The 102962-nt window shown below is 43.5% G+C and overlaps 1 protein-coding gene and 1 long non-coding RNA gene across 9 annotated transcripts; one reads left to right on the top strand and one right to left on the bottom strand.

The window, feature by feature from the left end:
• Nucleotides 1-28961: 28961 nt before the first annotated feature.
• Nucleotides 28962-35801, top strand: LOC139360114 (uncharacterized). Its single transcript, XR_011617234.1, has 4 exons — nucleotides 28962-29065; nucleotides 29656-29784; nucleotides 30603-30681; nucleotides 35337-35801. It is a non-coding gene; the product is annotated as an uncharacterized lncRNA (long non-coding RNA).
• Nucleotides 35802-43344: 7543 nt separating this feature from the next.
• LOC105489413 (maestro) lies at nucleotides 43345-89385 on the bottom strand. Of its 8 annotated transcripts, none has more exons than XM_011754227.3 (11): nucleotides 89247-89385; nucleotides 71863-72000; nucleotides 69937-70242; nucleotides 65384-65505; nucleotides 61615-61657; nucleotides 57011-57113; nucleotides 54284-54430; nucleotides 52664-52846; nucleotides 48967-49122; nucleotides 48301-48408; nucleotides 43345-47632 (listed from the first exon to the last, which is right to left on the bottom strand). In XM_011754227.3, exons 5-11 carry the CDS (start codon nucleotides 61626-61628, stop codon nucleotides 47579-47581), a joined length of 765 nt encoding a protein of 254 aa, XP_011752529.2. In that variant the 5' UTR covers nucleotides 61629-61657; nucleotides 65384-65505; nucleotides 69937-70242; nucleotides 71863-72000; nucleotides 89247-89385; the 3' UTR covers nucleotides 43345-47578. The 8 variants fall into 8 exon arrangements, with proteins under 8 accessions (XP_011752529.2, XP_011752527.2, XP_011752531.2 ...); XM_011754225.3 differs by lacking the exon at nucleotides 69937-70242 and adding an exon at nucleotides 62729-62916; XM_011754229.3 differs by lacking the exon at nucleotides 61615-61657.
• Between the last annotated feature and the right edge of the window lie 13577 nt (nucleotides 89386-102962).

Below are 102962 nucleotides of genomic sequence, written 5' to 3'. Positions count from 1 at the left end.
GGGGAGGAGAGGAGCAAGTGTAAACTATGAAGTTAGGCAATTTTAATCAGGGCTTTGAAATGCAAACCCCAACACACTGAGCAGAGAGGGTAATGGTTGGAAATCATAGGAGGAGGTGTATTATTTTTGGATACATCATAAAGCTAAGAAGATGTTGAAAAATACCCACTGAACTAGTGTCAAGGGGAGGGCTGGGGAGAGGGCCAAGTCTCAGGACAGGACAGAAAGTGGCCTCTACTCTGCTGAGAGGGAGGTGAGAGCAGAACTGGAGACTCTGGGACTGTCTACCTGCAAGCCAGATACCCAGAGAGTCCCTGGCCAGCACTCGTGAAGTCCACAGTGGACTGAAGGGAAGCAGGGGCTTCGTCTTCAGGTTGGGGGACACAGAATGGGAAGCCCAGGGTGACACCTGGTTGGGGCCAAGGAGAGTGGACTCACTGTCCTGGAGAGTGGCATTTGGGGAAGCAGACACATGGCACATGGTCTACACATGGCACATGGTCTGAATGTTGATGTCCTATATATGGTGAAATTCTAACCCCCAAGGTGATGGTGTTAGAAGTGAGATCTACAGGAGATGACTACGTCATGGAGGCAGAGCCCTCATAAATGAGATTAGTGCCCTTATCAGAGAGGCCTGAGAGAGACCCCTGGCTCCTTCCACCATGTGAGGACACACTGAGAAGGCACTGTCTATCAGCCAGAAAGCAGGCCCTCACCAGACACCAAATCTGCCTTGAACTTGGACTTCCCAGCAAGCCGCACAGTCTGTGGAATTTTGTTATAGCAGCCCAGATGGACTAAGACAAAGGTTTGGAGTACATGTGTGTGGTAGCAAGAAGATCACCAGTCCAGGAGACAGGAGATCCAGGTCTTAGTATCTGACCATGAGCCAGTCCTTCATCTCTCTGAGCCTTTGCCTCCCCACACATGTCAGTGAAGAGTGGGAACCCTGCCTTATCTGCATCTCATGATTGAGCTGATCCACTGGGATGGCAGGTCTAGAAGTGCAACATATTACAAAGTCCTACACAAATGTACAATGTGCAGGATTACTTAAAAAGGAGGAGTTAAGGTTGACACACACCTGGATGGCTGGCTGAGACTTACCCACCATGACTACTAGTATGCTTTGAGCATCACCAGTCTTACACCGGCAAAGTTCCAAGCCAATTCTTCACTCAGAGGGGACTCTGATGCCTTCCATCTGCCACTTCTTGGAAGCTGTGAACCCCCAAATTGGATCAAATGCTGGGAGATGGAATTACCAGGAAGTGCAAGGACTAATAGGTTGGGGGAGGCAGGGAGAGGGGCAGGAGTTGAGGAGAATGCAGCCAGCAGCTGCTGCAAAGGCTGGAGGAAAGGATAATGAGATCAGGCTCCAGAAGAGCCAGCGGGAGGAGCATCCTGTCTTGTGTCTGCTGACCACGTGGTACAGGACGGAAGGGGCAGCAGTTGGTCCTCTCAGGCTGGCAACACAGACCATACTTGCTTCTGAACCAAATTAATCTCATCTCATCATTTCCCACCTCCCCAGATGGTCTACCCAGCTGAATTCTGAACTGCCGGCCTAATAGGTAGGTTCTACAGGATATGACTTGAGGACTGCAAAATGACCCCAAACATAAAAAACATCCCACTCACCCACAAGGTGAGGAAGGAGCTTCCTTCCACTGTTAGAGACTCTTTCCCCTGTGAGATGCTTGTCACCTGTCAAAAGGTGCCCTTGGAAACCAGAGAAGATGCCTCCAAGAGTGATGGAGAGAGAGCAAGGAATGCAGCTTACCCTGAGAGTAAAGGGGCAGAGGGGGAGGCAATGGGGGAGGGAGGCAATGAGGAGGATAAAAAAGGAAAAGCAGAGAAGGGGAGAGGGACTGGGGACACCAGAGAGGTGGAGACTTATGTCTGGAACAGTGACATCATGCTCTCCACTTACCTCAACCGGCACAAGCTACCCAGGGGCTTGTTTTCCTATGAATTCGAATGTTACTCAATTTGATTTCTGTATGCTTACCCCCACGAGCTATTTGTCCTAATGAGTGTCTCTAACAGCACACTCCGCACCAGCTTCCTCACTGACAATCCCATTCCAGGAGCCAAGAATATATATGTATCTGGACACATGCAGAATGCAACCACCAAGTGGGACAACTGGAGATTCTGGGACAGGGAAAGATACCGAACCCTTGGGGTTATGCATCTGCGGGGAGAAGTCTGTGCTAGCCACCTCTCACTTCAGCACTCCCCAGAAGCACGGGCTCATCTCTTCCCTGCAATTAGTTCAGAAACATCCACCCTTGCCTCCAACACCCTGACTTGTAGACTTAGCCCATGGAGCCAAACTTCCATCAGAATCAGGGAAGAAACTATATGAGCAGGAACAGGCTGAGTTTAGGAGAAGAGGAGGCTGGATTTATAAAGATTGCATTCCGTGGCAGCTAAGGTTTTAACCTGATCCATGGGCCTCATTGTTCCAGTTGACACAGATAATAAGAAATGAAGACATCTAGGCTGGGCGTGGTGGCTCATGCCTGTAATCCCAGCACTTTGAGAGGCAGATGTGGGTGGACCATTTGAGGTCAGGAGTTTGAGACCAGCCTGGCCAACATGGTGAAGCCCCGTTTCTACTAAAAATACAAAAATTAGCCAGGTGTGGTGGTGTGCACCTGTAATCCCAGCTACTTGGGAGGCTGAACCAGGAGAATTGCTTGAACCCGGGAGCTGGAGGTTGCAATGAGCCAAGATCACACCACTGCACTCCAGCCTGGGAGACAGAGTGAGTCTCTGTCTCAAAAAAAAGAAATGAGGATATCTGGAGGCCAGGAGACAGCTGGCAATTCAGTAAGTGTCAGTCTGAAACTGTTCCCGTCACTCTAAACTCGAGTCAGGCCACTCTATTCCTGTGCCTTTGTTTTCTGGCCTACAAAACCAGGACAATTAAAAATCACTTCAGTTATTTCCTCAATGAACAAATATGAAGTGAGGGTCTACTTGTTGGAACCGAACTGTCGATTCCTTCCTGGGCAGGGGTCGCCGCGAAGGATCACCGACACGAGATTCACAGCAGAGAGTTATTTATTACTAGTGCGCTAGGGTCCCAAGCTCTAAGTTGGCCCTGGGACCCCGAGTGCTTGTTACAGGTTGTTTATATAGGCAAACACAAGTTCAAACACAGCTTAAGGCGCGAAATTCAAACAAAGCTTTAGGCGCGTGGTAATTGGGTCTAGCTATGGCCTGAGCAAAGTGTCTTGTTCTAATTGGTTAGAGCAGGACCTTATGAGGTTTTTTCTTGGAGTTGCTGATTCCGGGAACTTCGAGGCAGGGTGGGACCCCCGGAATTGGCAGGGTGGGACCCCATGAGGTTGTTTCCCGGAATTGGCAGGGTGGGACCCTATCAGGGTGGGACCCTATCGAGGCAGGGTGGGACCCTATCGAGGCAGGGTGGGACCCTATCCAGAGCCACCTGGTGTTAATTTTTTCTCTATATGAGGCCTAGTTTCTAAGTTTTATGAGGCCTAGTTTCATACTGTCCCCCAGAGCCTGGCTGGGGAAACAGAGATAAATATCACAGCCACAGAGCAACTAAAGACAACTGCACCTTCTTTTCTGTGGAGGACTTCAGAGCCTGCTGAGTAGGCAGCACTGTGACCTCAACACAGCCCCATGAGGGAGGCAGGTTCCAGAAAAGAACTCCGGGGGGGTTGGAGCAAGATGGCCGAATAGGAACAGCTCCAGTCTCCAACTCCCAGTGCGAGCGACACAGAAGACCGGTGATTTCTGCATTTTCAACTGAGGTACTGGGTTCATCTCACTGGGGAGTGCTGGACGATTGGTGCTGGTCAGCTGCTGCAGCCCGACCAGCGAGAGCTGAAGCAGGGCGAGGCATTGCCTCACCTGGGAAGCGCAAGGGGGAAGGGAATCCCTTTTCCTAGCCAGGGGAACTGAGACACACAACACCTGGAAAATCGGGTAACTCCCACCCCAATACTGTGCTTTAAGCAAACAGGCACACCAGGAGATCATATCCCACACCTGGCCGGGAGGGTCCCACACCCACAGAGCCTCCCTCATTGCTAGCACAGCAGTCTGTGATCTACCGGCAAGGCAGCAGCGAGGCTGGGGGAGGGGCGCCCGCCATTGCTGAGGCTTAAGTAGGTAAACAAAGCTGCTGGGAAGCTCAAACTGGGTGGAGCTCACAGCAGCTCAAGGAAACCTGTCTGTCTCTGTAGACTCCACCTCTGGGGACAGGGCAATAACAAACGCAGCCGAAACCTCTGCAGACGCAAACGACTCTGTCTGACAGCTTTGAAGAGAGCAGTGGATCTCCCAACACGGAGTGGATCTCTCAACGGAGGTTGAGATCTGAGAAGGGACAGACTCCCTGCTCAAGTGGGTCCCTGACCCCTGAGTAGCCTAACTGGGAGACATCCCCCACTAGGGGCAGTCTGACACCCCACACCTCACAGGGTGGAGTACACCCCTGAGAGGAAGCTTCCAAAGCAAGAATCAGACAGATACACTCGCTGTTCAGAAATATTCTATCTTCTGCAGCCTCTGCTGCTGATACCCAGGCAAACAGGGTCTGGAGTGGACCTCAAGAAATCTCCAACAGACCTACAGCTGAGGGTCCTGACTGTTAGAAGGAAAACTATCAAACAGGAAGGACACCTACACCAAAACCCCATCAGTACATCACCATCATCAAAGACCAGAGGCAGATAAAACCACAAAGATGGGGAAGAAGCAGGGCAGAAAAGCTGGAAATTCAAAAAATAAGAGTGCATCTCCCCCAGCAAAGGAGCACAGCTCATCGCCAGCAACGGATCAAAGCTGGACGGAGAATGACTTTGACGAGATGAGAGAAGAAGGCTTCAGTCCATCAAATTTCTCAGAGCTAAAGGAGGAATTATGTACCCAGTGCAAAGAAACTAAAAATCTTGAAAAAAAAGTGGAAGAATTGATGGCTAGAGTAATTAATGCAGAGAAGGTCATAAACGAAATGAAAGAGATGAAAACCATGACACGAGAAATACGTGACAAATGCACAAGCTTCAGTAACCGACTCGATCAACTGGAAGAAAGAGTATCTGCGATTGAGGATCAAATGAATGAAATGAAGCGAGAAGAGAAACCAAAAGAAAAAAGAAGAAAAAGAAATGAACAAAGCCTGCAAGAAGTATGCAATTATGTAAAAAGACCAAATCTACGTCTGATTGGGGTGCCTGAAAGTGAGGGGGAAAATGGAACCAAGTTGGAAAACACTCTTCAGGATAACATCCAGGAGAACTTCCCCAACCTAGTAGGGCAGGCCAACATTCAAATCCAGGAAATACAGAGAACGCCACAAAGATACTCCTCGAGAAGAGCAACTCCAAGACACATAATTGCCAGATTCACCAAAGTTGAAATGAAGGAAAAAATCTTAAGGGCAGCCAGAGAGAAAGGTCGGGTTACCCACAAAGGGAAGCCCATCAGACTAACAGCAGATCTCTCGGCAGAAACTCTCCAAGCCAGAAGAGAGTGGGGGCCAATATTCAACATTCTTAAAGAAAAGAATTTTAAACCCAGAATTTCATATCCAGCCAAACTAAGTTTCATAAGTGAAGGAGAAATAAAATCCTTTACAGATAAGCAAATGCTTAGAGATTTTGTCACCACTAGGCCTGCCTTACAAGAGACCCTGAAGGAAGCACTCAACATGGAAAGGAACAACCGGTACCAGCCATTGCAAAAACATGCCAAAATGTATAGACCATCGAGGCTAGGAAGAAACTGCATCAACTAACGAGCAAAATAACCAGTTAATATCATAATGGCAGGATCAAGTTCACACATAACAATCTTAACCTTAAATGTAAATGGACTAAATGCTCCAATTAAAAGACACAGACTGGCAAACTGGATAAAGAGTCAAGACCCATCAGTCTGCTGTATTCAGGAGACCCATCTCACACGCAGAGACATACATAGGCTCAAAATAAAGGGATGGAGGAAGATTTACCAAGCAAATGGAGAACAAAAAAAAGCGGGGGTTGCAATACTAGTCTCTGATAAAACAGGCTTTAAACCATCAAAGATCAAAAGAGACAAAGAAGGCCATTACATAATGGTAAAGGGATCAATTCAACAGGAAGAGCTAACTATCCTAAATATATATGCACCCAATACAGGAGCACCCAGATTCATCAAGCAAGTCCTTAGAGACTTACAAAGAGACTTAGACTCCCATACAATAATAATGGGAGACTTCAACACTCCACTGTCAACATTAGACAGATCAACGAGACAGAAAGTTAACAAGGATATCCAGGAATTGAACTCATCTCTGCAGCAAGCAGACCTAATAGACATCTATAGAACTCTCCACCCCAAATCAACAGAATATACATTCTTCTCAGCACCACATCGTACTTACTCCAAAATCGACCACGTAATTGGAAGTAAAGCACTCCTCAGCAAATGTACAAGAACAGAAACTATAACAAACTGTCTCTCAGACCACAGTGCAATCAAACTAGAACTCAGGACTAAGAAACTCAATCAAAACTGCTCAACTACATGGAAACTGAACAACCTGCTCCTGAATGACTACTGGGTACATAATGAAATGAAGGCAGAAATAAAGATGTTCTTTGAAACCAATGAGAACAAAGATACAACATACCAGAATCTCTGGGACACATTTAAAGCAGTGTGTAGAGGGAAATTTATAGCACTAAATGCCCACAAGAGAAAGCAGGAAAGATCTAAAATTGACACTCTAACATCACAGTTAAAAGAACTAGAGAAGCAAGAGCAAACACATTCGAAAGCTAGCAGAAGGCAAGAAATAACTAAGATCAGAGCAGAACTGAAGGAGATAGAGACACAAAAAACTCTCCAAAAAATCAATGAATCCAGGAGTTGCTTTTTTGAAAAGATCAACAAAATTGACAGACCACTAGCAAGACTAATAAAGAAGAAAAGAGAGAAGAATCAAATCGACGCAATTAAAAATGATAAAGGGGATATCACCACTGATCCCACAGAAATACAAACTACCATCAGAGAATACTATAAACACCTCTACACAAATAAACTAGAAAATCTAGAAGAAATGGATAATTTCCTGGACACTTACACTCTTCCAAGACTAAACCAGGAAGAAGTTGAATCCCTGAATAGACCAATAGCAGGCTCTGAAATTGAGGCAATAATTAATAGCCTACCAACCAAAAAAAGTCCAGGACCAGATGGATTCACAGCTGAATTCTACCAGAGGTACAAGGAGGAGTTGGTACCATTCCTTCTGAAACTATTCCAATCAATAGAAAAAGAGGGAATCCTCCCTAACTCATTTTATGAGGCCAACATCATCCTGATACCAAAGCCTGGCAGAGACACAACAAAAAAAGGGAATTTTAGACCAATATCTCTGATGAACATCGATGCAAAAATCCTCAATAAAATACTGGCAAACCGGATTCAGCAACACATCAAAAAGCTTATCCACCATGATCAAGTGGGCTTCATCCCTGGGATGCAAGGCTGGTTCAACATTCGCAAATCAATAAACATAATCCAGCATATAAACAGAACCAAAGACAAGAACCACATGATTATCTCAATTGATGCAGAAAAGGCTTTTGACAAAATTCAACAGCCCTTCATGCTAAAAACGCTCAATAAATTCGGTATTGATGGAATGTACCTCAAAATAATAAGAGCTATTTATGACAAACCCACAGCCAATATCATACTGAATGGGCAAAAACTGGAAAAATTCCCTTTGAAAACTGGCACAAGACAGGGATGCCCTCTCTCACCACTCCTATTCAACATAGTGTTGGAAGTTCTGGCTAGGGCAATTAGGCAAGAGAAAGAAATCAAGAGTATTCAGTTAGGAAAAGAAGAAGTCAAATTGTCCCTGTTTGCAGATGACATGATTGTATATTTAGAAAACCCCATTGTCTCAGCCCAAAATCTCCTTAAGCTGATAAGCAACTTCAGCAAAGTCTCAGGATACAAAATTAATGTGCAAAAATCACAAGCATTCTTATACACCAGTAACAGACAAACAGAGAGCCAAATCAGGAATGAACTTCCATTCACAATTGCTTCAAAGAGAATAAAATACCTAGAAATCCAACTTACAAGGGATGTAAAGGACCTCTTCAAGGAGAACTACAAACCACTGCTCAGTGAAATAAAAGAGGACACAAACAAATGGAAGAACATACCATGCTCATGGATAGGAAGAATCAATATCGTGAAAATGGCCATACTGCCCAAGGTAATTTATAGATTCAATGCCATCCCCATCAAGCTACCAATGAGTTTCTTCACAGAATTGGAAAAAACTGCTTTAAAGTTCATATGGAACCAAAAAAGAGCCCGCATCTCCAAGGCAATCCTAAGTCAAAAGAACAAAGCTGGAGGCATCACGCTACCTGACTTCAAACTATACTACAAGGCTACAGTAACCAAAACAGCATGGTACTGGTACCAAAACAGAGATATAGACCAATGGAACAGAACAGAGTCCTCAGAAATAATACCACACATCTACAGCCATCTGATCTTTGACAAACCTGAGAGAAACAAGAAATGGGGAAAGGATTCCCTATTTAATAAATGGTGCTGGGAAAATTGGCTAGCCATAAGTAGAAAGCTGAAACTGGATCCTTTCCTTACTCCTTATACGAAAATTAATTCAAGATGGATTAGAGACTTAAATGTTAGACCTAATACCATAAAAATCCTAGAGGAAAACCTAGGTAGTACCATTCAGGACATAGGCATGGGCAAAGACTTCATGTCTAAAACACCAAAAGCAACGGCAGCAAAAGCCAAAATTGACAAATGGGATCTCATTAAACTAAAGAGCTTCTGCACAGCAAAAGAAACTACCATCAGAGTGAACAGGCAACCTACAGAATGGGAGAAAAATTTTGCAATCTACTCATCTGACAAAGGGCTAATATCCGGAACCTACAAAGAACTCAAACAAATTTACAAGAAAAAAACAAACAACCCCATCAAAAAGTGGGCAAAGGATATGAACAGACATTTCTCAAAAGAAGACATTCATACAGCCAACAGACACATGAAAAAATGCTCATCATCACTGGCCATCAGAGAAATGCAAATCAAAACCACAATGAGATACCATCTCACACCAGTTAGAATGGCAATCATTAAAAAGTCAGGAAACAACAGGTGCTGGAGAGGATGTGGAGAAATAGGAACACTTTTACACTGTTGGTGGGATTGTAAACTAGTTCAACCATTATGGAAAACAGTATGGCGATTCCTCAAGGATCTAGAACTTGATGTACCATATGACCCAGCCATCCCATTACTGGGTATATACCCAAAGGATTATGAATTATGCTGCTATAAAGACACATGCACACGTATGTTTATTGCAGCACTATTCACAATAGCAAAGACTTGGAATCAACCCAAATGTCCATCAGTGACAGATTGGATTAAGAAAATGTGGCACCTATACACCATGGAATACTATGCAGCCATAAAAAAGGATGAGTTTGTGACCTTTGTAGGGACATGGATGCAGCTGGAAACCATCATTCTTAGCAAACTATCACAAGAACAGAAAACCAAACACCGCATGTTCTCACTCATAGGTGGGAACTGAACAATGAGATCACTTGGACTCAGGAAGGGGAACATCACACACCGGGGCCTATCATGGGGAGGGGGGAGGGGGGAGGGATTGCATTGGGAGTTATACCTGATGTAAATGACGAGTTGATGGGTGCAGCACACCAACATGGCACAAGTATACATATGTAACAAACCTGCACGTTATGCACATGTACCCTACAACTTAAAGTATAATAATAATAAATAAATTTTAAAAAAAAAAAGAAAAAAAAGAAAAAAAAGAAAAAGATGTAAATGATAAAAAAAAAAAAAAAAAAAAAAGAACTCCGAGGGCGGCAGGTTTGGTGTTCTCTCTCTACAACCACATAGCGGTCCATGGCTGGACTTTAGAGCCCCACTTCAGGGTTGGAGGCCTTGGCTGAGAGGCTTGGGGGAAGCCTATGGCAGGGCGGGGGGAAGCCTATGGCAGGGCGGGGGGAAGGCAGGGAGAGCCTCTTCTGCTGCAGTGCTGCTTTGCCTCTCTTCCCCTCCAAACTCCCTTTTTTCTACTTTCTCAGCTGATCAGAGCCTAAGGAGGCACCAACTGGCTGGTGGGACTCCAAGCAACGGTGAAAACCCTAAACCCTTGGGTTAAAGGACAAAGAAAACTTGCTCCCTGGAACCAAGGACTTGGGGTGGGGAGAGTGACCCACTGTTTCAGGACACACCTGGTCACTCCCGTAGATGGTCCTTCCCTAACAGACAAAGACAGGCAAAGCCACAATGGCTGCTTCCACCTCATGAGTGTTAGAACAAATTCATTCATTCATTCATTCATTCATTCATTCATTCATCTGTTTGTTGAGCCCTGCTATGTGTCAGGCACCCTGGGGATATAGTGATGGAGAAAGCAAATAAGGTTCCTACCTGCAAGAAGCTTATGGTCTAGTGTAGTGCTCCCCAACTTTTTTCACCTTGAGGTACACCTAGAAAATGATTAAATGTGTATCACCTATCAGAGTGACTGATGAGCTCACTCTGGCTGGAGGGTACCAGCCAGATCCTCCAGCTGACCCAGAAACCCACAATCCCTCCAGTTCCAAGGGCTGAGAGGATCAATATCATAGTAAGCCATGCACCCTGGCTAAGGACCTCCAGCTACATGGTTATAGGTGGGTTTCTGATTTGTAGCTACTGGGGCAGTCATGATTAATGGAGAACAAGAGTACTATAACCTAGGAGTGTTAGACCTCAGAAGAATGAAACCGTGGTAGTTTTAAACCATGGCTGCAAATTCTTAACATCCCTCCCATGAAGAGATGGTGTCCATATCCCCACCCCTCCCATGAAGAGATAGTGTCCAAGTCCCCACCGCTAAGTGGGCTTGTGACTGCTTTGACCAGTAGAGTACAGCAGAAGTGTGATGCTGTGTGATTTCCAAAGCTGGGTCATAAAAAAAAAACAGGCAGTTTCCACTTTGCTGACTGGAACCTGTGCACTTGGAGAACTGAGCCTCCATGTAAGAGGTTCCACTACCCTAAGACACCATCACGGAGAGACTATACAACATGCTCTGGTTGACAGTTCCAGCTAAGCCCATCCTTCAGACTCACACCAGATACGCAGGCAAAGAAGCTGCCTATGACTCCAGCCCTGTTTGTTCAAGTTTTCCCAGACACTATGGAGCAGACAAAGCCATTTCCATGAAACCCTATCTGAACTCCTGACCCACAGAATCCATGGCATAATAACATGGCTATTGTTTTATACCACCGGGCATTGGGACAGTTGTGCAGCAGTAGAAGCACCCAGAACAAAATCAAAGCCCCAGCTAAGGATGCTGGGCTGACCCCAGTTCACAAGGATGACTCTCCACTGCATGTTACCACAAGAGGTGAGGGTAGTGGGAGAGAAAAGACAGCTCATAGGAAAGCAGCTTCCTCAACCTCAGTCTTCCTGGCAGTGGCAAAGTTAGCATATCCTCAGCAGGTCAATCTTCTAGTGGTCTACAGCCTGCTCCTACAGCCTTTGCATGGACTTTGTAAGCACCCAACTCCCTGTATTAAATCCTTCTCTGCTGACAAGAGCCAGAGTAGCTTCTCATACCTGCAACTGAACCTACCTAATACAGAGCCCAAATACCCTGCTCACACCCCCAGAGCCAACTTGATTTCTCTCCATTTCAGAGATTGGCTCTTAGCCTTTTCACTGATTATCTGTGAAATTTACCAGAATCCTCCCAGTAAATTTCCTTTGCTTTGCCAAAATTGATTTCTGTTGTTTGGAACCAAAGAACTCCAACTGATACAAAATTTAAGCTGCTAATTAAGTGAATATCTTATCTAGTAGTCTCCCCTTATTCACAGTTTCACTTTTTGTGGTTTCAGTTATCCAGGATCAACCATGGTGTGAAAACATTAAATGGGAAACTTCAGAAATAAACAATTCATAAGTTTTAAAAAAACTTTCATTATAGTATAATTGTTCTATTTTATTATTAGTTATGGTTGTTAATCTCTTACAGTGCCTAATTAATATATAAACTTTATCATCCATATATATGTGTGTAGAAAAAACATAGAATATATAGGGTTCAGTATTATCCAAGGTTTCAGGCTCCCATGAAATGTCTTGGAACATATCTGCCTTGGATAAGAGGGGGACTACTGTATTTAACCCCCTTTTTAAGAACCCACTTTTCAGATGAACAGTGTAGAAAAGAATAATTTTCATATGATTTGAAGATACAACCGTAAATTTTTTTAGTCTTTAGGGATAGCTTTTGTGCATGAAAAATAATCTTCAGAATCTACTTTGGTATTTAAAGCTAATTATTACAGAAACAAATTCAAAGGCCTAGTTTTCCCTATGTTTTTAAGTTCAATTTAGAAATAATATTCAATTTATAAATCTTTCAAATTTCACAATAATTTTAAGATTTGTATAACTTAATTCCTTAGAATATTTTATCTGTATTTATAAACCCAACATAATAAATTCCCTTTTTAAAATAATTCAGTTGTCTAGCTAGCCAACTTTCCCAAGTACTAAAGTGATTCTTACAAATCTACTAAATCAAGTTTATAAATACGATGAAGTTCTTTTAAATGTGCCAATGCTATTTATAGACTAAGATTCTCTTGCAGTTTTCAGCTTAAAATTTAAATTGATTGCTCGGGACTGTAATTAGCCACTTTCTCCAAATACTTTTGGACACCTGATACGGTTTGGCTGTGTCCCCACCCCATCCTAAATTCCCACATGTTGTGAGAGGGACCCAGTGGGAGGTAATTGAATCATGGGAGCAAGTCTCTCTAGTGCTGTTCTCATCATAGTGAATAAGATTCATGAGATCTGATGGTTTTAAAAAGAGGAGTTTCTCTGCACAAGCTCATCCTTTCTTTGCCTGCCACCATCCACATAAGATGTGACTTGCTCCTTGCCTTCTGCCATGATTGTGAGGCTTCCCCAGCCATGTGGAACTGTAAGTCCATTAAACCTCTTTCTGTAAATTACCCAGTCTCAGGTATGTCTTTAACAGCAGCGTGAAAATGGACTAATACACCACCACTTGGGTCCTACCCTACACCCTCACAGCCTACCTTTTGCTTTAATCATTCCTGTAGTAACCACAGGTGAGGACTGACAGCACCTCTCAGCTTCAGTCTCTTGCTTTGTACCTGTGTAATTCTCAGACATTCAGATGCCATGGCAAAGGGTTCCTTGGGAACTGCTCTATGTTCATAGACACACACACACACAGAGAGAGGGAGAGACAGGAGGGAGGAGGAGAGAGAGAGAGAGAAAGAAAGAGAGAGAGAGAGAGAGAGAGAGAGAGAGAGAGAGAGAGAGAGAGACTGACCCCAGAAGTGTACCAGATATGACAACTTGTAGGGGAAATCCAGTGAGAGAAATGAAGCCAGTGGATAAAGGTTCTCCTCTAACATTTTTCTGACAAGCAAACCTGAGGCTTATTCCACATCGTTCCTCAGAAGTGTCCAAAAGGATGGAGCATCACTTGCCCGTAGCAATGACCAAGTCAATTATGCACCCAGTTTTATTGTTTTACTCCTGTTCCCTATATACCTTATCAGATAAACTACCTGCCCCGAGCTTCCTCTCAGCTCTGCTTTCCAAGGTGAATGCTGGCTAAGACAAATGCTAATGCGCACAAATCATTCCCAGATTTTACACAATAGTCATACTAGGGGTTTGATTTGCTTCATAATCTCTGTTCTCAATTCTAAATCTCCCCAGGGTTAAAAGATTCGCCAGAGCTGCCGTAACAAGTACCACACCTGGGTGGCTTCAAACAACTGAAACGTATTCTCTCACCATTCTAGAGGCTGAAAGTCTTAATCAAGGTGTCAGCAGAGCCACGCTCCCTCGAGACTCTGGGTAGAATGCTTCCTTGCCCCGCCCTGGCTCTGGTGGTGGCCCACAATCCTTAGCGTCCCTTGGCTTGCAGCTGCGTCACTCTAGTCTCTGCCTCCATCTTCACATGGCTTTCTCCCTATGTGCGTCTTCACATCAACTTCCTTCTGTGTATGTTGGCTTCCAAATTTCCTGTTTTTATAAGGATACCACACGTACTGGATTGGGGCCTACTCTAATGACTTCATTTTAACTTGGTTCTCTGCAAAGACTTTACTTCCAAATAAGGTCACATTCTGCAGTACTGCGGATGAGGACTTCTGTGTATCTCTCTTTAGGGAGACACATAATGCCACAGTGCCCACTAAGGAAGCAATTAAGTAATTCTAATCAATTAGAGGGATTTCAAGCAAATTTTCCAGTTTTCTATCAGCTGGGCCATTTTGCAAATTGGCTAGAGATTTTGACAGGATTTGAGTTCGGAAACTGTGAAACGCCAGACACCGTGGCTCACACCTACAATCCCAGTATCTTGGGAGGCTGAAGAGGGAGGATAGGATTACTTGAGCCCAAGAGCTGGAGACCAGCCTGGGTAAGATGGTGAGAGCCTATCTACAAACAAACAAAAAAAAAAATTAAAACTAGCTGGGCACAGTAGCATGCACCTGTAGTCCCAGCTACTCAGGAGGCTGAGGTGGAAGGATCCGTTGAGCACAGGAGATCAAGGCTGCAGTAAGCTATGATTGTGCCACTGCACTTCAGCCTCAGAAACAAAGCAAGACTCCATCTCTTAAAAAAAAAAAAAAAAAAAAAAAAAAGTTGAAAGAAAGAAAAGAAAAGAAAAACGGTGACAGAGCCATCTTCCGCAGTTACCACACCAATGGAAATCTAAGTTCGTGCCTTCCAGTGGAATTGTGGAAACAGAGATTACAAACTACAAAATCATGAATTAGCTTTGGCTAGAAAATGCGGAGAAAAGCAGAGTTTCCAAGGCCTAGTTAGCAACTGCTCAGGAACAACCCTAAAAAAATGAGAGACTGTTGATACAGGTGCCTTGAAAAAATAAGTCCTAATGTAGCCATTAAATCGTATTAGGTAGAAAAGGAAAATAAAGTGCATATTTACACAACTGTGAACAAAAACATAAGCTAATTCTATCCACAGTCTGTATCTTGTCCTCAGAGTTGAAATCTCGTCTAGCTTGCTAGAAAGTCCAATGATCTTTGTTGTAATATTTAAAGTTTTATTTTTGTAGTTCCAAAGATTTTGGCTTATAATCTTAAGACTAATATGTTTTGTTTTATGTAAATACATTACAGAGGATGTTTATTGTAGAAAACAGAGTTTGTTCACTTGAAGTTCTAAGCTACATTTGTCATAGGAAGTTGATTTTTCCCAATAATCTTGGTGACAAATTAACTCACTGTGACATCACTTGTCTGGCTCAAATTAACTCACATAAAATGAAAAAACTAGCTTTCTTAACATTAGGAACATAGATAAAGGAATATTTCTTCTTACAATATGCATTTATTAGTAAAGTAGTGTTAACAGATTAACCTGAAGTACACTTGAGAGATGATCCTGAATTCAGATCATTTGACAGATGATGAAGTTACTTGAATTCAAGTTACATATTACCTCGTTCTTAAGTCTAATGATTCTGTATCTAACCTAAAACCAGGATGGCAGACATTTGATGGGATTTGACTATCTATTCACCTGATGCTACTATGAATTCTTTTCATGTACTCCCTACAATCTATGAATCCATTTAAATCCATCAAAATGACATTTGCTTGGATTCTGCAGCTCTTTCTGGCTTCATCTGGCTTGATAGTCAGAACTTCCAAGGTCTTATGAATGACAGGAGAGAGGTCAACCTCACAAAGACATATGGGGTGGACAACCACATTCACTGTTGCCATAAGAAACTTCCTGTTGAAAAATAAGCAATCAACAAAGAAGGCTGATCCTTCCAGTGCATAGTTAAAACCCTTTCAAGAAAATCAGTGGATCTTTAGCAAACATTATACATTCCAGCCTTTTTCATATTAAGAGGAAAACATAAATTATATCCAAATAAGTGATAATAAATGCATCAGAAAGCTCCATGCTTCCAGAATACTTTGCACCAAAGGCTCCTCTCTGAGGTCTTGGGAAGGAATGAGGCAAAGAAGCTGCATGTTAGATTCCAACTGAATGGTGCAAATGACTGCTAAATTAGTGTGAATTATCAGGGCTGTTCCATCTGGCCATCCCACCAAAGTACCGCCTGTACTGCACAACTGCCAGAGAAGGCCTCCCGGCCTCTATTTTATTCCTCAACAACAAAATACAAAGTACCTCTTAGTTTCTGACATGAATCCAGACTAGTCAAAAGATCAAGCAGAGGGGCCAGGCACAGTGGCTCACACCAGTAATCCCAGCACTTTAGGAGGCCAAGGTGGGCTGATCACTTGGGCTCAGGAGTTCAAGATCAGCCTGGACAACATGGTGAGAGCCCGTCTCTACAAAAAATACAAAAATCATCCAGGAGTGGTGGCACAGAACTGTAGTCCCAACTACTTGGGAGGTTGAGGTGGGCGAATCGCTTGCGCCCAGGAGGCAAAAGTTGCAGTGAGCCAAGGTCAAAACACTACGCTCTAGTGTGGGTAACAGGGCAGGACTCTGTCTTTAAAAAAAAAAAAAAAAAAAAATCAAGCAGGGACAAAAAGTGGGCACTTGCAAGACACAGAAAAACCACAAAGAAATGCTGGGGCTAGATGGAGGAGGGGGTAACTGAGCTATAAACTGGTCAATGAAGATGAATGATCTATCTTGATTTCTTTGAAACAAGGCAGGGTCTAAATGAAAAAATGGATACAGATGAAAGCACAAGGAGGTGAAGGGGAGCTGCTGCTTCTCCCTGGGGTCTTTCTGTTCCCCCAGCTTAGTCATTTGCCTCATCTTTTCCCATCCTGCCTTGCCAGTGCATGGAGCCCACAGCCCCTCCCTGTAAGGGCTATCTGGAGGCAAAGAGGCTGGATTCAGAGTTCTCTGTGGCTTGGGAGTGGGAACCAAATTCTTGGGTCTGGCACAGACTATCTAGTTGGTTCTGGAAGCTTCTCAGAGCACCTGGGCTTTATTTCCTGAACCAACCAGAGGTCCTCCAGGACTTTGAAGTCAGGTAGCACTCAACTTACCTCCCAATAGGGGAGTACAGCTCTCAGGCTACCCAAGGTACCCTACTCCCAAACCTTCCCACTTCTGGTGGCAGCTCTGGACCCAATATAACTGCCCCCTCCCTATCACATCCTAATTTTGCTTCTTCTGGCACATCTAAAATTTCCTTCTGCTCTCTTTTGGATCTGTTACTGATAGCCAGACATGGGCTCAAGGCTGCTATGATCTGAATGTTTTATCCCCTCTAATTCATATGTTGAAATCTAATCCCCAAGGTGATGATAGAAGAGGATCAGCCTTTGGGAGGTGATTAGGTCATGAGAGCTCTGTCCTCATGAGTGGGATTATTGCCCTGAATAAAAGAAGTCCAAGGGAGGGGAGTGTGTGTGTGTGTTTACCCGTTCTACCATGTCTACCATGTGAGGACACAGCAGAAGGTGCCATCCATGAAGAACAGGACCCTCACAAAACACTGAATCCGTTTGCACCTTGATCTTGGACTTCATATACTCCAGAACTCTAAGCAATCAATTCCTGTTGTTTATAAATTACTCAGTCTAAGGTATTTTGTTAGAGAAGCCTAAATGAACTCAGAGAAAGGCTAACGCATTATCCACTTTCAGGACTCATTCAAGTTACTTGCTAGACATTGTAGGAGGTACAATCTTTCCTGCATTCTTTTTTTTTTTTTTTTTTTTGAGACGAAGTCTCGATTCCTTAGGGATGACATTTGTTGGGCAGAATTGAAACTGAGCGGCAAACTTAATGTCATTTAACAGTGCCCTGTTCTGACATTTGTGGGTCACAGGGATGTGCGAGTTAACCTAGATAGTAGAACAGTGGCTATGACAGTGAAACTCTTGTAAAGAATGCATGAAAAGGGTGGGTGCAGGGGCTCACACCTATAATCCCAGTGCTTTGGGAGGCCAAGGCGGGCAGATCACTTGAGGTCAGGAGTTCGAGATCAGCCTGGCCAACATGGTGAAACCCCATCTCTATTAAAATTACAAAAATTAGCCGGGAGTGGTGGTGTGTGCCTGTAATCCCAGCTACTGGGGCAGCTGAGGCAGGAGAATCACTTGAACCTGGGAGGCAGAGGTTGCAGTGAGCCAAGATCACACCACCGCACTCTAGCCTGGGCCACAGAGTGGGACTCCATCCAAAAAAAAAAAAAAACAGAAAAAGACAACACATTAGAATCTATTACTCTATGTTTATTATTGAGCTAAGTAATGTTCTCTGATTACATTTCCTTTCTTATAGTTTGTTTTTCCTGGAGTTAATAATTGTCTTTTTTTATTCCAATCATTTTCTTAAACTTATGGTTTTAAGACTTCACACTACCTCCAACAGCTCTGTAAAATATCTTTCAATCAAAACTTATATACTGTCAACCTGTCAAGTCTTCTGTCAGTTCCATTTTCCCCTTGAGTTTCCCCCACAGAGTCCCTATTCTCTGGTCCACTCAGAACCAACATTCCTGACTCCCTAGACCTACTTTACTCTTGTCATGCACACCTTCACCCTTCTTCTCTCTCTGGAGCTAGATCCCAGGTTTACTGGATCACATCTGATTTGTTATACTTGCTAATTTTGATGAACTATCCTCCAAGAGCCTCCTGAGAGTGTGTGTGGAGGTGTATCAGGATGGAATGGTTTATGCTTCAGTAGCACACAACCTCAAGATCTTAGCAACTTTAATACTAAAGGTTTATTTCTCACTCCATGGCATGATCACTGGGGATTACCAACCGGAAGCAATGTTCCACATCTCCTCACTACAGAATCTAAGCTACCCAAAGAGTCATCATCACAAGCATTGTAGCTCACTGAGACCAATGAAAGGAAATAGCATAGTGAAGCTTCCACCTGGAGGTATCCCATGTCATTTCTGCTTATATTTGATATGGCCACACCAAGTCAAAGAGGAAAAAGGAGAATGGAAATACTTGTTGAATAGCACCAATGACTATTGCAGGAGATTAATTTTTAAAAATATTTTTCATGGCCGCGTGCAGTGACTCATGACTGTAATCCCAGCACTTTGGGAGGCAGAGGCAGGCAGATCACTTGAGGTCAGGAGTTCGAGACCAGCCTGGCCAACATGGTGAAATCCCATCTCTACTAAAAATACAAAAATAAGCCGGGCATGGTGACACACGCCTGTAATCCCAGCTACTTAGGAGGCTGAGGCACAAGAATTGCTTGAACCCAGGAAGTGGAGGTTGCAGTGAACTGAGATTGCACCACTGGGTGACAGAGCGAAACTCCGTCTCAAAAAAAAAAAAAATTCATATCTAAAATGTCTTGATTGTGTTTCATACTCAATTAATAATGTCTGGGAATAGAATTCAAGATTAGAAACATTTTTCTCCCAGAATTTTGAATAGAAAGCCTCCCGTGTCCCTTAGCTTCCAATGTTGCTGCTGGGAAGCCTCATCATGCCAGGCTCTTTCCTGAGGTTTTGTATCTGACCTCTTCTCCCTGTTGTTGTTGTTTCCATATTTTTTCTCTTTCGCTCTCTGATAGATTTTAGGATTACATTTTTATTTCTGCTGTCATAAAATTTCACAATGACATGCCCTGATACGGATTTGTTTTCCCATTTATTGTGCTAGGTATTTTTAATCTGACACTTATGTACTTCCTTTCTGGTCAATATTCATGTACTAGTTGATAAGTTCCTTCTAAGTGTTTTCTCTTTTGTTGCTTTCTAGAGTGGCAATTAGATGTCAGGTGCCTGGAATAGTAATTTATTTTATCTCTACTTTCCTATTGTTCTTTTTGGGGTTATTCCTTCTAGGACATTTTTCAACTTTATCATCCCATCGCTTTACCTATGCACATAGTTTAATTTTTATTTCCATGAGCTTTTCCTTAACTGATTCTTCCTGCCATGCTGCATTCCACACCCCTTTCTTTTCATTCTGGCCCCTCACCCTCTACTGTATCTTGGTATATGACCCCATGACAATGTCATGGCTCTCTATAGTGTTCCTAGGGATTTGGGTACCTGGATGCAGGTTAAACTCCATTCCACCCTGACCCAGCCCCAGCTCTTCCTGGTTAGGATTAAGTTCCAGCCTAACTTCTCACATCTCCTATTTTTCAGCCTTTTAAGTTGTTCCACATTCAAGAAAATTGGAGTCAGAGGCACACTCAGCCAAAATTCACAATCACTATAAGGAGAACAGACAGAGGTAAAACAAAAAACAAAAACAAACCAAAAAAAAAAAAAACAAAAAAAACCCTAATTCTTTAAAATGCACATTTCTTTTTTTTTTTTTTTTTTTTTTTTTGCCTGTCTTGAAAAAATTTAATGTTCCTGACTGTAAATTGAATCATACAAGTATTTATTTAATATCCAGCCCAGTTTTGTGTACCAAGGATACAACAATAAAAAAAAATACACAAAGTTCCTGCTCTTCATTCTAATGAGGAGAGACAGATAATAAGCAAAATGTAATGTGCAGGAGGTGACAAATATTAGACAAAAATAAAGAAGACTGTGGGGCCAACAGTGCTGGCAACTGGAGATGGGAAGTGCTGCATTTTTTAAGACAGTCTTTCTGATCCGTTCTCTTAATTGTCAGCTATATGCTAAGTCCCTCCCTGTATTAGTTTGTTCTCACACTGATACAAAGAACTACTTTAGATTGGGTAATTTATGAATAAAATAGGTTTAATTGACTCACAGTTCCACAGCTGTAGAGGAATCATGGTTGGGAGGCCTCAGGAAACTTACGATCATGGCACAAGGCACATCTTCATATGGCAGCAGGAGAGACAGAAAGCAAAGGGGGAAGTACCACGCACTTTTAAACCATCAGATCTTGTGAGAACTCACTATCATGGAAACAGCAAGGGGGAATCTGCCCCCATGATCCAATCACCTCCCACCAGGTCCATCCCCCAACAATTCACCATGAGATTTGGGCAGGGACACAGAGCCAAACCATGTCATTCCACGCCAGCCCCTCTCAAATCTCATGTCTTTCTCACATTTCAAAACACACAATCATGTCTTCCCAATAGTCTCCCAAAGTGTTAAGTCAATCCAGCATTAACTCAAATGTCTGGGTCCAAAGTCTCATCTGAGATATGGTTCAAGTTGTCTGGGTCCAAAGTCTCATCTGAGACATGCTTCAAGTTCCTTTCACTTATGACCCTGTAAAACCAAAAACAAATTAGTTACTTCCAAGACACAACAGAGGTACAGGCATTGAGTAAATGATCCCATTCCAAATGGGAGAAATTGGCCAAAACAAAGGGGCTACAGGTCCCATGTAAGTCCGAAACTCAGCAGGGCAGTCATTAAATCTTAAAGCTCCAAAATGATCTCACCTTTATCCCAGTTCCCAAGAAGTTCCACATCTCCATCTGAGACTACCTCAACCTGGACTTCACTGTCCGTATCACTATCAGTATTTTAAGCAAAGCCGTTCAACAAGTATCTAGGAAGTTCTGAATTTTCCCACATCTTTCTATCTTCTTCTGAGTCCTCCAAACTGTACCAACCTCTGTCCATTACCCAATTCCAAAGCTGCTTCCACATTTCTAGGTATCTTTATAGCAATGCCCCCACTTCTTTGGTACTAATTTTCTGTATTAGTTCATTCTCACACTACTATAAAGAACACCTAAGACTGGGTAATTTATGAAGAAAAGAGCTTTAATTGACTCACAGTTCCACAGGCTATCCAGGAAGCATGGTTGGGAGGCCTCAGGAAACTTACAGTCATGGTGGAAGGGTGAAGGGGAAGCAAGCACATCTTCACGTGGCGGCAGGAGAGAGAGAATGTGAAGGAGAAAGTCCCACACACTTTTAAACATCAGATCTCGTGAGATCTCATTATCACAGGAACAACAAGGGAGAAATCTTCCCTCACAATCCAGTCACCCCATTCCCACCAGGAACCTCCCCCAACATTGGGAATTACAATTCAACATGAGATTTTGGGAACACAGAGCCAAATCATATCATTCCCCAAAAGAAAGCACCTAAAGGTTCAACCAGTTGATTCATCCACCTCCAAATCCAGCATCTCTGAAAGACGAATAATTCCCCGATAGGTTTTGGCTAAAGAGGTCAGTGACTGAAGGCTGGAGAGTAAGTCAAGTATCTGAGCATGCCCAGCATGCTCATGTGAGGAAAACAGGATAATGACAGTTCAAACTCCAGTTTGGGAAAGGAATGATGGACAACCACACATGGCAGTCACTGGAATAGAAATAGCAGGAACTCCTGCTATGGTTTGACTGTACCCCCAAAATTCATGTGTTGGAAACTTAATCACCAACGTAGCAGTTATAGAAGATGAAGCTTTCTGAAAGGTGTTTAAGTCATGAAGCCTCTGCCTTCATGAATGGATTAATGCTGCTATAAAAAGGGCTTGCAGGAGTAGGCTTGCTCTCTTCTGTTCTTCTGCCATGCAAGGACACAAAGTTCATCCCTTTTTGCACTTCTGGTTTCTATTATGTGACAGTGCAGCAAAACGGTTCTCACTAGATACCAAATGCCAGTACCTTGATCTTAGACTTCTCAGCCTCCAGAACTCCAGGTTTAACATCCTATTCTCTGTAAGCAACTTAAAGATTGACTTAGGAATTATCTGCCAAGTCTGTAATATTTTTGGCAATAAAGCTTCCTTTGAATTTAATAGGCTTCAGGGGCCAAGGCACACACTTCCCAGAGTCTGAGAGCCACCTCCCTGGGACCACTCCCACTGACAGCAATCCCATCCCCCAACCCCAGCATCGAGGCTGCAGTGTGTGTGCACATACACTGAAGACAGACTCTCCCAGTCCACCATCATGGCTGCCACCACCACCTGAATGTGCCACTAGGGAGCCTGGGAATTGCCCCACCCTGCCCACCACAGCCTGTGCCCATGCACTCCACTAGAAGGCCAGATGACAGGCCCAGTTGGCCTAGCACCAGCCATCCCCACCTTTTGCCCAACCATGATGCCCAGAAGCCTGAGGATCATCATGTCCCACCCCACCCCCGGGGTGCTGGCATCTATGCACTCCTCCCAGGGGCCAGAAGACAGGCCCATCCAGCCTGTTGCTACCGTCACCACCATCACCCACCCATATGCACCACATGGGAACCTTGGGACTGACCTGCACAGCCCATCACAGCCACTGCTAACAACAGCACATGCTGCTTTGGAGCCCAAGGATTATCCCACTGCCATTGCTCATCCCACACATCCTATCCAGAGGCCTAAGGAATAACCTACCTGCCCAGTCTAGCACTGCCATAGCCAACACCTGAGCAAGCCACCCAGAGGCCTAAGAATCAGCCCCCCGGACCTGCTAACACCATGTACCAGTAACTCAAACCCAGAATTCTTTACTAGTTTTAATCTTGTGCTTTAGCACTAGTCCTGGTAATTTGTTTTCCAGCAGTTTCCCTTAGCGTTGGTGTTCTGTCCACCTCGGTAGCCCTCAGTTTCATGGCATTCCACTTTTGAATAATGCATACTTGTAAGCTGGGGTGACCAGGCTAGGAAATGATGATCCTTACTGAGACAGCCAGGTGTGAGCGGGTCCCTGCAGAAACTCCAACCAGCCAGACCACTGAGGAAGAGCCTCAGGAAGTTCACGCCCTCTGCAGGGGGGAGGAGCCTGGCCCCTCCTCTTCCTGTGTGGAACTTGGGGTTCAAGAAGCACTCTAGTGGAGGGCCTCTGACCTTGCCAGAGTCCCTGTTTCCCCACTTTTTCCCTTTTTACCCAATAAAACCCTGTTTTACTCACCCTTTAAGCCATCTGCGAGCCTAAGTCTTCATGGCCATGGGATGGACAAGAACCTCCCATCTTCAGCTGAACTAAGGAGAATCCTGCAACATTTTTGATGTGCAACGTGCGGGATCGAGAAGCAGTGACTGAAATGGGGACTCAAAACCTCTCACTATTGCTTCTACGCCTTTTCATCCTTGGACTTCTGAGGGTAGGGGAAACCATGCCTCCACTCCCACCACCCCCCACCCCCGTCGCTCCTGGACCTTTTCATGGCCTTTTCCTTCCTTTCTCAGGACCCACCAGGGAGCTCACCATGGCTCCCCTCTCCCTGCTGGGGCTGGATGCATGGCCTAAGGGTCCTGCACAGCTGGCCGTCTGGTTCCCAGGAACATGCATCCTTCCCCTTCCCTGGCCAAGGGGTTTAACAATATCGGACAGTAATGAAGCTTAAACTTGTCTCCTGGCCAGGCGCAGTGGCTCACGCCTGTAATCCTAGCACTTTGGGAGGCCAAGGCGGGCGGATCACGAGGTCAGGAGATGGAGACCATCCTGGCTAACACGGGGAAACCGTCTCTACTAAAAATCAAAAAAAAAAAAAATTAGCCAGGTGGGGTGGCCGGCGCCTGTAGTCCCAGCTACTCGGGAGGCTGAGGCAGAATAGCATGAACCCAGGAGGCGGAGCTTGCAGTGAGCCGAGATCGCGCCACTGCACTCCAGCCTGGGCGACAAGCGAGACTCCGTCTCAAAAAAAAAAAGAGTAAGACATTCTTCCCCAGGCATTTTTAAACTTTTTCTTTTCTTTCCCCTTCTCTACCCAGTCAGGAAGTTAACTTTTAAAGTTTTTTTTTTCTTTTAGAAGATGTTTTACTAGGCTAGGAACCCCTCCACCTCCTCACCACCCCGGCCCCACAGCCCCTCAACTATCACTGTATTATCTGCAAAGTTTTAGCTGTGAAATCAAGCCTCCGGCCGGGCGCGGTGGCTCAAGCCTGTAATCCCAGCACTTTGGGAGGCCGAGGCGGGCGGATCACAAGGTCAGGAGATCGAGACCACAGTGAAACCCCGTCTCTACTAAAAATACAAAAAATTAGCCGGGCGCGGTGGCGGGCGCCTGTAGTCCCAGCTACTCAGGAGGCTGAGGCAGGAGAATGGCGGGAACCCAGGAGGCGGAGCTTGCAGTGAGCCGAGATCGCGCCACTGCACTCCAGCCTGGGCAACAGCGTGAGACTCCGTCTCAAAAAAAAAAAAAAAAAAAAAAAAAAGAAATCAAGCCTCCATCTTGTTTTCTGTCCTGAGGGCATAGCTGGTAACCACTCTCAGGTTCAATAGCTGCATGTTTTCCTACCCCTGTCTCTTAAAGGCCCCCAGCCAGTGACTGGGTTCTCTTATACCTGTGTGTACTGTGTATGATGTCTGTAAAAAGAGCTCTAATTAATTTGGCGTAAAGAAGGACAGCGCTTGGATCAAATACTTTCTTAAGGCAAGGTAAAAGCTGTAGTACCTTTCAGTTCAGGTGACTTTAACCTTTAGGGAATAAAAACAGCCCTAAAGACTATTGGTAAAATGCAGGTCAGATGCAAAGTTTGTTAAGTATTTTGAGGTTACAAACTGCTTTTTGGGTTTTGAGAACTATTTGACTTGCCAGCTTCACAATTGGTAAGGCCTGGGGACATATGGACCTAAGCAAGCCCTTGACTAAGAAGGCAAACCTTGGCTGCAGTTAGCACACAAAGCAACTTACCAAGTTTTACCTTAAAGTTAAAAATTAGGAGGGGTTACCATTATAACTTGTAATTGTGGACTACTGGAAATAGATTTAGAATCAAGGGGTGTAAAAACAATAAAATGTGGGGGTTTTTTGTTGTTGTTGTTGTTGTTTTGGAAAAGATTATAAGGCATGGAAATGTAAACTTTGGCCTAGAGTTAAAGGATCGTTTTGAGTTAATAGGAAAAGCGGAAGGTTCAAAGAAGTGGTGGAAGAATTGTGGAAATTAATCAAGTGTTTTAAACCTCAAACATTTAACAGCCTTCCCAAAATCAAACTTCAATTTCAAAATTGTCTTCCCTGGCACCTAGCTTTTCAGATACTTAAGAGGGTGCCTGAAGTGTCCAGAAAAGAGAGGTAAACAGGATTATTTGACATGTTTAGGTACATGGGATCAATCTTCTTTAGTTTATATATTAGTGAATAATGCTAATATGTGGTCCAAAATTGTATGAGATTGCTAAAATTCGAATGTCTGAGTATATGCTATCAATTATAACTAAGATTGTTATGTTACATTATTGCAAACCACAGAAGATAACCAAACTTCTTTGTCATTTGTGTTTCTAACTGTAACTGCCCTGGACATTTCGCTATTCACAGACAGTTGTTGTCTTGTTTTAAGCCTTTTCAAAAGGTGGTTCATAATAAGCTGTAGGACTTTGACAGGTGCTTTCAAATACAGGCTTCTGATAATTGGCTATTGTGACTTTGGAATACAGGAAAATGTACAGTACTCATGAGGTGAAATGCTCACGAATATCAAGCAAAACAAGAGTTAACTAAATGGACTGAACTCAGGAAGCTGAAGCAACCTTTTTGACTTTTGCTTGGAATGTTGCTGATCCTTGTTTTGTTTTTCAGAGTCAAGGAAATTTATTTTGAGCTATTTACAGCCTTTAATAATTAAGCAAGGTATAATCCTATGATCAAAATTTGGAGCATGTTTGTTTCTCTCTGCCTGGTTCCTCCAGAACTTAGAACCTATCTGTGAGTATTCTTAACCTATGGCAATATAGGTGTTTGCATCAGTGCGATAAGAATTCATTTTTCTTTTGCAACAGGACAGAATTGGAGAAAATGGTTATTTTACCAAGGCTTTGACTGGAAGGGTATGCTTCCCTTTAAGGAGTTAACCTCAAATTGCAGAGCCAATAAAAGCCCCATGGGAAAACTGGCCTCATACCCTCATCTTCACAGTCCCTGTACAGGGTTCCTGACCTGTGGTCAGTAAAGAATGTCACTTTCTAACAGGTCTAGGAGCTCCAAGTTTATCTTGGGACCTTAAGAGGAGAGAATCACCCAACTCACAGGTATTTGAGGATACAAACCCATGGCTGGGCTGGGTTTTAAAAGATTTTTTCTAAGATTCCTTGGGGAACAGAGTTCCATCAAAGCCACTCTGAAGGCCTATGCAGAAATAATTATTCTTGCTGTACTTTATGCAAATAATCAGGCCAAGTATAAGACTGAAGTCTATTTTGGAAACCACTCAGTCCTATCATAATTTTTTTTTTAAACAAACATGAAGACCAAAGAGAGAGAAATCATGTTCCAGAGCTTATCAAACTTACTGTACATCTGTCATTAAATTCTAAACTCATTAGCTGTGTTTAAGTTTTTGCCTACATTTTAGACTAACCCTGCTTGTTCCTGTGAACCTACCGGCAATCTCTGGTTGCAGGTCAGAAAGAACAAGAGGGATGGATAATGTAAAAATATGGATCAATATTCTAGTTCCGAGCAATTATTCTGCAAATCCTGCCAGGTGGGAATAAATAGGATCACTTGGAGGTTCCTTTTTGGGAAAGTAAGACCAAGGGAACTAACCAAAGCCAAGCACCATACACCCAAATCCTAGCAAACATTAACTATAGCTACTAGTTATCTGGGTGTGTCACAAGACATCCTTTCCTCTCCCTTGTTGGAGGAGGAGTCAGTTCCACAGTTTCACCTTGGCATTTGGCTTATGATAAGGAGCCCATACAACCCCTGCTGAGATATATTTTTTGTCCCAGACTTAATTCCAAGCTTCAGGTCAAAGCCCTAGAAAAGAAAACTGAATCTGAGGGATCCAGAGACAAATAACAAGAGAAGTTAAAAGGTACAGTGCAGGTGAGCATGGCTGATTCCTGCCGATTAAGCCAACCCCAAGCTTCCTGTTTCATGGATAAAGGCCACATTAACATCCATAGCATAAATGAGATCTAGGGAACTCCAAGGCTACTGACATGACAGTAGTAGGCTTAGGTGAGAGCGGATAATTCCTATTCTCTAGGTTCTTCCCTGCTTCATGGGTACAAACCGTTTTGGCACTCATGGAGGGACCTGCCAAGGTTACTGGGACTCGGGAATGCAAGGATGGAACAGGGAAAGAGGACACTCTTCCCTCTCTCCTTCATGTACCCCAGGTATCTGCTAGGAAGAGAAGGGAATCAGGGATGCCTGCTCTCCTCTTTCTAGATGGGTAGCCATTCATCTTCAGTCTGTACCCCTTTCAATTGCATCCTGAACGCTTGAGACGCCTTTAAAAAAACACCTTCTTTTTCCTTTCTTCTCTTCAGTTCTCTCTTCGCTGATAGGTAATTGTGTTTCTGTACTATGGAACACTCCCCTCGGATGCATCCTCCAAGGAAGTTGGAAGACAGGAAATATTTATAACCCTGGAGCCAAATGAAAAAACAATTTCTGTGCTAATCAGATTGACACAAGGTCTCAAGAAAGACGATTTAATTATGTTCTATTCATAAGACCTTGTTGTATTTTCCTGCAGCTCAAAGCAAAAAGATAAGAACTCTTGCTAGCTTCATTCCAGAACCATTGTTTACCCATCTAATATATAAGATCTGATATTTGTGTAAATGTCAGAATTTGTAAAACATAATTTAGATAATTGTGGAAAATCAAAATGTGGCTTGTGCAGAGGATAGTATATTCATTTTCTATTGCTGTGTAGCAAATTACTACAAATTTAGCAACTTAAAACATCATCCATTTATTATTTCACAATTTCTATATGTCAGGAGTCCAGGCATAGCTTAACTAGTCTTCTGCTTAGGGACAGAAGGCTGCACCCAGTGTGTTAGCCCGGCTGCCTCCTCATCTAGAGGCTTGAGTGGGAAAGAATCTGCTTCCAAACTCATTCTTGTTGCTGGCAGAACTCATTTCCTTGGACCTTATGACTGAAGTTCCAGGGTTTTTGTGTGCTATCTGCTGGAGGCCACCATCAGATCCTAGAGGTCCCCTGCAGTTCCTAGAGACTACCTACAGTTCTTTTCTTCTATGACATGGCCACTTACTTCATCAATCCAGCAATAAGAATGTCTCTAACACCTTTGTCATATTCTGTTGGCTAAAAGCAAGTCACATGTTCTGCCCACACATAAGAGAAGTGCACATTAGATTGAAAGACCGGACTGTCAGGAGGTAGGAAAACCGGGCTTGAATCACAGACTTTCTAGCTGTATGTTCTTGGGCAAGTAGCTGAACTTCTAACCTCAGTTTACCTATGTATGAAATGGGCTAATTGTCATATTTTAATTAGTATGTTTTCAACTGCAGGCAAATGACCAATTAAACACAATAATGAGAAATTCATTTTCTTTCTTTCTTTTTTTTTTTGAGGCGGAGTCTCACTCTGTCACCCAGGCTGGAGTGCAGTGGTGCGATCCCAGCTCTGCTCCTAGTTTCAAGCGATTCTCCTGCCTCAGCTTCCCGAGTAGCTGGGACTACAGGTACCCACCACTACACCTGGCTGATTTTTGTACTTTTAGTACAGACGGGGTTTCACCATATTGGCCAGGCTTGTCTCGAACTCCTGACCTCGGGTGATCCACCTGCCTCGGCCTCCCAAAGTGTTGGGATTACAGGTGTGAGCCACCATGCCCGCTGAGAACTTTATTTTCTTACAGCAAGAAGTCTGGAGATAGGAGAGTTTCAGGAACAGTTAATCCAAACCTTCAATGTCTTTAAAAACAATTTTACTGTTGTTTTGTTTTAATTCTGTTCACCTCAAGGTGCTGAATTTTGTTCTCCACTTTGTGCCTTCATAGTTGCAAGATGGGATGGATACAGCAGTTCTCAGCATTATACTTTCAAGTAAACAACATTCAAAGACAGCAAAAGGGAACAGTGACACAGAAAAAGTATTTGCTCTCTCTCTCTTTTTTTTTTTTTTTTTTTTTTTGGCTGAGGTTTAAATTTTTTTAAAAGAGTTTTAGGTTTACAGAAGAATTGAACAAAAAATACAGAGAATTCCCATTCACTTCCTTCTTTCCCGTATCCATTCCCCTATTATTAATATCTTGCCTTGGTGTGATACATCTGTTACAGTTGATGAACTAATATTGATACACTATTATTAGTTAAACTCCACAGTTTACATTAGGGTTCACATTTTGGTTTGTACAGTTCTGTGGTTTTGACTAATGTATAATGGCATCTATCCATCATTACTGTATCATAGAGAATAGCTTCACTGCCCTAAAAATTCTTTGTACTCTACAAGTTTACCCTTTTTCTGTCTTTGCTAGCCCCCAGCAACCACCGATCTTTCATAGTTTTGACTTTTCCAGAATGTTATATACTTAGAATAACATAGTATGTGGCTTTTCAGATTGGCTTCTTCCACTTAGCAATATGCATTTAAGATTCCTCCATATCTTTTCATGGCATCACAGCTCATTTTTAAATTACTAAATAATATTTCGTTGCATGATGTACTGTAGTTTATCCATTCATATATATTAGGGATATTCTGGTTGTTTCTAAATTTGGCAATTATGAATAAAGCTGCTATAAATATTTGTGTTAAGGTTTTTGTGTAGGCCTAAGTTTTCAACTAAGTTTTCAATCAACCTAGGAGTGTGATTGCTGGGTCATATGTTAAAACTATGTTAGCTATGTAAGAAACTGCTAAATTGTCTTCCAAAGTACCTGCACTATTTTGCATTGTCACCAACAGTGAAGAAGAGTTCCTGTGGCTCCACATCTTCACCAGCATTTGGTGTTGTCAGTGTTTTGGATTTCAGCCATCCTAATAGGTATATAGTGATACCTTATTCTTTTAATTTGCAATTCCCTAGTGACATATGAGGTTGTGGTTGGAGCCTGGGGTTTCTGAAACTATGATTATGGAAAGTGGAGTTATTGGTGATAAGGTAAAGGAAATGCCAACGAAAGTAGGTGGCTGTCATGGGGTGGGGGAAATGTTACTGGAGGAGAGGAGGCTTAAGAATTGAGAGGCAAACAAAGACCAATTAAAAGTAAGAAACAGGCTGGGCAACTGTAATCCTAGCACTTTTGGAGGCTAAGGCTGGCAGATCATGAGGTCAGGAATTCGAGACCAGCCAGACCAACATGGTGAAACCCCGTCTCTACTAAAAATACGAAAATTAGCTGAGTGTGATGGCGTGTGCCTGTAATCCCAGCTACTCAGGAGGCTGAGGCAGGAGAATCTCTTGAACCTGGCAGTCGGAGGTTGCGGTGAGCCGAGATCGCGCCACTGCACTCCAGCCTGGGCAACGGAGTGAGACTCCATCTCAACAACGACAACAAAAAGTAAGAAACAGTGAGAAATTTATTTTCTTAATAAAGTTCAGATTATCAAAGAACAAAATTTCCACCAATTGAGTTTCAAAGATCTAGCTGGCTTTTATTAGACCTCATCTCTACAAAAGAAAAAAAAAATCCAAAAATTAGCCAGGCATGGTGGTGTATGCCTACAGTCCCAGCTACTTGGGAGACTAAGGTGGGAGGATGGCTTGAGCCTGGGAGGCAGAGGTTGCAGACAGCTGAGATCATGCCATTGCACTCTAGCCTGGGCTATAGAGCCAGATCTTGTCTCACAAAAACAAAAATGTAAAACTTTGTTGCATCAAAAGATACTATCATGAAAGTGAAGAGACAGACCACAGAATGGGAGAAAATATTTAAAAATCATATATCTGATAAAAGTGTAGTATTGGGAATATATAAGGCACTCTTACAATTCAGTAACAAAAAGACAACCCAATATTTTAAATGGGCAAAGGACTTGAATAGATATTTTTCAAAAGAAGATATACAAACAGCCAACAAGCACATAAAAAGATGCTCAATATCATTAGTCATTAGGAAAATGCAAATCAAAATCATAATTAAATACCACCTCATACTGACTAGAATGGACATAATTTTTTTAATGGAACATACATGTTTGTGAGGACATGGAGAAGTTGGAACACTTGTACATTGCTGGCAGGAATGAAAAATGGTGAACCACTGTGGAAAACAGTTTGGTGGTTAAACATAGACTTACAATTTGACCTGGCAATTCCACTCCTAGATATACACCCAAAAGACTTGAAAGCAGGGATTCAAACAGATACATGTATACTGGTGTTCATAGCAGCTTTATCACAGCAGCCAAAAGTGAAAACGATCTAACTAGTGTTCATCAACAGGCGGATGGAGACAAAACGTGGTAAATCCATGCATGGAAATATTCTCTAGCATAAAAAGGAATGAAGTACTGATGCATGCTACAGTGTGGATGAAAAAAACATGTTCAGCAGAAGAAGTCAGACACAAAGGCCATATATTGTATGACTCCATTTATAAGAAATGTCCAGGACAGGGGAACCCATACAGACAGAAAGCAGATTAGTGGTTGCTAGGGACTAGGGGGAAGGGGAAATGGCGAGTGACTGAATAAAGGATACAGAATTTCCTTTTGAAGTGATAAAAATGTTCCTGAACTAGATAGTAGTAAAGGCTGCACTAAATTATGAATGTACTAATGTCATTGAAGTGTATACTTTTTTTTTTAGATAGTCTTGCTCTTTTGCCCAGGCTGGAGTGCAGTGGCATGATCTCAGCTCACTTGCAACCTCTGCCTCCCAGGTTCAAGCAATTCTTGTAGCTGGGATCACAGGTGTGTGCCACCATGCCTGGCTAATTTTTATAGTTTTAGTAGGGACAAGGTTTCACCATGTTGGTCAGGCTGGTCTCAAACTCCTAACCTCAAGTGATCCGCCCACCTTGGTCTCCCAAAGTGCTGGGATTACAGGTATGAGCCTGCAATCAGTGTACATTTCAGCCTAGCCTGAATTGTTGCTTTTAAATGGTTACATGATTAATTTTATATTATGTGAATTTCACACACCCCTCTTACACACACACACACACACACACACACACACACACACACACACACGGAAGGGGCATGGCATGATTCTGAAACAGTGGGGGGAAATTAGCCAGCCCAAGAAAGCAGGGAGAGGTGCTTTCCTTGGAGTAGCCCAAGCCAAGGTGAGTGGACTGGCCTGGGGCACCTCAGCAGTGGAAAGATACACCTGTGGCCAGAGATACAAGAGGGCAGAGGCTACTGCTCCCATATGACAAGGCAGTGTAATCCTTAGGCGATTAGCACAAAGCACATCAAAAAGCTTCCACAAATACCCATTTAAAGGCTGGAGATATGAATGAAAAGAAATTGCATGCCTTTGCTATGAAGAGTGGTTCTCTCTCCTTCCTCTGCAACAGAACAAAGCCTTCTTTGCTGTGAGAATTCCAAGTGTGGTCTGGAAAGTCTAAACCTGTCTGTTGAAAGAATGGTTCTTAGAGGGTGAAAAGAAGGGATATTGTCGCCCTCCTCTGGTCACTGAGCAGCTTTGGTGTCCCCCTTCTGACTGACACGGCCACCACTGCTGTGAGTGCAGAACCCAGGGCTGGAGATGTTTGGCAGCCGAGGTACCAGGGCTGTGAAGGCAGCTGGCCCTCCACTCCCACCTCACCCTTCTACAAATGCTTTCTCAGTTACTCAGGAGGTTGAGGCGGGAAGGTGACTTGAGCCCAGGGAGTGGAGGCTATAGTGAGCCATAATAAAACCACTGCACTCCAACCTGGGTAACAGAATGAGATTCTGTCTCAAATTAATTAATGATACAAATAAATTTTTTAAAATTAAAAAGGCAGCATGTAGACCAGGCATGGTGGCTCACACCTGTAATCCCAGCAATTTGGGAGGTCGAGGCAGTGGATCACTTGAGGTCAGGATTTCAAGACCAGCCTGGCTAACATGGTGAAACCTTGTCTCCACTAAAAATACAAAAATTAGCTGGGCATGGTGGTGCACACCTACTTGGGAGGCTGAAGCAGGAGAATCACTTGAACCTGGGAGGCAGAGGTTGCAGTGAGCTGAGATCATGCGATTACACTTCAGCCTGGGTGACAGAATGAGACTCCATCAAAAAAAAAAAAAAGCATATATTCCAATGTGCTTATAAGTGCATAGAATATGTCTGGAACGATAATGAAGAAACTAGGTAATGTGAAACTGGGTAATATGATTTTTCTGGGTAATATGATTTTTAAGGGACTAGGAAGACAAAGGCACACTTTAGTCAATATCCCCTTTTTGATTGTGGTAAAATATACATAATATAAAATTTACCATTTTAACTGTTTTTAAGCATACGGTTCAGCGGCATTGAGGACTGATATGGTTTGGGTGTGTGTCCCCGCGCAAATCTTGCATAATCCCCAATGTTGGAGGTGGGGCCTGGTGGGAGGTGATTGAATCACGGGGGCAGATTTCTTCTTTAGTGCTGTTCTTGTGATAGTGAGTGACTTATTGCGAGATCTGGTTATTTAAAAGTGTGTAGCACACCCCCCGCCCGCCAATACCCGACTCTCTTTTCCTCCTGCCCTAGCCTTGTAATACGGGCCTGATTCCCCATCACCTTCTGCCGTGATAGGAAGTTTCCTGAGGCCTCCCCAGCCATGCTTCCTGTAGAGCCTGTGGAACTATGAGCCAATTAAACCTCTTTTCTTTATAAATTACCCAGACAGGTATTTCTTTATAGCAGTGTGAGAACAAACTGACACAAGAACATTCACATTGCTGTGTAAATATCACCACCCAGCTCCAGACTGTTTCATCTTCCCAAAGTGAAGCTCTGTACCTATTAAACAAGAACTCCCCATCCCCGCTCCCCCCAGCCCTGGAAACCACCATTCTATTTTCCATCTCTATGAATTTGACTACTCTAGGAATCTCGTTTAAGTGGCGTCATACAGTATTTGTCCTTTAGTTTCTGTTTTATTGTTTTTAGCATAATGTCTTCATCAATACACTTTGATAGATTTTTAAAGTTCTTGGGGAGCTTTTCTAAAAATATTGATACCCAGATCTTACGTCTAGAAAGTCTGATTTTTTGTTTGTTTTTTTTGTTGTTGTTGTTGTTTTTGAGACGGAGTCTCACTCTGTCACCCAGGCTGGAGTACAGTGGCACAGTCTCGGCTCACTGCAACCTTCACCTCCCGGGTTCAAGCAATTCTCCTGTCTCAGCCTCCTGAGTAGCTGGGACTACAGGCACACGCCGCCACACTCAGCTAATTTTTTGTATTTTAGTAGGGACGGGGTTTCGCCGTGTTTCCCAGGCTGGTCACGAACTCCTGAGCTCAGGCAATCTGCCCTCCTTGGCCTCCCAAAGTGCTGGGATTACAGGCGTGAACCACTGCGCCTGGCCGAAAGTCTGATTTTATAAATCTGCGGGGCAGCTTGGGCATGTGGATTTTTAGGTGATTCTAAGGTTTAGCCTGGGCTATGAACCGCCGCTCACTCCCAAACCAGGCTGTGCACCAAACTCACCAGGCGCTTTTCAAAGCTCACCCTCACAGACTCCCTTGTCCTACCTCTGACCTACTCATTCAGAATTTTCAGGAATGTGCAGTTTTAACCACCACTCTGAGGGATTCCTAAGCAACCAGCCTGGCCTGCGCTGCAGAGAAGCCCCCAGGAAGCCGTGTCCTGGATAAAGCTCTGGCTTTGGATACACTGTAAGTGCAGCCTTTCACTCAGCTGCAGTGATTGATACACATGGAGCCCTGTCCCCACCAAGTACTGAGGAAACAGAATAAAAAATAATTGCTAATCAAAAGTGAAGTTCCTAATTTTAAAAATAGTAATAGGCCTGATGCGATGCCTCACGCCTATAATCCCAGCATTTTGGAAGGCCGAGATGAGTGGATCACTGAAGGTCGGGAGCTCCAGACCAGCCTGGCCAACGTTATGAAACCTGGTCTTTACTAAAAATACAAGAATTAGCTGGGCGTAGTGGCAGGAGCCTGTAATCGCAGCTGCTCAGGAGGCTGAGACAGGAGAACCACTTGAACCCAGGAGACGGAGGTTGCAGTGAGCCGAGATCACACCATTGCTCTCCCGCCTGGGCGACAGAGCAAGATTTCATCTCAAAAATAAAAATAAAAGTAGTAATAACGACTATTTTCACACTCACCTGTGATAGTCTTGGTTCTAGAATGATTCTACTTAGGGAGGGAGGTACAGGAAGGGACAGTTTGTTTCTGGTAACCTCACATTGAATGAGTGGGCAGAAGCAGACCCAGTAAGGACCTTACCCTCAACCGTACAGGCCTAGTGGGCTCCATACAGCAGCTGAGGGCTAGGAGAGGCATGTAAGTGCATTGCCGACAACACTCAGCTGTACGTTCTCTCCCCATTCCTGCACCCATCAGTCATCCTAGAGACAGCTGCTGCTCCACGGGCAGCTGAGGGAAGAAGAAAGAGGGGCGTTCCATTCTGCAGCTTCCCCACCAGTCCCCTCCCGTTCAACAACCCTCCCCGTTCCCACACACACCATTCGGTAACTTCTTGGTTTCTAGTCCCAGCTCTGCCACTGGCCTTGTTCCAGTTTGCCCAGGACTGTCCCAGTTTGCCCAGGACTGTCCCAGTTTATTACTAAAAGTCCTGTGACCCAGGAAAACCCTCAGTCCTGGGCAAACTAGGGTGATGGGTCCCTCAGCCTGGAGGGGAACGTGGTTAAGTGTTCAACTTTGTGAGAGGTGACACAATAATGCATGCCGAGTCGCAGGGTTGGGGGGGGGCCTTTGAACAGATTCAGCTCCTTCATTTTAAGATCTGCAAAATGAAGCCCAGGGAAGAAGAGCAACCTGCACAAGGTCACAGAGCTGGTGGCAGGGCACAGTGCCACAGCCTGGTTCTATCCCCACAGGTGCCAAAATGACTTAGCCGATATTTTCCCAGGGGCAGAGGGACAGATTAGTTGAGCTTTCAGGCGTTTTCTTGCACTACCAGCCCCGGCCCCCAGTTGATGAGGCCCACCATGCGACAGGGCTATGACTGTCGCAGAAGCCTCTGCCAATGATTTAGCTTTCTCTTTTACCTCCTTCCTCCTTGCTGAGCCCACACCTCACGTTACAGAAAGGAGACTACTGCAGTAGCTCTTGCCCACCAAATCCCCATCAGAGCCACCCTCATTCTTGGAGGGAGCCAGTAAGCATCGTAAAAAAGCATTATGAAAATGTGATTTCTCAGGATCCCTGCTCAAAATCTCTCCCCACTGCCTGGCTATTTATTTATTTATTTATTTATTTATTTTGAGGTGGAGTCTCCCTCTGTCACCTAGGCTGGAGTGCAATGGCACGATCTCTGCTCACTGCAACCTCCACATCCCAGGTTCGAAAGGTTCTCATGCCTCAGCCTCCGGAGTAGCTTGCCTGGCTTTTCAAACATACACTAGGGCAGCACTATATGAAAAGGAATATAATGCAAGCCACAAACACAATTTAAAATTTTCTAGAAGCCACATTAAGAAACACTAAAAAGAAACAGATGAAATTAACTTTGAATGTCTTTTATTTAACCTGATATATGTAAAACACTGTCATCTCAAAATGTAATCAATGTAAAACATTATTCATAAGATATTTTTACATTCTTTTTTTGATACTAGGTGTCCAAAAACCAGTGTGTATTTCCTTTTTGAGACGGAGTCTCGCTCTTGTCGCCCAGGCCAGAGTATAGTAGTGCGCTCTCAGCTCACTTTCACCTCAAGTGATTCTTCTGTCTCAGCCTCCCAAGTAGTTGGGATAACATGCCCAGCTAATTTTTTTTTTTTTTTTTTTTTTTTTTGTATTTTTAGTAGAGACAAGATTTCACTATATATTTGAGGCCAGGCTGGTCTCAAACTCCTGATCTCAGGTGATCCACCTGCCTTGGTCTCCCAAAGTGCTGGGATTACAGACATGAGCCACCATACCCAGTCTTCCAGTGTGTATTTCATATGCTTACAGTGCTTCTTAATTTAGACTAGCCATCTTGAAATTACTCAGCAGTCACATGTGGCTGGAGACTACCATATTGGACAGCATACACTAGAGGCCCAGGAAACTATGCAAATATCCCCTGGAAGGATCCTGCACAATCACTGCACACACACACACATACATATTCTAGAGACAGAGTCTTTTCTGTCTTCCAGGCTGGAATACAGTGGTGCTATCATGGTTCACTGCAGCCTTGACCTCCTGGGCTCAAGTGATCCTCCTACCTCAGCCTCCCAAGTAGTTTGAACCATAGGCATATGCCACTGGGCCTGGCTAATTTTATATATTTATATTTATATTTATATTTATTAATATATATTTTTATATATTAACATATAATATATATTAATTATATATATATATTTAGACATGGGGTCTCACTGTGTTGCCCAGGCTGGTCTTGAACTCTTGGCCTCAAGAAATCCTCCTGCCTCAGCCTCCCAAAGTGCTGGGATTACAGGTATGAGCCACCACGCCCAGCTTCACTGCTCACATATAATGATCCAACAACTCTGTCTCCTTGGAGGTCAGGGTGAACAGGGCCCTCAGAAAATAGGATGTGGAATTATTGGTTATTGACTACAGCAGAGAAAAGTCAAGGCCAGGCCAAAAAGAGCAGGTTCACAGAGGGCTGCTGCCACCCTCGACTCTGGGCAAGAGTCCCCCACTCTGGGAGCTCTCCGCCTGCTCCATGGTATAAGGCAGCAGGCTAAGGGACTGCAAGAGGTACATGCGGGGCTGAGGGCCTCTGGTGAAAGGGAGTTTCAGAAGGGGGAAATGAGAAGGGGAGTCGCAGGGCTCTACCGAGAAACAAGGGGTGCCACACGCATGCGCCATCCCCATGAAGCAGAGGCCTCCTCTGGCTGACGTCCCTGTCAGCCATAATCACAGCTAGAGCACCTGTCTCCCAAGGAACATTCCACAGCAGCTGAAGAGAGATGTTAGCTCATGCCGGGCCAACAGTGCAAGCGGAATCTTTCAGACAGTCCCAGGCAAAGATCAGCAGTTCTTAATATAGAATGCCTCCTCATGTAGATCAAAAGAATGCAAAGGTCCTGGTGAGTCTCCAAGGCACTGAGTTCTTAAGAATGTAATTATGGATTGGAAGAAGCTAAGTCCCTAGAGTCCAAAAGTTAGTTGTCAAATTGTAAGTGCCGAGAGAGAGAGAAGAAAGAAAGGAATCCTGGCTAGATTGGACTATTTGTCATGGTGGGATGGAAGTGGTTTAATAGCTGCTTTGCTGGATTTTCTAGCACTCCTTGAAATACAGGTTCCTTGATAAGTAGTGTGTATTTGGAAGACTTTCTGTTTCTGCAAAAGCGTTACTCAAACCCTGTACACACACACACACACACACACACACACACACACATAAATATGTACTCCCCAAATTTTTGGAATCAGTGACACCTAACAGTGTTGAAGACATAAGCCAAAGAAATATGCTTAAATTTGGTAATAAATGAGTCTCATGGCAGGAGGGAGATGTACAACAATCCTAATTGACTATGTAAATACAACTCATGCTGTTAAATTGTTCTAGAGAGGGCACAACAGCATGAGGTACTTGCAGTTCTTCCAGCAGCCTTCAAACCTGCTATAACAGGCTATGAGCAGATAATACCCCAGCAGCAGAGCATGAAGACTAAGCTGAATAGTACATGTTCACCTAACAGAGCTTACCCCAAGTGAAAGGGCTTTATTAAAAAGAGCAAGGGATGTGCTCGATAGGCTCTGGGGGTGGCTATGTTCACAGTAGGGAAGGAGGGGTTATGTTTTGAGATGAGAAATGGTTTCCACCCCCTCACCACACACACCCTGCATGAAATCCCATCCTATCCAAACCCTCCATTGGGAGAAACCAGCTGAGATATCTTGCCCACTGTCTCTTTCTGCAAGACTCCACATGTCACAGAGGCTGGATTTACTCCACTCAGTGGAGCCAGGGCAGGACCAGAAGTGGGGAAAGCAGAGGAGTGAACTAGAGACTAGGCAATGGCTTTGCCTGTCTGTTTGTTGCTTATTTTTAATGATTTGTTTAAAGCCCATCCATGAAAATTACTGACAGTATTTCTTCAGTTAAGAAATCATCATGAACTGCTCTCTTATCTAAAGAACTTTGAAAGTAGAAGCTCTAAAGTTCAACTTTCTGCCACAGGCTGCCTGCCATTGGCCACACCACAGGCTCCAGCTCCAGAAACACACAGAAGCAGAGAGGGCAAGATTTGAACACCCCTTAGAGATGGATGAACCAACCCCACCAGCTCAAACTTCTCCCCATCCTATAGCCAGCTGGGGGCAGTCACACAGACAGTTGGAGACAGTCTTGCATCAATGCTGGGGAAACCGGAAGTTATAGGTTTTAATTTCTTAGGCAGACCTCATTTGTTCACATCTAAGTCTCCATCTTATTTAATGAAAAGCCTTGGGAAATCCAAAATGGGAGGCCAGCCCTTACTTTTCTTGGGAAAGGTAAGAGTGAGCAGGTTAATTGTCAAGTCCTGGAATAATCACAGATCCAGGTAGGGCAAAGGTCTGTTAAGATTAAACAGATTTAACTATGCAAATTCCATTACCTTCATAATAAAACCCTCTCTTTGTTTACTGATAGTTAATCGGAGGACACCAGACATAAATATAAATCATTTAACCATGTAAATAAGCAAACTGTGTTTACTGTAGGAAATTGTGTTTGTTCCCTTAAGTCATAAAATTTTTATTTAGGAAATTGAATTTGTTCCCTTAAGTTGTAAAATAAGCTCACTAGCTTTGAATTAATTTAATCCACCAGTCCACACAGTGTGTAGATCTTACTCATCAGAAAATCTCACATTCCTAGACTTCCTCTTCTCAGGCTTATTGGGAGCTAGTAAATCAACTGTCACTCTAGTAGATTTAAATCCAAACATATAAAATTTTCATTTTTCCCTAATGGAGTTTAATTGGTTTTTGACTTAAACTTTTTTTTTTTTTTCTTTTTGAGACGGAGTCTCGCTCTGTCACCAGGCTGGAGTGCAGTGGTACAATCTCAGCTCACTGCAAGCTCCGCCTCCTGGGTTCACACCATTCTCCTGCCTCAGCCCCCTGAGTAGCTGGGACTACAGGCTTGCGCCACCACTCCCAGCTAACTTTTCTATTTTTAGTAGAGACGGGGTTTCACCATGTTGGCCAGGATGGTCTCCATCTCTTGACCTCGTGATCCACCCGCCTCGGCCTCCCAAAGTGCTGGGATTACAAGGCATGAGCCACCACACCCAGGCTACTTCAACTTGATCTTACTATTAGAGTAACTTAAAGGAAAAGAGTCAGGTTTTCCACAATTTCTGAATGTTATTCTTTCTATCATACCAAAAAAGTTTGGATGTAACTAAATTGTACAAAATAGATAGGTGTTAAACTTGTAAACTGAATCCTATTTGACATGTAATGGGTACTTAGTATCTGGAACAAACAACCTTATGTAAAATAATGTATCTACCTAATTTTATTGAGTTTATATTTTTAAGATATTTATGTGTAGTGATTACTTGGTGCTTTTATTTTTTATTTATTTTTATTTATACTATTTATTTATTTATATTATTTTATTATTATTATTTATTTTAAATTAAAATCTGTGGCACCTGGCCATAAGTAGGCTGGGCACAGTGGCTCACACCTGTAATTCCAGTACTTTGGGAGGCCGAGGTGGGCAGATAGCTTGAGGTCAGGAGTTCAAGACCAGCCTGATCGACACCCCGTCTCTACTAAAAATGTAAAAATTAACGGGCATGGTGGCTTGTGCCTGTACTCCCAGCCACTTGGGAGGCTGAGGAAGGAGAACTGCTTGGACCGAGGAGGCGGAATTTGCAGTGAGCAGAGATGGCGCCACTGAACTCCAGCCTGGGCAACAGAGCAAGACTCTGTCTCAAATAAATAAATAAATTGAGATCTGTGTTAACATCTTATTTCATTCTCTCCACCCTTCACCTTGTATAAATAGGCTCCAATCATGAGTGGCAATCATGCAAATAGGAACACTCCATTTGGGAGTAATGTTCCACAATTTACACAGACTGTCTCATCCGATCATCAGAGTCTGTTGTGCTGTGGGTTTTACCTCCACTTGACAAGTGAAGACCCTGAGGCTCTCAGAGGTTATGTGACTTGCTCAAGATAAGCAGCTAGTAAATGATAGAGTCAGAGTGTAAAGCCAGGTCTTCTGATACCAAATGTAGTGTCCTTTCGGCCGCCACGATGTCACATTTGAGATTGAGCTTCTCTCCTCTTCCAGCGTCTGGTCATATCTGCTGATGCAGTCAGGCCGGCATGTTGAAAAGCTTTGGATTTCTGATCGCATTTTTGCTGTGGCAAAGGCATGTGCCTCTAGCAGTGTCGCTTAGGAAATGACATTTTTAACTCTCTGATCCGCATTTCTGAAAAACATTTTCTTCTTGCAGGGAGACATTTGGGCCATTACCTAGTTAACATTTGCAAACTGCTATAGGAAATTCATCTGCTTGAAAGGAACATGATTAATAGCATCACCCTCAGAAACAGAAGGTGAGGTGTTAATTATTAACAAGAGCTTGCTTAAAAGATACAATACGGAATTCTTAACAGAGCTGTTGGGAATATTAGGATGGAATGAACAGGATCTATTGAAACCACCTCAAGAGTGTAAAAAGGCACTGCTCCCGCTCTGAGCAATCACACACCCGAAAGGGTGGAGTGGGAAAGAACCACTTGCTATTCTCATTGCTATGATTCTTATCTTTATAAAAATTCCAAAACCTATCAGGTGACAGATTCCTACTTGGTCAAAAAGCCAGCATTTGCCACTCAATGAATTCAACCAATCTTTACTGAACACCCATGTCAGGCAAGACTCGAAGCCACATTCTTGGAGAACTAATAAAGGATACGGAGGCTATCTCCAGGACTGGTGGATCAGGGTAACGCTCAAATACCAATGGACCTGTCTGAAGACCTGGGCAGCTTCAAGAAGAGCAGAAATACTATCTGGAGAGTGTGTTAGGAGTGAGGAACAAAATAATTAACATTTCCTGAGCACCTTCTATGTACCGAGAGTGCTCAGTGTGACTTAATTGAATCTTTGCAGCCCAGCAATTCTATGCATTGGGTTATCGTCTCCATTTCACAGATCAGCACACTGAGGCTTGATGCGCTGATTTGCTCACACCTGGCTAAATGGTAGAGCCAGGCTGCATCCTCCTAGCAGCTCTGCTCTACCTCTGAAGAAAATGGCATTTGGAATCAGGCCAGGGAATGGCTGATAGAAACAAGGAACTGGAAAGTATTCCAGACAGTAGGAAATGAGGGAGCATCATGGGAAATTCTAGGTTGGTGTTTATTATAAGGAATCTTAGAAGTCTGGCTTGGGAGTCTGTGCTTAACTTGGTAAATAGTAGGTGTCTTTGCATATCAAATCATCTCTCCTCAGTAAATTAGGATGTGTTGGATTTATCTAGAACCCAGGGTTTTTCTGAAACCATTTAACATGTAAATAAAGGAACAAAAGATTTACTCTACTGTGGTCAGACAGAATTAATGTAAGTTCAGTAACATAAATAAAATGATAATCATAAGTCACTTTATTTGTCATCAAGTTATATTATCAACAGGTTATTGTCATCAACAGATTAAAACAAAATGTCTCAAAAGGACAAAGGCAAACACATACTACCGAGGGTAAACAATGACCATCCCAGGCTTTCCAAGCATGTATATCACTTACACTCATGGACTTTTTTTCATTTTAAAAGGGCACTTTTGCATGTGTTTTATAACTATAAAAGTAATATATGCTCATTGCAGCAAACTTAGAAAATGCAGAAACGCACAAATATCTGTCTTCCATACACACTAACTTCTACCTACCCTACATAGCTGTTGTTTCTCACTTTGCAAACACTCCAGTGCTTTTTTATAACGTGTAAAGTGTTCCCCCAATTAAGTAGTCTATTGACTGGAAGTTCACAGGCTTCTGCTCTCATTGATTAGCAGAATTGGTCACACCTGTTAGATTCCCAGCCACCTCCTTTGTCATTTTCTCTCCTCTCTCTCCACCACTTCCCTCTCCCCTTTAAGAAAGACCTATCTCAGCCTGATGCAGTGGCTCACGCCTGTAATTTCAGCACTTTGGGAAACCAAGGTGGGCAGATCACTTGAGGTCAGGAGTTCGAGACCAGCCTAGCCAACATAGTGAAACCTCATCTCTACTAAAAATACAAAAATTAGCTGGGCATGGTGGCAGGCACCTGCAATCCTAGCTACTCAGGAGCCTGAGACAGGAGAATCGCTTGAACCTGGGAGGTGGAGGTTGCAGTGAGCCGAGATCGTGCCATTGCACTCCAGCCTGGGTGACAGAGCGTGGCTCCATCTCAAAAATAAAAATAAAGAAAGAAAGACCCATCTCATGAGTGCCAGAGACACAGGGGACCAAGCATAGGTCTACCCTGAGCACTTAACATGGGGGGTGGGGCACTTGAACATTCCTTTTTTCTGTCTTTCATTCAACTGCTCAATAAGGTTCAAAATTAATATTCAAAATTAAGAAATGTCAAAACATTACCTTTGGGTTGGCATTCAAATAAACACGGGGAAGGGAAAACTTGAAATGCACAAGCATAAAAGTAACCTGTACATTGGTTATAAGGAATGAAATCGATGACTCTCACTTGTCAAAATGGGCTCCTCCCAGGAAGGAGTGACAGCTTCAGATGACTTTCTGACATTTTCCCCTTATCAACATTCATTTACAGAGTACTTTTGCAGTCACCAGAGAGATACAAATGATGTCCAAGATAGAGCCCTGCCTTCTTCCATAGTTTCAATCTTAACAGGAAAAAAAAAAAAAAAACCATAAAAAGACATATAGGGAAACAAAAAAAAAAAAAAACCTTTCAGATAAGATATAAGTGGTATAATATCGCTAGAATGTTCTGGGAATTCAGAGCCTGGAGCTCTCCCTGACTGGGGGGATCAGGACTTTGACCTAGGCGTTGGAGTACAAATAAGATATACATGTGAAATGTGTGCGTGTGTGTGTGCATGTGAGTCCAGGTGGATGTGCACAGGTGAGGGGACTCAACACAGAAATAGCAGATTGAGCCAAGGTGAGGGGGTGTAGGAGACCAAGACATGTTGAAAGAAGAGAAAAGACCCAAACTTGGCTGAAGCAAAGAGAGTAACAGAAGAAAAGGAAAGTTGAAAGCCTGAAATGGCAGACTGAACGTTGGACTTTATTCCCTCTGCAATTTGGAATCATTTAGTCATTGAGCAAATGTTCCTTAATCACGTGGCCAGGCCCTGTGATAGGTATGGTGAGAAACAGAAAAAAACAAACAAAACAAACAAACAAAAACAACATGGTCCCTTGCTCTTGCCACCAAATTTCATGATAACATAAATTTCTGGAAATAGAACTTAAACTCAAAGAGGACTTATGAAGAGCAAAACAAAATTAGCCAAGATAACAGTTAATAATAAGGAATCTTCTTTGGTTACTTATTGCTGTGTGACAAATTATCCCAAAGTTTAATGACTTAAAACAACAATCATTTGATTCTTTGTTCATGCTTCTGCAATTGAGACGGGCTTGACAGAGACGCTTGTCTCTTTTCCATATGGTGTCAACTGGAGTAGCTTCAACGGCTAGGGTCTGGCTGGAAGGGACAACTTGTGTCATGTGTCTGGACTTCGGACTCTGCTGTGGGTTAGTGTCTCCATTCTCCTTCACATGGTGATCTCAGGCACTCTCCTTTGTTCCTGGTAGTTCAACTTCTTATGTGGCAGCTGGCTTCCCCCACAATTCAAACGAGGAAACTGCCAGGGTTCTAGGCCCAGCACAGTGCCATTTATCACAATCTCCTGATTAAAGCAAGTCACAAAGGCAGCCCAGATTCAAACAGAAGGGACTAAATAAGGACATGAGTATCAGGAGGCATGACTCATTGGGGGCCACCAAAATAAAAGGTTACTGTGGAATCTTAAAGTCAAATAATTCAACCACATCTTCCACAATTTTAACCAATACAGCAACGTTAACTGCATACGTTTTTCTACTGTATACCACATAACCCCACCCATCTCACCTTATCCCCACCTTTTTGAATGCCAGCCACATGCAGTCATTTCTCAGACCACTCACTGATCACTTAATGGAACTGCATCAAGTTTAAACCAACCTTGCAACAAAATTTCGAAGAGGCCAACATCCAGGGAGCAGGTGCTGGGAGGGGCAGGGGGCTTACCCCTCAGAACCACCCACACCCTCTTGAGCCTGTGTCCATCCTAAAATCTCTTGCTGTCATGTTCTTCAGATTCAAAACAGGAAGGAAGAAAATCCATTCCTGCCTGGCACTTGCCACTCCATCTGCCATCTCCCACATCCTCATCTCGCCTAGGCCTCTCCTCACCCCCACATCTGTGTCACACCATCCTGTCCCTGGGACCTACAGCAGAAAATTGAGTTCCTGGTTCTCAGAATGCTGTTTAAGATCCTGCTGTAGTTTTTATAATCTCTCGTGTTTTAAATTGTCTTGAACAAAACACTCTGGGTGTGGCCTGGATACTGAGTTCAGGGGTGGTACCAGAGTTTCTATAGAAGCTTGGGATGCAATCTGGTTGGAGGGAGGGTGAGCGGGACTAAGAGATTTTTCTTGTGATTTTTATGAGAGATGTGACTCCTCAGATAACTAGGATTGATCACCAAAATAATTGGCATTAATAGCCAAAAAGTAATTAATAAAAACATACACTCAGCTCACATAAATTAACGAAAATGTATACTTAGTACATATAAAAGCAAAAGTTAACTGGGCTTAGTAGAGAAGCAGAAGCAGAGACGTTTGCGTTTGTTTTGTTTTTAATATTTCTAACCATCCATCAGTTATTCCACGGACAGGCAGGATGGCATGGTTATTGAGTATGGGCTCAAGAAATCAGACCATACGCATTTGAATTCCAGCTCCATTGTTCACTGAGCTATCTGGGGCAAGTTACCTAATTTCCCTGTGTCTTAGCTTTCTATCTATAAAATGAGAACAATAGTAGTACTTACTATCTCATAGGGTTGTCGCAAGTATTAAATAGAACTTACAAAAAGCACTTTGACCGCGTCCACTAAATTGTAAGCACTCAGTAAGTGTTACCTACTATTGTTATCCCTTAAGTTATCATGAGCGTGAGGATTTTCAACACATGCTTTATATATTTTTTTCTCTCTATTAATTCTTGTTTCGGATGATCTTGAAAGCAATGACTGTTTACAATTATGAGACGCTAAAGATACCCCTGCAAGCCACCTTCTTGGTATCTTGGCCAACTTTAAATAAATCTTGGCAAGAAAAGGTATCAATAGCAAATACACCAAAAACAAAAACAAAAACCAGAAAAAAAAAAAACAAAAACAAAAAACAAAAACCTTAAGGTAACAAGTATTGTCCTAAGCCTCAGAAATTGAGTATTAAAAATAAAAGCTAGGTGACAGAGATGAACCTAAGGAAGAAAAAGCTGAGAAATAAGCACTGAATCTACATACACTTGGAATGTTTTAAAGAAAGTGTGTACCTGCTCATCAAATTTGTATGGGGAAGAAATGAAATAAGTGAAAGCAGTCTAGAATTTTACTTTAGATATAATCATACAATTCCATGTATTATTTTTGCCTTTGATTGCTCTCCCAGCACCCTCTTTTCCATTACAATCCCAAGAGGCAAGGAGAAGAGGCATCCAGTGAGATAAAACAGGGGAACACGATGGCTCAGCAATGCCCTCACATAGAACCATTTCCCTGCTGCTCTGCGCTTACAGAATTTTATTTGCGTAGAAGAACTGCAGGATCTCTGGATGATAATGGCTCTGAAAGAAATTAGCAAAGGTACGTGTGAGGGCGGGATTCAGCAAACTTCCTTGACTATGTAACTAGTAGGCAGTGGTCAGTGCAGGGCACGTGGATAAGCAGGACAAGTGGAGGCATCACCTGAGTCCAGCTAGTGACCTGAACTGGAACTGCCAATATATCTCGTGCTTGATCCTCTAGGCGTTTTGTCATTTACGTTGTATGATGGGTCAGTTACAATCAAAACATAGTTGGCTTGGCTGGGCATGCTGGCTCACACCTGTAATTCCAGCACTTTGGGAGGCCGAGGCAGGCAGATCACTTAAGATCAGAAGTTCGAGACCAGCCTGGGCAACATGGTGAAATCCCATCTCTACTAAAAATACAAAAGTTAACCGGGTGTGGTGGCACACGCCTGTAATCTCAGCTACTCAGGAAGCTGAGGCACGAGAATCGCTTGAACCTGGAGGTGAAGGCTGCAGTGAGCCGAGATGGTGCCACTGTACTTGCTCTGGGTGACAGAGCAAGACTCTGTCCAGAAAAAAAAAAAAGAAAAAAAAAAAAAAAACATAGTTGGCCTGAGTCATTTTATGGGGGGTATCTCTTTCTTGCGCTTGGCCACCTTCCGTGTTAATCACCAGGAGGGCAGGGACCGGAAGAGAATTCTCTGCTACCCTGGCTCACTCACCAGCTGCCGGTAGAGCTTAGTGTTCCTTTGATCTTCTTCGCTCTGGAAGCTGTATTCCTTCCTTAGTTTCAGATATGGAGAACAGGCTCGAAATGTTGTTTTGCAAGCCTGAGAAAAATAATGTTACTATTTTATTTATTAGAGCATTCTATAATCCCAAGCAAGGAAAAGTATCCCAGAGGTTGCACCCAGTCTGTGGTCAGAGGGCCACTGAAAGTGTGAAAGTAACTTCCAGGTAGTTTCAACATTTGAATCTTAAAGGATGTACGCTTATGAGACGGCCATGTCTGTAATTTGGGGACTGGCAGGAAGGGCGTAGCTTTATAGTTTAGCACAGCCCTTGTTATTATCTCATCAAAAATAGTACTGGATTCCGAAATTTAATTTCTCTCTCAGTAACTTAAAGAAGGCAAGTGGTTTGGTAGAAAGCTTTTCTAGCATTGACAGGTACTGGGCTTGGGCAGGTGGGGCAGATGGAAAATAACACTCTTGCTCAAAGAGAGATTACACACTGAAGAGGCACCTCGTCTAGGATACATACAGAAATGCTGCTAAGTATCTACAGCAGTGCTAGCAGGAACCCCAGGGTCTGGCGTCTCAACTCGCAACTCCCTTTATGAATAGCATGGAGATGTCACTCTGTTGGTTGCAGAGTCAAGGTCTTACCTTGGCAACCTGGGGGTTTCTGTCCTGTAAATGGATCAGGAGGGAATCTCGTGTCTGCTTAACCTGACCGGTGAAAAATTTTTTCCATTTCCTCCCGGCAAAGGCAGCCAATTGCCCAAACAAAACAAAGGCCGAGTATCTCAGACTGTCGTTCTCCTGTGGTCCCCGTCGACAAAACAATAAGAAAGCCAGATCATTACCAAAAGGCAATTGCATCTGAACACATCACAGCCGTCAATCAGAACACATCACAGCCGTCAATCTTGGCTGTACATTACAGGGTGGGCGGTGAGATCTGGTCTAAACCACTTAGCTGGGTGGGTGGGGGTGGCTTGAAGAGGGCCCAAAGGCTTCAGTGAACCTCTTCTCCAGCAGATGAGAGGACTAGCCTGGGAAATCACTAGTGCTACTCCCACCTTCCCAGATTTTTTGTTCATTATTTCGTGTTTTGGAGATAGAATACATTTGTAAAGTTCCCAAAATTCAAAATAACCAAAAAGCTTTATAGAACAAGTAGATCTACTTCCTACTCCTCTCCATCGGCCACCAAATTTTCCTCCCCACAAGCTAATAAAGTTATGTTTTGTGTGTATCTCTCCCGAAAATAAAGAAGAAAGATGTGTATCGTGTGATCCTTTCCCTCTTTTCTACGTCAATGGAAGCACATGCCACTGTTGTTATGCACCTTGAGTGTTCATCAGTCTGAGAGCTCTTTCTACGCCAATACACAAAGGAGTTTTCATTTTTCTTTTTCTTTTCTTCTTTCTCTTTTTCTTTTCTGCACCAAAATTCATTCAACCAGTTCCCTGTTTATTACTCCAGCATTTTTGCCAAGTCTCTTCTCTTTGCTTTTGGTCTGAGTTTCTCCTATCTGCAGTGGATATAATAATCATGTTTCTTCCCCCAACACCCTCCCACCTCTCCCTGATTCCAGTCTGATTGGTAGGTTTGTCCCTGAGTGCATTTCAGTGGACTCCACCCTCTCTTTCTTTCCAAGGTGAGCTGTTTGGTCCAAGTATTACCTTTCCAGGTGAGGAGAACAAGGCCCAAGGCACTTAAGGAACTTGACCAAAATCACACTGTCAGGTAACAGAGCCAGTATAGTAACCCAAACACCTGACTCCTGGTGCACGGGTTTTGTAGTCTAAGTCCTCCTCCAGGTAAACCAGAGGGAGGAGGGCTGGGGTGGGCCTTCACAGGGGGGGAGGAGCACCAAGAACTGGGGGTCACAGAGACCCAGCAAGACTGAGGACCACTAATGGTATCGTGAAGTATATTTTAAAAGTTTAGCACATGATGCATACCGAAATTGCCTTAGGATTGCATTTTATTTTATTTTTTTTAGACATAGCATCTTGCTACATTACCCAGGCTGGCCTCCAACTCCTGGGCTCAAGTGACCCTCCTGCCTCAGCCTCCTGAGTAGCTGGGATTACAGGCACACACCACCATGCCTGGCTTAGGGTTGTATTATCTTCACTGCTCTATCAGTGAGGGTGTGTGTGTGCGTGTGTGTGTGTGTGTGCGTGTGTGTTTAACTAACTTTAATGGAGAATGTACCCATCCAAAGCCATACCCTAATGCTATAAGATGTATAGACATGTAAAACAGATGCCCGTCCTCCTAGGGACGGGCCTCAGATAGTGAAGAGTGCTATCTGTAATCGAGATATAAACTGTCAGCAAACAGCTCTGCATAAGAATTTCTGTGTTTCTACGTGGCCAGGGATTTCTGCTCAAAAATTCCAGGCAACCAGGGTTTTTAAAAACGGTTGAAGGCCAGGCACATGTCTCATGCCTGAAATCCCAGCCCTTTGGGAGGCTGAGACAGGAGAATTGCTTAAGCCCAGTTAGAGACCAGCCTGGGCAACATAGTGAGACCTCATCTCTACAAAAACTACAAAAATTAGCCAGGCACAGTGGCATGCACTTGTGGTCCCAGCCATTCAGGAGGCTGAGGTGGGAGGATCGCTTGAGCCTGGGAGGTTGAGGCTGCAGTGAGCTGTGTTCCTAGGCCACTGCACTCCAGCCTGGGCAATAGAGCGAGATCCTGTCTCAAAAAAAAAAAAAAGTGGTTGAATGACAAACACATTCTGGAAGTTCAGATGGCACCTCCAAGAGATTTAGAGCCATTTCCCCAGAGACATCTGCTTACACTCCAGTGTGGTAAGTAGGGACCTTTCCTCGCTCCCTCCCCAGAGAGGACTGGCTTACATTCAAGAGCAAAAATCCCGCTGTGTCTCTGGAGCAGGTGGGACACAGGTGCCCAGCTCCTATATGAGCTCCAAGTTACATAAGGTCAAGGCCTCTTCTCCCCTCCTGTGCTGCTGACACATCTGGCTCTCGCCATGTGGCTCCAGAGAGAATTAGGGCTTGGGGACATGCTGCAAATCTCTCTGGGAGTAAATAAAAGGTCTGTTCGCTGTTCTGTAGGTCTTGTCTTTCAGGGACAGAATAACTGGCAGGCTAACTTATTAGCTTGCAGTCAGGGTCTCTAACACTTCTCAGTTTCGGACTGAACAATGTGCCGGTGCACTTTTTGCTTAGCCTGACTTGTCATCTGAGAGTTAAGAGTGCAGCCCTATAGTCAGAGGAGCTGGTGACATGGCTACTTCCTGGCTCTGTGAACTTGGGCAAGTTCTAACCTTTCTGTGCCTTGGTTTCCTTGTCTATAAAGTGAAGATAATTTCAGTGCCCATCTCACAGGGTTATTGTGAAGATTATATGAGATGATTCATGTAAACTGCCTAGCACTGTGCCTGGCACACAGTGAGGGCTCACTAAATGCTAATCATTGCTATTGCCACATTTATAAGAGAGCATTGACTACATGTTAGTCAATCAGTGTACATCATCATCAGTGTACATATACCCACTTCTCTGTTAAGATGAATAGTCGCCAGGCGCAGTGGCTCACACCTGTTATCCCACCACTTTGGGAGGCCGAGGCAGGTGGGTCCCTAGAGCCCAGGAGTTTGAGACTAGCCTGGGCAATATAGTGAAAACCCATCTTTACCAAAAATACAAAAATTAGACAGGCGTGGTGGCATGTGCCTATAGTCCCAGTTACTTGGGAGGCTAAGGTGGGAGGATCACTTGACCCCAAAAGGCGGAGGTTGCAGTGAGCCGAGATCACGCCATGGCACTCCAGCATGGGCGACAGAGTGAGACCCTGTCTCAAACAAACAAAAAAACCTTTGAGGGGTAGAGATAAAATTCTATGCATCTTTATATGTCCTCCCAACCCTAGCACAGCACTAGTCTCTCAACAAGATGTGTTAATAAATAAGTGAATAATAGAGACCTTGTTCCCACAGCAACAAACCATCCACAGCTCACATGTCTTTTTTTTTTTTTGAGATGGAATCTTGCTCTATTGCCAGGCCGCAGTGCAGTGGTGCGATCTCGGCTCACTGCAACCTCTGCCTCCCAAGTTCAAGTGATGCTCCTGCCTCAGCCTCCTGAGTAGCTGGGACTACAGGCGTGTACCACCAGGCCCAGCTAGTTGTTTGTATTTTAGCAAAGACAGGGTTTCGCCATGTTGGCCAGGGTGGTCTCTGTCTCCTGACCTCGCGATCCACCCACCTTGGCCTCCAAAGTGTTGGGATTACAGGCATGAGCCACCACGCCCGGCCCCACAGTCACATTTCTAATCCCACTTTGATTTCAATAAAGCAGAATTTTTCTAATTTACTTACATCATCTAATAAAGTCCTGGTCTGAAGTGTGATGTCTATGAAGAAGGAACCCAAACCTTTCCCCTGGATCTTGCCCAGAACGACGGTCAGAGTCTTCATACTCTCATGGATGACTTCCAAACTCACAGGGTCATACAATCCGTACACCAGCAGGTCGAGGACAATTTTCTTATGCTTTCTCACCTGTTACCAATGTTTGAAAGCATTAATAGCACAGGAATTGCTCCCTATGGGTTGAAAAGCAACCCCACATCTAGGCTACTAATAACCTAGGACTTGAATTAAGAGACCAAGGCTTTTTTTCAAGATCTGCACAACTCTCATTAAAATAGAAAAGCTCCATTAACCCAACCCAAGAGCCCAACTCAGCCTAGGAAGGAAAACAGAAAGAGTGATCTGGAGTGTGGCATGTGAGTGGGTGAAGCTGGGTAGGGCTCTTCAAATAGGGCGGCAGACCTGGGTGATCTCAGGGCCTGGGGAGAACTAGGTACCTGTATAGTGGGGAGGAGACAAAATGAGCACTGAAGTTGGCAGATGGTAAAGGAGGAGGTGGAAAAAACATCTTTTATGAAACAAACATACATTACTAGAAAAAAATCACTTAAATTTATCAGGAAGGGTAACAGCTGTGAGTTTATCTTTCCTGCAGCTCTGTCTCCCACAACTGATATTGCTGAGGTGACATGAGCCTAAGATGACCCTGAATGAGTGACACCTTGAATGAGTCTCCTCCGCTTGAGTGCAGAAGGAACCTGTGACTCGCTTCCAGACTACAGACACGACTTTATATTGCATAAGACTCTTTTTTTTTTTCTTTTTTGAAGTGGAGTCTCGCTCTGTTGCTCAGGCTGGAGTGCCTGATGTGATCTCTGCTCATACCTCAGCCTCCCGAGTAGCTGAGATTGCAGGCATGCCTGGCTAATTTTTTGTATTTTTACAAAAATACAAAAGAGATGGGGTTTCATTATGTTGGCCAGGCTGGTCTTGAACTCCTGACCTCAAGTGGTCCGCCCGCCTTGGCCTCTCAAAGTGCTGGGACTGCAGGCGTGAGGCACCGCAGCCCAGCCCATAACACTCTATCTTAGCAGACAGGAGGAGGCAATACCCTCCTGCTGGCCTGGAGGAAGCGAGTACACATCTACACATCTACAAACATCTAGTACACATCTACAAACAAAGATCTAGTACACATCTACGAACATCTCATTTGGTCTACATAATGCTGTGAGACAATTGGCTTCTAGGCATTGAAAGTGGCCCCCAGCATACAACAGTCAAAAAAACAGAAACCTCTGTCCCGCAACGGGAAGTAACTGAATTCTGCCAACAACTATGTAAGCGAACCCTGAGCTTCAGGAAGGAATGCAGTCTGGCAGACACTTGATTGCAGCCTGGTGAGATCCTGAGCAGAGGACCCAGCTGAGCTACACCTGGACTCCTGACCAGCGAAAACTGAGATAATCAACATGTGTTGCTGTAAGCTGCTAAGTGTGTGCAGTGATTTGTTCCAGGGTGATAGATAACTAATACCTCAGAGACCATACTCCAGCCCTGGAGTCTCCACACCAAGAGGGTTGGAGAGGCTTGGGGGGCTGGCTGAGCCCCACTCTCCTTCCCTACCTTGTCAGGGGCTTCACGGGCCATGGTTCCCAGGCCTCTCATTGCCGTGTGACGCTTGTTAGCATTGGGGTCCCGAGCTCTTTCTGCCAAGATGAAAAGCACATTCTTCAGGGGCTCCCGCTTCTGGAACCTCAGTTTCCAAGAGACCTGGGTGATGGGTCAAAAATGTATTAATTTGGGAGTGTTCAGAGTCATACCCAATCCCAACCCCAATCCCTCCCTCTAAAGAAAATCCCGCGATTGCCTGCTCAATTTTACCCCTTCATTCTCCTACTAAAAATGCCTGAGTTTTGTTGGAAATGTACTCATTTGGTCTACATAATGAATAAATTGATGGAGAAAGAGGGCAATAAAGATAATGCAGGCTGGTGGTAAGGTAGGTTTAGGAGATTACGGGGAGCGGCTCTAGAGCAGCTATGGGCGTGACAGAAGTTGAAAGAAAGAAAGACTTGATCAGTGTTGATGTGACCTGGGAATAGGGATCCGTTTCACAGGGAAAGGAGTGCCATTACTCCTCAAAGAGCTCCCTTTACCCCTTCTTTTCCAGCTCTTTCCCATTTTTCTGCTCTCCTTTGTAGCCAAATGCCTTGAAAGACTTCTATACTTGTTTTCTGCCATTTGTCTCCTCCCATTGCCTCTTGAACCCTCTGCAATCAGGCTAATGTCCCCTCACCCCTACCCTGCCATATGGCTAATTCCAAGGGTCAGGTCTCAGTAGTCACGTTACTCAAACTCTCAATAGCACTTGACATAATTAGCAAAGCATATCTGCAAACATCTAGTACACATCTACAGACATTTCAGGACTGACCTAGTACACATCTACAGACATTTCAGGACTGACCTAGTACACATCTACAGACATTTCAGGACTGATGTAGTACACATCTACAAACATTTCAGGACTGATCTAGTACACATCTGCAAACATTTCAGGACTGACGTAGTACACATCTACAAACATTTCAGGACTGATCTAGTACACATCTGCGAACATTTCAGGACTGACGTAGTACACATCTACAAACATTTCAGGACTGACCTAGTACACATCTACAAACATTTCAGGACTGACGTAGTACACATCTACAGACATTTCAGGACTGATCTAGTACACATCTGCGAACATTTCAGGACTGACGTAGTACACATCTACAAACATTTCAGGACTGACCTAGTACACATCTACAAACATTTCAGGACTGACGTAGTACACATCTACAGACATTTCAGGACTGATCTAGTACACATCTGCGAACATTTCAGGACTGATCTAGTACACATCTGCGAACATTTCAGGACTGATCTAGTACACATCTGCGAACATTTCAGGACTGATCTAGTACACATCTGCGAACATTTCAGGACTGATCTAGTACACATCTGCGGACATTTCAGGACTGATCTAGTACACATCTGCAAACATTTCAGGGCACTTAAAGGATGTCCCAACTCCAGAATGCATGCATCTGAACATGCAATTAAGAGCAGGAAGAGAAATTCATGAATAATGCAAATTGGGGAACACTGTGTGTCTGATGCAGAAACCTGTACTTTAAGAACTAAACTCTATCACTCCTGTAATCCCAGCACTTTGGGAGGCCAAGGAAGGCGGATCGCCTGAGGTCAGGAGTTCGAGACTAGCCTGGCCAACAAGGCAAAACCCCGAAACCCCATCTCTATAAAAATACAAAAAGTTAGCTGGGCGTGGTGGCAGATGCCTGTAATTCCAGCTACTTGGAAGGCTGAGGCAGGGGGAATTGCTTGAACCTGGGAGGCAGAAGTTGCAGTGAGCTGAGATCACACCATTGCACTCCAGCCTGGACAACAGAGCAAGACTCCGTCTCAAAAACAAACAAACAAACAAAAACCCTGAACTCGAAATAATTGCAGGGCCAGGGATGGGGCAAGAGATAGGCTAGTCTCTGAGCCTTTGTAGTAAGCCTGTGAGTTCTCATGCAGGAAGACCCTGGTGTGCAGGAGGACCCAAAACACAGCAACAGGTACTAGAGTCAGAATCAAGATGTTGAAAGATCCGGACAAGATCAGAGAAGACAAAAGCCACCTCCCCACCATCCTTAGAGAGGGGCCTAGAGCGGGAGACTGGCTTGAGATTCAGCTATCTCAGTAGTGCTATGGATGAGATTTGGTGATTTCCAAGCTTCATTAGTATTCTTGGATTTTCATTACAGCTCATTCCTTTTTTATCTAACTTTTTTTTTTTTTTTTTTTTTTTTTTAAAGACAGTGTCTCACTCTGTTGCCCAGGCTGCAGTGCAGTGGCGCGATCTCAACTCACTGCAACCCCTACCTCCCGGGCTCAAGCGATCCTCCCACCTCAGCCCTGAGTAGCTGGGACTACAGGGGCATGCCACCATGCCCAGCTAATTTTTGTATTTTTGGTAGAGACAGGGTTTTGTCATGTTGCCCAGGCTGGTTTAGAACTCCTGAGCTCAAGTGATCCACCTGCCTCAGCTTCCCAAAGTGCTGGGATTACAGGCATGAGCCACCACACCATATTTGTATTATCGAGTTAGCAGCAAGTTATTCTCAACTAATCTTCTTGTCATCCTGTAAACATCCTATCCATGTTAAAAGAACTGTCATCAAAGTTTTTCCAGAAGGAACTTCAGGGAAGCAGGACTAACTAACCGCAGACCAAGCCAACATACATCTTACAAAACAGCTGCTGGGAGGAGAAATGTGTCCGTAATATTTTGTGTCAGACCTTGGAAAAGAAAGATATCAGTGATGTCCTTTTCTGCTTGGGCTGGGAAGTAGGGATGGAGAGGGGCTGGCCCAGGATTCTCCTCTGTCTTTGGTCCATGGAACTAAAAAAAAAAAAAAAAAAAAAAAAAAATCACACGAACCACAGACACTCAACATCAACAAACATTGTTGTACAATGCATTGTGCTGGGGTAAGAACATAAGGAGGCAGCAATCCTGAGGCCTGTCTTTAGGAACCTTCCACCGTGGTGAGGAGATAGAACAGTCACATAGATAAATAGCAACCCAAGGCAGCCCAGGAGGAATAGTAGCTTGGGGGTCAAGGGAGATCTGCCCTCTGGTTCCCCACTCCATTCTGCAGATTTCTTTTATCACTATCACCGAAGAAGTAAAATGCAGATCCCCAGGCTCTGCCCACAGAGTTCTCATGAATTGAAATACAGAGTAGCCTCAAATTTTGTGTTTTTAAAAGTTCTCCAAGAATGTAAATTGGTACCTCTTTTTAGAGAGGATTCGGCACTATCTCTTACCACTTTAAAGCACACGTAATTGGCAATTCTTTAATCCTATAGAAATTAGCACATCATATGCTCAAAGATATACACAAAGGATAGCCACCATAGCGCCGTAATAAACAACATGGTGTTCTTTAATGGTTTGGGCAGGGGAAGGGGGTGCGGGGCAGGGGTTTGAGACAGGGTTTTACTCTGTCTCCCAGGCTGGAGTGCAGTGGCAGGAACACTGCTCACTGCAGCTTCCACCTCCCAGGCTCAAGCAATCCCCCTGCCTCAGCCTTTGAGTGGCTGGGGCCACAGGTGCATGCCACCACACCCAATTAATTTTTTTTTTTTTTTTACGTTGTCCAGTCTTGTCTCAAACTTCTGGGCTCATGCAATCCTTCTGCCTCAGTCTCCCAAAGTGTTGGGATTACAGGCTTGAGCCACTGTGCCCAGCCAATGGTTTGAACATAAATAAATTACATATATTATAACTATACAACTTTACAAAAACTGCTATGCAGTCACTAAGAAGAATATTGGGTAGATCAACATGTGCTAAAATAATCTCCATGATAAAATTTTGAGTGAAAAGTGCAAAACCATGTGTACAGTATTTTATCACTTGAGTAAAATCAAAATGAGGGCAGGAAATACATATGTACATATATGCTTGCATATGCATAGAAGGAGGAAAAATACCCAAGAAACATTAAGAGAGATGGCTTCTGGGCTGGAAATCCGAGGAATTGAAATTGGAGGGAAACTTACTTTTTTCACCCTTTTTTGTGTATGTACAGCTTGTAATTTTACCATCTGCATGTATTATTGAAAGAGTATAATATACGTAAGCATAGCTTACCAAGTGATTCTGATCCACAGCCTGACTTGGGGCCAACTAGTACAAACCAGCACTTCTCAAACTTTAATATGCACTAAAATAATTTGAAGATCTTGTTCAGTGTGTCTGCAGCAGGAACTCGAATTTCTGCCTTTCTTCCAAGCTCCCAGAGGATGCCAAGCAGGTACTATGCTTTGAGTGGCAAGGGCATAAAGTTAAGAGCATTGGAGCCGAGAGAGGACCATGGGCTGGAACAGTTGGTGGAGACTTCCCAAAGCACACTGGTGAGCTTGGAAGCAGAGGCAGAGCATATATGACACTTTGGGATTCAACGGGATCCCATGCAGTATCATGGTGATGGTAGCAGTAACGATTAAAATAGTAGGAGAGAGGTAGAACATAGGCTACAGGGGCTAGTTAAAGGCCAGCTGTGGAAGACTCTGACTTCTAAAGAGCTTGATTTCAAATGTACTTTGTAGATATGAGTACCCTGATGATTTTCTTTTAATTTAGGTGAAATCCATGTAACATACAATTAGCCATTTAAACAATGTTCTGCAACCACCACCTCTGTCTAATACCAAAACTTTTTCATCACCCCAAAAGAAAACCCTGCACCCATTAGGCATTCATTCCCTATCCCATCCTCCTCCAGCCCTGGGCAATGTTAATCTGCCTTCTGTCTCAATGGATTTACCTATTCTGAATATTTCACATATATGGAATCATACATTATTGTGATCATCTATAACTGGCTTCTCTTTCTTAGTATATTGTTTTTGAGGTTCATCCATGTTGTAGTATGTATCAATATTTTGTTCTTTTTTATGGCCGAATAATATTCCATTGCATGGTTATACCACAATTTGTTTATCCATTCACCTGTTGATAGGCACTTGGGCTGTTTCCCTGTTTTGGCTATTTTGAATAATGCTACTATGAATATCTGTGCACAACTATCTGTTTGGGTATCTGCTTTCAGTTATTTGGGGTATATACTTAGGAGTAGAATTGCTGAGTCATATGGTAATTCTTTTTCTTTTCTTTTTTTTTCTCTTTTTGAGACAGAGTCTTACTCTGTCTACTAGGCTGGAGTGCAGTGGCTCACTGCAACCTCTGCCTCCTGGGTTCAAGGGATTCTCTTGCCTCAGCCTCCCTAGTTGCTGGGATTACAGGCACACGCCACCATGCCTGGCTAATTTTTGTATTTTTAGTAGACACAGGGCTTTGCCATGTTGGCCAGGCTTGTATGGAACTCCTGACCTCAAGTGATCCCCTACCTCAGCCTCCCAAAGTGTCAGGATTACAGGCGTGAGTCACCGAGCCCAGCCATCCTATGGTAATTCTACGTTTAACTTTTTGAAGAACCACCAAACTGTTGGTTACATCATTTTACATTCCCACCAGCAATGTATGAGGGTTCCAATTTCTCCACATCCTTACCAACTTTTATTTTCCATTATTATTGTTATTTATTATTAGATCCATCTTAGTAGGTATGAAGTGGTCTGTCCTTTGTGGTTTTTATTTGCATTCCCCTAATGACTAATGAGGCTAAGCATCTTTTTGTGTGCTTGTTGGTGATTTATATCTTCTTTGGAGAAATTTCTATTCAAATCCTTTGCTCATTTTCCGTTGGGTTGTCTTTTTCTGAGTTGTAAGAATTCTTTATATATTCTGAATACTAGACCATTATCAGATATATGATTTACAAATATTCTAGCCCATTCTGTGGGCTGTCTTTTCACTTTCTGGATAATGTCCTTTGTGCACAAAAGTTTTGACGAAATTTGTGTATTTTTATTGTTCTTACTCATGCTTTTAGTGTTATATCTATGAATCCTTTGCCACATCTAAGGTCATGAAGATTTACCCCTTTATGTTCTTTTAAGCATTTTATAGTTTTAGCCTTTCTATTTAGGTCATTGATCCATTTTGAGCTAATTTTTGTATATAATGTGTGGTAGGGGTTCAACCTCGTTAGAACCATTGACTTGTATATGTTTTGTGTTTTTTTTTTTTTAATAGGAGAAATGGCAGGCAAGCAGCTGCAGCCATTCTTAACCCCGGCTACCTTAGGATCACCTGAGGAACTTCTAAACATCCAGACCAAGTCTACCATTATCTCCAGAGAGGGGCCCAGGCATCAGTATTTTTTAAAGCCCACCAAGTAATTCCAGCAGGCAGTCACTGAACTACAGTGACCAGTGACCAACTGTCTTGGTTTTCCCAGGGCTGGGGAGCTTCCAGGGACATGGGACTTTCAGTCCTAAAGCTTGAAAAGTCCTGGCCAAACCAAGACACACTCCTCTCTGATACAACCTGACCCTTTTCAACAGCTGTACTTTGGAACATTCGACTTCCTTGATCTGGAGGTGCACGGGGACTTGATTTCTCTGCCGTCCTTGCCCCCCAGGTGGATTTGGTCAATGAAACCCCAGGTGGATTTGCTCCATTCCGGAGAGGTCCATGAAAACACTCCCTCACCCCATAACTTCCAGGACCTATATCTCCTTCATATCTGGCCAACAGGAATCTTCTCACCACTGCAAGGGGGAACCAAAATAAAACCCCAGAAAATTGCATCCCCACCAATTAGCGAGAGTTTCTCTTTCCATCAGTTACCTGGCTGAACCGAGATTCTCTGTTTGCTTCAAGGTATTCCCACAGGCTTCCTCATTAAACCAGTGGCTCTCACACTTCAGTGTGCATCGGAATCACCCAGCAGACTTGTTAAAACATTTTGATTGTTGAAACAGCAATCAAATTATGAACCCATGAAAGGGGGCAGTTTTGGTGGAAGGAGCTCAGGCAGTCCCTATGGTGATGGTTATGGATCTGGTAGTGGAAACAGTGGATACGGTAGCAAAAGGTTCTAAAAACAGCAGAAGAGGAGGCTGGGCACGGTGGCTCACACCTGTAATCCCAGCACTTTGGGAAGCCGAGGTGAGTGGATCACCTGAGGTCAGGAGTTCGAGACCAGTCTGGTCAACATGGTGAAACCCCATCTCTACTAAAAATACAAAAATTAGCTGGGCATGGTGGCGGGTGTCTGTAATCCCAGCTACTCGGGAGGCTGAGGCATGATAATCGCTTGAACCCGGGAGGCAGAGGTTGCAGTGAGCCGAGATCATGCCTCTGCACTCTAGCCTGGGGGATAGAGCGAGACTCTGTCTCCAAAAAAATAAAAAATAAAAACAGTGGTAAAGGGCTATAGTTCTTAGCGGGAGAAAGAATGAGAAGTTTTGGGAAAGCAGCAAGTTACCTTGAAACAGTCATCCCAAATGCATTAGAAGAACTGTAAAAATGTGCCATGGAAGGAATGATGACACATAGTTAGAAAACTTACTGTAGCTTAAACAGAAAACCCTTCTTGTTCAGGACTGTCATAGTCACAGTTTGCAAAAAGTGCAGCTATTGATAATGCAATGTAGCATTGGCTAGATGCACATCCCTATGGTCTTTTATCTGCTGTAGCTTTTTCTTTTTCTTTTCATTACATCAGGTATATTGCCCTGTAAATTGTGGTAGTGGTTCCAAGAATAAAAAATTAAGGAATTTTTAACTTTTCAATATTTATATAGTTCAGTTTTTCCACATTTCTTTTTTTTTTTTTTGAGACGGAGTCTTGCTCTGTCACCCAGGCTGGAGTGCAGTGGCCGGATCTCAGCTCACTGCAAGCTCCGCCTCCCGGGTTTAGGCCATTCTCCTGCCTCAGCCTCCCGAGTAGCTGGGACTACAGGCACCCGCCACTGCGCCCGGCTAGTTTTTTGTATTTTTAGTAGAGACGGGGTTTCACCGTGTTAGCCAGGATGGTCTCAATCTCCTGACCTCGTGATCCGCCCGCCTCGGCCTCCCAAAGTGCTGGGATTACAGGCTTGAGCCACCGCGCCCGGCCCCCCCACATTTCTGAACACTTTAACAAAATACAGTTTTGAGGGTGTTTCCTTGTGAGTTAACAAATAAAGAAGACCATTGTGAATTACTATTTTGCATAAATTTTGCTAACGTTAACTGTAAAGAAACACCAGCTGACTTGCAGTTTAAGGGAATTCTATTCTCCCCATTTCCAAACCATGACCTGAATGGGTGCTGACATGTGGAGAGAATAGATATTTGTATGCTTGCAATGTCTGTTTTAGAAAAATGGGATTGGATATTTAAATTAGCATATTTATGAATTTAATAGCATTAAGATTACCTTCAAATGAAAAAACTCTCAAATTTCAAAATCAAAATAAAAGAAGCAAAACTCCCTCAAGCTGAGGGCCCACTCACCCAGGAGAGCACGGGCCTCATTATAAAACAGCTGGTATCTCTGTTCCAAGGCCTAAGAAAATCATGCTTGAAGCTCCTTTCCATTGGGAAGGAAAACAAACCTGCTCCCCTGTTCTTTCCGCTTGACTTCTTTTCCAAGATTAGCATAACAGCTAAGGGCTTTAGCCAGCCAAGGCAGCTTCCCCAGGCTTCAGAAATCAAGCAGCCAGCCTCGCCTTCATAGGCGTAAGTAGAACTCAAGGTCATGCTCCCGTTCGGGGCAAAGTAAATGAGAACTGAGTGGCTACACCTGGAAGATTCGATCTGTGGTTAGAGAAACTCACAGAGTTCCATCTTGAGCTCACTACCTCTTCTAGCAAACCCTGCCTCCCCAACACAAGAGAAAATCCGTGATGTCGTTTAATCTCACAGGTTGTCAGGGATCATCTCAATCTTGGGTGCGGGAAAAGTAAAGCGTTTCTCAGTGTTGGCTGCGCCTTCTATATCAGAATTCCCCAGGGTACGTGTTATAAATTCCAAGCCAGAGATGGGTGCAGTGGCTCACACCTGTAATCCCAGCACTTTGGGAGGCTGAGCATCCCTTGAGCCCAGGAGTCCCAGGCTGCTGTAAGCCACAATTGCGCCACTGCACTCCAGCTGGGTTGACAGACCAAGATCCTGTCTCTAAAAAATAAAAATAAATAATAATAATAAACTCCAGGCCTGCCCCAGAACTATTGGATCCAAATCTCAGGGAGTGCTGGGCCTGAGCATTGCACTTTTTGTATATGGTGTCTGGCAATGCTACACACATGCTGATATAGAAGAACCTCTATCCTGGAAATTAAATAAACTCCGCTAGGCTGAGTCCACGCAGTAGTAGAAACCATGGAAGTCAGGGAGGGAGCTGGGGCTGAGGGATGAGAAAGGGAAGGAGGTCAGTGTCTATGCAGAGAACAAGAGATTGATACCATATGTTTGTGAAGCACTTTGAATTTCACTTTAAAAATAAAATTAAAATCACAGCAGCTGTTTGTCTATGATTTATGCAACTTTTCCAAGATGCTATTCTTCAGTTAAAAGTTTCCTTAAAAAATAAAACAAATTAGGAGTTAAATCAAGGTCACAAGGCCCCTCGCCAGAGCCTTGTGTTTCCTGTACTCGCAGCTTCTTAAAGGACTCCCCCCACCCCCACACCCTCCTTCTTGCCTGCAGTGCCTCCCTCCTTTCTAAAACATTAAGTCCTTTACGCCCAATCCAACAAAAACAAAAGGATCATTCTCATCTGTTGCAACACAGGATCTCAGAGAGGATCGTTTTAAACACACTGTGAATTAAGGTAGTATACAGATTCCAAGACTTCTTAGGGTGTTCTAACTCCTCCTCCAAGCCCACTCACCCGTACACTGACAGGCATTCTTTCCTAGGAGAATTACATTTTCTGGTGGGTTTCTATGGTCACCACACGTGCCTAGCCTTGTATAAGCAAGACCAGGAGGTCACCTGGCCATTTGGAAGCCAAAGACACAGCTAGCTCTGCTTCTAGTTTTACTCATCTCTGCACGCATTCTTCAACCAATTCTTCTTCCTCTGGAACATACTCCTGAGTGAGCTATGTGCAGACCCCCTGATTTTCACCAACCCCAAGACCCCGGCTGGGACTTGTGTTCACTGCCATGTTGTGCTTATACCTGATCTCACTGAGGATATGTGGATTTGGGGTAACTTAGAAGACTGTTTTATGCTTTACACTGACTCCCATCTGCTTTTGCAAACTTGAATCATTCTGACTCAAAATATTAGATTTTTGGTCAATAATCCTTCTATTTAATGAAGCCAAAAGGTATATTATGAAGGCCAAAATTATAAAACACTTTGATTTTATCTCCTCATCTGTAAAATGAGCAGAAGAAACTGTTAGATTGCTTAAAAATCCTTCCAACACTGAACTTATAAATCACAATAGTAGGCTGAGTGTGGTGGCTCATGCCTATAAATCCCAGCATTTTGGGAGGCCGAGGCAGGCAGATTGCTTGAGATCAGGAGATCAAGACCAGCCTAGGCAACACGGTGAAACCCCGCCTCTACTAAAAATACAAAAATTAGCCAGACACGGTGGTGCACACCTGTAGTCCCAGCTACTCAGGAGGCTGAGGCAGGAGAATCACTTGAACCCAGGAATCAGAGATTGCAGTGAGCCGAGATTGTGCCACTGCACCCCAGCTTGGGCAACAGAACAAGATCCTGTCTCAAAAAATAAAAACAAAAATAAATCGTCTTCATTTTAGAAAACAAGAAACTGGGGCTTAAAGTAATGTTGAACAATTAACTGAAAGTCAAAGAGTAGTGGCAGAGCAGATTTCAGGACTCTGAAAGCTATCCTTTCAGTCACTGTACTATAAGCCTAGGTTCAGCTCCCAGGCAATGTCCTGTGTGCTGAACCAGGGAAGACAGACCGCATAGACATTTCAGTTTAAAGCGTCAATATCTTCCCTGAATCCCTGCCATTCTATTATATTGCTGACAGTAGAATGATCTATAATCCATCTACTGATCAATTAACATAGTTTGTGAAAAGCAAACAAAATCAGCTTCCTGGTCAACATTGCCCACTTCAGTTTTACAAAGAGAACATTGCCAAACAGCTATCCCCTAAAGGTTGAACTCCCTCTGACACCGGTGACCAGAGTGACATTCCAGAAAGGTTTTGGGAACCCAAGTGCAGCCAGGACGCCTCCCGCTGCATCTGGGCTGCCCCGGCCAACAGTGTCCCTTACCTGCGGCTCCTGCAGGCGGCTGCCACGTGATGAACCGGAGCCCGTTCCTGACTCGGGAGGGCTGCTTTTCCGGGCAGTGGCCAAATGTGATGACTCGGCTAAATTTTCCCAGCCCTGAATTCCTAACATACAAGAAGCGAAATTAGGAGGTGACGCAGGGTCTGTTCAGGATAGCGGGTCGGCACAGAGTGATGGAAAGTGAGAATCAAAAAAGAGGGGAAAGTCAAAGTTTATAGAGTATTGGGGCGGGAGTGGGAATTGTTCTGGAATGAAACCGACAAGAATACTATGGGCTGGCACAAGCATCACTTGCGCCCTTTTGCTTCCCCACGCCATGCTGAGGTGTTTTTTCTTCTCCTTGCTGTGATATCCCCCGTCATTCTTCCCTCATGTCAGCCTGACCCACACTTTCTGCAGAAATTCTGTAGACAGCACTTCTGGGGACCTTCCCTCTGCACCGAACAAAACGGCCCTGTCAAGGCCCGTTCCCCCTGCGGCCGCGAGATGGCGGCATGACTCAATGGACGGGTTCCAGGCGGCCTCTGCACAGGGATGCCGCCGTGGCTGCCTCCTTCCTTACATAATCCTGTTAAGAGCGCATTTAATCTAAGGATGGGACACTGTGTTCCATGCCAGGCAGACTCATCGTGACTGACTGTTGCACCAACAACAAGAGCTTTAACCGCTGATGTCCCTTCCTGCTCAAGAAACACCATATGTCCTGAAAGGAGCGATTTAAGCTCTCAAAATGATTTGTTGGTAAAAAGTAAAGCAAAATTAAAATCAGGGAATTACAGCACCTGCAGAATTTAGGAGCCTCTCTCCCTCATCATCCCTTCTTCCCCGGACTCTCCAACCATGTGCATAAATCTATTTATCAATAATTAGTTATCGTCTCGCTCTGCCTTGGGTCATATGGAAAATATGTCCTAACAGAAAAAAAGAACAGTTATATTTTCGAAGATGGAGGGGCTTATTGTTATGCTAATAGATAATGAAAACTTCTATGTGCCAAATGTTGGGATAAATATTACATAGACTATCTCATTCAATTGTTACATCAAACCAAAAGTTAATACTCCTACTATAGTCTCCATTTTAAGGCTGGAGAAACTGAGGCACAGGGAGATTACCTTGACAAAGGTCATGCAGTTAATTCATGGCAGAGTTAAAATTCAGCCACAGGCAGGCTAATGTGAGAGCTTGGACTCAGCCATGATGCTATGCAGTGGACTGGTCTAGAAAACCCAATGAGGAGATAAGCAGAAAAATATAAACCAGAGAACTATGTCAGAGTGGAATATGAAAGAAAAAAGGCAGAAAGAAAGAAAATCGATGCTGCTGAGAAAATAAGAAGAATGAGGCTAAAACATCACCCTTTTCAGATTAAGTTACAAGGGCACCACTGTGACATTTGAGGACACAATTTCAATAGAGTGATAGAGAAAGGAAGCTAGACTGCAAAACTAAGGGGCTATGAGGAAAGAGGAAATTGAGATGTCTTGCTGCAAAAGGAAAGCAATAAATAGACTAGAAGAGACAGCAAGGTCAGGCAAAAGCATTTTGGTTTTCTTTTTTTTTTTTTTTTTTTTTTTTTTTTTTTGAGACGGAGTCTCGCTGTGTCGCCCAGGCTGGAGTGCAGTGGCGCGATCTCGGCTCACTGCAAGCTCCGCCTCCCGGGTTCACGCCATTCTCCCGCCTCAGCCTCCGAGTAGCTGGGACTACAGGCGCCCGCCACCACGCCGGGCTAGTTTTTTGTATTTTTAGTAGAGACGGGGTTTCACCATGTTAGCCAGGATGGTCTCGATCTCCTGACCTCGTGATCCACCCGCCTCGGCCTCCCAAAGTGCTGGGATTACAGGCTTGAGCCACCGCGCCCGGCCTATTTTGGTTTTCTTGTGTGCTTTTTAAAATGGAATAAAGCCTGGGCTTGTTTGAAAGTGGTTGCAAGGGAGCCCTAATATGTGGGTGGTACCTGGTAGTGGTAATAGGAAGAGGGGGAGGGGGGCATCAAGGGCACAAAGGAAAGGGTTAGCTCTGGAGGAGAAAGAAAGGTGGCTGCCTCTGTCTGCAACTGGGAGACAGCCACAGAGATGAAGATACATCAACACGAAACTGAGAGGAATGGGCGAGTTCAATTCTTCCAAAATAGCTTTAATCTTTTCAGTAAAACCAGAGTGAGGTTATCGGCCAAGAGTGAGAATGAGGTTTATATGGCCATAATCTATATACTGAACTAATCCATGTAGTGCTTAGAATGACCAAAAAGGTAATCAGATTATCCAAAGAACAGAGGAGACTAGAGAAGGGAAGTCTGAAGTATGACTGTAAAGATTCTCTGCAGAATCTCCTTTGTGAAACAAAACTGAAATTTACATCCCCTCCTCCCCTCGAACAGAAACACAACAGGCACGCTATTAATAATCCCTTGTGTCTAAAGTTTCTTTGTATTCAAGTTTTAAGACATTTCACAGAGAAATAGTATCTTCTCTACTGCTAAATAGGAGAACTACTATGCAGATAAATTTTCCTGTTTGGCTTAAAACTACAAAGAAAATCAGGGCCAGAACTGGAATTGATGTCCAGGAGCCTCTCTGATACTTGCACAGTGCTGCCTTCAGCTCTACTAAACAATTCTCATAAAGGGCCTGGATGCAGCTAACTGCCCCTAGAGAATCCCAGACACAGCACAAACATGGGAAGCATCAAAATCAACTCATGATGCCCACAAGAGTCTAAGATTCTCCTTATGTGGCCCTGGGTCACAGTACTGTTCCTTGGAAATTAGAGGGCAAGTTTGATAACTTGATTGCAACATATTTGTATACCGATAACACGATGTCTTTAAAAGAACACACCATAATTATTTAATGTAAGGGTTTAATGACTCTATTTTCATTCTCAATTAACATTTCCTTATTGCCAGAAGTACACTGGGGCTGACACAATTGGAAAAAGCAAAGAGGGTAATTATTTAGCCTGCATTACTGATGAAAAGGGCAACAGGCAAAGCTAAAGCAATCCACAATTCACCTTCTGTTTAGATGCAGATAAGGACAAAAGAGAGTCACCAATCAAAATGGTTTATCTTCAGTTTCAGGACTTTCAGAAGCACTTCCCTGTGTGTGTGCATGCATAATGTGTAATCAGGAAATTTATCTTTTTTATTTCATTTCTTTTTTTTTTTTAAATGAGACAGAGTCTCACTCTGTCACCCAGGCTGGAGTGCAGTGGGGGTATCTTGGCTCACTGCAACCTCCTCCTCCCAGGTTCAAGTGATTCTCATGCTTCAGCCTACCGAGTAGCTGGGACTACAGGCGCCTGCCACCACCCCAGCTAATTTTTGTGTTTTTGAAAGAGACGGGGTTTCACCATGTTGGCCAGACTGGTCTCCAACCCCTGACCTCAGGTGATCTGCCCGCCTCTGGGATTACAGGCATGAGCCACCGCGCCCTGCCAGGAAATTTATCTTAAAGGGAGAGATTTAAGTTTCCTCCCTCTCGTCTTCTTTCAGGAAATACATCCCCCTCACCCCGCCCTCCAGCTAAGTGAAACCCTCTCTTGATTTTCACTTCTAAAAAGAAATAAAATCAGCCACCTCCTTAGCCACAGGTTGTGATTACCAGCTTCTCTTTCTTTCTTTCTTTCTTCCAGTGTTTACTGAGATCCTGCTTCCATGGAGGCAGAGTGCTCGGCAGGTGGAGCCAACACTCACACTGCGCTCTCCAGGAGAATCGACCAGCAGCGGACTTGGGACTGGGGCTTATGTGCCCACAGTGCAAGGCAGGAATTGATAAGAGCCAAGGAGAGGAGGTGATAATGAGTCAAAGGGCAGTCACTAGGGAAAACCCTTCGTAGAGGATGGAGCATCCACCCCTGTGCTTAGTGAAACCAGTTAGACAGAGATGAGAAACGCCTCCGAGGAGGCAGGCCCAGCGAGAACACGAGGCCATGAAAGCACGCCAGCTAGCCACCCCGATGAGCCACCTAACCTGACTCCTCCACAATCCACTCGCCTCCAAGGTGGACAGCCTTGGGAGACCCTTCCCAAACTTCATGCCACATTTGCTTCCCACTCCTCTACCTATGCGTTATAATCTAAAAACACAGGTATTTTGGCTGCTAGTCTTTGCATGAAGTAGATGCTGCAGGAAGAAGTTTTGGGGTTTATCCCTCGGCTTCAAATACCCTCCAGCACATGGAGACAGGAGTGCCCCATGGCCCAGGTCTCCTCACGCCCAGATGCAGTTTTCCAAACTCTGTAAACAGTAAGCTGTCTCATCCAACCCTCCATCTGGCTGTTATGCCTTCCGTTTTCTCTATTTTATTTCTTGGTAGTTACTATTGGTGCCAGAATGCGAGAAAAAATTCAAGCTCTTTCTGTAGCCTCTTGGCCTGGGGTAATCTCTGAAAATGATTTGCCTATCCCTTGACTCAGAAAACTCCACAAAATCATGCAAACCAAGGCGTTCAAATCTTTATGTTACCTTTAAGAACACCCATGTAACTGTGCAGGCCATCAAGGTATACACACCCCAAAAAACACCAAGTACCTGAAAGATATCACTTTTCAGAGGCACTGTGTGCCTTTCCATCATTACAAAGGTGGAGCTGGCGTGTGTGCCCAGGCCAAACCATGGGGCTGGACGCAGGCTTCGTGACCCAAAAAAAGGGTCGAATTTTTGCTGCATGTGCTTAAAAATGCAGAGAGCAATGCTGAACTGCAGGGTTTAGATGTAGATTCTTGGATCATCGAGCACATTCAGTTGAACAAAGCCAAGATGTACACCATATTTACAGAGCTCATGGTCAGATTAACCCAGATGAGAGATCCCTCTGCTGCATGGAGATCATCTTCGCTGAAAAGGAACAAATTGTTTCTAAACCAGAAGAGATATTTACACACAAGAAAAAGGCATCCCACAAGAAACTGAAGAAACAACACAGCCTAGGAATACATTCAGTATAAGATAATTGCAAATAATAGTTTAGCCAGGCATGGTGGCTCACGCCTGTAATCCAAACACTTTGGGAGACTGAGGCGGGAAGATCACTTGAGCCTAGGAGTTTGAGACCAGCCTAGGCAGCATAGGGAGACCCCCATCTCTATAGTTAAAAAAAAAAATTTGTAATTACCCAGGCAAGGTGGCATGCACCTGTGGTCCTAGCTACTTAGGAGGCTAAGGCAGGAGGATTGCTTGAGCTCAGGAGGTCAAGGCTAAAGTGAGACATGATTGTGTCACTGCACTCCAGCCTGGGTGATAGAACAAGACATTGCCTTTTCTTTTCTTTTTTTCTTTTCTTGTTTTTCTTGAGACAGAGTCTTGCTCTGTCACCCAGGCTGGAGTGCAGTGGTGTGCTGTCGGCTCACTGTAACCTCTGCCTCCCAGGTTCAAGCAATTCTCCTGCCTTAGCCTCCCGAGTAGCTGGGACTACAGGTGCGTGCCACCATGCTCGGCTAATTTTTTGTATTTTTAGTAGAGGTGGGTTTTCACCATGTTGACCAGGCTGGTCTCAATCTCCTAACCTTGTGATCCGGCCACCTTGGCCTACCAAAGTGCTGGGATTATAGGCGTGAGCCACCACATTCAGCCAAGACACTGTCTTTTTTTTTTTTTTTTTTTGTTGAGACAGAGTCTCGCTCTGTCGCCCAGGCTGGAGTGCAGTGGCGCAATCTCGGCTCACTGCAAGCTCCGCCTCCCGGGTTCACGCCATTCTCCTGCCTCAGCCTCCTGAGTAGCTGGGACTACAGGCGCCCGCCACCGCGCCCGGCTAATTTTTTATATTTTTAGTAGAAACGGGGTTTCACCGTGGTCTCGATCTCCTGACCTTGTGATCCGCCCGCCTCGGCCTCCCAAAGTGCTGGGATTACAGGCGTGAGCCACCGCGCCCGGCTGACACTGTCTTTTTAAAAAAAAGTTTAAAAAAAAAAAAAGGCCAGGAGTAGCGGCTCACGCCTATAATCCCCACACATTGGGAGGCCAACACAGGAGGATCACCTGAGGTCAGGAGTTCAAGATCAGCCTGGCCAACGTGGTGAAACCCCATCTCTGCTAAAAATACAAAAATTAGTCAGGTATGATGGTGCATGCCTGTTATTCCAGTTACTTCGGAGGCTGAGGCAGGAGAATCACTTGAACCTGGGAGGCAGAGGTCGCAGTGAGCCAAGATCACACCACTGCACTCCACTCCAGCCTGGGCCACAAGAGTGAGACTCCATCTCAAAAAATAAAAAATAAACAAATAAAAATTAAATTAAATTAAAATTTAAAAAAAAGTTCAAGTTTAAATGCCTTTCCTACCTGAGATATTAATTACTCCCATACCATCACCAACACCCCACTTCCAAAAGGTAATTGTGAACTTCTGTAAACATTTTTCAGTTGAACTGGTTAAGTCTTTAGCAATCAATCAACTGTGTTGAACTACAATGTCTAGCAGAATCAGTTGAATCCTGAAACTGTTCTGTGCTGTCTTACCTGAGCTAGGCAATGAGGAGCACAGCGTGGCTAGCTTCTCGCTCTGTGCTTATCCTGATGAAGGGTGAATATGAATCAGCCTAGAAGCATCTCTGTCCTTTAAACAAGCTTGCAGTGAACAATAAACCACATTTTGTCCTTGAGGATGAAACATAGGCCAGATTAGAGTTTTATCACAAGAAAGAAATACATAATAAGGCCTCTGCTATCTGCCCCTGATAATTGCTAATGATACATTCTAAATGATGCAGTTTTGCAAACTTCTAAGATTCTCACGTTACATTTCCTATTTGTGCAAGGGCCCAGCGAGAAAGCTATACATGTTTTATTGTGGAAGAGAACAGAATCAGTAAACAGCACCATGAGACGTCAAACCAATCCTGCAGACAACACTGCCTATGATCTCTGCTCTTAACACCTCAAAGTCTTCTTAGGCTATTTGTCATTTTCTCCTCTCAACCTTGGAAAGGGGGTCATTCTTGTGCTTCTTTGACATATGGGGAAACTTGGGGGAGTGGGGAAGAGTGAGTGGGGAACTTCCCCCAAAGTCTCAAAGCTAGGTGAAAGGGTTGGGATCTAAATGTTTGGCTTCCTCTTGAGCTTTGTCCAGCCAGAGTTATTCTATGGATTCTGCCTTTCGCCTCTAAAGGCAGATTCTTATTCCCATGGGCTTCCTTCCTCCCACTTTTTAAAAAATCTTTTCTCAACTTGTTTTCTTCTCTGCCCCCCCCCCACCCCCACCTGCCTTGTTTCTATTTTAAGTTTGTTTTGAGCATTGCTTAACATATTCCTTCCTCTTGAACTAACCATAGTCTTAACATTCCACGGCTTGTCCTTCAATTTTACACTTACAGTAGAATCCAGTCAAATCCCACAAAGCGACAAACCTGTAGGCATTTTATGATGAGAATCATGAGTAGCCATTTTCTGATGAGACTGGGAGTGATGTCAGGCACAATGTGACCAATAAAACAATAAACCCATGCCCAAAAGTGCTTTACCATGCCTGCTGCTGTCATAAAGATCCAGTCTATTACTGGAACCGTTGACTCTTCCTTGAGAGATTGAAGAAGACTCTAAGAGTAGAACCTTTTTTTTTTATATACCCCACAACAGATACATTGCAACAATCCTGCCTTTGATCCTATAATACCAGCTTCCCACAACTCCATCACAGCATTACTGCACCTTTCCCATTATTGTTCATTTAATTTCTCCAGTAAAGAACAAAAGAACAGCCAGGCACAAGGGGTCACACCTGTAATCCCAACAATTTGGGAGGCCAAGGGGGAGGGCGGGTCACCTGAGGTCAAGAGTTCGAGACCAGCCTGGCCAACAAGGCAAAACCTCATCTCTACTAAAAATACAAAAATGAGCCAGGCGTGGTGGCATGCGCCTGTTGTCCCAGCTACTGGGGAGGCTGAGGTGGGAGAATCACTTGAACATGAGAGAATCACTTGAACCCAGTAGAAGGAGGTTGCAGTGAGCCAAGATCGTGCCACCGCACTCCAGCCTGGGTAACAGAGTGAGACTCCATCTCAGAAAAAAAAAAAAAAAAAGAACAAAAGCAAACATTTTTATCAACATATATATGTTCAGGAACCAACTATGCAGGTTTCAGGTGCCCTGCAACTAGAGCAGATTATTTTCTCTCCTGCTGGCATCCAATCCTTCAAGGAACTGTGCATTAGATCATCCCTAGAAAGGAAAGGAAAATAGGTAACATGCAAATTACCTGATTTTCTCATTGGGAATTTTTGGGGAGGTAGCTTTTGGCTATTCCTGTTCTCATTCTTTCTTACAACCTCAGGCAAATAAAAGTTGACCATGACTTAAAACAACACAGTATGTTTTAGATCTTAGAAATCAATCCCTATTGTCTGTTAAAAATCAATCTCTCTTGGTACAACCATTTTGGAGAGAAAGTTGACAAAATTTTATCAAAAGTGCATGTGCATATGCCTCATATGCCTTCTTTTTTTTTTTTTAAGGCAGCTCCTGAGCAGCTGGGATTACAGGAATGCGCCACCACGCCTGGCTAATTTTTATATTTGTACTAGAGACAGGCTTTTGCCGAACTCCTGAGTTTGAGTTTCATCTCAAACTCCTGACCTCAGATGATCCACATGCCTCGGCCTCCCAAAGTACAGGCGTGAGCCACCATGCCTGGCCGCGTTATGCCCTTTGACTCAGTTGTTCTGTTAATATTGATTTACCCAGGGCCATGGTGATTTTGTTCAAATTAGAATAAAATATCTCCTCATCAAGAGATTTTATGTCTATCTGCCAGAAAAGTATCATAATAACTATTTAAATTTATGATGTCTACAAACCGAGTGGTGCCCTCATAGAGAAGGCACTTTATGCAATGTACAACTTATGTCACTGTATGTAACGGCCCAGTGACCTCATGAATTCATACAAAAGATGATATCGAGTTATATGTAAAAGGGTATTCATTGAAGGGTATTCTTTGTAACAGCAAAATAAATTATCACAAATGTCCACCAGCAGGGCACAGTGTACATAAATACAGAATACCTTTATACAATAGAATACTAGGAAGCATTATAAAAAGAATATGGGAAGATCTATACTGTACACACTGATAATGAAAACATGTTCAAAGTTTATTAAATGAAACAAGCAAGGTTTAAAATAAAATATATTATAATTCAATGTTTCTACATTTCAAAAAGAAAAAGATGCTGGTACATAGCCCTTTTTTCTGAAAAGACACTTAAGAAATTATTAACAGGAACCTTCTAGGAAGAGAGTAATTGGGTGAAGAAGGAAGCTTTTAGTTCAAATGTTTACCTTTCTATGTGATTTGAATTTTCTCACTGAAAGCATTTATTATTTTCTTTTTTTTTTTTTTTTTTTTGAGATGGAGTTTTACTCTTGTCGCCCAGGCTGGAGTGATCTCAGCTCACTGCAACCTCTGGGTTCAAGCAATTCTCCTGCCTCAGCCTTCCGAGTAACTGTGATTACAGGCATGTGGCACCATGCCCGGCTAAGTTTTCTATTATTAGTAGAGATGGGGTTCCACTGTGTCGGCCAAGCTTGTATCGTACTCCTGATCTCAGGTGATCTGCCTGCCTCGGCCTCCCAAAGTGCTGGGATTACAGGTGTCTCAAAAAAGCAAAACAAAACGAAAAAATAAAAACAAGTCTAAGAGGTGTTTTTTTTAATTTCTGTGCACATGCCCCCAACAGAATACATGAACAAATAGACTGCAGGGGTTTTTGATATAGCAATGGGCGAAGGAAGGGAGGGAGGCGGGAGGCAGGTGGTGAAGGCTGGGTGCTGACCCGGGAGACAGACCCATTCTGCACCTCTGTTCTCTAGGGGCATTTCTACCTTACAATTCTTGCTTCTGAAAACGAACAGACACTGTATTCATGTATCTATTGGACAGTGAATATATTTAATCACAGAAAAAGAATATTATTAAGCTCACTTTTTTTTTTATTAATTCAGTCCTAGTGGAGTATGAATACAGTGCAGGCAGAGCTGCCCATCGCTTAAAAACCCAGGGGCTGTTAGAAACCTACTGTCTTTCCTTGATTCTACCATACTAAGTAGTTGTAGAAGAATGACATTTGCTACCTTTCTCATTTTGATGTCAGTCCCCAGATAAAGGAGAATTCTAGCTTTCTGTTTGTTTCTGAAATGTAAACCACCATTACAATAAAGTAAAGTTGAATTCATTATTATAAATTTTATGTTAAGAATATATTCTCTCAAATGATTTTTTTTCTTTCTTGAGACCAGTTCTCACTCTACACTCAGGCTGGAGTGCAGTGGTGCAATCATGGCTCACTGCAGCCTTGACCTTCCAGGCTCAAGCGAACCTCCCACCTCAGCCTCCCTCGTAGCTGGGACTACAGGCATGCACCACCGTGCCCAGCTATTTTTTTATTTTTTTGTAGAGACTGGGTCTTACCATGTTGCCCAGGCTGGTCTTAAACTCCAGGGCTCAAGTGATCTTCCAGCCTCAGTCTCCCAAAGTGCTAGGATTACAGGTGTGAGCCACTGCACCCGGCCTCAAATGAATATTTACTTAGACTACACATACATTATTCCACAAAAACTGGGCAAAAAAAAAAAAATTTTTCTTTTGATTAGCAGAAATTACATTTAATGTAATTAAGTAACATAGCAACCTCAAAACTAAGAAAAGAGTGACATTTATATGTTATTTTTAAGATGTAGTATTTGTATTAAATGACTTTTTAAAAATTCCCTTCAGTAAAGGATGTCAGAGGAGAGCACTTTAACTGTTACAAATCTTGCAAAACATTTTTCTGCTTTGCAGTTTTGCCTTTTGAATCGTGTATTTGCCCCAATGTCAAGGCATCAGACCTTGAGTTTGATTACAACTTACACACATTTTGATCCAAAGTTATACACATTCCATTCTTCTACCCCTTGGAAAATGGCTTTTAAATACTGAACTCATTCCAGGCCAAGGTCTTCTCTTGACACATTAACACAACAAATACGTTTTTATTGCTGAATTTCTATTTGGAGACTGATTATTTAGAACTCCACTATTCATTTGCTTACCACATTTGCCTTGGTTACCCTGACTGTGTCATTAAACAAATATTTATTCATTCAATAAACATTTATTGAGAATCTTCTGGGTTTCAGTCTCTCTCCTCAGCACTAGAGCACAGGGAATAGACAGATAAATATACAATCGAAAAACGCTGGACACAGTGGCTCAAGCCTGTAATCCCAGCACTTTGGGAGGCTGAGGTAGGTGGATCATCTGAGGTAGGGAGTTCGAGACCGGTCTGGCCAACGTGGGGAAACCTCATCTCTACTAAAAATAGAAAAATTATCCAGGCGTGGTGGCAGGTGCCGGTAATCCCAGCTACTCCGGAGGCTGAAGCAGGAGAATCACTTGAACCGAAAAGCAGAGGTTGCAGTGAATCAAGATCCCACCACTATACCTCAGCCTGGACAACAAAGGGAGACTCTCTCAAAAAAAAAACAAAAACTTTTTTTTGAAAAAATGATATGGTTCTCCCTGCCCTTAAAGAAGTTGCAAGCTGGGCTCTTCTGTGCAGTGTTCATCATGATGTTTGTTCTATACAATCAGGGGCAGGACTAAGGTGAGACCAGAAAGACATATGTCCTAGGAGAATTTTAGGAGGTGTACGCTCTCGGGGTTGTGCAGGGCTGCCAGTATCCTAACCCAGCCACATGGCTGCCCCACATCATATCCGCTTCCCTTCTGCTGTCCTCCTAGCTCAGAGACATCACAGACTCACTTTCATCACAGTCAGCTCCTTTCACTTCCTCGAAAATGTCTACATTTCATGTCTATTTTTTTTTTTTCAGACGGAGTCTTGCTCTTTCGCCCAGGCTGGAGTGCAGTGGCACTGTCTCAGCTCACTGCAACCGCCGCCTCCTGGCCTCCAGCAATTCTCCTGCCTCAGCCTCCCGAGTAGCTGGGTTTACAGGCCCCCGCCACCACACACAGCTAACTTTTGTATTTTTAGTAGAGACGGGGTTTCCCCATGTTGGCCAGGCTGATCTCGAACTCTGACCTCAGGATCCACCCATTTTGGCATCCCAAAGTGCTGGGATTACAGGCGTGAGCCACTGCGCCCAGCCTCTTGCCTATTTTCATGTCTAGGACTATGCAACCCTCTCTATTGCTCCCCTACCACACCCCATTTAAGCATTTTTTCCAGGCCTTGTTTAAACCCCACAAGGAGCGTCCTCCCTAGATCTTACAGCCTGATCAATCTCTCCCCATGCCCTCTGCAATTCTGAGAAGGCCTTTACCACTAACCAATTTGTATTCAAATTACCACGTGGGAATCTCCTGCCCCTGGTCTGTGAGCCTGTGGAAAGCAAGGCCTGTGTTTCAGCTTTTGGGGGATCTGACTCCAAACCCATGGCCCCCAGCACAGTACTTGACACATGATGGGCTTTTAGCAAACTATTCCTTCATTTATCTGAGTCTTTAAAATCCTTATCACATTTTTAGAGTTTCTTTTCACTTTCACGGAAACAAACATTTGTTTGAGGCCTTCATAACACTTGAATTTGATTCTACAGACGGAAGACAGGAATTACAATGAGTTAGCTTGTTAGAAAATGCATTTCTTATTTCCCAGCAACTAATTAAATGTAATAGTAGCTTAAGTAAAGAGACATTTTGTTCAGTACTACTATAATTTGTGTGTGGTAAGATGTTAACTTGTTTATGACAATAGGCTTTCTCTGTGGTACAAAAGATGGTCACTCATTGGGTGAGGGTCCCCACAGCAATTTCTTGGGGGTGACACCACTATTCAATGAGTTACAGTTAATAAAGAATTATAGTGGCGACACTCTTCCAGTCGGGCAGCTCCTAATGTTAGCATGATCTCTTTACTGATAATGAAAATATGGCCTTAACCATCACCAAGGCACACATCATTGATGCAGGAAATTATTTCCAACTCCCCTCCCAAACATGTACCCCAAATGGTCATCTAAGGGTATAGTCAGGATACTTCATGAGATGGTGTGCTGAAACAGTTAGTGGCCTGGGAGCCTTTGCAGAATTGCACTAATGGTCATGAAAGGGACTGATCTACCATAATGATTTCAGTGGCCCCCCCTACCCTGGGCATTTGTGATGTTGATGGGGAATTAATTTAATAGCCAAAGCTTGACTATGACCAGTCATTGGCAGTAGGGAGTAACCCCTCCCCCTTCCCTTTGCTGTTTCCTTACAAGAACCTGCTATCTGAGATGTTTGTCTTCATGGTGTCACTTGACAATGTAGCTTAGAGCTATAGCAATTTTGCTAAAATATTTTAGACAAGTAAACTCCGAATACTGAATGGAAAGCCCTTGTCTTTCTGGAAAGCTCTTAGCTAGAGCCCTTTATGATGTTTTTCCTCCCTCCTCTCCCCACATCCAGTCATCATTCCTCTTCCACCTAAAATGTCTGGCAATTAGAAACAAAATGAGCTTCAGTTGCTAAAGTGGGGAGCAGGGGATTTCTAGTCCTTGGTAACTTTACTGCTGAAATCAAAATAGGCATTATCAACCACAAAGCTTCCAACGCTGGAAGCTCCAGGGCATACCCAGGAGATGTGCTGTGGAGTGAGGCTAGGTTGTGGGCAGGGGGTAAATAAAGACAACACACACTGTTTAATCAATAAGCTTCCAGAAAGATGACATAAAGATGGAAACTCTGTAAAATCAATGAGATTTTAAAGTTACGTAATAAGAGTTGGTTGTTTTACAGGAAATACAAATGAAAAATCATTTTCTATTTTTTCTGCTTTCAAGTTTTGAATTTAGGGCTTTCTAAAAGTAGCCAGTCAGTTCTTTGAGGCTTGGGTTCCACAACCTGCAGATCTGAACAAAAGAGAAAGTAATGAAGGGGAACGTATACCGATGTTATTCAGCATCAGGTGCTCTGGGGCCACATTATTCATTTGAACTGGTAATGAGGGAAGGAAGAACCACCTGCCCTCTGTCTTCCAAGTTATCTTGAATTTCAATTAGCAAGAAGATTTCAGGCCAGGTGCAGGGGTTCACGCTTGTAATCCCAGTGCTTTCGGAGGCAAACGCAGGCAGATTACTTGAGCCCAGGAGTTCAAGACCAGTCTGGGCAACATGGCAAAACCCCATCTCTACAAAAAATTTTAAAATTAGCTGGGTGGGCCGGGCGCGGTGGCTCAAGCCTGTAATCCCAGCACTTTGGGAGGCCGAGACGGGCGGATCACGAGGTCAGGAGATCGAGACCATTCTGGCTGACACGGTGAAACCCCGTCTCTACTAAAAATACAAAAACTTAGCCGGGCGAGGTGGCAGGCGCCTGTAGTCCCAGCTACTCGGGAGGCTGAGGCAGGAGAATGGCGTGAACCCGGGAGGCGGAGCTTGCAGTGAGCTGAGATCTGGCCACTGCACTCCAGCCTGGGTGACAGAGCGAGACTCCGTCTCAAAAAAAAATAAAAATTAAAATTAAAAAATAAAAAAATAAAAAAAAATAAAATTAGCTGGGTGTGGTGGTGCGTGCCTGCAGTCCCAGCTACTCAGGAGGCTGAGACAAGAGGATTGCTTGAGCCCAGGAGGTGGAGGTTGCATTGAGCTGAGATTGTGCCATTACACTCCAGCCTGGGTGACAGAGAGAGACCCTAGAAGATTTGTGAAAATTCCAGAGTCTCATGGCTTCAACCTCAAGCATATGTTTTTTGGTAATCCTGTCACTTCATTGGTTTGGGTTCAATAAACAATTTTATATATAGACACACATACACACATATATATGTATAAATATACGTACATGTAAATGTGTGTGTGTGTGTATATATATGTGTGCATATATATATATACACTTTTTTATCGAGATGCAGTCTTGCTCTGTCACCCAGGCTCGAGTGCAGTGGTGAGATCTTGGCTCACTGCAAGCTCTGCCTCTTGGGTTCAAGCGATTCTCCTGCCTCAGCCTCCTGAGTAGCTGGGATTACAGGCGTGTGCCAACGCACCTGGTCAATTTTTATATTTTTCGCAGAGATGGGGTTTCGCCACGTTGGCCAGGCTGGTCTCAAATTCCTGAGCTCAAGTGATCCGCCCGCCTCAGACCCACAAAGTGGCTGGGATTACAGGCATGAGCCACCATGCCCAGCCTTTAGAATATTTTCTGAATGCACATCTTGGGCATAATGTGACCAAGGAGACCAAATAGATGAAAAATAAAACCCTACCCTTAAGAAGTTTATAGATTAATTAAGAAATCAAAACAAATTGCCCTGATTTTATTCTCTGTGCACTTCACATCATTTCACATCTAATCAATCTTCCTAGAATCCTCAAGAACTTTTTAAGTTCAGGCTCCTCATACAGATCTTCAGAGCTTTCCAAGCTCTGCCCCATTTTATCTTTCTAGACTTATTTCCCCTGGCCGTGTCATCTGCACACGTTCCACTCCCCAGCCCCCAAGGCAGGGTCTCCCTGTCTCTCCAATACCATCTACTTAGCTCGGCCTCCCTGTTATTGTCCATAAACCATCACCACAACAGTACAGGTCAAGACAGCTTTATGTAAGCAATGGTTTTGGAGAATGAAAGACAATTTCAAAGATCTCCTGTCATGGTCTGAGCCAATTAGCTTCCATCTCTTCACTTTAGATACGCTCATCTTCATCCAAATAATAATCTTTTATATGTAATAAAAGTTAATTGACTCTCATAATTTTGAATATATGGTAATTCAGACAAGGATTAATTTGAAGTTTGACTTTTGCAACTGACAAAGAGCAGTAATTGGTATACAAACAAACTTGACGTGGGAAAGGTTTAAATATCTTAAAAGATGTAAATTTTTAGCACCTTCAGGTATTTGAGGAATATCCTTTAGGAAAAAAAAAAACTGGTGTACCAATAGAAACACAGCTTATCTATTTACTAAAGTAAAATCCATGTAGATCATAGAAACAAAGCTTATCTATTTATTAAAGTAAAATCCATGTAGATCATAGAAACAAAGCTTATCTGTTTATGAAAGTAAGATTCACATAAGTAACCTACAAATATTTTATTAACTTAATTGAGATACTGTTCATACTTCAAAGTAATCAAAATGCTATTCCTTTACATATTAAATAATTTAACTTTTTCGTCAGGTTGCTTTCAATTTAGCGCAAGTGAAGAAGACATTGAGAAAGAAAAGAATATATATAGGAATACTTCTTATTTGAGGAATGTGACCCCTCTTAAATTATCAGGCCCAGAGAGGCATTAAAATGAGACAGCAATTATGTCCTACTTCTTCCCACCCCCACCCAAGCTATGTAATTCTCTCTTATTTTTTCTTTTTTTTTTTTGAGACAGAGTCTCCCTCTGTCACCCAGGTTGGAGTGCAGTGGTGCGATCTCGGTTCACTGCAACTTCTACCTCCCAGGTTCAAGGGATTCTTGTGCCTCAGCCTCCCAAGTAGCTGGGATTACAGGCGCACACCTCCACGACCAGCTAATTTTTGTATTTTTAGTAGAGACAGGATTTCACCATGTTGGCCAGGGAAAAGTTGAACTCCTGACCTCAAGTGATCCGCCTGCTTCAGTCCCGCAAAGTGCTGGGATTACAGGTGTGAGCCACTGCACCCGGCCTGTAATCATCTCTTGAAACTGCTTGCTATTGCCACAAGTAGCTATAAATTAACCTAGCAATGCCACACACAGGACACCATACCCATACCCCATAGTTCAACAATGTGTAGCCAATCTAATTCATATTATTTGTTTAAACCAGTGAGAATTTCTGACAAACAACTTTATCAGTCCACTTTTTGTCCCCCATCTCTCCCTTTTTTTGGCCTTTGAAAACCTGCTTGTGACAAAAGGTTAATGGAGGACTCCCCAAGGCAAGTGTGCCCAGGGCAGTGGTCCTCAAACTTGGCCCAGATGAACTCTATTAATTTTGCCTCAGTTTTTTTTTTTCCTTTAGGCTCATAACACTATTCATTTGAAAGTCATTAAAATAATTCTCTAGACCCAATTTCTGGCTCTAAGATTTACTGTGTGACTTTGGGCAAGTTATAGTAACATGTCTAAGGCTCAGTGATCTTTTGTGAGATGGGGAGAAGCTCTTGTGAGGTTTGTGAAAACGGAGCGTGAAGATATCTGGTATTGAGCCCAGCCAGTGGTAGGCACTAAACGAACATCAATTTCTTTTTCCTTACCTACTTTTTCAGTGATTCTCAAAGGAAGTTCTGTGTATATCTTCAGATTGATCCTTTAGTATTCCAGTTTTAATTGAATGAAAAGTAAATGAATTAATTACTTTTTTAAAACCAAAGTCCTCATATTGATATTTTATTTAGATAAATCCAATTGTTTTCCATCCTAGTAAGTTCTTTTTTTTTTTTTTTTTTTTGAGATGGAGTTTCACTCTTGTTGCCCAGGCTGGAGTGCAATGGCGCAATCTCGGCTCGCTGCAATCTCCGCCTCCTCGGTTCAAGCGATTCTCCTGCCTCAGCTTCCCGAGTAGCTGGGATTACAGGAGCCTGCCACTAGGCCCAGCTAATTTTTGTACTTTTAAAGGAGATGGGGTTTCACTATGTTGGCCAGGCTGGTCTCGTACTCCTGACCTCAGGTGATCCACCTGCCTAAGTCTCCCAAAGTGCTGGGATTACAGGTGTGAACCACTGTGCCTAGTTCCTAGTAAGTTCTTTTGATAGGACTGAGATCTGGTCATTGATGTATTCCTACTGGCTGTATCAATTAGGAAGGTTTTAACTGCAATCAAGTATCAGGATACCTAACTCATAGAAGAATCTTGTTTTTGTTTTTATATATTTTCAGTTTTTTAACACGACGCAGAAACCCAAACATGGGGGTCATTAGCATTGGTCGGCTGCTCAGGGGTGACATCAAAGATCTCCATTCTTTCCATCTTTTTACTTACTCTGCTGTCATCATTATGCCAAGTCTTCCTCCTTCTGCTTGTCTGCGATAGTTACCATGTCTGCAGATATCATTCTACATTCAAGGTTGGATGAGTGGGAAAGAGCAACACTAACCACATTTTTTAATCAGAAAAGCCAAGTGTTTATGAGAAGTCCTTCAGCACACTTCTTCTTACATATTTTTGGCTACAACTAGCCACATGGGCACTTCTTTCCAATTGCAAAGAGAGGAAAGGAAATCAGATATTTAGCAAAAGGAAGATGGATAGCCATAATTTGCTTAAACTAATAATAAATGAGTCATCAACTAAACCACCTGGAACAAAATCAAGAATTTTTGCTGCTCAATGAATCTGTCATCTGAAAAATTTAAAGCATTCTTGGTCCTGGGTCTGCTACCCTCAGCTTTCATCAGGTATAGATATCTCAGATATACTTCCACAATTGAGATTAAACTTATATAAATCTCCAATTTTTTGATATGTTTGCTTTATCAATAAAAAAAAAAACCCTCTCTGTGAAAGCAGGAAGCTGGATTAGGTGATTTATTGAGATTTCTCACAGGTCGAAGACCTATGATGCAAAATTCAACATAAGAATGGCAAGGATCAGGGGGCTGAGGCAGGAGAATTACTTGAACCTGGGAGGCGGAGGTTGCAGTTAGCCAAGATCGCACCACTGCACTCCAGCCTGAGCAACAGAGGGAGACCCTGTCTCGAAGTAAAAAAAGAAAAAAGAATGGCGAGGGTCCTGTGCGTACTTCTTACATAAGTGTAAAAACACAATTACTATGCCTTTATCTGAACCTTATTCAACTTATGATGTGTAAGAATCCCAAGTTCTATTTCAGAAAGTTCTCTCTTTCTCTTTTTGCAGCTCAATTTTCCTTCATAAGTAAACTAATCTGTACTTTTTGTTATTAATACCATTCCAAACAATTTGAACCAATTATCATTCAATTATTCTACAAACATTCACAAAGCACTTACTCTGTGCCTAGCACTGGGAATATAAAGACGTAGAAGAAACAATTTCTTATCTGCAAGTTTATAATCTGGGAGGGAGAAAAATTTGTAAGCTAGTAATGTATAAGAAATAAGATGTCATAGGTGTAATCATTTTTAAAATATATATAAAGGTGAAGGGGGAAATAACAAGGCAGGAGTGGTCAGTCCTTGATGGGGTGGAGTCAGAATTCTAAAAATCTGATTTAACATCAGAGACTTTCTCCAAAACTAGCATCTTCTGGATTGCTCCAACAGTGTCAGCTCTAACTATAAAAAGGATCTGGTTTTGCCTAATATTGCAAATGAGATGTTTAGTTGGGAGTTGAAATCGTATTTTCAAGGGATTTGTTCAGATGTGTTTTCTCTTGGTTAACAATCACACATGTTCTGAACTCTTTAATTAAGGATTCGCAAATCAGGGGGGTAGCATTTCTTTGTTTTCAGTTATGACACAGACATTCATCATCACCTACCATGCTGATCTCAAGTTTGTGGGAAGATAGCCAAAAGAAAAAGTACTGATTCCCTACTTTCCTTTGGGCTCAATGAGAAGTCACTCATTTTTTTTCCTTCTTGGTCACTTAGCTCCACTGATAGACACATTTGTATATGACACTGGGAAGTGAGTGAGCATCTACCATAATCACCAGCTTCTGTATTCATTTCCTCAACTCTTAGCCAGGTAAAGATGAGATTAGAAATTCAGTAACTTCATGTATCACCAGTGTCTTCCAAACTGCAGACTCCGACTCACGGATGGATCATAAAATCCAATCAGTGGGTCTTCATTAGCACTTTTTTTTTTTTTTTGAGATGGTGTCTCGCTCTGTCACCAGGCTGGAGTGCAGTGGTACGATCTTGGCTCACTCCTACCTCCGTCTTCCAGGTTCAAGCGATTCTCCTGCCTCAGCCTCCTGAGTAGCTAGGACTCCAGGTGTGCACCACCATGCCCAGCTAATTTTTGTATTTTTAGTAGAAACAGGGTTTCACCATGTTGACCAGGATGGTCCTGATCTCTTGACCTCGTGATCTCCCTGCCTCGGCATCCCAAAGTGCTGGGATTACAGGTGTGAGCCACCACACCGGCCTTAATCAGCTTTAACAAAAAATAGAAAAAAGAATAGAATAGAAAAATATCAGAATGCATTTCACCTAGTAAGATAAAAGTTAGATCATGAAATTTTTGTTGCAGGTCTGCATGGGTGTGTCTGTGTGTGTGTGTATTGAGTCACAACATAAAAGATATTTCTTACTATGTCACTGTCAAAAAATTAAGCCACAAAATCAGACACTAATTCCCATGAAGGCACTTATTAGCCATCTAGCAAGTATTTGTTGAATTAAACTGATTTGTATGTGTGCTTATATATCTATTCAACAAATACTTACTAAGACTGTGTACACAACATTGATCATTACCATCCCTCATTTAAATGTTGTGAAAATGTAGGACACCAACAGGCTGTCAGTTAGTCAGACTCAGTAAATGTTTTCTAGGAATAAATCATCCCACTTACCAGGACTGTTCCATAATTTTTAATCTAGCTTAACCCCCGCCTACAGTATAAAATAGATTTTGAGATATCTAAACAGGTATTCAGGAAAAAGGAAGCCATGAAAGCATCAGGTGCAATGGATTATCAGCAAACAAAGCCTTCTGATCCTTATTAGTCTCAAGAACACAAGTCATGTCCTAGTTCAAACCCCTCTGTCTTAATCAGGGCAGGCTGGCACAGTGTCCTGTATCCCAGCTTAGATGGTGTCACAGGTCCTGGTCCCCAGTGTTCCTTTGTCAGGCTTTGGGTGCTGAGCACTTACCTGTTCTGACTACATTGGGCCCCCTCCCAAGCCAGCAGAGCTGCCACTGGAAGCTTCGCCCTCCCTGGAGGCCACATTCTCACCACCCCTCGGTGGGCACAGCTCCTCGCTGTCCAAAGTCATCACAGTTCTCAGTGCCCAAGATGTGCCCCAAGGGCCTCACACCATGCCCGGAGGACTACCACTTGCCAGACCCAGGCCAAGCCCACAGATGCTGCACCAAATGCTCTTTCATCTCTTTTGTCTGCATGAAGTAGAGCCTCCTATAGATTCCAGAGTTCTCTACCTGCCTTGGGCAGGGGAACCACGTTAGGGCAGGGGCATCAGGTGAAGAATGCACCAATGCCTAAAACTCGCCTCTGACCTGCTCACAGCCTGGTACTGTGATGCTCCACAGATACATCAGAGGTGGGATAAGTTTCTTCTCCCCTCACCCTCCCTACACCAAAACAGAGAATACATCTGTCCCCATCAACAGGGAACTGGGGCTCTGTGATGTTCATTACCTCTGCCACAGCGTTCAAGTGTTTTCTGAAGCAGGGGCTTATCACACCCCTGTCCCCGCCTCCCAAAGTCAGACATAGTCCTGTAATCTAAGCTCCATAGCCTCTGGGCTACCCTGGTGGAAGTCCAACCTGGGTCAGTCAGATAAAGGGTGAGCACTTACTTCCACAGGTAGAAAACAACATCCTGAAAGTTATCTTTTCCTGTGTCCTGAATGGATCTACCTGACACTGAAGCTTAGGGGATCTGTGAGTGTTTCTCTCTCTTGCTCTCAACCAAAGCCTTTGCCATGGGCTTGTTCTCCTTCCTTTTGTCTGCCTGAAATTCCCCAGGACCTGGAGCCCCGGGAACTAGGGCTACAGGACAGGTTGTCTCTGTTGCCTGCCCTTTGTGTGAGCTCATTCCTATTGCAGATTCAGGAAAAGAGCATCACAGTCAGTGGGCAGCAAAGGGTTGTACTGGCTAAGGAAGCATGACTGGCTCTTTCTTCCACCCCTCCAAACCCTCCCTAGTGGTTTATCATTATGGATGCTGTTTGGTTTGTTTACAGAGTACAGCCCTTCAGGGGGCCACCAGATTCCTGTGGGGAGAGTTAGAGAGGGGAGGGTGTGAGTAGCTTCAGTGGGATGGGACGCAAGAGCCGTTACCCAGACAGAATCTGCAAAAGGCTCCATTTTGTTACCCTTGGTCCCAAATCCAAACATCCCACCCACCAGTGTCTGTCTCTCAGAACAACCTAGAGTTCCAGAGCCCAATCACTGAAACCCTCTTAAGGAGATCCAGAGACACAAGAGAACTTCTTGGTCATCTCTTGTGATGTGGAATATCAGTTACTTTCCAGGATTTCCTTCTAATTAAAAAAATCCAGCAAGCAGCAATGAGTTTTGAGGCTGCCAGTTGTCTGGTTTGGGGTACTGCAGCAAAATGGTTAAAAACTTGCTCTTGGAATAAGATCTGGGATCAAATCCCAGCTTTGCCACTTGCCAGATAACTCTTGAAGCCTCAGTCTCCCTGATTATAAAATAGGAACAACACCACAGCCTACCTTATCAGGCTGTTACGAGGATTGATTAAGAGAACTTTGTTAGGCTCCAAGTATAGTATCTGGCACACAGGAAGCACTCGATAAATGTTAACTATTGTTACTATTATTATTGGCAATTACAAGAATTAGTGAAAAGAGCAGAACAAGGTAATTAAGACTAAAACAAACCATATAGCATCTACAAAGCTACATCCTTACTTCCAAGTAAAAACGAAATTGGTTCTATTTCAGTGTATTCTACTTGCTTGCTTGTCCACTCGACAATGCATTAGATACACAGAATGTGGTATAGTGGAAAGAATATGGGCTCTAGTGTCAGAATTGTGCTTAAATCCCTTTCTTCTACTTCTTGAGAGATTTGGACAAATTTTTTAAGCTCTCTGAAACTTAGTTTACTCATCTATAAAATGGGAGTAACAATTATAGCTTGCAGGGTTGTCCTAAGGATTAAAAAGCCTCTCCTCCCGTCTCCATCCCCTGTAGGCTGGCAGCTTCTCTCCTGTGCACAAACAGCATTCTTCGCCTTCTCCATGGGAGCCCTTATCACGTTGGACCATATTGTCCCCTCCACTAGAGTGTACACTGCTTTTTTTTGAGACGGAGTCTTGCTCTGTCGCCCAGGCTGGAGTGCAGTGACACTATCTCAGCTCACTGCAACCTCTGCCTCCCGGGTTCAAGCAATTCTCCTGCCTCAGCCTTCCAAGGAGCTGAGACTATAGGCACGAACCACCATGCCAAGCTAATTTTGGTATTTTTAGTAGAGATAGAGAGTTTCACCATGTTGGCCAGGCTGGTCTGACTTCAAGTGATCCGCCCCCCGCAGCCTCCCAAAGTGCTGGGATTATAGGCATGAGCCACCTCGCCCGGTCAAGTGTACACTTCTTAATTGAAATGAGTCTGTTTGTTTTCAATCCCCGGCATGTAGTGCAGTCCTTGGACACAGCACATGTTCAGTAAAAGCTTGCTAGCTTATTGAATGAAAAAATAACTGAAAATGGCAGAAAAAATAGGTTTTGTAGGAAAAATAAAATTCCTGTATTACATATATTCTAGGGAAGAGTGTTAGTAGCTATATCATAGCTGTGTTCCATGTTGAACTTTTTTTCTTTTTTCTTTCTTTCTTTCTTTTTTTTTTCTTTTTTGCTGTAGTAGATGTAATTTGATTTGGGTGCTGTTCAAATCTTCATAATAAGTGGTGTTACATGTCATCTCACCATACCCCCGTGTCCTCTGAGCTCTGTATTAGCTAATCTTGCTTCTAAATATTCCTCTGAATGGAAATCTTTTCTTATGTTATCATTACACAAACAACACATGGTCACAAAAAGTCACAAGTACAGATAAACTAAATAAAAAATAAACCTAAAACAAATTCTACCATCAAATAATTACTGTTAACATTTTGGATGCAGCCTTGTAAGTTTTCTTTTAACACAGACTTGAGATATAATTCACACACTGTGTTAGTTAGCTAGGTCCATATGTTAGTCAGGGTTATCCAGAGAAACAGAACCAAGAAAATGTGTATTGAGAGAGAGAGAGAGAGAGAGAGAGGAAGAAATATATATTTTAAGGAATTGGCTTACACGATTTTGTATATGCAAGTTCAAAATCTGCTGACAGGCTGGAGACCCAGGGAAGAGTTGCAGTTCAAGTTCAAAGGCAGTCTGCAGAATTTCTTCTTACTCAGGGGAGGTCAGTTCTTATTTTCTTAAGGACTTCAACAGATTGAATAAGGTTCAACCACATTTTGGAGGGTCATCTGCTTTACTCAAAGTCCATTGATTAAATGTTAATCTCATTCAACAAACACCTTCACAGAAACATCCAGAATAAGGTTTGACTAAATATCTAAATACTGTGACCCAGCTAAGTTGACAGATAAAATTGATTATCACAGACTCCCATAACAAAGTACCACAGACAGGCTGTTTAAACAACAGAACTTTATTTTCCACAATTCTGGAGGCTAGATACCGGAGATCAAGGTGTTCATACGGTGGGTTTCTTCTGAAGCCTCTCTCGTTGGCTTGAGTCTTTTCCCTGTGTCTTCAAATGGTCTTCCCTCTGTCTGTTTCCTAATCTTCTTCTCTTCTTATAAAGAAGCCTATCATATTAGATTAGGGCCTAATGACCTCATTTAACCTAATTAACTCTTTAAAGACTCTATCTTCAAATACGGTCACATTTTGAAGTACTGGGTGTTAGGACTTCAACATATGAATTTGGGGAACCCGTGTCAGCCCATAACACTTACTGTACAATTCAATGTTCTTAACACTGAAGAAGGAGGATCACAGCTCTATTTCTAATTGAGGAAACTGAGGCCTGGAGATTAGTCCAAGGCTACACAGTTAGAGTCCAGCAGAGGAAAACCACATGGCTTCCTTCAGGGGGGAATTTGAGATACTCAGTCACTTGCTCAATTGTATTTTTTTTTTTTTTTTTTTTCGAAACAGGGTCTCACTCGTATTGCCCAGGCTGTAGTACAGTGGCATGACCTCAGCTCACTGCAGCCTTGACTTCTCAAGCTCTGGTGATTCTCCCACCTCGGCTTCCTCAGTAGCTGGGACTACAGGTATACACACCCACACCTGGCTAACCTTTTGTATTTTTAGTAGAGATGGGGTTTTGTCATGTTGGCCAGGCTGGTCTTGAACTCCTGGGCTGAAGTGATCCACCCACCTCAGCCTCTCAGAGTGCTGGGATTACAGGTGTGAGCCACTGTGTTTGGCTTGTACTGTTTCTTCAAGTGTCAAGATAAGAATTTTTCCAGCTCTGTAATATAAATTACACTTGTATAATTTTGCCATGGCATATCCCATAGATATACCAACTGTATGATTTGTGCTGCTACATATTTGCTTCTTCTCTCTGGTTCATCGGCATGTTACAGTCATATCCTTCAGGGTCCTATTTATTACCCCTTGGTTGTATGTACAAATCACCCTTCTCAGCTGGTGGAGAGTTATCCAAATCAAAGCATTGACTTTTCACCCATATACATAAAGTTAGCTCCTAACATGAATATCAGGAAAGAATCATAATATTAATTGTTCAGAAATGCCCCAACATTATCCTCACTTGGAAGAGACAAGCCAGTTAGTTCTATTTGCATTATTTAAAAAGGACAATGAGAAATGGCAAGGTAAATTATGAAATGGGTTATGTAACTATTTAATTAAAAAACAAAACAAAACAAAAAAACAGAAGGGGAGAATTTCCTTCCTAGTTATGTGCATCCTTACTGGTTACTCTGACTTTTCGTTACTTATTTACTAAAGTGACTTCAAGGACAGCATTCGGCAGTCACTCACAAACCTCTAGCCCCAGAGTTTTCAAGCAATATCACTGTACATTTTGAAGACACCCACCCTGGTATACTACCGTTTTAATAGAACAAATAAATAAAGTTGTTCTTAGGTGGGGTTTCCCAAAGAAAGCATTGTAGGACACAAAGATTGCAAGGGATTGAAAATGCTATTCACAATTTTGTATGACAGGGTAGGCGCTGGTAAAAAAGAAAGCAGGCTAGACTAATGTATTTTTGGTGGAACCTAGTTTACTGGATTTAAGGGCCCCAAAAGTTAGCAACAATATATTCTGCACTGTTATAAACACAACTGTGTATTGTTTGTCCTCTCTGTAATTATATCAGAACAACCCTAACATCAAAGGGTTGCAGAATTACATAGCAAACCCAGAATAGCCTGTGGTTTGGAGGCTGAATAGACAGCTCAATTACCCAGATCAAATATCTACCGGTGATATCAGTTTAGGGCCACACTCTGGCTTTGCTTTGTGGTGCGAGGATATTCCAGGCCTAAAATCTGGGAACAGGCCACTACTTCTCGGGGCAAAAGTCATAGGCTGCTCAAAGTTGTTGCTCTTGTCCCATTCCAATTTATTCCCCTTCCAGCTTGACAAGCCAGTCCACACCCAAATTTCCAGCTCTTCAGGTTCAAGAATAGAACCAGACGGCTGGGCATGGTGGTTCACACCTGTAATCCCAGCACTTTGGGAGGTCGAGGCAGGTGGATCACCTGAGGTCAGGAGTTCAAGACCACCCTGAGCAACATGGTGAAACCCCGTTTCTACTAAAAATACAAAAATTAGCCAGGCGTGGTGGCGTGCGCCTGTAATCTCAGGTATTTGGGAGGCCGAGGCACAAGAATCACTTGAACCCAGGAGGCAGAGGTTTCAGTGAGCCAAGATCATGCCACTGCACTCCCACGTGGGCAACAGAGCAAGCCTCCATCTCAAAATAAGAATAGAACCAGAGATGTGAACCTTTGTCATTCTAGACAAAAACATGGATGCTACACAGGTATATGCATCTGCCTATTTGCTACACTCACCTCCCAAAACAGAAACACAAACCTTGTCACTTCCTCACATACGCAGCTACGAAGAATAACCTAAGCCCATTACAGATTGCTTTTTGCTTATCTGTGATGTAATTATCTATTAATAATAAAATTAAAAAGCTACCTGGATTAGAGTTCTCCAGAGAAACAGAACCAACTGTTCTGTCGGTAGAACAGTAGATAGCTAGCTAGCTAGCTAGATAGATAGATAGACTCTTTCTTGCAACCTCTGCCTCCCAGGTTCGAGTAATTCTCATGCCTCGGCCACCTAAGTAGCTGGGATTACAGGTGTGCACCATCACATCCAGCTAATTTTTGTATTTTTAGTAGAGACAGGGTTTTGCCATGTTGGCCAGGCTGGTCTCAAACTCCTGACTTCAAGTGATCTGCCCACCTCTGGCTCCCAAAGTGCTAGGACTGCAGGCATGAACCACTGCACCCAGTCCGTCCGTCTGTCTTTCTTTCTTTCTTTCTTTCTTTCTTTCTTTCTTTCTTTCTTTCTTTCTTCCTTTCTTTCTTTCTTTCTTTCTTTCTTTCTTTCTTTTTCTTTCTTTCTCTTTCTTTCTTTTCTTTCTTTCCTTCCTTCCTTCCTTCTTTTCTTTTTCACCTTCCTTCCTTTTTATCCATCCATCCTTCCTTCCTCTCTCGCTGTCTCTCTTTCTCTTTCTGTCTTACAAGGTGTTGGTTCATGTAATTATGGAGGCTGAGACATCCCACAATATGCCATTTGTAAGCTAAAGACCCAGGAAAACCAGTGATGTGGTTTAACAGCCTCAGCAAGTCAATGGTGTACATTCAGGTCTGCGTCTGAAGGCCTAAGAACCAGAAGCACTGAAGGTAAAAGATCAATGTCCCAGCTTAAGTGGTCAGGCAGAGAGTGAATTCAGCCTTCCTCTGCCTTTTTGTTCTACTCAGGCCCTCAAAGGGGAATGATATCCACCCGCACTGGGGATGAAAAACTGCTTTAATCTGTTCACCAACTCAAATACTAATCTCATCCAGAAACACCTTCACAGACACACTCAGAAATAATGTTTAATCAACTGTCTAGACATCCCATGACCCTGTGAAGTTAACACATACAAGTAGCCATCATACTACCATTAACAACATAAATTGGTTTTCAGATGAACTCATTAAAATATAGAATCCTGGCCGGGCATGGTTGCTCATGCCTGTAATCCCAGAACTTTGGGAGGCTGAAGCAGGAGGATCACGAGGTCAGGAGTTTAAGACCAGCCTGACCAACATGGCGAAACCCCGTCTCTACTAAAAATATAAAAACTAGCGGGGGTGGTGGTGTGCGTCTGTAATCCCAGCTACTCAGAAGACTGAGGCAGGAGAATCTCTTAACCCGGGAGGCAGAGGTTGCAGTGAGCCAAGATTACGCCACTGCACTCCAGCCTGGGCAACGACAGAGTGAGACTCCACCTCAAAAAAAAAAAAAAAAAAAAGTAGAATCCTGAAAGTACAGGACACATTCATATCAATAAGGACTCAGTTTCTTCAGCTCAACTTAAGGTTGGGGCTTCCTTCCCAATTCTCCTGTCTTGGTCTAATGCCATCACCAATTTCTCAATCAGTCAAGCTTAAAATTCTAAAACTTGGAGTCATTTTTGACTCACTCTTCTTTTTTCTCTCTCTTATCCCATTAGTCATCAACTTCTGGGCATCATTTCTTTGAAAAGTGTGATGTTTTCTCTTCTTCCCTTCCTTCTCAGTCAGTGCAGTCCGTAGTAACCACACACTGATTATAACATCGCTTACTCTAGGCTCCTCTGCATTCCATCTGCCCATCACATCCTTGCCAAATATCCCTAGAACACCATCCCCATTGAGTCATTCCTTAGCTCAAACACCAGCATGGTGGTTCCCTGGGACCTCTACAATATCGGTCTATAGTTCACTATCAGTTTTCCAAGTTTCTTCATAAGTGAGCTTCCTCCAGGAGACTTTCTCCTTCTGGATGGCAAAACTGGTCTTGCTGACCCTCTGTTGTAAGCCTGCACAATATGTAACACGGAGTAGGTAGTGAGTAAATTACAGCCAAATGCATTGAGAAACCTTGAAGCCCATGGAGTAGGTCCTATCTCCCATTGCATTATAATTACTGGTATAGAGTAACGAGTGGTATGGATGTTTTGCTTTTGTACAGGTGAGAAAGCACAGAAAGGGCATTTTGACAGGTCAGCGCTCTGCATGATCTTGTAAGTTCTTGAGATCCTTCTTAGATGCAGAACAAGAAAACACAACTATTTCATGAGCACTTATCAATAATAGCACAGACTTAGAGAAAGTGATGTGAGACTTTTTAAAAAGTTTATTATACATAATTTGAATTTATAATAAATATCCTGATACGAGCTCATCGACCTTCTTTTGTCAGTTATGCTTACACACAAATCACAGTCACTATAAATAGGGCCACTTGAAAACAAAAATAAAGGACAAATGACTTTGGGCAAGCCACTTAACATTTCTGGGCTGCACATTTCTTTTTTTTTTTTAGAGAGAGAAAGGATCGCTTTATAAACCAGGCTGAAGGGCGGTGGTGTGAAGTGCATAGTTTACTGCAGCCTCAAACTCCTAGGCTCAAGCAATCCTCCTGCCTCAGCCTTCCAAGTAGCTGGGACTACAGGCACATGCCACCACGCCCTGCAAATTCGTCATCTTAAAATGAAGAGGTGGCACAAACCAGATGATCTCTGCGTTTCCTTCAGTTCTGACATCATTTGACTCCGTATGCAAAAAACTACCCCTCTGCTCCTTAAATCAACAAGTTTATTAGTCTGAGCGTTGAGTTTTAAGACTTCATAGGCCAGTAAAATTCCCTCGTCCCCAGTTTTTTTCTGTGGGATTTTCAGAGGGTTAGAAGTCTTTTATTTTTGTTGTTGTTGTTGTTATTTTTATTTTTTTGAGACAGAGTTTCACTCTTGTTGCCCAGGCTGGAGAACAATGGCACGATCTTGGCTCACCACAACCTCCACCTCCGAGGTTCAAGCAATTTTCCTGCCTCAGCCTCCTGAGTAGCTAGGATTACAGGCACCTGCCACCATGCCTAGTTAATTTTTGTATTTTTAGTAGAAACGAGGTTTCACCGTGTTGGCCAGGCTAGTCTTGAACTCCTGACCTCAGGTGATCCGCCCACCTCGGCCTCCCAAAGTGCTGGAATTATAGGCGTGAACCCCTGCACCTGGCCAAAAGTCTTCTATTTTGAGAAAAGAAGGAGTTTTTTTATTTCTAGTCCCACCATCCTATAAACCATCACTATCATGTCATTTTAATAAGCCATGTTAAGACCAGAAATTTAATCTCTGGATAAAAGATAATTCTTGTGTTTAATACATTTTAAGTTAATGAAAAACTCATTGAAGATTCCTTATTTTTCTCATTTCACCATAGACTAGTGAAATCTTTGTCACAGGCTCTTTCTGTTGTCATCCTGATTCAACACTTTTTTCTCTGTGTGACCTAGGATTAAATCCAGCTTCCCCTTTGCTACATAGAGATATGAGGAAATTGACCGTTTTATCATCCATATATATTATAAAATCTAAAATATCAGCATTGGAAGGTTTATTAAATATAAATCCATCAGAAAGATATTTGCATTCTTTCTACTATACCTCCATGAGACAGTTATCACACTGACAGCTGATAGCCAGAGAGCTGTCTGGTTCTGAAGGTGGAGGATGGAACAATAATAGCCGGCTATATTTTAACATGCACATTTTACCAGCTTCCCTTTTACAAATCCCATATCAGTGATTTATGCACTCTGAAAGGAGACTGAGAAACATGACATGTGCATACATCTGATTATGTAATACAGTTGAAATGTTCTGTCTCTGAAATGTCTAGATTGTCTCCATTTTTCAATGCTCAGTATAAATGTCTCCTCCTCCAGGAAGCCTTCCCCACTTTGCCAGCCAAAAGCAATCTGCCCTCTTTTGAACTTCCTGAGTATTATTTCACCCTATCATATGATACTTTCCAATTCCCTCCACTTTAGTGTTATGGTGAAATACGTAAAAATCTTATTTCTTCTACTAGATTGTAAAGTCCTTGGTGACAGGAATTATGTCTTTGGACATCATGTCTAGCCAGACACAGTTAGCAGCGAATACTATAGGAAATGGGTTCTCAGTAAATCAAGGGAGAGATGAAGCAAGCGAAGAAGAAAAAACTCTGTTGCATAAAGGAGAGGCCCGCCTGCTTGGAAAAATGTCTTTAAAGAGAATATTCAAGAGAAAGTGAGGGAGCAGGCCAGGCACGGTGGCTCACACCTGTAATCCCAGAACTTTCGGAGGCCAAGGCAGGCAAATCACCTGAAGTCAGGAGTTCAAGACCAGCTTTGCCAACATGGTGAAACCCCATCTACTAAATATACAAAAATTAGCCAAACATGGTGGCAGGCACCCATAATCCCAGCTGAGGGAGGCTGAGGCAGGAGAATCACTTGAACCCAGGAGGCGGAGGTTGCAGTGAGCCAAAATCGTGCCATTGCACTCCAGCCTGAGTGACAAGAGCAAGACTCTGTCTTTAAAAAAAAAAAAAAAAAAAAAAAAGAAGGAAAGAAAGTGAGGAAGCAGAAGGCAAAAGTAAATTGGGTTAAAAGCCAACTGATTAAGAGAAGAGATTGTGTCAAACCTAACAAGGAGCAGAGAGGAATGAGAGGATGGCCTATTATCTAGGTGGGTGTTACTTGGCCCCATAGCCTGTGCTTCCACTTCTTCTCTCACCTGTTGCTTTTCAAGTCCTCTTACTGAATGGGTTCACTTGACACCCTTAAAGAAATCAGAGCTTGGTCAGGCACAGTGGTTCACGCCTGTAATCCCAGCAATCCCAGCACTTTGGGAGGCCAGGGAGGGCAGATGGCTTGAGCTCAGGAGTTTGAGGCCAGCCTGGGCATTTGAAAAAAATTAGTCAAGTGTGGCGGTACACACCTGTTGTCCCAGTTACTCTGGAGGCTGAGGTGGAAGGATCGTTTGAGCCCGGGAGGTCAAGGCTGCAGTGAGCTGAGATTGGCCACAGCACTCCAGCCTGGGATGACAGAGCAAGACCCTGTCTCAAAAAAAAAAAAAAAAAAAAAAGAAGAAGAAGAAGAGAAAGAAGTCTGAGCTAGGCATATGCAACAACCACAGGCAGACTTAAGCGCCAAGAAGCCATGTTAATTCCTTCCCTAGAAAGTCAGTATGGGCCGGGCGCGGTGGCTCAAGCCTGTAATCCCAGCACTTTGGGAGGCTAGGACGGGCGGATCACGAGGTCAGGAGATCAAGACCATCCTGGCTAACCCGGTGAAACCCCGTCTCTACTAAAAAATAAAAAAAACTAGCCGGGCGAGGTGGCGGGCGCCTGTAGTCCCAGCTACTTGGGAGGCTGAGGCAGGAGAATGGCGTGAACCCGGGAGGCGGAGCTTGCAGTGAGCTGAGATCCGGCCACTGCACTCCAGCCTGGGCGACAGAGCGAGACTCCGTCTCAAACAAAACAAACAAAAAAAGAAAGTCAATATGGTCTGTATGAGAGCATGAGAGCAATCAGCTGGCTCAGTAGAAACCTCTCCCCACTGCACATGAGCAGAATCCTTCCTGCAACAGGAATCTGGAACATCTTGTTCAGTTAAATCATTTCTCCTTCAAGAAAACCTATGCCAGTGCTTACGATGACAGACTATCCATCCCTGACATAGGACTCTGTGTTGACACAGAAATGTGACCTGAGTCGGCAGGGGCCTTGGGGCAGGACCCTCTGTCTCTGATAGGATTAGAGGTCACAGCACTCATATATTGCCTATCAAGACCATCCTTCCTAATTTAGATTTGTGTGTGTGTGTGTGATGGGGTCTTGCTCTGTTGCCAAACTGGTCTCAAACTCGCGGTCTCAAGCGATCCCCCCACCTTCCCGAGTAGCTGGGATTACAGGCTCAAACCACCATGCCCGACCCAATTTAGATCTTATTTTCATTTGACACAAACTGGGCTTCAAACCTATGAGCCTCATCAGTCCAGGCCTGGCTACCCATGTCTTCATACAGCCAGCACCTCCAATTCAATTTGTCCAAAGTAGAACCCTTCACCTTTCCACATGCTGGTTTTTCAATCCTTAACAAGGGTATCTATTTCCCAGGTTGGGAGGCCTTACAGACCTTTCCACTACTCAACCCTAAAGCTTGTTTCCTACCTGGGCCTACTCAGCTGCTGGAGTCTCCTCCCATCTTTGCTGCAAACTCCAGGGTTAAAGCCAGGGTTCCCCTTCTCACCCAAGGGTTATCGCCAAAGTCAAAGTTAAGTGAAAGAAAAGAACGACCAATCCCTTTTCCTAGGGATATTTTTTATCACCACTCCCATAGCACGGAAACCAGTGGTAAACTATAGATAAACTCATAGTTTGCTTCTGTTTCCAAAGGGAAGCTAACCAGTGCCTCATCACCTGCTTCCTTCTGACCTGACTTTCAACCCAGGACAATGCAAGCTTGCAGAACACATGGGCTGCCCTTTATCAAGCAGTCTGTTTGCGTTTCTAAGACTCTCCCTGATTCTATTTTTTGGTTTTTTGTTGTCGTTGTTGTTTCAGACAGAGTCTCACTCTGTCACCCAGGCTGGAGTGCAGTGGCACCATCTCAGCTCACTGCCACCTCTGCCTCCCGGGTTTTGATTCTCCTGCCTCAGTCTCCCAAGTAGCTGGGACTACAGGCATGCGCCACTGTGGCCAGCTAATTTTTTGCATTTTTAGTAGAGACAGGGTCTCACCATGTTGGCCAAGCTGGTCTTGAACTCCTGGCCTCAGGTGATCTGCCTGCCTTAGCCTCCCAAAGTGCTGGGATTACAGGCCTGAGCCGCCATGCCTGGCCTCCCTGATTCTGTTACTCTGTCTGACCAAAGAATGGTCACTTCCCATTTTCTCACATCTTTTTGAAAAACCAACAACTCTTAAAACTTTAGAAAAATGACTCCCTCTCTCTGTCAAACTTGCAGAGCTCTATGTTCCATCTCTTCCTTTCCATTCCCATTCCCCTGGTCTAGTCTAGGGTATTGTTCTACCCTCCTACATGGTCATCTGGTTCCTGATTCACTCCAGAATGATACTTCTAAAGCACATTTTGATCATGTCACTACTGTCACCCCGTTCCTTTGCAACCTCCAAAATCTCTCACTAACTCTCCATTGCTTACAGAACAAAGACCAAATTACTTAGCATGGTATTGAAGGTTTCCTTCCATATTTGAGCCCCAACCTGACAATCTAGTCTTGCTTACATTCTTATGTTCCAAATTCCTGCTAACAGGATAAGCTCTAAGATTTCACATCCACCTCTCTGTCTGGAATTCATTTCAACCTATCAGAACTATAGCTATCCTTCAAAACTCAGATAAAATGACAAACAACATGTACTACACAAGCCTTCCTTGATAATCCCTACCTGAAATGTTTTCCCCCTATTCCTGGCACTTCCATGAACCTCCCCCTTATAAGCATTTGTCACCTTTTACTTTGTATTACGGTAACTTGTGCATACAACCTAGTTCTTATTCCAAACTGCAAACTCCATAAGGCCAAGGACAGTGTTATTGAATTTTATATCCTTTTCAATGCCTAGCACACTCCCTTTCATAAAGTTACTTATAAATCCATTAATCCAGCCGAGTGCAGTGGCTCTTGCCTGGAATCCCAGCACTTTGGGAGGTTGAGGTGAGCAGATCACTTGAAGCCAGGAGTTAGAGATCGACCTGGCCAACATAGTGAAACCCTGTCTCTACTAAAAATACAAAACCCCATCTCTATTAGAAATACAAAAATTATGCACCTATAGTCCCAGCTACTCAGGAGGCTGAGGCACAAGAATCACTTGAACTCAGGAAGTGTAGGTTGCAGTGAGCCAAGATTGCACTGCAGTACTCCATCCTGGGCAACACAGCAAGACTCTGTCTCAAATAAATAATAAATAAATAAATAAGAAAGAAAAATTCATTAATACACTAGTGGTGAATGTTGTCAACAGCTTTTTTTATTTTTTATTTTTATTTATTTATTTATTTTTTTTTTTTGAGACGGAGTCTCGCTCTGTCGCCCCGGCTGGAGTGCAGTGGCGTGATCTCGGCTCACTGCAAGCTCCGCCTCCCGGGTTCCCGCCATTCTCCTGCCTCAGCCTCCTGAGTAGCTGGGACTACAGGCGCCCGCCACCGCGCCCGGCTAATTTTTTGTATTTTTAGTAGAGACGGGGTTTCACTGTGGTCTCGATCTCCTTACCTTGTGATCCGCCCGCCTCGGCCTCCCAAAGTGCTGGGATTACAGGCTTGAGCCACCGCGCCCGGCCAACAGCTTTTTTTATATAGTTAAGTAACTTCAACTTCAAACTTTAAATTTGCACGTTTTGTCTAGAAATGATGTTAATCATTTATCATACAATCATATCCTCAGTCCAGAGGTTAATCTATGCAGAAAGGAGCTTTCATTTTACATTCAAGTGAGTTACATTTCAGATAACCGGGTAGTAGTGTCTACTTGGCACTTTTCATAAGAATCAATTCTTTTGTATTCCCTGTAAGTCAGGGGAGGAGAGGAAACCAGAAGGATAAAGGAACACATTCAAGGTCCCTGGCAAATGAGGACAGAGATTAGATTTAGAGCTTTGCAAGGTTGAGGGAAGGGTTGCATTGATATTCCCAGAGTGCTGGGTCTCAGAGCAGTCAGTGAGTCAACTATGAAGGCGCTGAGTAATGAACTATGAGATCTGAGCGGCATCTCACACAGGACGCTGAAGAAAGGCATTTCGTTGACTGATGACTGCCCTGCCAGTGTGGTGGGTGAAAACGGAAAGTTCTGGCCGGCAGTGTGGCCCTTGTCTGCAGTCAGTCTTGAGGGGACTCATTCACTTACCTGTACAAGCCTCACTTCACCTTCCAAGAAGGAAAAATGTTGAACTTACTTAGGTAACCAATAGGCCCTTTCTAGCTTTCAAGCTGTGGCAGAGGAATTCATTCGCTTAGTAATGAACACTCTGAGCAAGTGGCTTTTTACAACCCTGGGAAGTACAAAAGAGCCTAAGGGCAATTTCCAGGGCAAAACTAACACCTGAAAAGAAATTAACAGCTCAGTGGGGAATAGAACTGGGTGGGAATAAAACAGGACCAACTCCTGGAGAGTCTGGAGACTCTGGAGAGGCAGGCTGTGAAATCTGACCATGACTTAGAAGAGGGAGCAGAGTGGGAGGCTGGTAGGTAAGAAGGAGGTTCAGACTTTGGACTTCAGACTTTGAACAAAACATCCCTCATGTCATCTGAGCCTCACAGTATGGTAAGAATTGTGCAAGATACAGGGGCAGCCATCAGGTTCAATCTACATGTGAATCAAATTATTTCAGGCCCTCCAACAACAATGCCTCAACTGAATACCTTGATGAGGGATTAATTCCAGGTCCTCATCTGGGCTATCCAGCTCCAGGAACTTAAGCTGGCATGACACCAGTACTGGCTTTGTATGGCACTTCCCCACACTCAAGAAAGATGAAGGACCTGAAATGGAAGAAATGAAATGTTTACCCAGACTTCTGATTTAAGGTGCAGTGCCTCCTTGTACTGCCTTGAGCTGGAGACATGATATGGTCAAAGTACTGTTTTTGAAAGGTAAATTAGCTAGGTGTGGTAGCTCATGCCTGTAATCCCAGCACTTTGGGAGGCTGAGGTGGGCAGATCACCTGAGGTCAGGAGTTCAAGACCAACCTGGGCTACATGGTGAAACCTCCCGTCTCTACTAAAAAAAAAAAAAAAAAATACAAAACTTTGGCCGGGTGCAGTGGCCCACGCCTGTAACCCCAGCACTTTGGGAGGCTGAGGTGGGTGGATCACGAGGTCAAGAGATCGAGACCATCCTGGCCAATATGGTGAAACCCTGTCTCTAATAAAAATACAAAAAATTAGCTGGGCATGGTGGCACGCGCCTGTAGTCCCAGCTACACGGGAGGCTGAGGCAGAAGGATTGCTTGAAACCAGGAGGCGGAGGTTGCAGTGAGCCAAGATCGTGCCACTGCACTCCAGCCTGGCAACAGAGCAAGACTCCATCTCAAACAAACAAAAATACAAAAATTAGTCAGCCATGTTGGTGCACACCTGTAATCTCAGCTACTCGAGAGGCTGAGGCAGGAGAATCACTCGAACCCGGGAGGCGGAGGTTGCACTGAGCCAAGATCACACCACTGCGCTCCAGTGTGGGCAACAGAGCAGAAAAAAAAAGAAAGAAAGAAAGGTAAGTTAAGCAACCATTCGTAAGATGGGCAAGCATTGGAAGAGGAGGAAGACAGAAATGTGGCCAGTTAGGAAGTATGACAATTAATAAGGGCTGGAGATGGCAATGCAAAGACAGGAAGCAGGTCTTGGTGACAAATGCATTATAGGGGAAAAAGGAAAAATTCTTTTCAGATTCCACTGACATCTATTGAACACTTATTCTATTTCTTCTCTTTTCTTTCCTTTTTTTCTTTTTGTTTTTTCGAGATAGAGTCTTGCTCTATTGCCCAGGCTGAAGTACAGTGGCGCAATCTTGGCTCACTGCAACCTCTGCTTTCCAGGTCCAAGTGATTCTCCTGCCTCACGTCCTGAGTAGCAGATTACAGGTGTTTGCCACCATGCCTGGCTCATTTTTGTATTATTAGTAGAGGTAGGGTTTCACCATGCTGGCCAGGCTTGTCTTGAACTCCTGACCCCAGGTGATCTGCCAGCCTCAGCCTCCCAAAGTGCTAGGATTACAGGCGTGAGCCACTGCACCTGGCCTCTTATTCTATTCCTAGTTATATTCTTAAGTGCTTTCATGTGCTCTTTAAATTTAGTCTTCAGAACGGCCCTACAGAGATAAATTTAAGTTTTGTAAGAGATACTGAGAGAAATGCCATGGTCCATAGCTAGCAAGTGGTAGAAGAGAATTTGAATCCAGGCATCCTGAT

Source organism: Macaca nemestrina, chromosome 19 (genome assembly GCF_043159975.1).
Source record: "Macaca nemestrina isolate mMacNem1 chromosome 19, mMacNem.hap1, whole genome shotgun sequence".
NCBI lineage: Eukaryota > Metazoa > Chordata > Mammalia > Primates > Cercopithecidae > Macaca > Macaca nemestrina.
Note: the sequence above shows the minus strand (reverse complement) of the source record. Positions and strands in the feature narration are given on the sequence as shown.

Excerpts from the sequence above, each read along its gene's own strand:
- LOC105489413 (XM_011754225.3), bottom strand. The coding sequence starts at position 62,873 with ATGACCTTGAGTTCTACTTACGCCTATGAAGGCGAGGCTGGCTGCTTG. Across the intron at positions 61,658-62,728 it reads CGGAAAGAACAGGGGAGCAG|ATTTTTACAGTTCTTCTAAT; the intron begins GTTTGTTTTCCT and ends CTTCCATGGCAC. Across the intron at positions 48,409-48,966 it reads GAAACCCCCAGGTTGCCAAG|GCTTGCAAAACAACATTTCG; the intron begins GTAAGACCTTGA and ends TATTTTTCTCAG.